The 131,256-nt window shown below is 39.9% G+C and overlaps 8 protein-coding genes across 10 annotated transcripts; 2 read left to right on the top strand and 6 right to left on the bottom strand.

The window, feature by feature from the left end:
• Nucleotides 1-18,245: 18,245 nt before the first annotated feature.
• inab (internexin neuronal intermediate filament protein, alpha b) lies at nucleotides 18,246-23,468 on the bottom strand. Its single transcript, XM_018664612.2, has 3 exons — nucleotides 21,873-23,468; nucleotides 21,293-21,417; nucleotides 18,246-21,068 (listed from the first exon to the last, which is right to left on the bottom strand). Exons 1-3 carry the CDS (start codon nucleotides 22,917-22,919, stop codon nucleotides 20,783-20,785), a joined length of 1,458 nt encoding a protein of 485 aa, XP_018520128.1. The 5' UTR covers nucleotides 22,920-23,468; the 3' UTR covers nucleotides 18,246-20,782.
• A 2,552-nt stretch (nucleotides 23,469-26,020) lies between these two features.
• On the top strand, nucleotides 26,021-47,706 carry nt5c2b (5'-nucleotidase, cytosolic IIb). Of its 2 annotated transcripts, none has more exons than XM_018664613.2 (18): nucleotides 26,021-26,236; nucleotides 27,827-27,946; nucleotides 32,384-32,457; nucleotides 38,379-38,496; nucleotides 38,813-38,908; nucleotides 39,005-39,096; nucleotides 39,227-39,284; nucleotides 39,909-40,002; nucleotides 40,739-40,792; nucleotides 40,947-41,030; nucleotides 41,148-41,189; nucleotides 41,321-41,428; nucleotides 42,168-42,234; nucleotides 42,314-42,484; nucleotides 42,713-42,764; nucleotides 43,091-43,151; nucleotides 43,447-43,623; nucleotides 44,331-47,706. In XM_018664613.2, the coding sequence occupies exons 2-18, from the start codon at nucleotides 27,846-27,848 to the stop codon at nucleotides 44,601-44,603; spliced, it is 1,722 nt and encodes a 573-aa protein (XP_018520129.1). In that variant the 5' UTR covers nucleotides 26,021-26,236; nucleotides 27,827-27,845; the 3' UTR covers nucleotides 44,604-47,706. The 2 variants fall into 2 exon arrangements, with proteins under 2 accessions (XP_018520129.1, XP_050926760.1); XM_051070803.1 differs by lacking the exon at nucleotides 26,021-26,236 and adding an exon at nucleotides 39,747-39,794 and having other exon boundaries at nucleotides 27,836-27,946.
• A 3,050-nt stretch (nucleotides 47,707-50,756) lies between these two features.
• Nucleotides 50,757-84,081, bottom strand: cnnm2b (cyclin and CBS domain divalent metal cation transport mediator 2b). Its single transcript, XM_018664615.2, is given in 9 exon segments — nucleotides 50,757-52,272; nucleotides 52,274-52,447; nucleotides 53,693-53,871; nucleotides 55,643-55,705; nucleotides 57,453-57,546; nucleotides 59,059-59,228; nucleotides 60,606-60,743; nucleotides 62,174-62,317; nucleotides 82,456-84,081. Coding segments are annotated over 9 exon segments (2,568 nt in total). The 5' UTR covers nucleotides 83,954-84,081; the 3' UTR covers nucleotides 50,757-52,164.
• Nucleotides 84,082-85,101: 1,020 nt separating this feature from the next.
• Nucleotides 85,102-89,811, bottom strand: as3mt (arsenite methyltransferase). The gene is made up of 11 exons (XM_018664616.2): nucleotides 89,704-89,811; nucleotides 89,378-89,426; nucleotides 89,081-89,208; nucleotides 88,841-88,991; nucleotides 88,624-88,760; nucleotides 88,460-88,529; nucleotides 88,250-88,331; nucleotides 88,039-88,170; nucleotides 86,814-86,953; nucleotides 86,587-86,709; nucleotides 85,102-85,680 (listed from the first exon to the last, which is right to left on the bottom strand). The coding sequence occupies exons 1-11, from the start codon at nucleotides 89,721-89,723 to the stop codon at nucleotides 85,573-85,575; spliced, it is 1,140 nt and encodes a 379-aa protein (XP_018520132.1). The 5' UTR covers nucleotides 89,724-89,811; the 3' UTR covers nucleotides 85,102-85,572.
• Nucleotides 89,812-89,978: 167 nt separating this feature from the next.
• Nucleotides 89,979-105,883, bottom strand: wbp1lb (WW domain binding protein 1-like b). 2 transcript variants are annotated; one of them, XM_018664619.2, is made up of 4 exons: nucleotides 105,421-105,883; nucleotides 97,997-98,099; nucleotides 95,286-95,447; nucleotides 89,979-93,537 (listed from the first exon to the last, which is right to left on the bottom strand). In XM_018664619.2, the coding sequence occupies exons 1-4, from the start codon at nucleotides 105,505-105,507 to the stop codon at nucleotides 92,717-92,719; spliced, it is 1,173 nt and encodes a 390-aa protein (XP_018520135.1). In that variant the 5' UTR covers nucleotides 105,508-105,883; the 3' UTR covers nucleotides 89,979-92,716. The 2 variants fall into 2 exon arrangements, with proteins under 2 accessions (XP_018520135.1, XP_018520136.1); XM_018664620.2 differs by lacking the exon at nucleotides 105,421-105,883 and adding an exon at nucleotides 100,155-100,305.
• Nucleotides 105,884-106,168: 285 nt separating this feature from the next.
• Nucleotides 106,169-111,680, bottom strand: poll (polymerase (DNA directed), lambda). The gene is made up of 9 exons (XM_018664617.2): nucleotides 111,592-111,680; nucleotides 110,529-110,672; nucleotides 110,099-110,396; nucleotides 109,801-109,918; nucleotides 109,317-109,655; nucleotides 108,951-109,124; nucleotides 107,729-107,857; nucleotides 106,903-107,071; nucleotides 106,169-106,802 (listed from the first exon to the last, which is right to left on the bottom strand). Exons 2-9 carry the CDS (start codon nucleotides 110,641-110,643, stop codon nucleotides 106,441-106,443), a joined length of 1,704 nt encoding a protein of 567 aa, XP_018520133.1. The 5' UTR covers nucleotides 110,644-110,672; nucleotides 111,592-111,680; the 3' UTR covers nucleotides 106,169-106,440.
• A 113-nt stretch (nucleotides 111,681-111,793) lies between these two features.
• Nucleotides 111,794-115,265, top strand: dpcd (deleted in primary ciliary dyskinesia homolog (mouse)). Its single transcript, XM_018664621.2, has 6 exons — nucleotides 111,794-111,945; nucleotides 112,458-112,538; nucleotides 112,651-112,775; nucleotides 112,930-113,063; nucleotides 113,208-113,310; nucleotides 113,804-115,265. Exons 1-6 carry the CDS (start codon nucleotides 111,837-111,839, stop codon nucleotides 113,906-113,908), a joined length of 657 nt encoding a protein of 218 aa, XP_018520137.1. The 5' UTR covers nucleotides 111,794-111,836; the 3' UTR covers nucleotides 113,909-115,265.
• A 790-nt stretch (nucleotides 115,266-116,055) lies between these two features.
• fgf8b (fibroblast growth factor 8b) lies at nucleotides 116,056-120,441 on the bottom strand. Its single transcript, XM_018664599.2, has 5 exons — nucleotides 119,775-120,441; nucleotides 119,638-119,674; nucleotides 118,831-119,011; nucleotides 117,206-117,312; nucleotides 116,056-116,924 (listed from the first exon to the last, which is right to left on the bottom strand). The coding sequence occupies exons 1-5, from the start codon at nucleotides 119,831-119,833 to the stop codon at nucleotides 116,628-116,630; spliced, it is 681 nt and encodes a 226-aa protein (XP_018520115.1). The 5' UTR covers nucleotides 119,834-120,441; the 3' UTR covers nucleotides 116,056-116,627.
• Between the last annotated feature and the right edge of the window lie 10,815 nt (nucleotides 120,442-131,256).

Genomic DNA, 131,256 nt, shown 5'->3' with positions numbered 1-131,256 from the left:
TTTGCATTTTTGCTTTAAAATTTTTTAACTACTAACCACTTTAACCACTATTTGATCATCATAAAAGTTTCATGTTGATCAACTTAATTGAATTATCTATGAACAGTATACTCCCAGACAGAGGTTTGTTCATGACACATCCCTCTCCACCTCCCTTATGTTAATGAGGTTCTTTGCATTTGTCACAATCCAACATCATTATGATTAATATATTAATATATGATAATTATATGAATACAATGCACTTCCTCTTTATTTGATACACAACTACTTTATATCAGACAGTGTGTGATGCAGCAAGGTGAGGAACAAATATGATTCAGTTAACATTTTGGTCTTAATAATTACATCATAGAGTGATTAAATGAAGCATATACAAAGTTTTTATGCAACTTGTAGCAGACCGGATGAACACAAAGGTGACAGAAACTACATGCAAGGATCAGCAGTATCTAATGTACATTCTGCTGAGATGGATTTCTGCCTCTACAGCTGAATGCACCACCTTTCCTCTATGAACACTGCCTGTCAGAGAGACATTCATATACCGCTGAGTGTGCATCTTTCAGGTCAGCATAGAATCTGTTTTCATTTATAGGAGACTGTCTCAAGGCAATCATATCTACACAGTATTTCATTTTATTTCATTAACCCCGCAGATGCCATGTTTACTACAGCAGTATTTCTCATAAATTTTGCAAGCTGTGTCTCACTTCACTGTTATACCTGATAGATTGTAATGCAAGTACAATAGTGTTAGAAAATGAGTTTAGATGTAATTACAGACTATTCATACCACCAAATTTTTATTTACCTACAAAACCTCTCTGAAAGAAGCTTGTATGCAATGAATTCATATATTTTCAACCTATTATTAACTTATTCTTCATCAGGTGCACACGCAGGTGTAGTAGCAGTTCATCCTCTCTCCTGATCTGATTCATCCACTCTGGACAGCTTGGGTGTGATAACTCAGCAGCAGGTTTAACATGCAGACTGAGGTCGACAGTAAGGGGTGGGACAAAAGAAAGGTTCACAGCAGAAGCAGCAGGGCGTTGTATAACATTGCGGCTGCGATGCCCCGTGTGGAGGAGAGATGGGGGTTGGGTCGGCTGGTGGGTGTAGGAGACGTTAACATCAGCAGCTCAGGGCGTGGTCATCTGTGTGGGGTCGTTGTCAAGCTGTTTATTAGGGAGTGGAGACACACGCCTTTCTTAGGTGATTTCTACTGAATGACAATGCCAGTGTACGTGGTATGCAGGATTCAAAGATCAATCAACATAGCTCTTGCTGTATTCACCCTCTCTCTGATGTGGTAAATATGCAGGCGATCAGGGCTGAAACACATGTGTCAGGCTAACGGTTATTGATGGAAGATCTATAAGTGTTCTCTTCATATAGCAGTTCAAAACCCCCTGTTGTGCAGAGCCGAATGACTGCAGTGTCCAGCACCTGCACCCCCATGACTGCATCTGCCTTTATAATTGTATATCTTCCTTTCATTTTATTATTGTGCTGAAGTGCTTTTATTTTGAAATGACAAAATTAATGACAGATTAAAGGAAATCTCCACTACAGCTGTTTTAATATCCCATGGTGGCAGTCAGCTGGTGCTGGAGGATTGATTTGTGTAAGTGAGAAGAGACTACAAGAATGAATCAAATGCTGTACTGGAGTAACACTCAGTAACATTACAGGCACTTTATACATGGACCATAGTTTATCTTCACTCATTTGATAGGGAAATATTGTACTTGTTAGTCCACTACATGGCTGTAGCTGCCAGTTGAATTGGCAGGTAAGCTCATAAAATATGATGCATTCAGTGCCACCTTAATCACACAGCAAAATAACACTGTTCACACAATAAAGCACTATAATTTTACACTCAGTACAGAAAAATATTTCACCTGCATTTATTCATATTTTGTAAGGCATTCCCCTCTTTCTGCCCCACCCTTATTGACACTGATACCTAAAAGTTCCCCTCTGCTGCAGCCACCTTGTGCTCCTCATTTCTCTTGTCAACTTTTGGGATTCAAACTGACCAGCTACAGCATGCGCCATCACAAAACCTAAGCTCTCTAACCTTTTGTCTTCCAGCACCCTCACATTCGTTGTTTGTGTGGTCTTCACAATAATAATAAAAAAAATGGGTGAGTGAGGTGGGGAGAGACGCATGTTCATTCGTATCCTCCTTTCACACCTCAGTGATGACTTTGCTCTGTCTCTCTCTCTCTCTCTCTCTTTCTCTCTCTTTCTTTCCTTCCGTGTCAGGAGGCAGCAGGGTGTGGCTTCACCCAACAGAGACAGCTTTGCAGGGAGCGCACACAGACACCTCAAAGAAAAAGAAACAGTTTTACACTTGAATGCCTAACATTCATGTTGCTGTGGAGCCGTAACACACTGTCTCAGAGCAGTAAAACTGTACATTATGCAATCTGAACAATGGAAAAGCATTGTTGGGCATTTTTTTGCGTTACACAATGGTCATGCTTATGTATTGTTGGATGCTGTTATCTGTTTGAGCTTACATTCATATGCCACTAACCAGCATAGCGCTGATGCCACTGACATGCATCAGTGGTTTAAATTAAAGGGCTATTGCAGTGTGTTTACATGGATAATGCATATCAGGAAAAGACGTGCTGTTAATGGATGTCCCCTCAAGCTGTTATGCTTATGTGCCAGTAAAAACGTACTTTGATGAGATTGCAGGGGAGGTTTATAGCATATGCTCTAATTGGCATTGGTGGCACCACCCCAAGTCTGTTCCTCTGCACTGTGAAGTGCTCGTTCAGATGAACATTTGGGTGGGATTGGTATTAGTTCTGTGTCACTTTTACCTTCAGCTGACAAAAAAATTTAAGGCGAAAGGCGAATGCTGCCATTAAAAGGAGGTTCACTTTGCATGAAAGTAGGGTGTGTGCATGTTTGCGTGTGAGGCAACAGAAAGTGGCGTAGTCCTGGGAGCGCAGGCTGGGGCGTGGCAGTTTTCCTAGTCTCTTTCAGTCTTTTTTTTATGTTTGCATGTGTGAGATTTCTTATTCCAAGCCTCCAAGAAATGTTACAGATGATGTCTTCCTTTGAGAGACCGCGAAGGACATTACTGTTCTGGCATATTTTCTTAAATTGTCCAAAAGATGATTTGTTCAGCCATACCTCAGAAGCCCTTATTTTCTTCATATTCTTTATATTTAACATTCAAATGATGCCTCCCTGACTGGCTGCGTTTGTCCTTCCTCAGTTTGTTATGATGGTGATTATTGTCTCCCATGCAGGAGGACTCTGCAGTCAGCCAGAGAGTGATTGTGTAGATGAGAGGACCTGTAATGCTTACCTGCACATTTAAAGGAGTAGATGAATTTTTGCCCCTCAGAAAACACTGCCTGTCTGTCTCATGAGCCATCAACAGTAAGGAAACGCAGCAAAATCCCCAACTGAGTTGCACAAGTAAATAATTCATGAGGTGTGACTCTCAGAAGAGGTAGAAAATGCCCTAAAAGGAGGAAAAAGAGAGAGGGATGGAGAGGGAGAGGGGGAGGGAAAGATGAAGGGAGAGGAAAAAAGAGGAGAGAAGGCAACGTGGGGGGTGGGATGGAGAGAATGTCGGGGAACAGGAAGGGTGGGGCAGCGCATGGGGAGCAATAACGAGACAAGAAAGAACAGTATCCCCAAACTCTGAGGATGTATGGATGGTAGAGAAGCAGAAGGAAAAGCTTAAATTAGATGGTGAATGTGAGAGGTAAAATATAACGGTGAGAGGCAGGTGTAAAGGAGGGCGTGAAACATGAAATGAAGAGAGCTAACAGGAGGGCTGACTTCTCGAGTGATGTATGAAGTGAGCCAGGAAGGAGGGATGAGGGTTTCTCTTCCAGTAGCCATTAGCAACAGAAAAAAAAATCACATCTTTGTTCCTATTTAATCACACAAAGGTGAAGCAATAAAAAAGAGATGCAGTGTTGTTAATGAAAGGCTTATAACTGCCTCCTGATTATAGCTCTTTCATGAATTTGACTCATAAATAAATACTCAAATACATAAAACCTCTTTTTGGGCCAATTGTATCATATAACCTGAGATAGAAATACATATACTAGGTTAAGTGACCACCAGTTCCCCCAAAATCCATCTTTATGTTACCATAGATCACCCAGTGCTTCAAAACCAAGTTATTCCTGTGTAGTCTCCTGCCAGTCCCAGTCTTGCAAAGGCTGCTCTTATTTTCTTTGGTCTATGTGAGGTAGTGCGAGAGTGTGTGCACTTGTGCGTGCGTGCGTGAATGCATCTTAGAGCCTTTTCGCCATCTAAGCGGAATAATGGGTGTGAAGGCAGAGCTGTGGTATTAGAGATCTCCATTTTGGGGGGAATGAAATGTGGGGAGCCTGCATTATTCAATACTGACCTCACTGGAGAGCTGGATCCTGCACGCAGTTGTCGGTTCCACTGTCCTTACAGAGGGCCGGTGGCAGCCACACAGAGGCAACCTTGTTCAAACCCTCAGAATGGATGGGTACAATCTGCGGTGGGCAAATGAAATACACTCTTTAGTTTATCATAGTACTTTTAAGTTTGTGGTGGTTTTGAGTATTAACACAGAAAAATAAATGAGATATAAAGGAATGTGTAATACCCTCAAAAAATTATTTTAATCTATTATATATGACATATATAATAGATAGATTATATATAGGTATGTTACAAAAATGAATAAGGTTATTGAAGGTTATTAATGAATTCAGTCCTACCTATAAGCTGTACTGACTCTGGTACAGTGTCCTCAGCAGCTGCAGTTAAGTTCTTCATGTCAAATGAAGAACTGACTTTTATAATGGAAAATGTAAAAGAAAGCAAATTTGTGTGTAATGACTGACTCCATGTGGCTAAATTGTCAATTCAGCTTAATATCTTAAGTTTGTTGAACTTGTTTCTCGAGCTATTTAAGGCAGCAGGGAACTTATGTTTGTACATTGAACAGACTTAAATGATGTACAGTGTATGTGCTGTAAATAACATAATAAAACACAATTATACTTGTAGCATGCACAGATGGAAACTTTGTGTTGTGTATTAGTGTGTGTGTGTGTGTGTGTGTGTGTGTGTGTGTGTTTGTGTGTGGAACCCCTGGAGAGTGTGTGATGCAATGGGTAAGCAGAGATTACATATCTATACTGTATAAAAAGATGGACGTGCAGTTTGTCACACTGTCACAGCTGGGAGATCTCCTCATTATCTGGAAAGTCTTCGCTCTGCATATGCACATCTATTACCAAACATGTGTGGAGCTGTCTATGTGATCTTAATGATCTTATTTTAAAAACTGTCATTTCATATTAAGAAGTTGTTTTCACTTTCAGCACTGCCTCTCCTCTCCCTCTCTCTCCCTCCTCCTCTCTCTGCTTGCTGTTTCTCTCTGTTCCCTCCCACGCGTTTTTTGTCAGTAGAGATCTAACCCGGCACTTAAGCAACCCTCCCCGCTGCAGGTCCTTCACAACACAACGCTGTGCACCACATTTTCTTTATCACAATAAATAATGCAGGCCCCATCTAAAACTAATAAGGCAGCATGGCACAGTGAGGCAACATAACAAACTCAAATCAAGAAACATGCAGTGTCTATTGAAGCATTTTGATTCATCTCATTGTTTCATAAATCCAAAACTGTGTCTTCATATCACTTACTACATCATTATTATTCCTGTTATTATAACTTGTTGTTGTTGAACGACATGGTGTTATCACAGAATGAAGCTTTATGTAAGAGACAATTCGCTGCATGATTGTCCTTTGTCCCACGCAACCCAAACCTCTTTAGATAGCTTCCTTACCAAATTAGCTCTGTCTGCGGTCCAGTGAGCATGGCTACAGATTATCATACACACACACACACACACACTGACTGACAGCTGCTGCGAGGGTAAGATAAAGAGGTGGCCTCCAATTTGCTAAAGGTCAGAGCCCCGGTAAACCCCGGAAAATCATTAATCATTAATTACAATTTGTAACTAGTGGCAACATAAACATTTTGGGAACAAATAATTTACTTAATTTTATGATTTATATGGCAATTACAGTTGTCAATATTGATAGGCTACCATTTTGATTACAGTATATGTCCATTGTGAATAATGGTTGTATCATTAGCTCTTTCCATCCCATTATCTTTCCAAGGGAGAAATGCAGCATTCCTTCATAAATTAGAATAATTTATCGAGGGATATCACACCTCTCCCACCTAGTGTGTGTCACATTGGCAGGAAATCTTCTCCTAGGACATTCAGGACAATAGACTGGCTGATAAAGATCCTTTTCTCCCACATGGCAAGCTCTGGTAAATACCTAACTCATCTGTCAGTGGGACCCAAACTAAATCCTAATCTGCTCTGTAATGCTCAGGAGCACCTGTTTATTTTAGGTTATCAATCTGTTTGTCAGAGAAGATGCACTGATTTTCATTCAGCTGCCTGTCATTGTGGGAGTGGTGGCCAAAATGTAACAATGCGCTGTCCACCATGAAAACATATAGATAGAGACTGAAACAACAAACAGGAAAATGCACAAACAAACCTTTTTCATGGTGAAGCAATGCCCTTTGTTCTCCTTGAGGTATGTGTGTATGTATGTGTGTCTGAGACCCCCGAAATAGAGGATGGGGGATGGACCAGGTTTTTCTTTGTTGCCACCCTTTGATGTCGCCAGGAGGGGGTGGGAGGGGAGGGGGCAGACAGGAGGATGGGAATGTCCTTGGGGATGACCGACCTGTGTGGAGAGAATGACAGACGGACATGGGGGGGTAGTACACATGCAGAAAGACAGAAATTCACAGATTTCACACACAAATATGCATATAAATTCATCTATGTCTATATATATATATATACTGACACTCTCGGGAATCAACACAGTTTTAAACAACACATGACATGACCCATGACACATTAAACCATAAAAACTTTAGATATAAAAGTAAAAAACATGGAAATTGGCCATTTGATTATTGCATTTTCAGATGATGTTAAATTCACTATAGGGAATTAAATGAAATATTAATACAGTAGAACCTTTTAGCAATATCTGATTTTGCCCTCAGAGCATAAAGCAGAGGAATTTATCTAATGGAATCTGAATCTACTGAGTCTAATGTCCATTTATATCGTACAGGGACAGTGCTCAGATTTAGCCAGCAAATTATTCAGTGTAATTAACTTGACATTTCCATCTCCCTGAGCAATAAAGCAGTGTCCTCACCCTCAGAGAGTCTGTAATTATGCTATTTGATGAAAAAAGACAAGCTCAGTGGACACCAGTTTGAGAGTCAATTAGATAATAGTCTCATCCATACATATATGGAGGTTCAGATCCTCACAGCGCAAATCGACATCTTAGGCTCTCTCTGAATGTGGCTGAAACAAGACTTGAAAAGTGCTTAAATCTTGAATTTCCTGATGAACATGTTGCCAGGAATCCAAAACACTAACAGACAGACTAACTCGTGGACAGGCCTAAAGGGACTCACATATATGGACAAGATATATGACCTCTCACTCTGCTCAAAGGCTGACAGTACAAGCCCCTAAACTGCTTTTTAATTAATAGCTGATTCTGCTCCATCGATCTTCTCTCTAATTATGGGGCGTGAGCTTGCTATAGATCAGCTGCCCCTGGGAAATACACACACACACACACACACACACACACACACACACACACACACACACACACAATCACATCTGCACTCATACGTGCAAGCACTTCTTGCATATCTCCATAGCACTCAGCTGGATGTTTCATCATATCCACTTCATTGTGGGAGGTAAATATTTAAACAGTTTATCATTCAGAGACATTGCCTGACTTGAGTCTTCGGTTCTCAGGTCCCACAGGCTGAGAATGAGTTAATATTTTTAATCACATCCTCGGCCGAGCTAATGGAATGCTTGTGGTGTTTTTTACCCGATCAATAGCTGTTTATGTGTGTACAGTGACACAGTATATCAGCCTCTGGGCAGACTGCCAGCTGGTGGGGAATGACTCCAGTCAGCACTCTGGGAGATGGTAGGGGCAGGAGAGGAGAGGAGGGAGGGAGGGGCGAACATTTCACATGTATACTGTAAGCCCGATGTGTCAGGGATTGTGTGCATGTGGTGTGTGATGATGTAGTGCAGCAAAAGAGAGTGGAGCCAGGGGCGCAGCGGGGTTGGCATTGGACATGTTGAGGATTTGAAAGCTGAGTCTGATGGGTCTGCAAACTGCAGCACCAACGTGAGACGGACAGGAGAAGAAGAACTCAGACAGAGACAGGCAGAAGGGGGTGGAGAAAAACTGATCAACATCGATGAATTCTGCATGATGATTAAAGAGTGTTTACATAAAATAAGTCTGTGCATAGGAGGTCTATAGCCATTGAGATTTATGTGCACAGCCCCTGACCACTGATGAAGACGCTCATGGTTCCTCAGTGATAGATGTTTAACGCCTCCAACACTCATAGTCTACTGTGTTGAGCTTGTGACACAGCACCTGAGATAAAAGCAACAAATGGAATGTGCTCACAATAAAACTACTTTGCTGCAGTTTGCTGGCATCCTGTCAAGTGCACATTTCTTCCCTTTATGACATCTGTAACACCACATCTGTGCAGCACCACCAAAAACAAAATGAATCAACGAGCTAACATCTGTCTGAAGGATGCTCTCACCCAGCTGCCACCACTAGGGCAATGTGTTTGATCCATGATGACATCTGATGAATGAAAGCAGGCATTAGTGTGATATGTTCCTACAACTGTCTCCACATTTATCTGGAGAACAATCGCTCTATTAGCTCCAGCCCGGCCATTTCTTCTCTATGGGACCACAGTCTTAGAAAATCATAACACCATTTAGTGATTCTTGGCCGCCTTAATCGTTTTGAAGGATGTATTGTAATTACCCTGCACTCACCCATGACTACCAGGTTAAATTGAACGACTCACAGCACTCACACTCACTAGCAGCCCATTGCTAATCTCAATGTCATTTCCTCAAGCTTCAGGGTTAAAATAGATATTGCTACTTAAATGGGCACAGGGGAGTAAGGTGATGATAGCACTGTTGGATACTTCAGTACCACCCACCTACCCACACGCCACACATCACGTATAGACATATATCACCTCCAGTTGGTGAAACGTGAAAGAGAATGTGCAGCAGTAAAGGGGCAATAAAACCTGTCTGGCCACTTAAAGGTGCTGGTAGGCAGATCCTGTTACCTTTGGACTGAGCCAGACTGTTTCCCCTTGTTTCTAGTCTTCATGCTAAGCTAAGTTAGCCTGCTACAGGTTTTAAGCTTCATATTTACAGTACAGTACAGTTTTAGCAAATCTCCTCCTCTCATCTAACTTTTCTAAATTCTCTCCAAGAAAGCAAATAAATGTATTTCCCAAAATCCTTTAATAAATGGACAACAATGCTGAAGTTGTTCTTTCTAATGTTTTGCACAGATCTATAAAGGATTAATAAATAATGTATTAATTATTAATTATTAAAAAGACATCAGTTTCAACCAAAAAAAAAAAAAATCTTTGGAATGCCTGAATTGGGGGTTGTTTGTTTTGTGTTATTTGCGTTTCTCATGAGGAAACCATATCCACAGTGATTCCCTCCTCTCACCAGGTCCTTTGTTTTCCTGAAACCTTACTCAGTATGGACAGCACTATGGGCACATATCATTTTCAACTTCTTTAACAGCTATTTTCTATTTGTCATTTTCTTTATGAAGAGGACATGCTCAAACATGAATGACCTTCATGCCTTTTACAGAGGTGAGTGTGCTTTGCATTTTGATGGACTGCACTGAGAGACGTTGAAATTCCGAACTGAGTCGGACCTGATACAGGGTTTATTAGTGGTCACTTCATCTCAGCAGATGTGGTGAGAATGGAAGAGGACTCGTGGGTATTGGGACAAATGAACAATGAACAAAAAAAGAATTGACAGAATTATGTGTACAGTGTGAAAAAAACACATCCTCTCCAGGTTATGCCTTAAATCTGTGTAGATCTACATGCTTTAATCAGTCACTGCCAGTGATTGATCAGTGCTGAGTGGTAATCAGTTGTAGTTTGGCTTATAGTATCAGAGAATACAACATCCCATCTTCATGTCTCATTAGGTGCATGTGTCACTATTGTTCCTGTGCCCCACAATGGGTGGGTTAAAGACAGAGGAGGCAGCACCTCCCCCCTTGAAGCAGCCCCCATATCTCAGCTGCCCCATGCATGTCTGGATGTTTGAAGACTATATACTGAGTGGAGGATGGGAGATATGTCAATAAGTCAGCCCCTGGAGGCAGGTAATCTTTATTCCTCCAGCCTGACAGCCTGCAGCGCTTTGTGTGGGGAAGGGAGGGTCCCCTTGTGTCCTTTTCCAGTTTTTACATCCTGCACAGTGGTAAGAAACGACTGAGGCAGTGGAAGGATTAATGTATATCTCACTCTCTGTGTGAAACCAGGCAAGAGGACGACATTAAAGGTGATATTGTTGTATCCATGTTCTATGATAAGGAAAGGAACATAAAATACCAGTTGACAGTTTTAGTGGAGCTAAAATATTCACAATATGATGATGAGAAGCCAAAACCTCATTAATCCAGTCAAGGCTACAGTAAATGTTTTAGTAGATGATAAATGCAGTATGTACAAGCCAACAGATCTGTGAGAAAATTGCACTGATATGCTGAAGATTAACATACTCCCAATAAACACAATATAATGAGGTTAGCCATAATCCTCTCAAAGACAAGGATAAAGAAGAAAACTTCAGGTAGAGCACTAAAACAAGCAAAACGAGAAGAGCTGAGGACAACCTGGAAGATTTTTTTGAAGATGCTGTAAGCAATATTTTTATATTAATGATGGGTCAGATGACTTTGTGTAATTTGGAAGGCATCACTCGTAGTGACAAACCCACAGAGAATTATCACCTGCCTCTGCCGTTCCTCTCAGCTCTACAGACCTCGATAGTGTCTTTCAGCTCAGTTGTTTCTGTTTTTCGAGCCCGCATCTTTAATGTTTTATTTCACACTGACCACTCTCATTAGCTGTAGTTACACGCACACATTTTATTCATTCCAACCAAAGATCTCAGGTCACCTGTTTACATGGAATGTGATCTGATATGATCTGGTGTTATGCATTTACATTCTTCAACAAAAATTTTATTTGTACAGCATCATCTGTTCAGTTCTTTAAGAGTTTGTATTAAAAACAAGAGTAAGGTCCATCTGGAGTGAGATTCAGTTAAATGACAGTATATCTTTCATACTTGCAGATTGAAAGATAATTCCTGCTGAGAGTGCGAGGTGACTTGCTGTATTTTGACTTTGTGCAGGATATCTCAGAGTGTGCTCCTGGGTTCATCTTTTAAGTGCTTCTGCCTTAACCAAAAGAAAGACCAAGGAGAACCTGACCATTTACCCACACAGACATACAATACTGGCAACTTTTTACTCAAAGATTGATGCCTATTTTGTTATTAATAACTGTGATAATATAGCCATTAGCACATTTTTTACAGGTGCATTATCTAGAACCATATCCTCAGGGCTTGAAGATTAATGAAAGGGGAAATCGTTCTGTTTGATCCTCTCCCAGCTTCACACCTGCTCAGCTGCAACGGAAATTAATGTTAACTGATGTGACCTAATTATGCTAAACAAAAGCTATTAATAAGAATACTAGATTTAATGAATGCATCATATGATAACATCTTAAGTGAATGCATTTCTTGGAACGAAATAGTAGATAACATGTCACAACTTTTCAGCAAATCTCTGCACCAACTCTCCAGCAGCAGGTATAATTTAACAGCAAGACAGCAAGAAATTAAATATTTTAATATTTTATCACAAGAACAAAAAAGAAGATGCCCTTAATAAATTTCTTATTAAGAAGATTGTCTTTCATGTAATCTTTCAGGCTATATCTGTCATCAGAGATCTAACATGAGCAAGAGAGGGAATTCTTAACACTGATCATTGAAACAGAATCATCTAAAAGTGAGGCATCGCCCTGACTCTAAGCTTTGAGCTCCTGATCATTAACTATTCCATTTGACATGCTCACTACTCACTGCTGCCCTTAACAACTGCTCAGATTTAGGGTTTTAATCCCCCATGACACCTTGAGAAAGGGTCTTTGCAACATTAGGCATCAGTTTCTTTTTGTTCTCTCTCTGAAAATGCTGTGTCATAGTGTGCAGGCTGAATGTTGAATAGAAAGCCCTGGATGGGCTCAGCTGTTCTATTATGGACTAGGCAGTGGCACACACCTCACACCCCCCCCCAAAGAGCTGAAGGAACATTTTAGAATGCAGTGGTACACTGTGATCTTTATGCAAGATATTGTCTAAAAAATGTTGTGTCAGATTGAATATGAACTTCTACATTATTCACTTCTGTATCAAGAATGCCTTTGACATGACAGGAGACTATAAATATTACTGATACAGTTTTTCTTTCACTCAGTTAGCACCCTTTTCTATTAATATTGATGTCAAAAAACCAGCCTTGACACTGACTCCACCAGTATAAAGGATATTTCTGAAATTGACTGGAGTTTTATGAGGGTGTTTCCATAATATAGACTTGTAAACCAGAATGTCATCATCCAAATGGATATTTTAATGTGAATTTGATTCCAAATTGCTTCCTTTAATATTGTCAGTGGTTGCACATGATTTCTTTAAGGACACATCCCAGTAGGTTGAACTTGTTTTGCTACACTACTGTTCCCTCCCTGGCCTCCTCCAAAATAATGAGTCCCAACTGAATAGGGCCCAAACAGTGCTGTCTTCAAGTCAGTGACTGTGCCTCAGCAAAGGTTTGGCAGAGATACAGTTAATGTGTGTCTGACAAGTGCCAGTAATATGAACTAATGCCAGTTAATAAGCATTTACTACCTCCTGAAGTTCCTCATGTAAAAATTAGAGCTGTAAACTGATTCCAGTTGTATCAACAGACTGAGTCCCTGAAGAAAAAAAGTCAACAAAATCTCAAGATTTTCTAAAATATTCTTGAGTGGTTTGAAATGTCCAAAGGGCATGTACTTTGTTTTTTTTTTTTTTTTTTTTTTTTTTTTTTTACCACATTTATCTCAACTGTGACATTTTGTGCCTCCAGTGCATGTAGTGCATCAACAGCAGTCTGCAGAGCTTCTGTTCTGCAGCTTACCATGCACACATCGATTTCTCAGTGTACCTTCTCCTTCTCCACCTTTTGTTACAGCCATCTGAAACCTAAAAATACTTTTTTCTTTTAATGTTTCATCAGACGTTTCTCTGTATAACAGTTGGTTTCATCACTGAAGGAAGTGATGATTCACACTTTTCCCACACCTGAGGAAGGAAAAAAGATTTCACTGCAGAATCAAAAAGAAGAGTGTCGTGGTGTGATGTGTTTTAAATATAGTATATATAACATCTGTGACAGTCTGCTAATTGTACTGTGAAACACTGTTGTAATTTAAACATATTCATGGTCTTGTTATAGGCATAAAATCCTCACACATGGAACACTGGGTATTTTTGTACCATGAAGTATAATTTTCCCACAATGCATGTATATGAATCTTTGTACCTACCTTTACTGTTTTCATTAATTTTTTGTTTTGTCCGTCTTGTGAAAGCAATAGCAAGTACTCCTTTCCTATTACTATATAGCACAGAAAGGTGCAAAAGCTTGGTTAGAGTTGTATTTATGAACAAACATCTACATGCACAGATACAGACATCAGCAACTGGTCTATAGAAATGGTGTCTGCAGACTCTGCCTTCATTCATTCAGCAAGTCTACTACAAATAAGGTATTTGTAGTAATCAGTTTACATTTACTTATTTACCCAACATTTCAGAAATCTGTCACAATGTAAGCATGAAATGTAAAACTGAATGTTGATCAAGTGTCACATCATATTTCAACTGATCCAGGAGGAATTCTAGATCCTAATGAGCAAAGAAAAAGAAAAACACGGAGCACATCTATACAAGATCAGGTCAGTTAACCTTCACTGTATAAATCAAATCTTCACAGCTAAATTAAATTCTCCAAAATATTTGAAATAATTGAAGGACAGCAATGATTATAGCCCACTCCATTTTCTGATTAGTGAGATGGACTTTCCAGCTAATGTAATTGTATTTCTCAGGTTGAATACCACTTCATCCATCCTCAAAGAAGCTTAGACTGAGGTCAAGAAGAAGGATGTGCCCTCCCTCTTTGTTCAAAGAATAACATCCTCCCTCAGTCTGTCTGCCTGTCTGCCTGTCTGGCTCTGCAGGCTATGTCTCTGCTATTAATAGCAGCAAAGAAAAAAACACAGAGATGGTTTGGTTAACGGAGAGAATGCCACGTCACATATGGGGCCTACCTCAAAATGAATCAGCACTTTGTGCCAGGCAAGGAAACAGCTTGAAGTGGTAATTTCATGGTAAATACTCCATTAAATGCAATTTTCTCGTCACAGAACTGTAAGCTGCTTGTCACCAAATTATTTTAGGTTGTTTCTGCAACAGGTTTTTGGCTCATCCAATTTACACTCACACATTTAAGTGCCTGTAACTGCTCTCTCTACTTTTCCTCTCTCTTCTCACCTCTGTATGTGTGTTTGCCCCTCTTCAGGCATCTTTGTCAGCCTGTCTGAACAAGAGCGAACTCTGCATCTCTGATTAGAGCGGTCATTCCCCAAGGCTGCTGCAGCACAGCAGGATGCTAGCAACGGATTCCAAGGCAACAGCAGCAGCACCTCACAAATTAACACTTTGTTCACTGGCACAAAAACTGAAATATGTATAACCATCTGTTATTGAATAATTCCTACCAAAACTGCATTTTAAAAATCTTTCCCTGTGTATTTGTGCATTTAAAGAAATACTCTGGCATTTTGGGAAATGTGCTTCAGTATCAATTTCATCTCTGCATTTAGCTTAGCCATATGTTTGGCCTAACTTAGCACAAAGACTGGAAACAGGGGAAACAGCTCTGCTTCCAAAACTCCAAAGCAAAAGGTTATATTTACAGTTTCTATTTTTTGATATGTGTAGAATAGAAAACAAGAGCAATTAGCTGACACACATAGAAAAGGGCTCCAAGACTTTGCATTGCATGCTGAAGTTGCTGGCTTTGCATATTTTCCTATATCTTTAAAGAATTATTAGATGCACTATTTACTAGCTAGAAATTTACAACACATAAAAAGCTAATTCTGGAGCTGTTAGAAGGCGAGGATAGCAGTCACCTCCTGATACCAATGTTTGTGCTAACCTAGGCTAAACATGTCCTGCACAGAGGGTTGTACTATCACAATAAATGGAGTTCCCAAATTGTCAAAGTATTCCTTTAAAGGTGTGAAAAGTGAATTTCCACTTCACACTATTTGTATGAAGTAAGTGTTCAGTCGCTCCAAATAGCCAATGTACAGATTGTAAAAAAATACGTTCTAAGCTAACAAACAATGAACCCAGTCTGAGTGTTGTTGTGCTCAGCTATCTATCAAATAGCACAAATATTTAGCTCAATTTGGAAGTATTTAAATGCCCACAAATGCTTCCCTTCAGTTCATGACCTGGTGAATTTGTGTGAATTCACATCTTCCTATTGACTTTACATGCAGTTGTGCTGTGTCTAGAATTCCCCTTGTGTTCTATCTGAACATATCTCAATAATACTCGAAGAAGCTTTGATGAAGATTAAAAACGAATGTGCCTATCCCCCTTGTTCAGGGAATGACATCTTCCTACTGTTTTTTGTATCTGGTAGTATAATAGGGGCCTCTGTGTGTACATAAGGTCACACACATCCACACTTTAATATGTCTGCAGAGCAGACAACACAGTCCAGTGAGGAGGAATGGCTTTGAACTGCAGTTGCTGACAAACAGGTGAAATTTATGGCCTCGACCTGCTCGCTCCACAGCCTGATTCTCATTTCCACCACCATCACAGCCCTACACAGACACTTATCACCAGACAGAACATAAAACATGCTTCACTCTCAACACAGTCTTCTTTATCCCTCAAGATAGCAAAGGGGAAGACATGAAAAGGAAAGATTGCCACATTCAGTGAGGAGTGTGCCTACAGACGATATGCATTAACCTCTCAAATGCACCAGGTTGTCATTACAAACTAAAGCTGTGCATCCAAACATTGTTGAAAGTTTATTTTACATTCCAGGGGAGATCCTAACATTGCAAAAATACAAAATATGTCAGGATACATTCTGGGAAAATGTGTGTAAAATGATGCATGAAACATCTAGAATAGCTTCCCTTGATGGAGTGGGGTAGCCATAAAAAGCACTGACTGAATATTGAATATTTCACCCAGTAAACATTCTAGACCTTCAGTGATGCGCTGAAACAAGTCTAAACATAATATATATCCAACGCTGTTAGTGAAATACTGACAGATGGCTCTTCCAACCTTAAAGCTACATGAGGAGCTGAATTTTAGGGCAGTTTATTCTTAGGTCTATTACTGTATAAACACTGCTTACACAACACTGTGAGTATGTTAAGACAAGAATGTGTCCAATAATTATAGAACGACACACTTGAGAAATCAGCCAACTGCAATGTATGCTGATTGCACTGGGAGTGAGGGCTAAGCATACTCTGATAGCTTTCAGTAGGCTATAAATTTCAAATTAATCCCAGATTGAACTGAGTTTCTTATAGGTAGGTGATATTTTATAGTCAGTGCATACGTTTTTACAGCCTCATAACATTCTCATGTGTTTTCTGATGGTTATGAACGAGGGGCAGGGTGGCTAAGGTGAGACTTAAAATAGAAAGTTGAAGCACTCTTCAACTTTGAAGCAATGGGAGGGAGGGTTGTTTCATAACAGGGCTTTTACAGTGTCATTTCACTGGACGGCTCCCACCACACCTTCAACTCAGCAGCATTGCAGGGGTATAAATCTTTGAAGAGCTGCAATCTGCGTCACACATGCACGCCCTGCACTGAGACTGTCCCACCCAGTTGGTGGGCAAGAGGAGAGATGGGCTAATCAGAGACAATCCACGAGACCCAAGGTCCCAAGGTGTGGGACTCCTGTGTGTGTTTAAGTGTGTGAAGCAGCAGCAGAGGTACAAAGGTCAATATACAGTACAGCAGCAGGTAATCCATCACATCTCTGTAATGCTCATCTGCACTGTGGCCCTGAGACTCAAGAGAAAAAAAAAACAAAAACCATATCTCCAAGAAAGAGGTCAAGGTGATATTGCCTTTAGGCCTGTGCTGGTCCAAAGCAATATGCACTTTTACAGATAAATCAAAGCAACAATTTTTTTTTTCCTGATCTCATGCTAGAAGAATATTTATATTGAGATATTGGTTCTCATCACTAAACCTCATAGGTCAACTGATAAATTGTTTTTTCTTTAGCAACAGACCACAGACTACATTTGCTGCATGATTTTAAGCATTAAAAGAGAAATAAAACTAAGTAACTTATAGAAATGTATATGGTTATCATAGTAGGTACTACAGGGTGATATCCCAGACATGCTACAGAAGAATAGCATGCTCATGTGCTACTGCAGAAATCTGTGAATATTGTCTTTCTCATCATTCATTACAAATCCTATAGACTGATCATCATTAATCAGTGGTGGAAGAAGGAAGGAAACAAAATACCAATATCACAGTGTACACATAGTCTATTCCAATTAAAATCATACATTCTAATATTTTTCTTACAAAAAATTACAAATATTGGCATCAAAATGTACGTAAAACACCACAATTAGAAAGCACTCAGTATTCAGAATGCCCATTTATTGAGAATAATGCATATCATTGGAGAATTATTTTTGATACATTCATGCTTTCACCATTAATGTTGCAGCTAATTTTGAATTTGTTACGTACTGCTGGGTAGCTTGTAATTTTACCCCCAGTGATCAATCATGTATATCTGCTCTAAACGTATAATAATGCATCAAAATGTTGCTGTTTTATGTTCAGTTTGTTGATTTAGTTTTTTGATCTGAATCTACAAAGTAACATTGAATAAATGTAGTAAAGTACAACATTATGTAGTCAGGAATAAGCATAAAGCAGCTAATAATGGAAATACTCAAGACAAGTAACTCAGTACAGAATTAGACTGTATGATGCAAAATATTATCTTTCAACGCTTTCCTGTTGTGCATCCTGTACTTAAGAAGTGTATGATGAATGTAAAAGAAACCACACAGTGAAATCATGTGCACCTCAGTAATGTCAAGTCTTTATTGATATGGTGTCATACAGCAATACATGAGTAGTAATAACAGTAAAGAGAATAGCATGTCATCTACATTCAATCCCTATGCTTTTGTAGTCATGGTAGCTCTAATAAACGCTAATAAAGAGATAATAATGATTAAACACCCCACTGAACAGAATCATACACATCACACACATGGCCAGAAAAAAAGCTGCTGGTGTTTTAAGGCATTTTACATCCTACAGTATTTGCTCTATGGCTAGATCTTTGCGTCTTGGTTTTGGAATGGTGACGTACTGTACCGTATATTCAGGAAATGCTTGCTTTTGCATGAAGTGGTGTTGCATGTGTGCTTAGAAAAGTTTGGCAGTGCTGTAGAAGTAGTAGTAGTGACATTTTTCTTCAGACACCCATGAAAACTTTTTTGGTTTACATAGGAACGACAAAGGCTTGACATTTGCAACCACGAATCATTCATCCCATTGCTATAGCTGTATACTATAAAATGCTGCTTTTGTTTACACGTTCTTGTACCTCTGAGATTTTCATTCTGCTTGACACTGGAATTCAGTATTCCGTAAAATAAAATGCCCAACTTTCAGATTTGCTGCCCTCTTCCCCCAAAAAAGAATTCCAGTTATAATAGGCCACTGTGTAGAGATACAAACACACTTACTACAGTACTAAGATACTTATCACAAGCCTCAGGTATAACAGTAAGAACCCAGTCCAGAACAGTCTGTCACACAATCAGTAATTAGTTTGTTTCCATTCTTAATGTGAGTGCAGTTTGTCAGGGCGTGACCAACACCATAGGATAAGATAGCTGTGTTAGAGCTGGCAGTGCACAAGCAGAAAAAACAAGCTACAAGTCTTTCATACTGACAGATTTCTACCGGTGAGGTCGTACTACAACAGACGTTTTTATCCAGTCATGGCCACAGTTAAAAAGAGAGAGATCAAGTTTATTTCAAACACATCGTGGTCTGGCAGGTTGTGATGTATTTTGAGTTTTGTTGGCATGTTTTTTTTCTTCAGGCTGAGTGACATGAGTCTGGGGCTTACATGTGCTTCAAGCGTCATCAATGGCACATGGGAAATTGTGTTAAATATGCATACAATTCATTGCACCCAGATGGATCGTACAGAATCTCATGCTTATGCGCTAAAGCATAATTTACAATTCAGTCTCTGACTCATGGGAAGAAAAAAAAATCTTCCTGTTCCTTAGAATTTCAGCTGTGCATTTTCCCCTGTATCCTTCATAGTGCATTTTGCAAATGCATTCTGTTTCCCATTCCTATATAAGTGCCTTAAAGAGGAGCTGTCTTTATTTTCACAGTAATGACAGCAGAGATCTGTAGCCCATCTCAGTCCTATCTGGCTTACAGGCTAACAAGCATGTGTGTTACAGTTATGAGTGTGCACAATGATACTCAGCATGGTCAATGGTGAAAAGGAAGGCGATTCGCTGACCTTTGAGCTTTGAAAGGCGGGTTGATGGACTCCATGCAAGCATGACATCTACATACACCATGCAAATTATGCTCAATTAATACATCTGTTTACTGTTTTGCTTCAAGTCTACAGTAATCCACTTTAGTTCATTTTGATTAATTGAAAAGGGTCAGTGCTCATCTGAGGATATTCATCCTCTTTTATACCATTGTCATGCAGAGCTGATTGAACCACAGTCAAACAACACGGTGCACTGACTGATTAAAAACATTGTGTAAGGAGATTTAAGCAGCACATTTTGTCAGAAACTCCCTTTTTACTGAGGAGACCAAGAATAATGGCTCAGCAAAACATGATCATATATTACTGTTTTATTTTTGGCTGGTTTCTAATAATCATGTGCTTCTCACTAAAATGCCAGGTGGGTGTTATTCATATCATATAAGTGGATGTAGAGAGAGTAACCAATACCAGCTGATGTGTTCTGAATCTTTTGTCCTTTAAGTGCACACAGTAACACTCGCACACACACATGCTTCCATTGGAATGTGTTGAGAGTATCTCACAGCTTGTGGTGGTAGTGCATGACCAACCAGAGTTATCTACTGTGTGTCGGTATTACACGTTGTCGTAACATTAGTGCAAAAGACCAGTTGAATATTGTACTCTGAGAGACTATACTTCTGTAAGAGACGTACCTCAGTGCTTGTTATTGTCGGATGTCGAGTTTGTGAAAGAGAAAGAGAGAGATCAGATGTACTGTGGTTTTGTATAGAGTGGTGGTTATAGTAGAGTTATAATGGATTTTCCTTGAGGGGAACACACGTGGGGGGACAGAAGGTACAAGGAGGAATGAACCAACATAAAACAAACCTAGAAACCCTGCATTCCATTTCAGATGTTAGCAACCTTCATGATTTTATTATGCTTCTAATAAGAGGGACTATCATCTTAGATCCCCACAAGTGCTTCACCTGTAAAGGTTCGAGGTTTGTTTTAGGATGGGAGATGAATAGAGGAGAGGAGTTGCAGGATAAAGGGAGGTTTTAAGGGTCAAGAACAGGCTTACAGTAGGCTCTTAGTTTTTCTGATTGGTGGGGATATCGTTGGAGTCTTGCTGCTTCTCCATCTTCTTAGTGGTGACCACTGTCTCCTCATAAACTTCACGCTGGGACACCTTGGCACCGGTCTTGCTCTGCTGCTGCTGCTGGTCCTCGTCCTTGCCCTCCTTCTTGGTGCTCTTACCAGAGCTGGTGTAAATGCGGGACTGGTAGTTGTAGCCTTGCCCGACACCGGCACTTATGGAGGGGCTGGGATAGGTGATGCCTGTCCCGATGCGGGTCTCCTCCCCTTCCAGGAGTTTCCTGCAGCGAGGGTGATATAGGGAAGGGTTTAAAACAAATGGAGAATGTGATATAAGGAGATAATGTAAAAAGAAAGGAAAGTGCCATTTAACAAGGGAGAGAGTGAATTTTCGCCCAGCAGAAATATGCATATTAGTATTTAAACCAGGATCTTTCACCTCCACGTTTTAGATGTTATTGTAATGTAACAATATGTGGGTTGTCTTTGAGAAGAAAGAACCTACCTGTAGGCTGCAATTTCAATATCCAGTGCCATCTTGACATTCAGCAGATCCTGATACTCCCTCAGGTGACGAGCCATCTCACTCTTAGTGGTCCTCAGCTCATTCTCCAGCTCTGCCATGCTCTCCTAAGAACAACAGGTCCAGAGGTCAACATTTCCTAACAAATATTTTGGCAGAGATGAAAAGCATAAAAAGGTCTGCTCTCAGTGGAATAATTGCTGCACCAAAACACCTCCTACTGTGCAGTGTGTGGCCTGGGATTATGAACAAAATAGGTTGAAATTTTTGCCTTACAAACATTTTTACTAGGGATGCTGAGTCACAAGCGGCACTTTATGTCCTAGGCATCCTCGTTGTCAGCTGCTGAGCTGTCCCAGGGGAATGAGTTTCAGCACCACGGACAGAGCTCGAACAGCTGCTGATTTTACTACTGCTCTGACATTTATACTTCTTCAGAGAAAACAAAAACACTGCACCGAGTTTTCATTTCAATGTAAATAAAATACTGAAAATATAAAGCTGGTTTTCCATAATGTGATACTTTTGATAAGCGGTTAACGGATGAATAAAATGTGATTACCTGGTAGTTTCCAATCTCCACATTGTGCCTGTCCTCCATCTCCCGGAGCTGCTTATCCAGAGACTCGTTGGTTCCCCTCAGACTCTCTATCTCGATGGTCTTGGACTGCAGCTGCCTCCTGAACTCGTTCACTTCCTCCCTGCTGGCGCGGATGGCTTCGTTACTCCGGCTGGCTTGCTCGGACAGGTCCGCAAACTTGGTCTTGTACCACTCCTCGGCGGACTGCAGGTTCTTGGACGCCATGGACTCATACTGGCCGCGAATCTCTTTGAGGGCGGAGGTGAGATCCGGCTTGGACACCTCCATCTCCACGGACACCTGGGCGGCCTGGATCATGTCCGTCAGCTCGGCCACCTCCTCTTCGTGCACCTTCCTGAGGAAGTTGATCTCGTCCAGGAGGGATTCCACCTTCTTCTCCAGGTCCAGGCGCACCATGGTAGCATCATCCACATCTTTCTTGAAAGCCTTGAGGGTGGCCTCCGCCTCCTCCCGGGCGCGGAACTCCTCTTCGTATTTTCCCCTGACTTTCTGCAGGTCGTCCTCAATATTATCCCTCTCGATCAGCAGCTGAGACTTCTCTCCGTTCAGTTCTTCGAGCTGGGAGCGCAGTTCGCGGATCTCCTGTTGGTAAAGCTCAGCCAGGCGGGACGGCTCGGTCTGTCTCTGGCGCAGAGCGATCAACTCCGTCTCCAGCACTTTGTTGTGCTGCTCCAAGTTGCGCACTTTCTCGATGAACATTGCAAAGCGGTCATTAAGACCCTGCATTTGTTCCTTTTCATTGGTGCGGATGATTTTGAACTCATTGTTGAGGACGGTGCTCTGTGTCAGGTCGAAGGTCTCCAGCGGCATAGGAGAGAAGGAGCGGCCGGACTTTCTGCTGTACGAGCCCAGGGATGAGATGTTGGTCCGGGATAGAGAGGAGGACCGGTAACCTCCCCGGGAGGACACATTGATCGCTGTCCGCGATGGAGAGGAGGCATAACGGGGAGAATCGCCGAAAATCCTCCGGTAGGAGGAGGAGGTGAAGATATCAGATCCGTAGCTCATCTTGGCTTGCAAGGAGACAGAGCAGAGCAGTGGGCGCGTCCCCCTTTTTATAGGGGGGCCAACCCAATCACTAATTAATGCCCGCTGGTAACATCCGGACCGATCCGTTCCAGATGGGTCAGGTAGTCCACTGTTTGTGCGAATATATGATTAATGTTGTGTTAGAGATGGATTTTCGTTTGGAACTATTCATCTACATTAATCCTGACATGAGTCCAGATGTGCGCAGTTTGCACTGGTCTTTGTGTGGAGCAGATGGAACTGTCCTTTTTGGCGCAGTGGTGATGCGTCAGTGTTTGGTCGCTTGTTGCACGTATACACTTAATACAAAAAGATAATACTGAAATGTCCCAACCGGATCAAATCTTTACGGTAACTCTGAGCATACTGGGCCTGAACCTGAGAAAACTCTAAAACCGAGAGGAAACCCCCTGCAATTTCAATATCCAGTGCCATCTTGACATTCAGCAGATCCTGATACTCCCTCAGGTGACGAGCCATCTCACTCTTAGTGGTCCTCAGCTCATTCTCCAGCTCTGCCATGCTCTCCTAAGAACAACAGGCCCAGAGGTCAACATTTCCTAACAAATATTTTGGCTTATTTACAGAGACGAAAAGCATAAAAAGGTCTGCTCTCAGTGGAATAATTGCTGCACCAAAACACCTCCTACTGTGCAGTGTGTGGCCTGGCATTATGAACAAAATAGGGAATAGAGGACACGCCAGGATTTCTAAATCTATCCTAAATCCAAATTCACACACAATTTAGAAAGAATGATGATGGTGTACTTCTCCTTTAAACCTTTCTATTATTCATATTTGCCAATGGTAGTAGGCAAATGATAATAATAGCTTTATCAGTGGCCTCTAAAACATCACAGTGACACTATCCACATAACTCCTTTTACAATAAGTGTCCAACAAAAGTTTGCACAAATTAATCAGGTTTTACAGGTAATCAGAGATTTTCATTTCATGATGTATTTAATCATGCCAGCAACAAACTGCATCTCTAGGGATTCAGAAGTAAATCTTTAAGAAAAGAAAGTGTAAGTTGTTAAGTTTGGATAAAGATCCCTTGGAACAACAGCATCCCGCTAACAGGCATTTGCTGCCCTCTGTTGTCAGATCACGACACACTGCAGGCACACATGGATATTTAAGATGCAGGTTGAGTGTGTATATATATATATATATATATATATATATATATATAGGGCTTCTGGACATTTGGATAAATGCATAGTGGAGCCTCTGCACATTTGCTGATTTACAGATGTAGGGGTCAGTTTCGCATAAAAGAAGCATTTATGAGGCATCATATAAAAATAATTATGTCATCCCTACCAGAACCTGCTGCAGTACATTCAGTGAAGCCTCAACAGCTCAGGTAAAGACAGATGCCAAAGCTCTCAGATTTTCTTTTTCATTATAATTTAGCTAAGGAGCCTTATAATTAGTCTAAGCACATTATAATTACACAGAATGTTCAGGATGAACCACTTGGATACAAAGTGCCTTTAAGATATTTTGCCTTCCTCTCAAAATCTTTGCTGATATGAAGAAATGTTGTATGTGTAACAAGCCAAAGTTGTGACAGAGGAGGCATGTAGTTGCATTAAGCCATTGTCAGTAGAAAGCACTATATGCTCAAACTTTTCAGGAGAAATACATTTTTGACTTTGAGCTGAGGAATCTGGAAGACATAAATTAAAATTGTTGCAGATAAGTATTATAAAGTGAGTGTTACTTTATATTTCTCTTGCACTGCAGTGATTCTGCTCAGATGTTCGTCTGGGTTTAACCCTGTCAAAGTGGGGTATGGAGTTTTTGGGTGTCCTTGAATTAAAATATTTGAGGATTCTTGTCCTAACCTAAAGTATGCAACGGATAGAAGTAAGTAAGTTTTTAGTATTTTAAAAAGTTTTTGAAGTATTTATTTTTAAATCCCAGCCTATTTGGTTTGCTCTTCTCCAACAGATTGTGTCTAAAATTAAACAATGACTGAGGTTAAAGTACTGACTTTTATCGCTGAGGACTGTTGAGGTTGTTTAAATCCATGGGGTAAACAGACTCATAACCTTTTTATGTACTGTAAGTAGTCCCCTTCATTTTCAAACAGAACAGTATGGAAGGACAATGACACTGTCCAACATCAGTATAGCATCAAATTAAAACTGAAAGTCACCACATTAAATTCAGTCATTGATTTATTCCAGACCTACGTGAAAGAATGTGTCATTGTCCAAAGACTCATGGGCTGCACTGTAAATATGCTCAAATAGCTTATTGTCACTGTATAATGTCAAATGTTTCTTTATACTTTTGCACTATAATTAAGTTTTACTTGATTAAATTTATTTGGCAGAATTACTAGTTACTCTTAAGGTCACAAATCACTGATTACTGATAATACCTCTGTATTTTTTTGTAAAGATATGATGAAATACTGTCACACAGTTGTATTGCTTATTTAACACAAGGATTGCCTCCATGTTTTAAGACCTACAAAAATACTCTGCTTGGAATGATAAAGTGTATACTCTGTTTTCTCTATTATTTATGTTATGAGATTTGAGGCGAGCACAGAAAAACTTTCTGCATACAAGGGTGAAAAAGTTTATCATTCTGCTCAGCCAGACATCCTAGTGTATTATACCTGTAACAGAATATGTTGTCAAATCTCTCTCTACCTAAACAGCTGTGAATAACTTTGTGCATTTGCAATTTTACATTTTCCCACATAATCTAGACCCTCTTGAAGGTCTCTTGAAGTTTTATTTTTAAAAAGGGATTTTTCTTTTTCTTGTTGTCTAATTTAAGAGTGAATGAATGCCAATAATGTAGCCTAACACCATTTCAATTTGAGTAGCTCACTGAGGCAGGCTACTCCCCCTAATGATCATTTGATCATTGATCACTATCCCACTTATGTACAATAGGTAGGTATTTCCTTGTAGTTGGGTGTAGTCAACTGATTACAGATCATAGACTGTATGCTACAGATGCTGGTCACGTGTCTGTGCCACGACGACAAATAGTCCCGCCTCTTCATGACGGACAGGAAAAAACACCGCCCCCCGAATGTCTCATAACAACAGCTGGTAGCACAGAGAGAGAGAGAGAGAGAGAGAGGCAGCAGAGAGCAGAGACACTCATCTTCTGCTTGCCTTTACAGTGTACACATCACCGCTCTGACTGCAGCTTTCTCTAAGAAAAACCCACATAAGAGGTTTTTTCTCTGACTTTTTCCACTGCTCAAGGCGCATGCTCAGACTAACAGACGGTGCAGTTGTTTTTTATTCAGGAACTCAGAGGTGAGTACAGTAATGCCAGTCACAGCTAAACGCAGTGAAATCTGCTCCGGCTGTTTGTGGCTTTTGTTTTTGCATCAAAGCCAGCTAACGCGCTAGCTTTCTTTACCCGGACCACTTTTAGCTGTCCTTCTCACCAATGTCAGACAAGAAAGAGCAGGGTAGAGGCTGTTCTAGCCGACCGTTAGCTAGCTTTTACAGTTTAGCAAACAACGGGACGTTGTTTGTTTGGTAAACCTGCTGCGAACAGGGGTTTTTCTTTGCTGTTAGCTTGTACAGATACTTTTACAGTAGCTTAAGATAAACTCTCAGCGTTCACCGTCGGAACAGCTCTTTATATTTACACAGCCAAATACAATACAAAACATAAACGAGTGACAGTGAACGCTACGTGTTGTTGCAACAAACGTCGACCCACTTTCTCCCTAGATTGACCCGAGGCTACAAAGCCTGTTATGAGTTATGTTTAACTTTCTGTTATAGTTGTTGTTTTCAGTGCAGTGGTGCAGATTTTCTGACTGTGTAGCTGTGAATCTTCCCAAGCCAGATCTCCCTTCAGACCCCACTGGACCCTATTCACACCAAGGCAAGATGTCATAAACGTTTAAGAAATAATTAATAGATAGTAAATAAATACACAAATAATTGGATAAGCAAGCAAGCAAGCAGTAGAGTGACATGCACTTGTGTTAGTTCTTCATAGAACAGGAGAGTTCAGAGGGTAAAAAAAAACATGTTGAAGCTTTTGTTCACTCTCTTGTAAAGCAGTAAAGTCAACATTGAAGACAGTGGCTTTGATACTCTGATGCTGTGTCTTGCCTCAACATGTGACTCTCGTTTGCATTTGTGCTGGCATTAAAAGAATAAGAAAGCTGACCTCTGTCTTTCCTTCCTGCAGCCAGCCTCTTCAGTGACAGTAGGAGAGTGTCAGCATGGAAGGGAAGGGAAAAAAACATACAACACAGGCCAATAAAAAAAGACAAGGCCGACACTAGGCTTACACTGGGGAGAAAATCACAGGACTTTCCACAGATTGTTGTTTGGTCTAAACTTGTTAGTGTGTGACTGGATGCATTAGCCAAACAAGGATTTCATCGTATGTTATTTCTGTAAATATAGCCTTCTAGTATTATGACCCCTTGTGGGCTTTTGATTTGAGTCTTGCTCATGGCTTTGTTCTTTGATTTTGCCTTGTGAGTGCGACAGGGTGTTTCTGTGCCAGGCTGTGTTGGCATAACATTGTTCATTAGGCAGACAGGGGTGGATCCTAATAATATGTATTAAACAAACCCACTGGTCTGACCTGTTATGTATGTTTCCCCTGCACCACCCTCCACTCCCTTACCACGTCAACAGCTTGAGGACACCACAGAAAAAACCTTAATTGATTGAGGATGATAGTACACATATCTTTACTGTCAGAATTGGGCACAGCAGAGACATGTTCAAATTTTCACAGTTTATACAGGTTGAAACGTGATTTGTCACCAGTTAATTTCCATCTCACTCTATATTAGATACAGTTTAACTGATGTGTATATTTTTGTTGCAAATTGAGCCCCTTCATATTGTGTGTTGCTTCCCTCTCCCCAGACATTGAAAGTTTTTAAAGATGACCACTTCATGGAGTGACAGACTGCAGAACTATGCAGACCTGCCTGCCAACATGGATGGCCTGACAATGAAAAAATACAGGAGAGAGCCCTACCACAGGTAAGAAACACATTAATTACTAAGGGGTTTTTGTTAAAGTGCAAGTTTGTGGTTATTCATGTAATTTTGACTGCTTTGTATTTCATATTCCCTCTCATAAAGTGTTACAAAACACTCAATAGGCCATTTCTCTTAAGTTCATGAAATGAGTAGGGATATAAAAGCAGGCTTTTCACATAAAACCAGTTGTATTTAGGGTGTGGTTTGCAAAACTCCTCTCAGTCTCATAGTAAAATATCACCAGAACGTTAAAGTCCAGGGTGTGAATGCATGAACTCCAAGCCTGTTCAAATTGATCCCATTAAGCTTTAGTATTTGCGTTAAAGACAAAATTGATGCAGATTACACTGTTTTGACACAAAGTTGGTTAATTAATTTGGCCTTACCACTGACACCCTTGTTTCTGTACCTGTGGACTGGAAATGCCCTGATGGGCGTACCAGCTGATGTAAGGAGGAATTTATTTCTTGTCAGAGTAATAACACGTGTGTTGTTGTTCAATGTTTAACTCACCCCAAGCCATGTGTGTCCACTGGATACTGCTGTTCCTCCACACCATTATATAACATGCTGTGCTCATAGGGTTTATGAAACTGTCACTCATCTGTTCGCTGTGTGTGTGCTGTGCTGACATGATCAGAAACACTCACAATCACACGTGAAGATAAAGATACAAAGATGTATGAGCTTGCTTATACAATGAATTGTGACAGCATACTGAGCTGCTTGATTTTTTTTTTTTTTTTGAACGTAAGAGAACATTAAAGTACTTGTCAATCTCACAGACAGACAAAGCAATTAGAAATGTGCTGATAGTAAGAGCTGTGTATCACATAGCAGAGGGTTGACGACTTTTCCCAGTACAGATAAACTGTCTATCACAGTGAGTCAAATCACTGTCTACATGAGATTAGAGCGCAGTGGAAAAAATCTGTCAGATTGTTGCACAGCTGTGCTCAGATAACTAGTAAAAGTCGTGAGGGATTCTCTCAAGTGTGGCATGGCCATTGTGGGCTATTTGAGGCAATACTGTTATCAGTGGGACCAAAGTTGAGGCTGACTACAAGTCACTCCCACCTACCCCCCACCCACTGTTCATATGGGTGATCTTAGGATAGGCACGATCTTATCATTTAAGGCTGTCCTTTACTATATCTCTTTCAGGCATCAAGCCTAAGGTCACATGTGAAATGAACACAGTCACAACAAAATAGAAAAGATTTAGATTTAAATCCCTCACTGGAAAAGGCTCATGCCTGCTCAGTGCTGACAAATGTTGATGGTAAAGAAGTACATTGTTTTGGTTGGATCAGAAGTTCCTCAGCTTCAGACACATTTTATATTTAAACCTGACTCATTCAATGGAACTGAAATAAGGTCAAAATAATTTGGATTTTTAAGCAGCTGATTTTAATTTAAATAATTTTTATATTTTAGTTTAGCAATTTCAAAAGCTAGACTTTTTTCATAACTCCCAAAAAGGCAATTAGAGTGTTTGGGGTTTAAAGGTGCACATCTGAACTTTCTTGAATCTGATTTTCATTTACTGATATGACTGATAAGTATTACATTCTTCAAGATTCAGGGTTGACTGGATATTTGAGTTTTCATCTTATATTTTGGTGTCTGAATTTGATTGATTTGAGTTACTTGACCCGAGAGACTTGACTTGAGTTGAATTTTCAGATTAGAATTTGAGCAATGTGGGTATGCTTTTTTGAATACTAGGCACTTGAATTTTCTTTTTTAATTTCTGCACATTAAAAAAGGAAAACATTTCAAATGCGTTAAGTTTTGTACTATTTATATTTCTTTATAAAGTGTTTCACAGTTATTACATTTCATAATCAGATATTAAATTGCCTGTTTTGCTTCCATAAAATACAGTCATGTAAAATAAAAGATAAAATGAGATTCATCATCCAAAAAAGTGAAAGTGAAGTAATCCTCTAATCGATCATGAAAATAATAATTGTGTTGAAATAGTTGCAGTTGTGTTTAGTGATGTGAGCAACTGTCGTTTGGGGCGCAGGGGCTTGCTTGATTCTACCTGACTTGTGATTGTTCTGGATGTCTTTGAGGGCCCACAAACATCATGCTGCACAACAACAACCCTAACTGACAGCACATAACAACAGAGAATGATGCGGAATGGCCACAATCATTTTTGCAACAAGTCAGAAAATTTCTGAATGGCAAGAAAGCAAAGAGAGAGAGGGAGGGGGCGCATTGTTTGTGGGCCAGAGCTGCCCTGTGTTGCTGGAGCAGGTCAGACCAACGGAGAGTCAAACTGAGGTTTAATTTCACACAGAATGCATCGTCAGTCGTCTGCTGGACAAAGATCTAAATGGGAACTTGTTCACTATGGATCTGCTGCCAGGTATTTCTCAACTGATTTAAAGATTGGTGAAGATGAGAGGGTCATTGTCACAGATTAATGTTAAATTGCCTTGCAGAGTCATCCAGGGTTGGACATTAGAGTTATTTGAGTGTACCAGAGTGAGAGATGTAGCCTTGTTTTGTGTGACATTTTTGATTTTCCTTTAGCTGATATACATCTTATTTCTAGAACGACTAAATATTGACTTGTGTGGAAATATTTAGGAACACAGCCACACATTTAGCTCAGTCACAGATGTTGAAGATAAGTTATGTAGGTCTGTGCCAGCAGTCAAAGTTAGGCTAGCAGTGTGTATTTGTCTTTTTCTGTGGAGGCTGTGTCAGCCAGGGTATGTAAACACTGTCTATCACTGCCACTGTAGACCCCGGTCTCCTGACTGATTTATGAGTGAGGACAGGAGAGCTGTTTCCTGGAAGATTGTCATGCTCAGGTTGAGTTTGTAGGGTTTTACCATCCCCAGATTTAGACTTTCTTCCTGTGGTGTTACCAAGCACCAGACTGAAGGCCTGTGGTTTTAAATTATTCAACGGTTTTAAGTTCTTGTTACCTAAGTTCATTGTAGTGCTGCACCATTGTGTTTAGTTATAGCTCTTACTTACTGATACATGATAAATTGAAACATTTTATTTAGAAGATTGCTAGTGCTGTATGTTGATGTAAAATGCTGTCTACCTCTTTCAAATGAAGACCATAAATTGTTAAGTACAGTTGCAATGGCCAGTGTTTCACTTTCACTTTATATTCCAGTATTTTCAGATATTGTCACGACTGATGGTCTTTGCCAAAGTATTGCTTTTCCCAGGCCAAGTTTGCTAGTCACTAAGAAGTACCACAGTGATTGTTACACATTGAAACAATTGTAACAATGTACTGTCTATTCCTCAGTCAGTAAGCAAGCTCTCTGCATCTTCCAGTAACTAATGAATGTGTGGAAAGTTGTGTAGAATATTTTTGTGTTTCTTTAAACTGGGCTGATAGTGTTCAGTAACAGAAAGTTTCAGAAATATGCGCTGGATATTATATTCTATATTCAGTTCTAATTTAGATTTCAACAAGCTAACCTTGTATTAGATATTGGTTATGTCAGTGTTCTTTGATGTAGGCATCATGTTTCCCTCTAGTTCTCCTTGTAGCCATCTCTTTATGCCTCATGGAGTTGCCTTTTACTTAGTAAGACTAAAGTCAACTGGCATTAAAGTGGTTGATGTTTTATTTTATTTTAGCTATTTATGCTTCAGCAACAACAAAATAGAGAATATTTTTGTCGTATGATGGCTTTCATTATGTAAAACCAAAATCTGGTATAGCAAAACATGGGTGAAAACCAAGCTATACTTATAATTAGATATAAATAATGCCAGATGATTTAAATCTGACATGAGTTATTGTTCAGTCATTGCTTTACATGACTTGTTGCATTCATATGGGTTCAACTTACATTTTCGTTAGCTTTCTGACACAGTGTGCAGTCAAACAAGGCATTTAATGCCACCGCTTTTGACTGAAGCAGAGAACTGACATGCTGATGTAGATGAGTGTTTGGTGAAAGCATACTAATATGACATAATCAGCTGTCATATCCAAAGTTATGAATGCAAGTGACACAGCTGAGGGCTACTTTATGTCATGATATCTTAATCCTTCATGTTAACTCACATGACAAAATTGTACGCAGTAACAATACAAGATCATTAAATTACTAGAAACGGCCTAAACTTTAACTGCACATCCCAAAGTCAAATTCAGCAAAATAACAGAAAAAGCAAAAAGTTGTGTTATTTGAAAGAACAAATCTGAACAAATCTTGCACATTTCATTGTGTGCTGCTGAACAGTAGCAGCATTTTGGTTCATTTTCACACAGTCTGTTTCTTGTGAATAGCTGAATAGCTATACACAGTACAGTATAGTAAGTCGACTCAGTATGTGGACCAGCTCAAGCAGAGAATAGTCCTTGATTCTGTGAAAATGAATGCTAATCCAGTTTTTGAAGGTTGTATTGCAACTAAAACATTTACCTCCTCTTGTTTTCTCTAGAGTGTTTGTCAACAGAAGCTTGGCAATGGAGAAGATTAAGTGCTTTGGCTTTGACATGGATTACACTTTGGCAGGTAAGTTAATACACATCATCGAACTTGTCACCACTAAATAAAAATAAAAACAAAACAATTTCTTCATCATTAAATGTCTTTAGGGTTTCTGACTTCTGATAGTAAGATATCACTTTGGGCTCTGCCAGCGTTTGACAGATACTTCTTGTTATTTTCAACCTTTGATGTGTCAGACAATACATTTCTAAATTGAAAAGACAATTGATACATTAATTGATAATTAAAATAATTGTTATTTCCAGCCATATGCACCTTCGCTATTAACGTTTTGGTATGCATGTTATTAGGGTTGCATAGCAGCTCCTCAGTTTACATGGATTGTCCTGCCTGTTGTTATATTAATAATGCAGACTGACTGAAATGAGCATGTGTCACTTGATAAATTCAGACTGACTTGGATTAGAGATAAATTATAAATGCAGCAACTGCGGTGCCTCAAAATGGAAAATAAGATATGTAGTAATTGGAAAGAGGAAAAAAGTTCTGTGAATATCAGGATAACTTTAAATATTGAGGGTGTTTATTTTCTGATTTGTCACTTTTGGAATCCGAGTTGAATTTACTTTGACCTTGTGAGTTTAATGTTGGTGTTAAAGTCTACCGTATCCTGTCTTTTCAGCTCTATATTTGGCTACCCCCCAGAACTACAGCTTGTTGTCCACAAAACGTTATTTAAGTCAATGTCGGTGACAAATTGAGTACACTATAACACTCACAAACAAAATGTAAGCTTAGCTCACTGCTACACACAGTCCATTGCACAGAGATCTTAGTTTTCCTACTGACCAGTAACCAGGCCAGAAATATCCTAATTTTTCATGCCAGTTTGTACTGTGACTCAGCTCCAGTTTTTGGTCTCTCTGTCTCTATAAATAAATCTCCCCTCACTTTGGAAAGCAGGTCACGTTTGTTTGTTGAGTTCACCAGTGATGGCTCCCTTGAGAACAGGGATCACTCTAGTCCCTCTCTGGCTCTTTACCTCTGCGTCCGTTCAGAGCGCAAGAGATTTTATGAACGCTCAGCTGTTGACATGGCTCTTTTTATGAGCGCCCATAACCAAGTGTTAATGTTTGCTAGAAGTGTGGCTATCATGTATCCTTGGATGGTGTTCAGCTTCTGACCACAGAAATGCTTCATCAACTCCAGGGAGCTGGAAGATTCACACAATGGCTGCTGCTTAACCACAGGACCCTGGCCGACAGCAGCATTTGTTTTTAGAGGGTGCTAAAGACAGTTCAGATGTGCAAAGTGCATAATGTCCATGCTTCATCAAAACATTTTTCTTTAGTCTTACTCTCTGGACAAATTTGGAAGATTTTGTATGTCTTCAAAGGTCTTGCAAGGTATGGGAAGAATATACCATGGTTTCTGATTGTGTGATACAGGAAGATATTTGATGTGTTAGCATATGTTTTATTTTTCTACAGTGTATCTGAACATAAGGTTCAGTAGGGTTTGGCAATATATTGATAAATAATATGAGACGCGATGTCAACCATCAGGGATTCTTCCATACCTTTCATACTACAATACTACTACAATAAATATCTTATTATTATGCCTTTACAGCCCCTGAAACCTGATGTTTTCTTCTATTATCCTAATATTTATGTCTAAATAATTACATGTAAAGTTGTGGAAAAAAATCAAGTTTACCACAAAAAACTCTTGAGGACTCTGTGGGTGCTGTTGGATCAGATTTGATTGACAGTGCTTGTAACATAAGCAAACATCCCCACAACTGTCATAACATTTTGATTCAAATGTTGCTAAGTCCTCATTGTTGCCCAGAAGTATGAGGCATCACATTTTTCTAACTGAGACACACCCACTCCAAACCAGCACAGACAAAATCACAGAAATCTCTCAGTTGAAATAATCACAGTTTTTGTAATTTTGCCTCTGTACACCACCACGATTTGAAATGATGCCATCACAATGTGATTGAAGTGTTGATGTCCAGCTTTAATTCAAGGGGTTTAATAAAGATATTGCATTAACCGTTTAGGAATTTCAGCCATTTTTATACGCTGTCCCTCCATTTTCAGAGGCTCAACAGTAATTGGACAAACTAATCTAATTATAATTATAAGAATTATTTTTAAGAAAATCCTTTGCAGTCAATGACTGCCTGAACCCATGGACATCATGCCTATGGACCTGACTGTGTCCTATAAAATAATTTATCTAAATTCATCGTACAAACATACTAATGTCCAAGGCTAGGCCTCTCAATTGTAAGTCCCTTGTGCCTAAACACTTTTACCTATTAAATTCACAAATGTCATACATTGGTAAGATTTTGTAAACTAAACCAACATTGTAGGTGACAACATTGCCTCATCTATTCTTTGTACTCCTACAGGGACACACACAATAGCCTGTAGAAGATGTTACTCAAACGCACACATAGGCCCAGATTGCACTGAGCGCTACACACAGTTTTGTCCTAGTTTTCCAACAGACTTTTGGCTGTAATGTAGGTCCCTGAGGCTGTGCTGAAATTTTCTCATTTTTCCACAATATGTTTGATAGAGTCATGAATCTATGGCCTACATTTGCATATTAGTGGCCACAGATTAATTAAGACAGTTATGGTGTTATCAGTTTTTAATATAGGTTGCTATGTGACATGGTTCAGATAAATGATTCTCTGTCGCTGACTGTTTATATGATTTAGATACAGTGGTCTATTAGTAGAGGGGTGGGGGTTGTTTACCTTCTGTGTGAGGGGTGTATGTTACATGTAGGCCTGAGGTGACCTGGCCTATAAACTCTGGAGAGACACCACACACCTCAGCAATTGGAGCAGTGGGAGTATAATTATCTGGCAACAATCTCATCAAGGATACAAGGTAACAGACCCCAGAAGCCAAGGCCGCTTCTCGCCTCTGCTCTAAGTAGACAGCCGCATGTGTGTGTGTGTCTACGTGTGTGTCTGCGTGTACACGGGTGTACTGACAGCGTGAGAAATATGAGAAAGGGCTTACAGCAAGGGACCAAGGACCTCTATAAAACAGATACGCAAGAGAGTCAAGGACACAGCAGGCAGCAATAACATAACTTCTGATGTGCACACAAATATTGTAAACACGAGTTTTCAATAACATCTGCTGATAATATTTGCTTTGATGTCTAATTTACTAAAACATGGGACTTTCCATGACTGCAGCCTGCAGTGTGGCCTTGGAAAAACAGATCTGCAGATCACCGCACAGACTACTGCTCAAGCAGTCCAACATCTGAAATAGTGAGGGACATCTAGAATTTCTTGTGAAAAAGATATACTGTGGGCCGTGGTGTCATGTGTCTGGAGTTTTTAAGAGGGGGCTTGAGTTTCAAGTTGCTCAAAAGTAATGTGGTTTTAGAGTAATTTAAATCTTGAACAAAGTAAATAAATAAGTGGAAATAAGTAATTTGCAGTTGTGGTCAAAGTTTGACTCCAGTGTTTTCAGTTTAAGTTATTTCACATTTTCAGATTTTCTGTATTTTCTATGTTTTGAAGAGAGGAGAGCTCAGTTACTAAAAAGTGATGTCACAATTTGTACAATGCTGTCAAATCTGATCAAACAACACCTACATAGTTTGATGAAGGATATTAACAATGTTTTTGAGTTTTAAACTCTCAATAGCCATCTTTCTTTTACAAATCCTTATCTTTAATTTTTACCTGTTTATTGTTGGGGTTATTTTATGTTAAATGAGCATTTAAGGTTATAGAAAAACATGTAAGGTTTGAAAGTTTTATGGGTCTTTAAGGACATGTTAGTAAGATCATCCTAGTTTAGTTTTGACCAGTAAACTTTTAGTAGACACTTCCTAACAATGTTTTTTTTCTTAAACTTAGCTTTGAAACCTACATTTAGAGTACTTCCATTCAGTTGAGTAGTTGTAGCATAGTAGTTACTGTCTGAACCGTGGCCAGTAAAGCTTTTTAATAGTCTTATCTAATTATAATGTAACAAACAACTTCCTGATTGTAAATGACCCGCCTGACTTACTTTTATATAACCTAATTGAGATGTGGTTGTACATATCTTAAGTTGTATGTGTGGGTAGGAGTACCACACCAGTGTCCGAAGGGCAGCAAGTGAAAAAAAGCCACCCAGTGAGCTAAAGAAAGAGAGAGTGATGGTAGCAAAGGTGACAGAGGGGAAGCGGCTCCCAAAATAGGTCTCTTTGTAGTGCTTCAGAGCTTCAAGAGGAATATGACAAGTGACTGAGGAGAGGGAGGAGGAGGAGGAAAGGGAATTTAGTTGGTGTATGCTACTGCTCTGGGCAGAGGGCCCAAACCCTCAGTTTGCTGGGAGACTACAGCAGGGGGTGGGAGGGCAGGGGTAGGAGGGTTAAACAGCAAGAGGTTACGTGATTATAATGCAGAAACAAGCTCGGGCTTACAGAGGAGGGGTGTCAACAAAAGGACAAAGCTTTACTGAACCCAAGATTTTCCTGTAATTCAGTACATACTCATTATGCTTCTGTGTAAAAACCCAGCATTCAACCAACCCAGCAAGTACTCACATTTTGCAGGCTAGGACACAGATGTTTTCCTGTTTGTCCTACAGTACTGTTCCCGCACTAACTGTCCTCTATCCAAGCATCATCAGCCAATTTTTCTTCCCCTCCAGGGGCCTCCCTCCACCCCACTGGGAGTGTAGAAAGCAGCCAACAACACAGGCACATTCTCTGTTTCGTATTTATAACATCTGACATATTCTTTTCCCAGTGTCAAATAGCATTGTAATCCTCTGCTAGCCTTTTCTTAGCCCAGCATCAATCTGTGTTTTTATTTTCGGAGCCCACCCTTGCCTCAGTTTTGGTTTAGCCCCTGGCACTGGTGACGACAGGATGGGGGGGGCCCATTGCTGTCAGCAGGGCTCATTAAAGCCACTGCTGAAAGTCGAGCGATTTTTCATTTTGACGCCTGATCTTATTTCTTTGTGGACTTGCATGCAGAACATCCAGGCCCTTGTTGATAGCGGGGGAAAGAAAAGGGCAATGAATGTGTATATGTGTGTGTGTGTTTGTGGTAGGGGTTTACATGACAGTGAGAACATGTTGTTATCAAAATACTGAGACAACACCACAGAGTCTGAAGTAGATGAGATAGTCTTAGAAAAAGTCACATGTACATGTTGTGTAACAGGAGTGAGGTTCACTGACACTGTGCATTAGCTGTAATTACCCACAGCTCACGTTCCTTCACTGTATATATACTACACTGTTTATTAACATGTATACACAAATCTGGACATAATATATGTAGTCTGGATGTAGTTTGTATGTTTCGTGTATTGATTTGTTTAGTTATATTTATACATAGCAAAACAACCAGAGCCCAAAGTCATATTTTAAAGCTGCTTATTATTTTTCTGACAAACATTAAATAATAATATTCAGCTTAAGGCTAACATTTAGTTATTTATAAATGAATGTATTTGTTAGATGTATCAGTTCATTGTTTTGTCCATCACAAGTTCCCAGAGCTGAAGGCGAGGTCTTCTAACTATTTTGTTTTGCTCTGACCAACTCCCAAAGATATTCAAATTACAATGCAAAAATGTGAAAAAAACATAGAAAAACTGAAATATTTTGGCATTTTGCTTGATGAATGACTATATAATTATTTGACTGTAAAAATTCCTGTAGATTAATTGTCTGGCGATTGGCTGATTGATTAATTACCTAATTGTTATTTTACAGTGACCAACAATGACTAATGATATAGCAGTTACCAGAATTGGCAGTTTCATTTTTTACAAACATTAACATAACAGGCTTATTAAGCCAGGACTAAAACAACTGCAAAATTGTTTTAAATGTCGACACCAAATTTCACTGTAGCACCATTTGTTTTGTGACTTTCTTATGATCTTATATTGGGGTGAAACTGAGAACTGTTATGTGTGTTTCATTTCTAGTGTACAAGTCACCAGAGTATGAGTCACTAGGCTTTGAGCTCACAGTGGAGCGGCTGGTTTCCATTGGTTACCCCCAGGAACTGCTCAGCTTCGTATACGACCCGTCCTTTCCCACCAGGTCAGACCAATCACACCCCAGCACACGAACATCATGATGGCCGTCAGGTTAATGCCAAACTGCTGCTTCTCTTGCCTCATCTATTATCATTTTAGTCCCCTGAACCTTCTAACCTCACTGTATATAGCAAGTATAATGGACTGGGTGAACCAAAACCATCACCTGTTCAAAGTTCAGTCCCACTGAATTTTAAAAAACTTCTAGTCTAATAATAACTAATTATATCACAAATGATGAGCAGTTAAAATGTCATATGATAAACAGATGAGTTCTGTTTTGTAGATTTAAACAATCATTTTTTCCCTCCTATATTTAGGGGCCTTGTGTTTGATACCATGTATGGAAACTTGTTGAAGGTTGATGCCTACGGTAATATCTTGGTCTGTGTCCATGGATTTAACTTCCTCCGGGGGTGAGTGAAAGTAAATAGTAAATGTGGTTTGTCAACTTTATTTCTTTCGGACATTGTCTACATTAAGATTTGGTCTCGTGTGTTATCTTTCCTCAGCCCTGAGATCCGTGAACGTTACCCAAATAAGTTCATCCAGAGGGATGATACAGAGCGCTTTTATATCCTCAACACACTCTTCAACCTACCAGGTAAGCTCTCTGAGCACTGAGGAAAATACCATGGGACTGTTGTACAGAAATTAGATAAGTAAGAAAGGTTTTTATAAGGTTGATCAAGTCACAACATTACTGACAACAGCTTTATTGTTTTGCTTCACAGAGACCTACCTCTTTGCCTGCCTAGTGGATTTCTTCTCCAACTGTGACAGATACACAAGGTAAAAAAAGTCTTGGTTACATTATTAGTCATGCAACAAGTTTCTGGGCACCGCATGGTGACACAAAGACAGTTGCAAGCCAAACTGGGTCAAGAGCAAGCCCTACAGCATGGGTGGGTGCAGGTGTCTCAGCTGCTAATCTCAGCTAATCGTTTTAAAATGGAAATTAAACGGCAGTTCAGTCAAAGAACCTGTCTACTTTTCATTTTTATAACAATGATTAATTAATCTCTGCCACTACTAATTGTAGAAACGCATGGATTCTTATCAGAATGAGATAGAAATTAAAAAAAGACATTTACACTAACTGTTTACAAAGAATGAAATCTTGATATAACTAAGAGATAATCTTTTAAATGTTACTGTAAGGAGGTATAATAATGGCCTGTAAATTTGTTGAGAATGTAATCTGGAATGGCTGCATGTCCTTTGTCCTCTGAAACCTGGTTGTTGGTCTTTTAGGGGGAGAATGCTTTCCTGTTTGGCTGGGGACCCCTCCAACAAGGGAAGGCTATCCCATTTAAAAGCAAACAAAAAACAAATGTCATGTTTTTGAAAACCTTCTGTAAAGATGTGGCCTATGCGACGGCTGTGTACGTGTGTGTCTCTGCTCCTCTCCCCCAGCTGTGAAACTGGCTTCAAAGACGGCGACCTCTTCATGTCCTATAAGAGCATGTTCCAGGACGTCCGCGACGCTGTCGACTGGGTCCACTTCAAGGTAAGACACCTTTGATGGTTGGGGTTTTAACCTCAGAGTGTCAGTTATGAAACTGACGTCACATGTGCTTCACCTTCATACCTGGGTGTTACTCAATTTAATCACTGTCTGAAATGTTCTGTCGATACATGAACACATTCAGCACTCAAGCAATTCTTTTTAGATATAGACTTCATATCATAATATGTTATAAATAGTGATGAAAATACTGCATGGGGATAGTTATTGCTACCTTTGACTCGTTCTTCACCCTTTTTTTTTTAGGGAAAATAAACGGAGTAGGACACAAGCTCAACACACCTCTAGTTTAACACCTTTTCACTCTGATACATCAGGGAAAGTCCCCGTACACGTTCTGACATGTGTTACTATGGTTACCAAAAGATCTTGTATCTATATAAGGTTGATACAGTACATTGCTTTAGCCTTCAGATCAGGAGATTGCTTTCTTGAGGGTTTGTGATCAGGAGATGAATTTAATAATAGTGTAGATTTTATACGCTTACTAAAATCACATAATCCTTTTTAGTCTGCTCCAGAGTTTGACTGAAAGCTTTCATAAACATAAAAAGCACACAAGAATTTATCAAATGGGACAGTGGATCACCACATTGTTGTTGTTACTGAATGGAGGAATTTGTTCTGTTGCTTCCAACTTAAGAATGTGACATTTTTATGTAAACATTTAAATGGAGTTTGTCAGTGTGTAGTCTGACTCCTCCGTCTCACATTGCAGGGCACTCTGAAGGAGAAGACGGTTGAGAACTTGGAGAAGTATGTAGTGAAAGATGTAAGTAGTTAGTATTCATCAAGGATGCCGCAAGTGTACTATGTTAAAGAACACACACACAAAGACTCACACATTCTTGTTGTACTGTGTGAAGAGGCTGGTTTTGTAAAGATGCCTTGAGCTTAAGTCTTTTCTTCTTCTCTGTTCCCACCAGGGGAAGCTGCCTCTCCTCCTCAGCCGAATGAATGAAGTAGCCAAGGTTTTCTTAGCTACCAACAGCGACTACAAATACACTGATGTGAGTATATGTGTGCAGTTGTGGTACAGGTTTCAATGTTTCGGGAAATACAGTAATTAGGTCACTCACAAATTGCAGTGGTAACTGACTTTGAATCTGTGTGTTGTGTTCTCACAGAAAATCATGACCTACCTGTTTGACTTCCCCCATGGCCCCAAGGTAAAAGATCACATTTTTCCCTCCTTTCCTTTGATCACACTTTGAAATGTGTTGAATGTGTAGGTGAAGGTGAAAGTTTTGTTGTTGTTTTTTGACTTTCTGCTTGTGTATGTGTTTGTAACCCACCACAGCCTGGTACCTCGCACCGGCCCTGGCAATCCTACTTTGATCTGATCCTTGTGGATGCCAGGAAGCCACTCTTCTTCGGGGAGGGTACTGTGCTCAGACAAGTCGACACGGTGAGCAGACACAGAGGAAATCTGTGCAGCTGTGTGTATGCTTTTAAACCCTACGAGACTCTCCTCATATAAGCACTTATATGTTGGTTGCGTCTGATCAGGATTGACCATCAGCTGTAAAATTACACTGTCCATACATTTTTATGTCATGTTCTTTTCATATTTTGAGACCTTTTGTGATAAAGTTTGTGATTTTGTGATCTTTTTTGCATCTGAGAAAACATCTTTTTCCCCATCACTGTGCGGGCGTTTGTCATGAGTCTGTTTATCCTGGATACACACCCCTGACACTACTTTTTGAAAAGCCTGGGCTCAAGAGTGCACACACTGTTAAACAGTACAATAACAGCATAGTCTGACATAAGTAGATGACATAGATTTTTGAGGACTTTTACTCTGATTCAGCTTTGATTCAGTTCAGAGCAGAAAAGGCTGAACTGATGTAAATTGGCAAAAAAAACCTACCCTCAGAAACATGCATTATGGATTGTGTTTAAGTTTGTTTGGTAGAACATTACCTGGTTGTGTTACTGTCCCTCCTCTGCAGCACAGCATGAAAGGACTGACCAGAGGAATACAAAAAGAGTTTATTTCTTAGTCTTTAAAAACACATTCTCTAGATTCTGGAGTAAAAATGTGTCCAAACGTATGGCTTCATTCGTGTGCATGAAGCTGACCCTGTCAGTGCTACTGCCACAGTTTCCCTCACTGATCAAAATATATGTTTTCTTCATTTCAGACAACAGGGCGTCTAAAGATAGGAACCTATACAGGACCACTGCAGCATGGGATAGTCTATTCTGGAGGTATGACTAGAATTTCTCTCAGTCATTCATTATTTAATGTAGTGATCATTTCCTTGAAGTTGTTGTGATTGTTGTTTAGGTTCGTCAGACATTGTGTGTGACCTGCTGGGGGCCAAGGGGAAGGACATAGTGTACATCGGGGACCATATCTTTGGAGACATCCTCAAGTCCAAGAAACGTCAAGGCTGGAGGACGTTCCTGGTCATACCTGAGCTGGCCCAGGAGCTGCACGTGTGGACCGACAAGAGCTGTGAGACTTCAAACAAACACATAAACGCAGACCTTACACACACAGTGACAGGAAATACCAGTTTGACTATATGTACATTTCTGTTCATGTGCGTATGTAGTGGCATTCAGACTTGTACCAGGTATTGCAGTGCCTTAGAAAACAGTCTCAGCAGGGACCATTCACAGAGTCATGATCATTTATAATGGAGCTGGAGAGAGAGACTCAACCTCTTCTCATGTTTTCCAGCGTTATTCGAAGAACTGCAGGGCCTGGACATTTTCTTGGCTGAGCTCTACAAGTAAGTAACTGTGGCCTTTAGCCTCTTTTACCTCCCTCCCCTCACCATATCCCTTACTCATCACAGTCTCTTGCACCAGTTCTGCTGCTCTTTGCTCTCTGCAACAGTAGTGTTTGCACTTTTTGCATGCATGTGAGCATGTGTCCGAGAAAGAACAACAGGGTCAATAGGGTAGGTGACCAGATTCGCTGACATTATTTATAGCCATGGCACGCCTCGCTGTTGCACCACCTCACATTACCTTTCAGCAGACTGATATCAATACCCCCCCTTAACCCCAACCTCTATCTCGTTCCTCATCATCTCTCTCCGCCGTCTCTCTTCAGACATCTGGACAGCAGCAGTAATGAGAGGCCAGACATCAGCACTATTCAGAGGAGAGTCAAGGTACGGCTTTAATCACCTCCGTTTCTATGACGACAGGAGGCCTGTCCACATGCTTTTAACACTGGCTGCCAGAGATGAGTTATCAGTGCCCATGTTTGCATTGTGTCTACTATTGTTTAATCATTAACAGGTCTTTCAGGACATACTGCATTTAGTGATTGTTCTCTTACCAATGACCCTAATAAAGATACTGCACTCTTCAGGGAAAAGCTCATAAATCACACGTGGTACCTTCTTTCTTTGGCGTGATGTTGCAGCCTCACTGGTGTCTTCCCTTCTCTATCTTGCCCTTTAGAAAGTGACACATGACATGGACATGTGCTACGGCATGATGGGAAGCCTTTTCCGCAGTGGCTCCAGACAGACCCTGTTTGCCTCCCAGGTGATGCGTTACGCCGACCTGTACGCGGCCTCCTTCATCAACCTGCTGTACTACCCCTTCAGCTACCTCTTCAGAGCTGCACACGTACTGGTGAGCATCTGACTGTAAAGAGAGGGACTTGAATGAAAGTGCACACACAATATACCAACACTTCTGCTTCACTGTACTCGTCTCTTACCAATGAACATTCAAAATCTTTACCAGATTTTCGGACCTATAATCATTGGTCGTAAAGGATTAAAAAAGATCTCTGCATCATCTCTGATCCTTTTTTCTTTTTTAAAACTGTAGTGTGTCTGACTGTTAGCAAGTGCAATGCTAAATCAATAGAGTAGCTACTGTGAAAACATAGTATTCAGATGTTTTTAGTCTGGGACTGAGGGGGAGTGATACTAACCTCCTTAGGAAACAGAGACAGGCTTTGTGGATTCCTAATCTTTGACACTTATACTTGTGATATATCTAAAAATGAATTGTTGGGGAGTTTTTATGGCATTTTTAAAATTGTAGTTTTTGTAATGGTATTTTGTGATTGTGATTAACATTTTGTTGCAGCACATATTTATATGTTGGATGTGCAGTTTTCATTAGAGGTTGGCCATCTATGTCTCTACTTCTCATTGGATAACTGACAGAGATGTTTATGTGCTTTGCTTTTGCCCACTCTCTAAAACATTCTGACAAAAGCCCTGTGTCAAAGTGTTTTGCTTAAATAAAAAGCAGATTCTTCCAGCAGGTCAGCTAGCATTGCCAAGTCATTGTTGTCTCACATTTTGTCTCTTTTGCCCCCTCTCCAGATGCCCCATGAGTCGACGGTTGAGCACACCCATGTGGACATCGACACAGAGTCACCGCTGGCCACCCGCAACCGCACCCACTGCAGCGACTGCAAGGACCATGAGTGCAAACGCAACCAGCTGACCCGCTCCTTCAGCGAGATCAAGCCTCCCAACCTGTTCCCCCAGACTCCCCAAGAGATTACTCACTGCCATGATGAGGATGATGACGAGGAGGAGGAAGAGGAGGAGGAGGAGGAAGAGGAGGAGGAGGAGGAGGAAGAGGAGGAGTAATAAGGTTGACATGGAGAGATGAGGGGCCACGCTCCTCCTCCTGCCTACTTATGTTTCCCAGTAGAGTTGGGTAGTGATCCCTCTCAAAGAGAGGCAGGGAGGAAAAAAACATCTCCAGTGTGTGTGTGCGCATATATCAATACTGTATGCACTCAAACACACACACACACACACACACACACACACACACACACATACTGGAGATTTCTGAGGAAAGTATAAAGGACCAGTAGCAAGACAGATCATACGACTGTCAGAAGACTGTATGCATTCTAGGTCCATTATAAAAAAGAAAAAGAAAAAAAAACTTAATAGATTTTAATTGATTTAATTTCTGTATTATTTTTTCCCATCAGACAGACAGAACACACACTCAAGCAAGCATCACACACTATGTTTCATTATGTTTTATAAGCTGACTTTTAAGACCCATTGGTGGAGATGCACTTCAAACCATCAGATATGGTCTGTAAACTGTAGTTTTAATCTGCCTTGCTGACACAGTATGCACATTAGAATCAAATCACTTTTCAAAAACAAACATTTTTTTAATGCAACGTGGGAACAACGTTCAGTTTGTCATTGTTTCATTTTGTCCGTTTACTCGTCGTTATAGAGGAGTCATTTGTTCTGACTTGTATGTAAGGGTGTGTGTGTCTGTGTGTGTGTATCTGCCAAAGTAGACTCACTTAGACTGTAGCATCCTGAGTGACTGTGAGCTAAGGATCTGTTGTAGTAAAGTGAAGCACAGGAGCACTGAAGCACAAGCTGCTTTTTAAACCGATCAATAACCAGATGCAGTTTTGTTTGAAGTTTGGTTGAGAGAACATGTGGTATACAAGTGGCTGTTGAACTGATGTTTTGTTACCAAGCAACAACGAGGACAGAGTACTGTAGCCGTGTTTTATGCCGATAGTCTCTATGACAACCCTGAACTACAGTAGCGTTTCTGTAAATAGCCATCAGGTGAATGTGCTTTTGCCATGTAGTGAGTTCATGGTTTACTGCCATGAACATCCAAAGTGCAGTATTTCTTCAGCTCAGTTATTTAGGGAGATGAAACCTCATAATTGTATTTGACTATTTCAGAGGGTTTTATTTTGATAGGGGAAATATAAAATACAAGACAGTTTTGAGCAGTTCAAGCAACTTAAAGATGTGTGAAGTGTGACAGTGGCCTCTGTATGCAGGGAGGTGAGGCTTTTTAGGATGTATAGTGTAAAGTTCAGTTCAGCAGGTGGACCTGGCTTCAGACTGTAATTAGCCTGCTTTGTTTATCTCCATGGCTTTGGAGCTTTGTTGGATGTTTTTTTTTAAATCCGCTGACTCAGAATTGTAAGTATCATGGGGAAACATGTTGATAGAGTGTGAGGATGAGTGTGTACATTATTCTTCTGTTAAACACTGTCAGGTGACATTTTGTGATTGTGTTGGTTCTAGCTGTGTTACTAGTTTAGAACTGGATGAAGATCTCCCCTAACCCTAACCCCAAATGCTCCCCACAGGAGAATTAGCACCACCAACTGTTCTTAATCTAAATGAGCCCACTCCTAATTTTTACAGTAATGAATTGAAATCTGCATGAATTCACTTTTTTTGTAACTTCGTTGAAATTTGTGCTAAATTTAGATGTAAACTTGGTATGTGACCAAGCAACCCACTGGCTGTCATAAGATTGGGATTCATTTGTTGCTAAATCCTAAGTGGTGCAAACAAGTATGCAACATAATCTTTGTCAGACTGAGCTCCACCCACTTCAATCTAGTGAGATAAGCACAGTGGAAAAAACAAGCTCAGATATCTCTCTTGTGAAATAACCAAGTGTTATCTGTGAGAAAATGGTGTGTTCATGTAGGATGCTGTTGCTCACAGTGAAAAGATGATAAGTTTCCAGGCACAGTATCACTGGCAATGTACGTGTGTTCGAATGCATCAGTGTTTGTAAGCAAAACACCAACTGAGCTACCTGAAATTCAAACACGGTGACTTGATCTTTTCTTTTTTAGCATCCAGTCTGTCCTGTACATTAACTTTCCTCACCTCTCATATCCTGACATGTCGCATCAGTCTTGTTAACTGTTGATTGAGGCCACAAAAGGGAAGGAACATGCCGTCTGCTTTTTGCATTGTTTTTGGTGTGGCTTGATGTGGAGTGCAGAGAGGTGAATGTGTTTAACTGCAACTTTACGTAACGAGTCAGTGGATAAAAACCTTGTAGGACATTAAGAGACACATTACAGTTTGTTCTCTTTTTCCCCTTTCTTTCTTTCTTTCTTTCTTTCTTTCTTTCTTTTGTTTTTTTTACAAATGAAATATTTGTATTATCAGTTTTGACATTTGTTTCTTGAACATAGAATAACTGGATATGCTATACAAGGCAGCTGCATCGCTAATGAGAAATAGTCAACTGTCTTTTCTTTGCAGAATTTGCATATGCATGTGAAAGTTAAGAAGCATATCCGCTCTGCCACGGTGGTTATGGTAGCATTGGTTTTACTTCTATGTGGACTGCATCATTTTTAGGAAACAGCTTTTCTGACATTTGTCACTGTAGTTTACACAGGGAGAAAAAAAGAACTCTAAACCTGTTAAAAAAAAAAAAGCTTAAGAAGGGAAATGTGAATAGCATGTCAAGTACCGCAACTAAAATGTTACTTGTAATCAACACCATGGGGTTATTTTTATTTTTCTAAACTAGTGTTTTTAAATGGTCTCGGTTTACAGAACTGTAAATAGACCTTTCCATTTCTTTTTCTTATCTTTTTTTCCAAATAACATTTTTTTTTTGTCGTTAATTTTTATACCGTACCACAGGAGTCTGCCGCTCAGACTTTGAACTAACTAAAGCCTTGTGAACAGTCACAGTGCTTTAGAAGATTTTTATCCATTGTTGTGATGCCTAGAATGCATCCACATTAACACCAGGTGCCAAAACAGTCACCTTTCATTTTCTAAACTATGGTAACCTTCTGTTTTTATGCATATCAATTCTAGTTATGTTCTCCTGGACAGTGTTTTGTTTGTTGGTTTCCAGAAATTATCCTACAGACTGTACATTATGGTAAAATACATAAAAATGTAGAATAAAGATAGTTTTTGATAATTGTCTTGGTGTTCTTTTATTCATATTTTGCTTAAAGGAATATTTGTGGGCAGTTCTGTTGACCAAACAGAAAAACAAAGGTGGAGAGGCTTTGTGTTTTCATTGTCCTAAAGTTAATGTCTGACAGCAGACATGCATCTCATGGTGGTTCACAAACATACATTGTTAAAGCACAGTGATGACAAATCATTCTTTCCCATATCTTACCCATCAGCAGGCAACTTCATTAGCAACTTTTTTAAAATTCTAGTAGAGCTAAAGTTTTCAAAGATATCAAATATGTACATTTTGTGAATTTGGGGAATTATGTATGAAATACTACACAAAAATCTAGAGTTTTTTTCATTTGATGGAGTGGTATGGCCATTAAAACAGTCTGGGGGTTGAATATTTAATTCACTGCAAATATAGTGTACTGGAGCCTCAAGGAAGTGCTGGGACAAGCTGACTTTACTAACAAATCCCTTGAGTATTGAATTGACTGAGGGTGTTTTCTGTTGCTTTTTATTGTTTGTAAAAGGAAGAATGTTATTTCATTTAGAGTGTAAGAGCTAAATCACTGTGGACTGGGTTGTTGAAAAGCTAAGTAAACAGCCTCCAGGGTTAATTATTCAGACCTGTAAACTTCTATTGGGTCTATTAATTTGCTGCCATTAGAGTTGATTGACATTATTATGTAATGGTTTCATAGTGAATAAAATACACAGTTTTATATTATTAAAATATGTGGTGGATTAAAGTAGAATTATTCTTAAATATCCACACAAACATATTTCATTTAAACATATATGTTGGACTGTCAGCAGCCTCTTTTTTTTTACTCACTTCACTGTATTGGGATGTTGCTTTTCTGTTTTAGGACAAGACTCTGAACATTTAGCTGAACAGCAACCAAAAGTTACTAATATGGGAAAACAACGTAACAGTTGCACAGGTAGTAATGTTAGCTAACATTAGCAACCATTAGCTACTGGTCATACCAGACCGAGTAAGGCTGTAGCAACAAAATCCCTGAGTGTATTGACTTGAGTAAGGCTGTTTTCTGTTCTGTTGAAGCTTAACTTTAAATCTGTAAGAGGACAGTTGTATTATTTCTTCATTAAATAGTTACACAGCATCACTTTAATCACTGTATTTAGTGAACGTATATATTGTTATTGCTAAACCACACCAAAAACCTCATAAGAAAGCATTAAGAAGCAGCAGAGCTTTAGACTGAGTACACTGAGCCACCACCTGTCTTATCTGTTAATCATTCACTTTTTTATTAAACCACCAGCTGGAGGAGGCAATGGGAACGTTGTCTTCAGGTTGAAGAAGCATTATGGACAGCACACAGGTACAGTAGCAGCATTAGGATGTGACAAAAGACCAGTTAAACACAGGCTTGCAAAGCATTCACATAGCTGAAGGCTGATCGTTCAGCAGATGATGAAATGTGTGTGAGAGAGAAAAAGACAGCATGTGTGTGCTCTGTATCACAGAATATTAAAATAAGTCAGTCACAGCTGATGCTACCCCCCCAGTGTTTTCTATTGTGCGTTTTGGACTTTTGAATTGTCACCATGCTTCTTGCTCTCCTGTCAGGCACTGAGATCCACTGGCTTGTGAAGCAGAGTATGAGTTTCATAAGCTCAGTATTACAATCTGATCATCATTCATTGCTTCGTCTCTGGAGTGATTGTCCCTGCAGAGCAGAGCGGGCCTGCTGCATAGGAGCACTTTCAAGTAAACAATAAACAACAGCAAACACACACAGCTGCAAACAGTGCAGACGCACTCTGCGTCTGGTGAAACAACAGGGACGCCCCTCATGGATGAACAGATGTAAGGGCTGTGCGTCAGTATGTGCTGTTTTCACACTCATATACAGACAGTGAGTTACATGAGGAAACAGCGACCACCAGTGGTTACAAACTGCAACTGCATGTTCAAAGAAGGATTCAGCTTCAGGACACTTTGATGTTGCCTGTAAAGTGGCAAAATGCCAGTGTACAGTACATAAAATGTTAATGAACAGGCCTGGAAGTGGAATTAAAATAATTATATAGTTAGAGAGTTAAAATCTATGAGGTGAACAGAAGTATTCTAAATTTCAAGCTCACAAACAGTTTTGTAAAACTCATTCCTGTCTTTATGAGGTAAAAAAGAAAATATTCAAAAACATTTTTTAAAATCAAGGAATAGTTGAACATTTTGGGAAATAAGCATATTAATTTTTTTTTTTTTTTTTTGCTGAGAGTTAGATGAGAAGGTCTGTCACGTCTGTACACAAAATATGAAACTGGAGACAGGAAATGTTAGCATAGCTTAGCATAAAGACTGGAAAAACAAGGAGACAGCTAGCCTGGCTCTGTCCAAAGTTAAAAAAAAAAAAAACTTACTGGTTACCTCAGAAATTCACCTTAATCAGCCAAGAAATAGTCCAGTATATAACCAACTGTAAAAATAACAACTTATACTTGTATGAATGAAGCAAACAACATGTGACATGCTAATTAACTTACATGCAAGAATTCCAAGTTGTAGTTTTGCAGGTGGTTATGTTGTGGACTAGTTCTTTCAGGAGAATAGATTTGAATCTGAATTAACTAAAGAATAATTAAACATAGGTTATAATCAACATTGTGTGGGAAACCAAAACAAGTCTAGTCTCTTTCATATTCACTGTCAGAAAATAGCTTTTATGAACTGAACGACCAGGCTATGTTGTGTAGAGACACACATGCAACTAACACACATGCAAAAAAAAAAAAAAAAGAGAGAGAGAGAGAGAAAAGAAAAAGAAGAAAGAAAGATGGAAAAAACACACAGTCACACACAGTGGAAAAGCATAGCTGTGTATCATTCATGGACACGTTTAATGTCGAGGTTGCTTTTTGTGACGTTAATGATGCTCAACGTGTTAGTTGAGGTCATTAATACTGTGCAATTATCAAGTTTGATTATGCGTAAAATTGGCAAAAAAAAAAAAAAAAAAAAAATATATATATATATATATATATATATATATATATATATATATATATATATATATACATTAACCTCCACATGCATAGGTGCTGTGTTGGCACTTTCACACACCCCATCCAGTAAACCAACCCCCCACCCTCCGAACTACTGTGGTGACAGGTCTAGGCATCGTAACTCCCATATGAACGTATACTAGACGTGTTTTGAGGTCAAAGGATGCAAAAACATGAAAGAGACAGAGACTGACTAAAGACAATTTTGCTTGTGGATGGCTGCAGTTTAGCATTTTTCAAAAACAAATATACATATACATACAGTACATACATACAAATATATCTGTCAATTTATAATACAGTGATTTTTTTAAAATTCATAATCATCTCTTAAATAAATTGCGGTTCATTGCACTTTGTTAAAATAATTAATTATATGATTTCTCTTAAAGGCAATAGTGTGATTTTTTTAAAGGTGAAAAAGATAGTGTACCATAAGCCTGATTTAGGATAATAGTAAAAATAACGAGATCTGTAATATACATACTGTATCTGTAAAAGACCCTCACCTCCTCATATACATGAATGGATGTTCATCTCCATATATGTAGCATGTCCTTTTTGATATGACACGTGTGCCCCATGCACACCCCCATGTACATACACGTGCATGCTCATATGCCAGTTTATGTCATATCATGTCTCCACGCATACATATATACATACAATATTATAAAATAAATAAATACAGGAAAACATTCTTGGTTCGTGGTTTAACGGTTTCTTTCAAAGCGGTTTTTGGTGCAGTCTTTGACTAACCGTTGCTCTCTGCGTGTTTGGGTTTGAGTCCTCGCTGATGGGATCAACAGTCGACTGAGCCTCCCTGAAAGATGCATGGATGGGGGAGTTGCATTTGCATGTGTGTGTGTGCATGAGTGTGTGTGTATGGGAATCTGAGCGTGTTTGAATGTGTGTACAAAAACAGTCTGTGTCCAGTGTAAGAAGGGGGGGACCAAAGTCTTTGGCCTGAGGAGAAAATACAGCAAATGTTGTGTTATGTTGCATGTGTTTACATGTATGTCTTTGTGTGTGTGTGTGTGTGTGTGTGTGTGGTGGGGGAGTTTAAGGGACGGGGTTTGCATGCACTCTGTCATCCTGTAGTCCAAGTCACCGCTATGAAAGTGTCAGATTGTCCCAAAAAAGAAGCTCAGTCACAGGTACTGTCCGAGTGCAGCCTCTGTAAGAGGGTGTGGTACAGCAGGGATTCTGACAGCGTTCAGGTGGGGGGCGTTCAGGGTGATGCGGCACCCGTCTTCCCCACTGCCCCTCCATGAAAGGCTCTCACTGACTGAGTGACTGACTGGGGGCTACTGGTTGGAGCAGAACCCTCACTCCACCCGCCTCCACCTCCCCACTTTCCCTCATCTCCATCTATGTGTGTGTCCATGAGACAGGGTGGAGGGTCTGGGTCTCCACCGGGGCTCGGTGGGAGCTAGATGGGTCCCTCGTTGTGGGCGCTGTGGTTGCTCCTGCTGAGACCCACACAGTTCTGCTGCTGGTTGAGCAGGTGGGACGTCTCGTTGGCCACAGCTATGGCCACAGGCAGGGGTGGTGCTGGTGGTGCTGGCTGTGGTGGTAACGACGGTCGGGGTCTCCACTCCATCGTGGAGCTCTGTCAGCGTGAGCTCGATCTTAGTGAATTCACTGTCTGTGGACTGGGGCGTCTTGTCCATCCGTGACGCCATCACGGCGTTCTGGTACTGTTGGCGTGTTACCTAAAACAGAGAAGATCATCTGACTGTGACTGATTGTGTTGTTGTGTACAGCACAGAGTGGGAGACAGAGCTGGTGGGTACACGTGAGTCTGTAAACAGCAGTTTCATGCACTTTGCCAATGAGCACTGGTGACACTGGTTTTCAGTTTTCATTAAATATTGGTCAACTACTCAGTTTCATTCAATGACCATCACAATGATGGTTTCTCTAAAACTGTAAAAGTATCTGCGTTTCAGAGGAGTTTTAGTGTCTAATGAAAAGGTTTCTAAACGTAAAGGTGCTGTTCACCTGGAGAACTTTTAAAAAGGTCATGATGCAATTACCTAACTGACATTTTATTGGACAGATATTGGGCACAAGGAATTAATAAAAGATCTTACTAATGACTAAAGTGAAAATGCAGAAATCAAAGCTATTCATTCTATAATAAAAAGAGGGGTTGGCTGACTCCAACATGATTCCTCCTTCCTGAAAGTGGCAGAGGTCCACCGATGGATACAAAGACATCGGGTTTTAGCCAATCAGAGTCTCTATGGTTAAAATAAGGCACTGACCGTTAAAACAGCATCATTTAAATGTCTCTTAACCTAAAAAGATCCTTAAAGCTGCATACATATTTTAGCCTTTTGGGTAACATGCACAATCTATTTACAAAGTTGTTACGGTGAAATTGTTAGCAAACAGTTACTTATTTACTATACACACTTGTTTGTGTCCATCAAATGAATGTAAGTCCAATATGTACTCTCTTTTATCTCAGTGTTTGGTCTCTACAACCCAAAATAACACTGATAATGATGTCAGTTGTCATATTTTTTAATCTTAATCTCTGTTTCCACTGATCAAATAATTTATTAATTGACAACCTAAAAAACACTTACAAGACTGATCAAGGCCTCAATAACATCTCTGTGTTGGTACTGAACATACATGTCGGTCAGACCTTTTGTGGTATGTACTGTAATTGCAGTTCCTTTCTTTATCTGTTACCATTTGTGACATCTAGACCACTTACTTATTTACATTCTCATCAAAATGTAAATTCTGTAGGATACCCACTTCTCTATGTTCAGGGTCTTTTGCCATTCTGACCACTCGGGCGGTGATTGACCTTTTCTTTGCAAGGAAAATAAAACTTTGTAGTCTCTATTTCATTCTTCACCAGCAGCTGAGAATTTCCACTACAATGCACACTCCTGAGCCACAGTGCGACTTATACTCTGCTCACCTGTGTGTGTTCTCACCTTTATATACTGCAGGTCTGAGCGCGCTCTGACTGAGTAGTCAGGTACGTAGATCTGCAGGAAGGAGTTGAGCTGGTTGTTGCTGCTGCCCAGAGTTGGGGTGATGGCGTCTATGCGATCACTCCTGTTTAGAGAGTCTGAGTGGTTGAGTCCAAATGGCCGCGGAGGAGATTTATTTTCTGGGGGCAAAAGAGCAGGACAAGATGTTTAAAGACACACATCTAATTTATCAAAGTCAAGTGTGGGCTGTGCTGTTGTTGCATGAGTGCTGTCATATGAACACAAAAAAACACTTGTACATGGCAAATTAGATAAATTAGTTAGTATCATATATTGTGTCGAGATGTGACTTGTCGGACTCCTCAATCTGTGAGAACAAAGAAAGAGGAGCCCAATAAGACGAGACTGTGTGATGATTATGTAAATACTGTTGTTTTGTCTGGTGAGATGCTAATCATAAGAGTATGTTATCTATGTTTTTCAGATTCTCTGTGAAACTCTGTGATGTACCTGCTGTAACCTTCTCAGTTTTGTCTGGCATGAGTTGAGTTGCACAACAGCTTTGGCAGCACTTCTGTGTGTTGGTGACATTTTCCCAGGTCAAATGTTAGATATTAGCACAAACGCTTGCTGTGATGCTGTATGGAAATCTCATTTCTAAAGAAGTCTTTAGGTAAGAGGGAGTTTCATACAGCAGGCAATGAGTCGGTGGTCTCCAGTGATGCGGCTTCTATGAGCCACCGCACAGAAGACTTGTTCTGTTTTTTGTTTTTTTTTTTCTTTTTGTGTTTTTGTGTGTGTGTGTGTGTGTGTGTTTTTTTTTTCTTTTTTTTGTAATTTTTTAATTAAACCCAGATTATGTTTTCCACTTCTTAAAGAAGCCTAGTGAAAATCACACACAACAAAGTGGAAACGGCTTGGCTGAGGCTAATGCTACTACACTGACTGGAATGTATGTAATCCCATGTCGGAATATGTGTGTGCGTGATAGGGAGTGAGACGCACAAACAGCGTGTGTGTGTGTGTGTGTGGACTGAACACAGTGGGCCAAAGACCTGGCATGTGAACTCTTGTGGATTAATACTCCACTTTCTAGGGGCCACAGGGGTCAGGTCAATACAAAAAAAAAGTCAGTGTGTGTCAAGAATACACGCATAATGCCTTTACGTACATGCAGATACACACTCAAAGGCGAGTGCAGCGCCACACTGGATGAAAGCACGTTAAGAGGTGCACTGTAGGTCACTGTTTAAGACAGAAAGAGAGAGCGTATTTGTTCAACTGCATTTCCGGATTCATGTGGGTGTGTTTGTGTTCGTGGCAGCACGTCTGTAGTTACGTGTGGAGTGTGTGCGCTCTGTGTACATGTGCCGTTGCGTGTGAACATATGCGTACATGTGAGTCTTTGTATGTGCGCTCAGCAGTGTCCGGCAGGGGGCTGTAGCTGTAGGTCTTGTTTATGTAGTCAGAGGGTTAAAGGTTAGGGGCGAGGGGGGTGGAGCCTGGGTCCGCTCTGGGGCCTCCAGTCTCTAACACCATTCAGCCACTTGACTAATGGCTCAGGGGATGAGGGTGTTAAGTCTCAATCTGAATCTGTTTTCCTCGGTCCCTGTTTCTCTTTCGCTTATACACACATGAATATACAGTGCGTGTCGCATTCAAGTACACACAGACTTTAAAACAGGCCCACATCAACACTGTCTTGGCCACAAAGTCACACAAAGGAAAAAAGAAAAAACCTACTTATGCAGGCTAAATCAAAATGAAAAAACACACTCATTTATGTTTATACAAAGCATGCAGGTTAAACTTTGCAGAAACTCTACTATGCAACATTTTGATTTCAACAAAACATTATTTTTCAAGCTCTCTAATGACTTGACAGGATGATATTAGTGTGGTATTAGATGTGAGGATGAATGTATGTGTAGACAGAAAAGGCCACTGTACCTGGAGATCCTGCCAATGATTCAGCCCTACTGACCACAAACGTACGAGACAGGGACAGAGGGACTTGGGGAAGAGAGGAGAGAAGGAGCAAAGAAGGGAAGAAAGAGAAGAGAAGAATGAGAAAAGTCTGTCAAAGGTGAAAAAAATCACTGCATGTAAACAAATTGTAAAACTTTGTGGGATCAAAACTGATAGAGAAGCATAAGCACAAAAGTGTACAGATTATATCCACCCATTCTTCTACCAATCTTAACTGCTATTAACTTGTATTGAAAGGTTAATATCAGAGAAAATGCATCATCTACTGCTCCATCATGTAGAATCATTAAGTATTTGATTTCTGATCTCAGACTGCTGAGCACCTGGACACACACAGAGGAGGGTTGATCTACTTTTTCACCAGTAGGTGTCTCTCAGATCCCACCACCCAGTGAATCAGAATAGTTGAGAAATGCTGAGAATAGTATTGTAGTTTATGAATGAACTGAGAGGACTGAGCGGATCACTAGGGTAACGCTTTCCTCATGATGTCACTGCAGGACAGCCTCATTGGTCTTACAATTGTTCCTGATAAACATTCACTACAGGAAATTTAGCCTTCCGATCACTAACGATCAGAGACTGATCTGTACTTTGCTGGTGTGGCGACACAATCTGGTTACTAGCGCAAATAAAGAGGTGGCAATGTGAAGGCAGATAGAGAGTAGGTTCATATCAACAGGATTTAGGAGAAAGTTAAAAATGATTACACACTGTATTTAGCTTTCACCACTTTACAGCAATAAAGTAAATGTGATGTACATTACTGCTAAAAGGTACACAAAGAAGTGTGTAATGACCCTGAGGTTGGACAAAAGAAATGAGTTAGACTGTAGGAATACTTAACTGTGAGTACAACAGGAATTTTTGTGATTAGAGCAGGAAAAATTTAAAAAATTATTAAAATTTTTGATATTTATGGTGATGTGATGTTTTAGTTCTACAGCTGATACAAATACTTTTTCAACACCTTACCTTTGAGAAATATTAGAAGTGTTTTCCTATTATACCCTTACTTTATTTCACAAAATAAGATGTTTTTTTAAAGGGGCTATATGTAAGTTTCCTGCTGCTGAATGTCTGCTGCTGGGAGCAGGTGGTGGTGATGGTTGCTTCCTAAGAAAGGAGGTTAGAACACCCTCTGAACAGTGCTACTTCTTCAGGCTAGTACGAGCCAGCCAGAACATGGCCGGCTAGTTAGCATGCTAATTTCAGCAGAAGAAAAGAAGTGACAGAGCTAGAAGCAAAACATTGGCATTGCTTTCCGCCACTGGAGACAGCTCTTGGTGAGTAAAGGACTGAAGTTTGATGCTGAACTTGCAAAGTTTCTTCCAGACTGGTAAGTAAACTGCCGCTAATGCTAATGTTGGCTATCTAGCAATAACAAAAATGTACATACTATATCGCTCCATTAAATGTTACAATTCCCAGTGCTACAGACACACTTTGATTGGTGCCAAAAAGTTGCATTTTAACAATTTACTCAAAAATGAAAACAATTTTGAATTTTCAACCAGCTTGGTATCATTGTTGGTAGTTTATATAAATGACCAGTGTTTACTCTCTACAAAAAATGCATAAGTACAATTTGTAGTTTAAACATCAGCTGACAAGACCTTTGCTGGCAAATGGGCAGGGAGCTCTTGGTGCAGGCAACATGTAAACATTGTTGATATACATTTACTACTGACACTGCAATAATACAAAGCTGGTTGAAAATAAGTAGTCTCCCTTTAAGACAAAGACAGGATGTATCAGTCAGGGGTCTTACCTGGTGAGGCTGTCAGAGCCATCATCCCATAGAAGGAGAAAGGTCCTGCTTCAAACTTCATCCCCTCTTTTCCTGCCTCCACCTCCACCTTCCCCTGTGACAGTAACAACTGAGTGTTATCCACAAAAATGTACAACTGCACACCACATTGTATTTCAAATACAGCTTTGTCCACATGTTAAAGTTCTAACAACAAAGTTCTAACTACTCATCTTATTTTTCAGACTGCATTGCATCAGACTGAGCAACTACAGTGCTACATGGACATTCTGTACGGAGCATTAGTGCATCATTGTGTCGGTTACAGTAAATTTCTTTCAGCTTGTCTACCCAGGATTTCCGCTGCAGTTTTGTGCTTTGCAATTCCACTTTCACCCCATTAAAAATCTTTTGTTTCTTTTCCTGCTCAAATATATTTATTCACCCTGCTCGTGAGTTTAGAGCAAATCCATCGCACCCACTCCCTCCCTCTTTCCTCCTCTCTTTACTACTTGTAGAAAATCCGTACTCTTGTTTAATAGCTCCCAATCTGCTCTTAAGCCTGGTCTCAAGGGCAGTGACCTTACACTTGTACAACCTGGACCTCATTTGATCTGGGGATACTACACATAACGACTTAGAGGACGGATAGGGCAAATATATGAAGTATGTGAACATCATTAATATGTGATAAAGTGGAAAAATGACAGAAACTTTCAGCTCCACTTTAGGGTCTGTGATTTGGGACTTCCCTTTATCTCAAGACTTATGAAAGACTTGATACTCTCCTTGACACCAAAAAGGTGACAACGCTCTGAGTTGTCAGCAGCAGTGTATTCAGAGACAGGGCAGACATTCAGGCTGATTTTCAAACTGTAAGGCTGCATGAAGGTCAGCAGCACTTGTTTTGATCTGCTTTTGAATAAATAATTGTAACTCTATAGCAGGTTTTCTTTTAGGTGTGATACAAGGACAAATAGAAAGGAGAGATGTGAGATGTGTGTACCACTACTATTATCCTGCTAGTGTTCACATTGTTACATTTACATTTAAGGAAAAAATCATTAGGATTTGTTAAGAAACCATGAAAAACACATTTCACATGCCATGTATATAATGCTTTTTAAGTTCAGTAACCACAATGTAAGAGTACTTTGAAGTGGTGTATCTCTTAGATCAGACATTTGTGTAACTAATGAGCTGTTTATCTATGGCATTGTTGCATGTTTTAATCCAAACTGCCCTGAAGTACAATCATACCATGCATACCTTTTTAGGATGTGTGGCCCCTGTGGGAACAAACCCCTGCAGTAAAGCTCTGTTAGATCAATGGCTTTACTGTGAAAAACAGCAGGACCCAAGAAAAACAATAGCTTGTAATAGCAACAGTAATGTGTTAGTAGACTAAAATGTGTTTAGTATAATATACATTGCAAGTGTAGTGTATGAGCTACAAAACATACTGTCCACCTATTTTAGGAGAAAAGGACACACATACGGTTATTATTTTCTTAATGAACACCGTTTTGCTGTAAAACATTTTAAATGCAGTCCGGTGGTTGGTCCAGTGCTTGGAACAAATCTGCTGACATATCCTTCACTTTGTAACCTCATTGTGTCCACATACCTGCAGAATGAGGATGAAATAATCCACAGGCTTGTTCCTGTGGAAGAGGTAGTGCTCTGCCGCCCGCTTGTTCTTCTCATCATACTTCAGCTCCTGGATGACGTTCGGGTGCTTCAACAAGCGCAGCAGAATCTTTTCTGACATTTGCACCGGCGCGAATGGCTCGACTTCTGAGGAGAGAGGAAGAAAGGAATGTCAAACATATAACAACATCAATAATCACAATTTTACTGCATCTATAGATTCACTCATTCACTTTCTTACTGTTACTGTTATTAATATATTCTGTTTCAAGTCTCCTAATACCACTACTGACACTGCTACATTTGTTCTGTTTTTGTTGGCTGATTTCTGAAAGCAGGAGCTGAAAGCTTTGTAGTGGCAAAATCTTCTTTTTACTCAGGTGTCATTCTCTTGAATGAAACTTGCTCACAAACAGCAGAACAAATAGCCTTATATGGTCATTTTAGAGGCCTTGATTATATGAATCATAAAATTTCACAAGCGTACACCTCTTCACAAACACGTGACATTCATCAGGTTGAGATGAAGGCAAAACAAGAGAAGTTCTTGCATTAAGCCCAATATGTTTCTCCACATTATAATTTCATTATTGTTATTTCTGTCTTCTCTCTGTACATATGAAAACCATCCTGAAGCATTTTTATTTGTGGAGTTTTATCTACCAAACGTCAGCTGTTACTGCATACAATTATCTCTCTATATATACACAAACTTAACCAAAACCTTATCTAAAACTTTTAAAAGAAAGTATCCTGATCATTACTGGTCTGCTTCAACCACCTAATGGGCCAATCAGCTCCTTCAACTCAGCTGTGATGATATGTGTCAGCTGGCTGCTGGCTCCACCACCAGGAACTAAACTTCCTAATAGTCTTTAGAGGAACTTAATCAACGCTTAGCTGCTAGGTCAAAGTTCTAAAGCAAATCCAACTGCAGTGAGGCGTAGTCAACTGCTGTTGCTGCTGTAGTAGTACTTGGATATTCTTCTGCCTGTTTAGAAGTCCATTTCCCAAGGGAAAGTGGGTGAAATATTTCACATTTTACACTAAGTATGTCGACTTGTGTGAGAACCCCGATCAGAGGCCAAAAATGCTGGACGTGATGTCACTGAGGAACGAGTGTAAGCAAACAGGGTGGTGTTTTTAAAGCTGTGAGCTAAGATCTCAACATGTAACCTTCAGTGCATGACATGCAAGCAAATAGACGCTTGCTTTTGCATAGACATCCCGTGCCGTGCTCCCGAAAGGCTCTTCCACCTCTTCACAAACACACACACACACACACACACACATGCATACCAACACGCTTGTTGTGAGTCCTCACACAACTCACTCCCTAACACACACACGCAACAGATACTCATTCTACACACATACTCACACTCCTCCCTACACCCACTTGCCCAAAAATTCAAAGCCCATACGGGCACATGCACACACAAACAGCTCACACACACACTTTCCCCACAGTGAGGGGCTGAGGGCACACTGGGGGAAGTCAAGCAGCAACTGCAGCCCACTTGCCTGTTGCTAGGAAACGCAGGGTAGCCAGCAGAAGCTGAGGTGATATTTTAACCTTCATTTCATTGTCGGTAGGCTTGAAGGCCGAGAAATCCTGCTTCCTTTCCCGATGGGTGATTTTCTTCTTCGTTTTGTTGTCAGCTGAGGAGGGAAAATTAAAAGTCGGGGGTAAGACACAGAATGAAACTTTTTCTGCAACAGAAAAAGGTCAATCCACACCAGTCCACAGATACTGAGCTAGTCGTCCCGGGTCATAGGGTGACTAAACTTGAGTTACCCAAAGCTTATTGCTTTTTCCAGAAACGTAGCTGTGGCGTCCTTCTCAGAACTAAAGGAGAGCTATAGGGGGCTACATTGTTAGCTTACCACATTCTTAGCATTACTTAAAGCCATATGTATTAGGGCAACAAATAGACTGGCACGTACTCCATGTTTATGGGCCTTTACTGATACCATTAGGGGTGTAACAGTTCAGTCGGTTCAAGGTTTGGAGTGAAATGATTGGAATGAAACCAAAGTTTGAAACTGAAAAAAAAAAGTTTGACCATAGATTTTTTTTTTTAACTGATTTCTGTTAACACAATAAAAATAGCTTTTTTCAGTTTACCTTTAATAGTTCATGTGTCCCATTGTTAACTGTTTTGTTTTCTCTTAGTTCATACGTCAAATAAATCACTTTTAAGTATTTATATATTAAAGTACCAACTCCAACTTCTCTCACATTTCAAATGACATCCTGCACCTGGGGGAGCATACATGAATATATCTGGTCAAATTTAATATGATGTAACTAGCTAACCCCATCCATCAAAGCTCATGAGTTGTAATGGCTAGCAGAACAATTTTATAGCAGGAAAATATCACAAATAGCTCCGCAGCTCCAATCTGATCTGAAGAATTTGATCAAATCAATTAATAATTACAACCCTGTTCCACTCAGAAACACGTCACACTATGAAAGATAAAGATGCTAAAATGGCCACTTTACTGGGCCTGTATGGCCTTAAAAATAATGTGGCAAATGGCTGTTTGCTAGCAAACTGTAGATGCAGAGTAATATTAATATCATTTGGAGATGTGTCTCTGATCACCTGATGAATAGAAGTCCATTCATCCTCTTTTTATTTTTGTTTTGTTCTCCACCAGCTGAGGGAAATATCTGGATCTTTAGCTACTTAATGTTCCACTACGTTCACCTGCTGTCTGCCAGTTTGTGCTGAACAGGCAGTGTACTGCTGAATGCTGCCGTTGGAAATGGGGTTGATGAGAGCAGTAAGAGTGAACCAAAACAATAAAGGTGCAGGCTGTAAAACCAAAACAATGAGGAAACTGCAGAGCTGTGTGATAATTATTCTATTGTGATATATTGTGGTCTGCTATGTTGTTATGTTGCATGAAATAGACTCACATTTAATTGCTGCAAACAGTCACTGTGGTGTAAGAGAGCTATTAAATTGAGCCCAACCACCGGGCTTGGATCTGTTTATAACAAGTCATGGATTTTAGAGTTCTTGGTGACGCCTTGAAGTCTTAAAGTCTAAGAAGTTATGAGCTTCAAGAGGGGAACCTACTGTACAAGTCAGTCTCGTCCAGGATCTCTGACTTGATGATTTCTTCAATAACATCCTCCAGGGTGACGATACCCAGAACCTCATAGAAAGGGTCTCCCTCACCCTCATTGTTCACCCTCTGAACTATGGCCAGGTGTGATTTTCCTAGCAAAACATACACACACAGATACACAAACACAGGTTATAAAGTCAGGGTCATAAAATGATAAAAAAGGGGTAAATACAGGTCAGGCAGTGATGGGGGTATTAGGGAACAAACAGGTGAGGACACACGTGGCTATTTCCACCTATGTATCACAGATAGATACTTGTCGTGGTGTTTTATACGATTAAAAAGGAAAAATAAATCATTCATTGTCAATCCAAATCACACACAGAGCAGGAGACACAAAGTAATCTGAAGGAGTAACTGTTCTCTGTATCGGTTAAATGAGCAGGGATGCAGAACATAGTAGCTGAAGTGTTCAAGTGTTAACAGTGCCAGCATAAACTCAGACAGCTAGAGAGACAGACAGGCTGACAGTCAAACAGTCCTAAATTTCATCATATGAGCCCCCTTAACCCTCCCTCCTTCCACATCTGTGTTCCCAGGACCCTCCTGTGTGCTGTACCAGCTGAAGAAAAAAAAAAAAAGGAAGAAAAGAAACAAACTGCCGTGTATGCAGAGAATACTGTCAGGCAAAACACTAAACAAATTCTTTGCCTTTTCTCAGCTTGTGATCATTTAAAAGGAATTTTCCAGAGGCCCAGGCTAATATTAGCCCCTGCAAAATGAAGTTTCCATTCCGCCCCGGCGATATTCTCACCGAGTGAAGGAACAGACCGGGCGAAGCCTCCGCTGTGTGATCAGATTGTCTCGGAATGGGCCGTTTGCATGCAGATACACCTGGGTGTAAATAATGGACGACATCAGTGTGCCTGTGTGTACGTGTGCATGTACATGTGTCAGAGTGCATGGGCGTATGGGTGCACGAGCGTGTGTGTGTGTGTGTGTGTGTGTGTATGTGTAGTTATTTTTGGAGAACACAGGTACATCACAGAGTCAGTGCTCAGATGCTGTTTCAGCTAATGTTGGCTGCTTTGGTGCAGGCAAGCACAGGCTGAAAGGACTTCTGGGCTGATCACCAAGAGTGTTTTATTGCACTGCAGCTCACTGTTTCCTCACAACACTATGACAGCACACTGATGTGCAGTGTGCCTGAGAGTCTGAATGTGAGAATGTTGCGGGCATTAGATGCAGAACTGATGCTTTCAACAAATATACTCAGGCTTACACCTCATAGGCTAGAAGGGTAAGATCCCCAAAGAGAGGTATTAATAATGTAAACATAGAAATCCACAAATACAAAGAGTCTGCAAATGGCAGGCAGTATTCAAATCTTATTTTTAAAGTGCCCAACAACAATAGAGTCTACCTATGAAGATGTCAATGACATCTCTGGCATATTGCTTTATCACTGAGGGATTGGGTTTAACTAGGACAAACACAAAAGGAGCCTTGGTGGGTTACAGCAATCAGGCCTCTGAAGTCCTTGAGCAAGCAATTACTCTAAACTGCCCAGGGAGAGAATGGCAAATGGAGTGGCCAGCACAGCACAGTGAAACAGATCAATGCTCACTTCCTTCTCTTTAATGGCATCCACTCCACTCACATCAGGTTTATAAATACAATTTCTGAATATAGGTTTCTAGGCAAAGAGTGTGAACATGTGAAGTGATTTCATTTCATTCAAAAGTATTTGTTTTCAGCAAAAATCCACTTGTTTTAAGATCTTTTTGTATTAAGCAACAAACAGTCTGTTGTATTTGTTCTTCATCATTTAAAGGAATAGTCTGACGTTTTCCGCAATCCACTTCTTCTCTTTCTTGCAGAGAATTAGATGAGCTCTGTTTAGAGATAACAGCACCTATAAAGCCCCCTAATTGATGTGTTGTTTGTTTATTTTATTTTGAAAAAACAACCAGGAGCTGGTTCTACCATTTTCAGTCTTCATGTTAAGCTAGGCCAACAGACTGCTGGCTGTACCTTCGTATTTACCATACAGACATGAAAGTGGTATCAAGAGAAGAAATCAGATGAATGTTATTTGCCAAGGCCAACTTACTAACTTATTATAATCAATATTCAAGAGACATTCCAAATAAATATTAAATTCTGTACTCTTTCAACCTTCTTCAGAATGGATAAAAACAGGAAACTGTACATGTGCATGTAATCCAGCAACACCACAGGCCACAACCTCAACACCTCTCTGACATAGCCTCAACAAAAAGTGAGCATTGCACTGATTTATTTGTAAAACTGTTCTTCTTATTGTCGACCCTACATATATGAGAATGAAAGAGGTTGGTTTCATCAGAGAAAGAGGAACAACCAATCACAGTGTGTGTCAACATAACCTTACCTATCTGACACAAAATGAAGCTTGACCTCTGACCTTTATGTAAGCCAGCTGATAAGAGGTGGAGGAGATCACACACAATCTGTTCTGCTCTTCAAACGGCTATGTGCACACACACATGCTGAACACACAAACATTACAGCACAAGTCACTTGTTTGACAAGTTAAACTAATCCCATCAGGATGTTTGTCCACGTCAAGAACACTTTCCATCACCTCCCTCTATGGAGGAGGTTACTTGGGGAATTATTAGAGGTGACCCAATGCAAGAGGCCACACAAGTCACTAGTTAAAACAAAATGACACACACAGGAAAAACTGAATGGGAAGCTACTGAAATGACAGAGAAGCATGTTTATGCAAAGTTTAATAGTGTTTATTCTAGAGTCTGTCCCATGGGCTACAATGTAAGGCGATAGAAATTTCCCAAATTCCATGGAACAGACGGCAAAAGGAAAATCATACACCCACCGTTCACCATACCACTGCATATTTTATATGGTAGTCACTTGGCCAGTTATTAGCCATATTTTGAGAAAATATTTTGGATGTTGGCCAGTTGGACTGCCATTACATTTTATACCCAGAGGAAAAATCCTAACAAAGATCCCCTCACTTTTCATCAAAGTGCCACCAGCAGGTCTTAACCTATCCTGTTAAATATATTCACAACTTCTGCCATGGACTGGCACAAAGTTTGGTACAGACATTGATGACTAACAGATGATTAATTGTAATTACTGCCAAGAGATTCATCATGTTCCATGTTGCTTGAACTGTAATAACTTTGGTGATTCCCTTACTTTTCCTGTAGGGACATCAAGAGGTCAAAGTTTTCACCTATTTTGTGAAATATCTCATTAACCTCCTGTTGGATTGGCACAAAATTCTGTACAGATGTTCATGGTTCCCAGACGATGAATCCAAATAACTTAGGTGAACCCCTGATTTTTCCTCTATCAAAACCATGAAATAAATTAAGTTTTTAGTTGAGAGTAAAATGTCTGAAAACTAATGACATTTCCCTCACAGTTCCACTCGTCTAATGTAAATTTGCAAATGTTACCATGTTAACATGCTAAACTAAGATAGTGTCTAGGTTATTACCTGCTAAACATGTTGACTTTAGCTCAAGGCACTGTGATGCTGAAGTACAGCCTCACACAGCTGCTAGCACTGCAGACGCATAGTCTTGTTCATGGTCGATCAGTATGATTCAGCCTCTGAATGTCTGTACAAAACTGAATGACAAACAATATAATATGTTGATATTTCAATTTGGACCAAACCAGTGGAACAAGCAACATTTCAATCCCTAAATACAGGCAGACAGAGGGACATGTTGGTCAATGTTATGTGTAGTGTAATATATGCAAGTGGTAGCTGAGCAATTTAACTTCCAGCTAAGGACTTGAGAATCTCAGACTATAGTATATATGGATATTAGTTTCATAGAGAGAAGTACAGACACCAGTTCAGAGTCATACAGTAAAATTGGACTTTATGTTCAATTCACAGATGTTTGGATATTTTGTTATTATCATTACATTTATTTATTTTTATCTGAGGTGTCTTTGTGCAATGAAACTCTAAAATTAAATCTCTGAAATGTCAGCTGACCTTTATGAACAGCGCAACTGTTAAGAAAACTCAAATTATGTTAGTTTCAGATGGGATGGATTTTATTTAAATGAAGATCTGACAGTTGACATTTACCCATGTAAACTCCTCTTTTGGTGTTGTTGTGTAAAATCTTCCAAAGTCTAGTTATATTTCTGACAGTGTTACACACACACACACACGCTCTCGCTCTCTCTCTCTCTCTCTCTCTCACACACACACACATACACACATACACACACACACACACACGCTTTCTCTCTGTCTCTCTCTCTCTCTCTCTCTCTCTCTCTCTCTCTCTCTCACACACACACACACACACACACACACACACACACTTGTGTTTCGCACAGTAGCGCCACTCCAAATCGTTTTATCTTGTTGTCCCACAAGATGAGTGCATACTTTCCAGTTTCCCACAAAGACAAAATACCACACAAGCGACAGAAAAAATGCTGTTTCTGTCTTCCATAAATATATTACGAGACAATGACAGCCTGTTTATTCATAGCTCTTTAGCTGCTGTTATGGCTGTGGATTTTGTGGGGGGGGGGAACTGGAGGTAGAGTGGGGAGGCTGACCCTCTGGACCCTCTGGAGCCTGGAACTTGGCAGCGGGCCTCAGGGAGAGTGTGTCCTTGTGAAGACCAGTCGTCTGGGGTCCTATAAGCCACCACTGCTGCCTGACATCTGGGGCTGTCTAGCTGGGCTGAGACTGAATGCATGCTGGGTAGTCCAGCACACAGGCACACTGCACACATTAGGGTCAGGGGTCAATTCACTTTCAATTTCACCCATTAAAGCAGCATATTTTTCTGGTCAAAAATGGGAATGCTTTAGTCATCAAAAGCTTGCATATGATTTCTAAAACACTTCTGAGAATAACGGTTGTGTCATTAGCCCTGCAAATGGCAGTTTCAGTTTACATTTGTAATGGAGAGAAGTCAAGACACACACGTACACAGAGGATTATTTTGTTTCTTTGTACAACAAAGCAGCAGATGACTAAGGAACCAAGAAACGCTTAATCTCATGGAGGAGACAGTCAGGGATCACAACACGCTTGTTTTGTTAATGTGTTTCAGTGTTTGATTAAAACACTGGCTGTGAAATGATGAAGAAGCATAGCAACAAATCCACTGTGTATGGCCATGGCCAAGATTTTGAACTTTTGCATTTATCCATTCATGTATTCTTATTTTTTCTTGGGATGAAAATATTCAAATTAAAAGTGCCAAGTTTAAAAAAAAATGACAGTCTACAGCAATGCTAGTAGCTCAGTGAGGCTGGACTTTGGCTGACTAACAACAACATGCTAGCATGGTCACAGTGACGATGCTAACATGCTGATGTTTCCACTCCAAAAGCTGTGGAATGACTAAGAACTAATCAGTCCTTGATAACCATTACAGATTCCACAAATAGAAACTACAGGTCAGGTTCCCAAATTTCTGCCTTAAAAACCTGAGTAGAAATGCCAAAAAAAGACACTACTGAAGAGACTAGAACTTGGTGACAAAAACATCTATATGGAGCAATGAGGAGATTGATATTCCTAATTAACATATGAAACAAACCTAAATGCCATTACTTCAATTTTAATTCATTATCAGTGTTGCACCCCCCTACTCTGCAATGCTTTAATAACCCTTAACTAGCAAATTGGTGCCACCAACAGTTATTGATGAACCAGCCCCTGATATTCACATAAAGGCCGGATCAAAACGCACATTCATTTAGCTTTTCTCCCGCCATGTTTCTGGATATTCAGTTCAAATTTTGCACCACATTTGGATGGAAATCTGGCTAATTGTAGCTACAGCCCTGCTACACTGGTGTGTGGAGGCTCCAAAGCCAAGCCTGAGAACCACCACTCAGGCCTTCAGAGACTAAGCCGTGTGCTCTTTTCCACCATTCCCAGCTTATTTATGGAATGCAGCTTTGTCATATTTTTCCATAGCGCAATTTTCCCCTATAAATAGGCACGTAAGGCTTGGAGAGTTGGGGTGGGAGTATGAGGGGTCAGTATCTGTTCTGGACACTCATCATTGTCCCCCTCCCCGTCTTGCTCTCCTCCTATTTTTCCAAATATTTGAGCACTGACAAATATAGTGCAACGTTAGGGTGATGGGAACCCATTGGATGGTCTTTCTTCTAAATCTACCTCCAGTGAAAAAAAGGAGCAGAGTTTCCAGGCATTCTGACCCATTTTTCCACTGACATGGACAAAAACTTTACCCTGGTAACATGTTGACTATTTACAGCTTCTTAATTTACATAAACATTTAATCTGAATACACATGCAATAAAATAACACAATTTTGTGTCTTGGCCTGTATTATCTGGAGACATAAGTGGAATGTGTGTCTGTCTGTATGTTTGTGTGTGTAAGTGTTTGTATTTCCTCCACAACTATTATAGATGGAACAGATAAATGAATTCCTGGTGAGACATTCATAACGGTAATATAAATACAGGAACAAAATTACCTTGATCTGTCACTTTCAGGGGAAGTTCTAGCAAGACTCAATATATTTCATACACTCCTGTCAACAAGAAGGGATGATGTTCAAGAATTTTGCTGAAACAGTTTACTGACTTCATTTGAAAAGAGCAGCATTTAGGAGGTGCTGGTGTTTACCTGACCAACTGCTCTGAGTACTTGTTAAGACACAGGTATCTAATATTCGACCATGTTAATGCTAATATTAGATAACACCGGTTTAATCATTGTGACCTGATTGTGACTCAGCCTTACCTGGAATTTTTACAAAGCATTTTCAAACACATCTTTGTGCGCTTCTACAGCTACTATCTGTTTAAATAACATTACATTATATTTTTTTCTTTCTTTCTCTCCCGTCTCCTGCTAGAAAGCTAAATCAACCATTCAGCTCAGGCAGGGCAGACATATTGTGGAGATTTATGAGGTGTGCGGGACGATTACTCTTGTCTCTTGTGGTTAGCTGATATCCTTAAAGACTACTGTGAAGAACAAGAACACTTTGGAAGTAGCTACACGGTGGAAACCTGGTGGTCATTAAAAGCAGCAAGCTTCATTATTCTGACAGCACTGCAAAGAAGACTAAATACAAATACAGTAAGCCTTTCTTTCCAGTTGGATTAGAAAGAATACACAGACATAAATCATGTCTGTGACAAAAAATCCAAGATAACCACATGTTTATGGTCAGGAGAAAATACAGGTGAGCTGCGTGTCTTCCTGCATTTGGAAAGTTAAACCGCCACATCCATATCTCCTACGACTGCTGTTACATTTCTAATTTTACTACAATAAAACAGAGCAACACTAACAAAAAAGGTGCACTCCTTTACTGCTAACACCAAACACTATAAATATGCCTGTGTGGATACAGCATGGAGATACAGTAACATGGAAATTACCTGAAAAGCTGTAATACTCCACAATGTCTCTACAAGCTTCTGCGCTGATATTACACTGTCCATTTTCTCAGAAAACTGTGATTTACAGCACAAAAGGAGACTTAGGGGGGCTTATGGGAAATGTAGTGAGATAGGCTGGTCCTGTGGTTACAGACACAGTCCTTTGCCTACAGAGTTATGAGCTTTATACACCAAAAATTCACAAAGTTCATTGTGCCTGAATAGGAGACAGCAGATGTCTACCTGCTCACTTAGTTTAAACTTTTTTTAAGCAGCAGAAAAGCACAGTAATGCAGACTTATATCTGTGTGATATCAGCAGCTCTGGTGTTTGTGTTCAGTCACAGATGCTTTGATCTCATTGCCTTGAATGGCCTCTGGGTCAAACAATATAGTTAGCATGATATGGACTAGTCAGGATAATGCAGAGACGTTAAGTCTGCTCACAGCTCCTAACCATCATTAAGAGGCCTTGGTCACAAGATCACTCTACTGCTACTAGCCAGTGGTGTTTCACTACACACACACATACAGTACAGCCACACACAAACACACACACACACTGCTGGAATGACATTGTTGTTCATTCAGAGAAGCAGCTTGCTGTCGTAGCTGGCTGCGTTTGTTGTTGAAAGGTCCCCTGGGTGGAGATTCCTTTGGGCCTCAGTCATAAGGAGAGGCATCAATGGGAAACCAGTGGGGATAAATGAATGGGCCTGTGGTCAGGTGCTGCTCTGTTATGTGAGTGTTGCAACTGCTGAATGGTGAGCACATCATACAACGATGACAAGAACTGGGGGCGTTGTAGAGAGGTAAAAACACTTAAAAGCAGAACTACATTAGTTAAGTTTGAACTTTTAAATGAGAGAAAATTTGTCTCCACATGGCAACTCCTTTGGCACAGTTGATACCAAGGACCTGATGAAATTACTTGTGTATTAGAGAGCTAAATAATTATCTAATGCTGGCAATAAATGTGATGGTTAAGTTTCATCACTAGTGTCATTCTGCTATCTTTATTTTGTCCAGTTTGGCGGTACTTCAGGTTTGTATCAATAAAAAGAACTGTGCATGCCAACAGAAAACAACTTGGTCATCAGTGACAAACACATGTAATACTCCTTTAAATTCTATGTGAGAACTTAATGCAATAGCAACACCCTGCACAGAAGGTCAGATGCAGAAACTGCAGTTTGTTGCATAAAGTGTGCCATCTACTGATTGCAGATCACATCATATCATTAATAACTTCTTAACCCAATGAGATACATCATCATAAAAAGGTGATGACGGGCATATATCCTGTTACTTCGGATTCTGTTTCTACTCGTTATGCTAAGCTAAGTCAAACATCTTGACAACAGCTCTGTGCTTTAAGTATGTAACATTTGAAAGAAGAAATAACGCAATATTCTTATTAAAAGCTAACTCATAAGCGATAAAACACAACCTTACTCAATTCAATACACGCAGGGGTTCTACTGCTACAGCCTTATTTGGTCTGGTATGACCAGTGGCTAATGTTAGATAACTTTAGATATTGTTGTGTAATTGATGTTACTAAGTCAGAAAACAAGTGATTTCATAACTCTCCTCTACTTGAACTACTGTTAAACTGTGTTTTCATATGTTCATATTATTATCACAAAAGTGACCTGTCTTTTCCTGTAAAATGTTAAATATTTTTGATGACTCATGCTGAATGTGGGGTTATATTTATAACAGTATCCAGTGTCCATTTAGTGATATTTTAGTTTGAAAATGACACAACAGTGAAAAGAAACATTCTTGGTGTTTTTGCTTTTACAACTGTCACATTTACATTTAAATGAAAGACAGTAAGCATTTTATCATTTGAGATGCAAAGATAAGTAACTAGTTTAATTCACTTCTCTCTGTTTTTAATCCTTTACAAGTCTAGTCAAGTGTCAAGTGTCATACTGTCTAAAATGGATACACACACTAAGCATGTTTTATATATATATATATATATATATATATATATATAACTCAAATTACCTGCTTGTAACAACAAACTTTAGGAGGGTCTATGATATGTCACAAAGCACAAATCATTTGACACACTCTTCACGTGTGACACAGAGTGAGGAAGCTAATTTAACACCTGAAAACACACGTTTTTGGCACAGAGTCCTTAGAGCTTTAAAACTCATAATTAATACCTCAATAAAAACAATTAGCCAGGGCGAAATCCTTAAAGCTAGAATGAGCTAAGTACTCAATAAAAAGGCTCCCGTGCTTTGTGCAATAAGCTTTGAGAATGTGGGCTGTTGAAGAAAACATGAAATCTGCAAGAAACTCCTGCATCCTTGTGTTATTTTAATTTCATTACTTGTCCACACAGAATCATCAATTTGCTACAGACTGTGATAAGGCTTTTTATGTATTTATTCTTAAACATGGATACATAAATCCTCACGATAAGCATATTATGCTTTTAATATAAATATGCACTCCAGTCAAACACTTCATGTCATCCAGCTCAACAGATTGATTGCTTAAACTAACTTTAACTGATGAAGTAGTTATGGTACTTGTACGATGCTTGTGGACTTACTGATGTGAGACTGATTTTAGTTTTCACCTTTACTAACTGTAGCTTAAAGGCATGTTCATATATTAACATTATCATTTCAAATATCAAAAATAATGTAGTGGTCAAATCGCAGCCTAAAATACAAAAGATCAGAAATTACAGAGTGATTATTAATCATGATTATCACAAATCACTCCATTTGTCCATCTAAGTATGTGTTAATTAAAATACTGCAACCCTGCCACAGTGGAAGGATGTGAACAGCCAACGAGCAAAGAGTGTCAATCAACACCACATGGTGTTAATGCATTTCCTGGAAATGATCTGAAGTAATTTTCTCCACACAATCGAGGTCTTGACCCTGTAAAGCTCAAATGGCCATAAACACTGTTTCTCTCCACAATTAATCCCCTCTGATTACTAATTAATACAAATTTCTCATAACATCACACCTTACTTCAAACTTTTTACAGTTCTTTCCCCAAAGGGAAAGGGAAAATCTATGCAAAGTAGAATGATTTTAAAGGCTAATACTGACAGCAACTGACAGCTGTCTCCTGAAGCACAAGAGAAGGACATCAAGACTTGAACTGAGTCACAAAAAACAACTAAAATACTATGTAAGCACAGCAAAATCACCATCTGCAATGGCAGCAAACAGGACAGGAATAATAATTCAAGCTGGTGGGTCAGCTGCAGATGGGGTTAAGACTTGGAGGCTGGATCTGGGTCTGGAGGGTCAGCTGGAGCAGTGGCAGGGGCCTGCAGCCCATAGTGGGGCTCTACTAGCAGTTTCCCCCCTTGCTGTTATTCGGGAGACACCGGAGAGGGAAAAAGGGCAGGCATACCAAGGGAAGTGAATGACCTAAAAATGCATCTGTGCATATAGAGTAGAACTACATAAACAGGTATCTGGTTTCTGCACATGGATATAGCGCAAACACACATCTCATCTGTGTTACATGTGAGAAAAGAATCCAAATTGGGTCATTTTTCTTACCAAGAGAAGCTATTAAAAGAGATATATATGTAACTAAGTGATGATTTAAGATATTGATATATGCTTTGTTTACTCTATCATTTTGTAAAAAGTGAAAACAATTAAGTAAAAGCTGTGATGAAGAGTATTTATCCTTTATTAATTCAAATCTTTTTCTAGCTGTTAATTGGGGTTTATTTTTGGTGGATTTTCCTTTTAATATCACTTTGGCAGTGTGAGGAAATGGTCACATGCACTTCTGATAATGACACTTCATGGCCCATTGGCTTTTGCTAATAAATGCTTTCGGGTGGCTGGTGCCAATTTCTCACAATACCAAAACAGTGGTGTGAGAATTTTCCAAATGTTCCCAAAAATGACTTTGAGTAGTTTCTCACAGACTTCTAAAATCCATAAACCTTCATCAATAATTGAATCATAAGGTATCCTTAAAGAGTAGGTATAAAGTCTTGATGCTCAAGGCCTTTCTGTTCTTGTATTCATTATTAATGTGTTTTACATGGCCAACTATCACTGCTGAAGTCTCGGAAAAGTAGGCTCCATCAGCTGATTGTTAAAAACGGCTGGTGTCTTTCGGGCCTGTGAAGGGCCCGTCTTGGGCTTTTCCTCCTGCCAGTAAATGGAGAGACGGACAGTGTGCCCGGTGTTATCAATGAAGCCAGCCTCTTGGCTCTCCAAAAAGTGCAGCTTGGAAGGCGTCCATGGCAGGGCATTAGGCCTGGAGGTTTGTGTCGTTTGTAATTTATAACACTGAGGGAAATGGGCAAGAGGACAATATGGAGAGAAGAGGGAGAGAGGGAATGTGGGAGGAGGGGGATGGGACTTGCTGCACAAGCAAGTGGCTCTGCTTCCCTGAGTGTGCTGCACAGAGCCTGGTTACCAGGCTGACCAAGCTGGAGGGCTTTCTGTCCCTCTGTGAGGCACAGCCTGAATGGGCCTTATTTTTCTTTTGCTCAAGTCAGAGTCAGACATAAACTAGATAAAGATATAGTCGTGTATACATACAGGTGCAAATACAGCGTAAACTAAATGAAAGACGAGAAAAGTGCTTGATTGATTTTTTCTTCTTGAAACGACCGTACACACTGTACATGTGTAGTAGCAGCTAGTAGCAGCTTTACTGTACATCAGAGACTCAAAAGACATCAAAGAGATGTCAGTTAATCAATGTTTATGACTTTCATAAAGAAAAGTATCACCACTTTCTTGTTTCATTGTGGTACTCTACCTCTAGAGCTCAATAACTTAACCAGTGTGACTGATTTTTACTGTGTTTTTTGTTTTTTTTCACAGCAAACTTTGTACCTTTGCACATTTCAGCCTCTGCTAACAGCACATAATGATCACTCCATCACAGTGATCATCATCAGTATTATTCTTCTCCTCCTCATCTTAATCATCATACAGGGACACTAATGGGTGCAATTTCCCTTCATTTCATAAGAATGACATAATGCACAACTCCCAAATTGCCATGATAATATCTTAAAGACATAACTACAGTAAAAACAAACATGTCTATGACATTTTCCTCTTACCAAAGACTTGAAGAATATGGCTTTGTACTAAAGACTATATTACAGATAGAGAGACCTGCCATAAAACACAAAATTAGCATCTTAAAGTTGTCTTGACTTGATGGCAGTACAGATATGGTTCTTGGTTTTGTGGCTTTTAGCTGTGGGAGAGATGCTCTGAACTTCAAAATGTTGATTAAATGGTCTTGAATTATTAATCCTCACTGTATTTTTAATTGTATTTCCCCTTAGAATAATGAGATTTGCCATTAAATTCATGATGACTTGGACATTCAATCAACTCTGTGAAAATCAACGGATCTTCCACAAAGCCTGAGACCACAAAACTGACAGTAAGTAATCTGAAACGCCATCACAAATATGATCATTTGGTGTTTATGCGATTTTTAAAAACATGATTTCAAATTTAAAAACTCATAAAGTTTCTGATGGCTAAGGTAATCAAAATCCAGGCCTTTCTGTAACTGAGCTAGTGATGTTACACACATCAGTCCTCAGCTGTTACGGTAACAGTGCTTCTATCATGTTAATTATAAAGCCTAAATACCCTGTTAACGCCTTGGTCCTTCATAAACAGGTCCAGTGTGATCTCTGTTTTGGGAAACAGCTTATTAAAAGGAACGTGGGGGTGGCTGCATTCTGGATTGCGTAATAACAAATTTTGCTCAGTAGTGCATGGCTACAGATCCTAGGCAACATGTGCTGGAAGCAGACTCAGCTCCTTAACTACATCCACAACATAAAACTAGAAAAGGTTTTCTGCAGGAACAGCCATCATCGGCAGCTACCAGAAATGAAATGACTCACTAATGAGTCTAAGGTCAAGTTATTAAGAAGAAAAGATGTGATCTGACATGTACAGCTGTGCCGAAGAAAAAAGTAGCCCTTTGAAATATGTGCAATATAGATATGTTAATCTCTTGACACAATAGATTACACTGTTAGGATTTCAGTGGAAAAAATCCTGACCAAAAGAGACCTGAGTAATACAGTAATATCACTATATGTGTTAAAATAAGTGCCTCAGATTTATGCTGCTTTTATCTTAGCAGGCATTCATAAGAGCCCAGTCTTACTCTGGTATAAGCAGCCTTCAGATATATCACTGTTTCACACAAATCAATCTGTCATGAAGAGGCAAGAGAGTAGGATCATAGAGGTTTAGATGAAAAGACAGCCACACAATTTGCTCTTCAAAGTGATGTTTCATGACATGCCATCTTAAAGGCAGAAGGGACCTTTTTGTGATGTGTGATTTTTTTTGTCTGTAGCATGTTCTATTTTCTATAGCACCTTTGTTGGTTGCACATAGGTTTGCCAAGTGGGGCAAATTTGGAGGCTAAAGCATTTTCCACCAAGTGCCAAATATAGCAAGCAGACACTGACACAGTTGTTTGTGTGGTGAACAACTACAACAGGAGTTGTAGGGCGGCACTGCACAATGGCATAGCCTACGTGAATATAGACTGTGCTACACACACAACAAAACATTTTACCTTTTCACCGAAGGACCCACAACGCTGGATGGCAAATCAAGCCCACTGCAGACAGACCGCTCCGGTGTTTTTGAGTTAAATTTGTAGCACAGGGTGCCAGGAAGAAAATAAATGTAAAGAAAAGTCATAATGCCAGATCAGACAGGCTTTGGGAATGCACTGCGCCTAGATTCACACTCCTCAACTGTTGTACTAATCGGGTCTTAAAAGCCTACTCCATGTTGTACCAGAATCTGAAGAATGTAGGCCAATTCAAAAGCCAGTCTTGTAACACAACAAACACAAGAGTTCAATCCAGACAATATCTAAATCACCAAAAGTCAATCGTGTGTTCATTCATTTATATTTTACGTTGCAATTAACTAATACTGTTGACCAGGGTACTGTTAAATGTGATTTATTACACATTACATTTCATGTGGAATTTCCAAAAATACATATTCTATAACTTTGCTATGCTCAACACAAGCAGCCTGTATTCCCACTATATTAATGTATATAATTGCTTTACACCATTAAATACAAATAGCAAATACTTTACATTCCTGCTATTTGTATTTCCTAAAGCATACTAAAATGTTTTTGATTGATTTTCTACTTACAAGTCCACCACTTGTCATCAATCTGTTGAGACTTTGAACCCGTGACAAAATCCATCACAGTAAAGATTTCATCAACCTCATTTCTTTGTCAGTGTTATAATTATTGTGGTACTGAGAGTCGCTAGAAGGGAACATTTGAAAACTTTCCTTGGCTATGATTGCAAGGACACTCTGAGGTAGGTTTTCAAACCCAGAAGCCAAACAATGAACAAACTCAAGTGTTGTGAGTAGAAAACGTCAATTTAGTTGGTTGTATTTCCATTCAAGTTTCACAAAAGAAGTAATTCTGTAAATGTTAAGTGTTAAAATATTTAAAGCTGCACTAATATGTATTATTTCAACAATCAATCCAATAACTACATTTTATGTTCAAAGAATCACCTGTAATGATGAAACCTCAAAGACCCAACTCTGAAGCCCTATAGAGTGTTTTAGCATCTTTTAGCTTGTTTTGGTTTGACCTATGAACTCCACTTTGATTGACCTCATTCACATCAGGCACCTGTTTTCTATGTCAGGTGAATGTGTAAATAGGAAATGATTTGCAGATACATTCAACAAAACAACACTGAAGGCTGATAATGCGCCCATGTTGTTCTCAGCTGGTTCCACTGCTCCTAAGTGGCAAATAAAATAAAACAAAAAAGAATTTAAAAACTGAACCTTTTGCAAACACGTTACCATATAGTGTTAGCCATGACAAAAGGCAGACACAATTAAATAATTAAATTTTCACTGTGTTGGATCACCTATAGAGAGAGAGTTTCAACAAGTCTCTGCAAAACCATGCTTTGGAAAAACTGCTGGCAGTGATGTAAATTATTCATGACTTTTAGTCAACGGGCTAAAACATGCAAAACATCTTCTGTGGTTCTTTAAATTCAGAGTCAAGGATACAATAGAGAAAGAGTTACCGTACAACAGGTTGCTACAACAGCAGTTTTTGGTTTCTTTCTGCCAAAGGGGTCGCATTCAGTGCATATGAAAACTCAAAGGAAAAACTTTTGATTTGATAATTATCAAGAGAAAAGTAAATATTTCTAACTGTGTGGTGAGACTTTAGTGCCAAAAGACAGGACAGATGCCTTGATAAATGAGTATGAAAGACAGCTGATGTAATTTTTTAAAAGTAGTCTTTAAATAAAAAGATATCATCCTTTTTAAATAAATGATGTTAATGCATTAACACAATAAGCTACGCTATTCGTAACATGCACTTGCACAAGAGGAAATCCACTACTAATGCCGTCTCCTGTAACAGAGTATAGTGAAAAGCAGACAACCTTTGCTTCAAGGTAATTAGTTCTGATAAAGTGAGCGGCTGGCAGGAGAAGTCTTGCTGAGTTCAAAGGGGTGTCCCTCATCAGGAAACATTAAGTGTTCTTACCAACATGATGCCATTTAATCCCAACACTTGTTGCAGCGTTAGCACCAAGGGTTACCAGGCAAACACTCCAACACGCTTTCTAGACATTTGCTATGATACGCTCCACACAAACACCCAGAGAGAATAAAACCATTTGAAGCAAAACACAAAACTGCTGTAAGAATTTCAATAAGGCCAACAGAGAAAAAATGAGTTTCACTTTAAGACAAAGCACTGAGGAAAGAGACTGTGAAGGCTGCTGAATCTGAATTAAGCATAGATTGGCCTATATTGCAGCAATCGGGGAACTAGTTCAAGACGTGCCAGGCCTCATGTAGGTTTACACTGGGGACCTTACTCTCTAACAGTGAAGCATATATACCCTAGGCTGTTGAACACTAGCTGAACATAATTTTGGTCATTTTCCATTAGGATATTCTACAGATTTTCAGATGAGTGAGGAGTACTGTTAACATGAATGAAAACATCAGAAAATTGGTACCTTTGCTGTGGGTAATATGTCATATTTCTACAATGGCTCATAGACCTGTGATAAGAGTTCACATATCAAATGCTATGTTTGTCACTGACAAGCAGTGGACTGACTAAATCAATGCACACACACAGATATAGATAAATAGAACTGAGTGTATGTGTCTGTCTGTTTTAAGCAAGGCAGGAAGACAACTGGGGGAAAAAAGTTTTCCTTGCTTCTGCTGGGTTAAGTCCCAGTTTCCCTCTGGACTCCCATTTACAAGTTAGGCAAGTGGCCTGCCTTCCCTGGGGGCAAAGAAAGCACAGTGTGGTGGAGAAGAATACCTGTGCATAACCTGATTTGAGCTCTCCAAACATCCATGTATGCAGCTGATCCCTTCCTCCTCTCACAAGGCTGGCTCCACACTGCATGTGAGCTGAGTGACTAACTTTCACTTTCAGGAATATCACACATAACGTGAAGTCAGGAGGGTGGCTAAATTCCTGTTTCTGACTCAACCGCTTGGTTTGGTCCCAAATGGCACACACTGACCCACTCATTAACGGGTAAACCTGCAGCTTGACAAGCAGCCCCTGGATGACAGTAATTGTTGCAATCGCAGACAGAGAGCAATTAATGAGGGGTCAGAAGTTTCCAGAAGTGTGTCTGCCTGAATTAAAAAGCTCCGGCATGAATCGGACTGTAACCCCTGACCTAGGGCCTGGGTCGAGCCATGTAAAATATAAGCATGGGGAAACAGTAGGGATCAAGATCTGACTTTTGAATTGGCTTCTTTTGTATTTCTGCTTTCTTTTAGGGCAACATTAAATTAGTGTCTGACTTGGTTAGACGCCTATTACAGTTAGTTATGTAATGTTGTAAGGTTGGGAATATGAGCATAAAAGAATCTCCTAAAAAATCTTGACTGTTCAGAAAAAACACTTTGTTAGAAAGTTCAAATCCAGTGCAAAGCAATGCCAGCTGCTCCGACACAGTCTATGATATGAGCAACACGTTTTTTTAACAGTCTTCAGATGGCTGTGCAGCTCTGCAAGCGGCATCAAATTAATTAACAATGACTTACAATACAAAGCACTTTGAACTGAGTGTGCGCTGCAAACAGAGCCAGAGTGACGAGAAACTTTGACCCTGCAGGCCTCCCTACAACAGTTGCTTATGACTTCCATGAGAAGCTAAAAGGCGAATTCCCTCTGGCACAAGGCCAGCTGCAACACTACACACCAGCTCGAGACCTTTAGGATGAAGGACGTTTGAAACATAAAATGAACCTGTCACATGTTTGTCCTTTAGTCACAGGAAACAGAATTCACAAGAGGCCAGAAACTTGCAGATGGGACTTGTTGAGTCTGCTTTATTTATGATTCAGGCTGGTATTCAAGAGCTAAGAGCTAATGCTACATAATTTGGAGAGATTCATATTACTTTTGGTATATGTCATAGAACCGTATCTCCTCGCATGCCGGACAATGATAAAGACACACTGCTTTGTGTGTTGTAAAAAACTCACATTTCCTCTCAAAGGTGGATGACAGCTTGTACCAGGTCAGGTACGCAGCTAACAAGTGTCTCTTTCATTTTGTGAGTGAACCTAATTACATAGGTGTGTGGTGGTACTATAAGTCTACCATACAGTCTGTAAGGCTATTTTCAAATATTTCTCCATACTACATAACTTGCTATACTTTTTTAAATAGCTAATTTAGTTCATGTATAGAATTAATTATTTAGACAACAAAACCATGTGGCATGACAGCTCCTTTAAGGACAGTAGTTTAATTACAGTATTGTTCTTTCAGTGTTTTCTTCAAAACAAATGTACAGTAACAGACTGTGATTGGTCACCGATCCTGTACCAGCACAGCAGACTTTTCTTTTACACTCAGAGACCTCATTGGCTTCAATAACAAACATAGTCCATCTCTCTTCCGCCTCTCTTTGTGACTGAATAAGGGCTGCAGCTAATGATGATCAGTTAACCTGCTAATTACTTTAATTTGCTGATTGTTTTGTCTAAATATGTCAGAAAGAAGTGAAATATGCGCTGTATAATTTCCCAGTGTCTCAGGTGTCATCTTCACATTCCTTGTTTTGCAGGTAAAAACCCAAAGATATTAAGTTTGTGCACACATAAACGCAAAGGTACACACAAATAAGTTCAACAAGTCCTAACACTTAGAGAGCAGCCTGTCTGTCACATGTTTGAAATCAACTTAAACATACATAAAATGTAACAGAAATGAGGTAAGACAAATGACAGGAGTCACATTCTGCAATATTATTACTGCAGTAGTATGACATGGGACAATGCTGCACAGTAACTCTTCCTTCATACTGGTGTGGCTCAGAAAACTAGTGCATGTCTGTAAATAGTCAGCTGTGATGAAAACAAACAAACAAACCTCCCCCCCAACTAGTATATTATGTAATGCTAATTTGGCATGGAGAACTACACCTAATTTCTGGTAATGGAGCTCAATGATTTGTTCTGCCTCCCCCCTCCTCCCAGCCCCAATTAATCCTCTTAAAGTAAAGTGAATATTTAATGAGCACGCAATGCATCAATCGTGCTTTTTTTTTTTTTTTTTTTAACATTTTAAGTATTAGTAAATCAGCTGCTGAACAGGGGTGCCTGTGTATCAGGCCCATAGCTGCATATCTGGCCATAAAGAAAGACCTGTACCAAATCTACAAACACTACCAGGAATAACTTAGTCAGAGGCAACAACAGAGAGGGGGTGGCTATGCAAAACATCAGGTAAACCATGGGTGAGGTAAACATCTTTCTCAAACACCATGCGCATACACACACACAACACACGGGGGGCTCGAGGGTGTTAGAGGCTGTTATTCATTATCCACACGACTGCATTCCAGGGCTGGGCAAAAAGGAGTTATCACCACCATCACTCAGAGGCAAGCACAAGAGAGGTAGAGAGGGATTTAAGCAGGTTCTCAAACAAGATGCCCCCACCTGATAACCTTAGCACTGCCGTTGCACCATTCCCACATGTCCTAATGCATTCACAAATCAGAGAGAGAGAGATGGAGGGAGGGAGGGGGGAAAGAGTAAAAAAGGTGAATGAATGAGAGGAGGACAAGGTAAGAGGAGGAAAGCAAGACAGAGAGCAGGAGGAGAGAGAGAGAAAGAGACTGTGTGAACATTAACACTGAATGGAAGCGATGGAGAAAGATAAGGACACCTCCTCCCTCTCCTTCACAGGAAGTGACTGGTGAGACTGTGTGGCAAGTGCACCTCACTACCAATGTGGCTGCTTCAGTGCTTTGTAAGGCAGGCCTGATAAGAAGTGCCAAAACAACCACATCCTCCTCCTCCTCCTCTTTTTCCTTTACTACTTGGAATTTCTTGTGAAATCCCAAAGGGGACAAAAATTCCTCCTCCTCCTCCTTTTCTTTTATTCCTGAAAATCAGGTTTTAGACATTTTGGATTCACTCACACAACTTGACCTATAGATGGACAGAGCAGTAAAGGCATTCAGTGCAGACTAAGGCGTAGAGTTGTGGCTAATAGTATTATAATACCTGGGAATACTATTACATAACTCACCTGTCTACCATTCCTCCTCCACGGGGGAGGGTGGACAGGTGAAAGGCCAACCTGCTTGTGCAATTAACTTTATCATTTGAGGGTCAAGAGAGCTCTCTGACACCTATAAATAGTGAGCTTTTCAACTGGCATTAAAATAATAGACATAATGTCATGTTTAGGTGTCAAATGCTGATAACTTTTCACACTAACAGTTAAAAATGATAAGATATGGGTGGTGTAACCAGCTGTCTCACCTTTTTTAAACTCCTCCAGCATTGCATCCAGCTTGGTGTCATTGAACACAAAATGCAACGGGTGGCTGTAAAACTTAGTGATGGTTTTGAGCGGTGTGCAGTCATCCGGGTCCACGAAGGCCAGGTCCTTGACGAAGAGCAGATCCACTATGTTGGACCTCTCGCCCTCGAAGACCGGGATGCGCGTGTAACCGCTCTTCATGATCTCGGACATGGTGTTGAAGTCGAGGGTTGCATCCCCGGGGATCATGAAGCAATCTCTAAGCGGCGTCATCACGTCCTCCACGGTCTTAGTCCTGAGCTCCAACGCGCCCTGGATGATGTTCAGCTCCTCCTTCACCAGGTCGTTGTAAGGGTCCGTGACGCGCAGCATCTCCAGAAGCTTCTCCCGGTTGTACACGGTTCCTATCTCCTGTCCGAGCAGGTAGTCCAGGAGCTTGCTCACCGGGTAGGAAGCGGGGAAAGTGAGCAGCATGAAGAACTTGGTGAGGAATATGGTGTTGGCGCCGACCGCGAGGCCGTGTCTGGAGCAGATGGCCTGTGGCACGATTTCTCCAAAAATGACTATTCCAATGGTGGACATGACCACCGCTATCAACCCCGAACCGGCGATATCATCCAGCAGGATAGTCAGCGTGGTGTTCACCAACACGTTACCGAGCAGAAGCGAGCAAAGTAAATAATTCCCTTGGCTCCTGACCGGCTCTATTTTTTTGGCGTAATTCTTCTCCCTTTCCGTGCCGCAGTTCTGAACTATCTGGAGCTCCATGGGGTCCAGAGCCATGAGCCCCAGGTTCAACCCGCTGAACATACCCGACAGGCAAAGCAACATGGAGATGAAGATGACCTGGAGCCAGAAAGGCAGCAGAAACTTTTTCTCCTCCACCACTATCACTTTGGTGTCATCCCCGTCGTGGTAGATCCAAGTGTTCTCCGTCCACGGGTCGTGCATCCCAGCCACGGCCGGTGTGGAGGTGGCGATGCAAAGGTAATACTCTTTACTCCTCTCCGTCTTTCGCAGAGGTTTGACCTCAATTTCAACTATTCCGGACGTCTTTCGATTCAGGATGATGTTGGGCAATATAATTATATCCGAAGTCCTAATGCCGCAGGGATGCAAGCCGGACGGGTCCTCTTGGCTCTGGTTATCCCCCGAGGAGCTGTCAACGCTCCCTACCGCCCGGCTCCGCTCATGTTCCGTGAAAGCAATTTTGGACCAGGTCTCGTTGTTGATGTTCTGCCCGTACACCCTCAATTTCACCCGAGACCGCTCACTCACCCGCAGGTAACCCTTATCCATGAAGGAAATGTCGTCCGTGTCCTCCAGTCGGAGCCCTATGATGACGGTCTCCTCGGACCCTTCCTTGCCACTTGTCGGGGTGACACAACAACCAGTGACAGTTAAGAAAATCATCGCCAAAGCTCGGACCCGGTTAAGTGACGCCATTTTTGTAGCAGTGGGTGCATGGGATAACGGCTCTGCCATATTGATAACCATTGGCAACCAACCTCCTGAATGAAAAGGGCTGTTAAAAATCAGAGCCAGTCGGAGTCCGCCTTCATCTCCGCCGAGGGTTGCCGTGACTTGTGCATCGGGACCTGCTCGTTCCCACTACGTGTCCGACACTGATGACTCGCGAGCGCAGGCTTATGGGCCAACTCGTGCCTCCCCTGATGTCCCCGAGACAGGCGACGGCGGTGGCCAATCAGGAGGGACCGCTGGCCAGGGGGCGGGGCGTACACAGCCTCCTTGGCGAATCAAATTCCAAAACAAGTGCACCTCATGTTAGGAGACAGGGAGGACTCTACTCGTGACTTTTTTAAAAAACATATATCATACCACAGGAGATAACCACTGCACATGATTACAATATATTTGTCAGAATTTTACATATCACTTAGGATGGACACACTAAAGCGACCACTTTTACAATATAATGCAATACATTTTAACTGTGATAAATACAATCACATAATGTAACATTTATCGTGAGACTAACAGATGATCATTTTTATATTTCGTTTATTTATTTGTATCTCATTACACAGTTTATATAAGGGCATACTAGTGTACCTATATCCCACTACAGTGACTCAAAACTATGTCCCTTTTCAGCCATGGTTCCCAAACTTTTAAACTTGTGACCTCTTAAAATGAAGCATTAGTTACTGTGATCCCTCCTCACAGGTAAATTAAGGATGTGGATAAATTCTGCATAGTTCAACCAAAGAATCATTTTGCATTCTCTGATTGCTTAATTTGAAAGATTTTAAGAGGCGCTCAGATGTGACAGTATACAATATTTCCAAATACAAAATTAGAGAATAGTTGTTTTTAAAAACAGTATTATGTAACAATCAATCATGCAATCTTATATATTGATTTCTTATCATCTTAATCTTTAATCCCTCAGATTTATCTTGGGACCCCATAGAGAGTCCCCACACCAAGGATGGGGAATCATTGCCATCACAGTATATAGTTATAAAGTGTCTGTATTCATTAGTGACCAATGCTGAAGGCCTACTGGAAATAAAATATGCATTTTCCATTTATTTGTTTAACTGTTCCTGGCTCAAAAGCACTATATTCAGTACTGGTGTAAAAACCCACAATGTGAAATGTGCAAAAATCCAAATAAGATGTTCAATTGATTGAAAATATTTATTGTCTCTTAATAAATCAAACACACAATGATTAAAATAATAGTACTAACAGTAATAAAAACACTGTTACAGAGGTCACAATAATGGAAATTTGTCTAAATAGCAATTAGAGGTATTGTGAGTGAAATAGTGTCATTTGTTTGTGTAATGATGAAGGTGTGAATGACATAACTTCAGATTAATTTATTTATGCAGCACCATTATTTGAATAAACTAAATTCATTGTCCTTTCTGTTTTTCCACTGGAGTTAATTGAGAGGGAACTGTGCACAGACCATCAACAGCACACATTTATGTGTAAACAGCAATTGAAATGTTAATAAGACTCAAAATATTGACACCTAATGAGGCATAATTAATTTAGTGCATTTGAGCTATTGTCATAATGTGCACTATGCAGCACTGGTGTAAATGATGCAGGGCCTGTATTTCTCTGTGCTCTTCCCACCATCACTTGCAGCAGGCAGCAGACTGAGTGCTGCAGCACCCCCCTGTGGCTGAACCTGGACTTTGTTTCTCCAGATGAAGGACCAGCTCGAAAGGATCCACAATGCCCGCCTGTATGAATAGTTGAACGAGGTAGAAATCATTAGGAGTTTACAACCTGTGTCCAGTTTCCTTTTAATTATTACGTAATAGTTGCATTTCATCCAAGACAATTATGAGCAATGTGGAAAATGCTCTTATTTTCCAGCATTAAACACCAATTAATATGATGAATGTTCTGTATAAAAGCAGAATAAAAAGCTGTTGTACATTGAGCTTTTAAATTTTGGTTTACTCCTGGTGACAAAGTCTCTGTCTTTATCAGACACCAGTTGATCATTAGTTCACAGTAGCCATGCTTTCAAGAACAAGACCAAAGGCTTTTTATTGCTATTATCATCAACTAGCTGCGTTGATTGGAATAAAGTATCTCAGGCCTGATTTCTCTTCAGAGGAGGCAGTCCAAAGGTTTAACCAAGAGACAGATCTTGATAAATCTTCTTTGCTCCATGAAAACAAAATGAAAATCCCTCAATAGCAGAATGTAAGTGTCATGAGTGATAAAAGGATTAGGGTAGTAACTGAAAAATGTTTGTGTTTGTTTGTAGATATGTGTGTGTGTGCACAGGACAACCATGAGAGCTGATAAGATGCCATTCCATTAGCAGAGAAGAGAACATTCCTTCCTGTTCAAGGTTCCCCAGCATGACTCCACAGTCTGGTTATGACTCCAAGACAGCTGCTCGACCTTGTGTGTGTGGATGTGTGCGTATGCATGTTTAAGTGGGTATGTGAGTGTGTGTGTAAGAAATTGCAGCATGCATCCTGGTGCACACATGCGTGTGACTACACGCACTGTGGGCTCTCTGGGTGTGTCACAATCTGCAAACTGATACTACAAACACACTGACCTCTAGTGCTCAAAGACAAATCAGTCAAACACATTTTCACATTAAAGAATTCATTTGTGACACTGACTTTATGTCTGACTCCACAGGGCCCATGGGGGCCTCCGGGTGGCTGGAAAGTGAAGTCCTCCGCAAATCTGGAATGGGTCAGGATGCTGGCCACCTCCTCATCCACCCCCACCACTTCACCGGCCTGTGAAATATGCCCACATTTGACACCATTTAACACACAGTGTATGTGCAGAAGACATTTAACAGCTTGAGCTGTGCTGCAGGTACACTGCAAGATCAACAGACCTTGAATGTGTATTGACAGTCAAACTGGAAGCTGTCCTCTACTCCAGTAATGTCCCCATTATAGATGACCTGACAGGACTTGGTGTTGCCTTTAGGGACCTTAAAAAGGCGGTACGTGGCAGAGACAAACTTGAAGTCACCTGTATTGCCAGAACAGGTAAGCGAGAATTAAATGAAATACAACAATCTATAATGTTTTATGTACTACAATTACAATGACCAATTAATCTTTATGCTGAATTGCACAAATATAGTTAGCATTAAGTGATAACCACGGTTAAGTAGAAACTGCCTTTAACATACATAAAGCTGAATTAAACATTAAACAAAGCTGTGCTGTGGAAATCTAACCCTAGCTTTGTAAGGCTGAACGTGTAATTATGAAATTATATAAATCATGTGAACATGAATCTTTCTAAAACAAAGTTACAGTCAATAATGCATATGTACCATTCACAGTCACAAAGATCACACAATGAAGACTACATAAAAATAACAGCATCTATATTCATTTCATTTCATTTTCATTCATATATTTCATTTTCAGTCCTGAAAATGAAAATGTGAATGTAGACTCCAGGTAAATCTCATAAAAATAAAGAAATAAAGTAGTAGTATTTATTAAGTTTAAGTATTTCAAACTCAGTTTCATTGATGTTCACAGACAAACATCTTTCCTTGTATACTATCTGCCGGAGTAGTCAAGTGTTTATTTTTTACAATAAGCATGAGGCTCCTCTGAGAAAAAACTCATTAGCCTGTATATATTTAGTGGCCAGAAAGAAAAATATAATGCATGGTTTTATTCATCCTTTGAGGAAACCATAGGAGTGAAGGAAACTCCACACTTCTGGTCCACTCACACAGACATTTCTACTTATTATGTATAATTAGACCTCTTGTGTTTGCAAACTGTGCTTTATTAAATTCTCTGTCACACTCCTGTTAGCTTTGTTGCATCTATTATGGTGGGACAATATTGGTTCATGAAGTTTTGTGACCTCACATAATTTAGCACCCCAGAATTAGCAAGAATAAAAAGGAAACAATTGTGTAGGGGAGCAAAAAAATTAAAATTTGTTGTAATATTGTTACAACAAAATCAGTTTGATCTAGTTTGAAAATTGTTGCTCATTACCACAACCCTGAATTGTGGTTCAGAAACAAACAAAGCCATATACAAAAAGAAATAACTAAGTCACAGAGAAAGGAAATATCATCAAACCCAGAACATCCTGCAGTTCTTTGTTGTCGACAGTGATAACATTGGCTGTAACCAGCCGTGGGGGGCTGAAGCCGACTTCTTCGGCCAGTTGCAGAAGATCCTTCCACCAGAGCGCTCCGCCAAGACACTCGCCTGCCAAAACAAACCACACTGTGATAATCTGGCAGGTGACTGTGATCTTTTATGGCAGTAGGATATTACTGTGACACACCCCATAGCACTTTGTGAGTTTTAATTTCCTCTGTCAGCCTTCCACTGCAGTAGACGTCACTGAAGTACAGCTCACCACCGTCCTAATGATCAACAGAGGATGCAAACAGATTTTATGGCTTGTAATTAAAAAATATTTTGGGGCACTATTATCATATTTTGTGAGGTTTAATTAAAAAGTGAAGCTAAAGCTTAATCTAAAGCAGCATACCTTGAGTACACTGTAGGCCTCAGCCAGGACTCGCCTCTTGTCTGGAGAGAGATTCACCACACAGTTTGAACTAAGTAAAGGCAGAAAATCAACATTTAAATACAATTTCCAGAGAATTACACAGCATTAAAATATGAATCAGAGAGACAAGAAAGACATCTTACATAATGATATCAAATGAGCTCTTTTCCAGACCCGCCTGTGTTAGGGCCTCAATGTAGCCCTGGACAAAACTGACATTGGGCTTCTTGTAGCCAAACTCTTGCATATGGTAGTCCACATATGTCCTGGCCACTTTGAGCTAGAGGAGAACACAGACTAATAAGTCTCTCTGCAGCCAGTGAGTCAGTCAGTCAGTGCTGTGATGCTGACGTTCAGTACCTGGTCCTCAGTCATGTCGATGCCAGTGACATGACCCTTCTCACCCACCAGCTGACTCAGCATGTAGCAGTCCCTCCCACTTCCACTGCCCAGGTCCAGTATCCTGCAGCCCTCCAAACACTCTGGCACCACCAGACCACAGCCATAGTACCTACAGTAGAAGGAAATACAGTAAGTAAGTTACCAGTGTTTCTGTTTGTTGCAGTGTGAACACAAAAGCAGAGCGTGGAGATGACAAACCTGGCAGTGACTTCAGGGTGCACTCTCTTCAGAGCCTGGCGGATGAAGGCAGGGATGGGCTGGGCTGGAGCCACACAAGCGTTGCTCTGCAGGTCTGAGGTGTTCGTCAGCCTCTTGCCATAATAATCCTGCGTGAGCAGAGACAACTTGAAAACAGTTTCTGCTCCGGCTTGACATCAGTTAGCTCACAGAAGATAGGCAGGCGATGTAAACAGTAATAATAATAAAATAAAACCTCTAACGGTTACAGCAACTGCTCTGACATGTATCATAATCAAGTGATGCGTGTTATATTACCTTGACGTCCACGTGAACAGTGCCCTCAACGAAACCCTTTGGGCTCGCTCTTAAAAAGAAGTTACTTGTTAGCTACACGTTAGCCTCCAATTGTACGATACACTGCTTCGCTTAGTTAGCTATCTGCTAACCTAGCTGTATTTCACACGGTTAAAGTTATAATACTGTGTATAATACTAAGTAAATTAACTGACTTTGATATAAAACAACCGTAAAGCTCACGGTAATGTTGTGGGTGAGGGCTGAAACCTGACACACGCCACTCGTTCAAATCAATAAGACTCAATGGGACGATACTCAAATTCAGATTTTCAGTCTGTCCTTACCTGTTTCCTTCAGCCATCATCTCGGATGTTGACCACAGTCTGTATAATAACAAAGTCCACAGTTTCAAGAGGAAGTGCTCGACATAGTAGTCTGCTCATCTTCCTGCTCAACAGCACACCCTGCCGCTCACTGCCTGAAATCACAGCTGATACATTCAAGTTCTGTTCTATTTTTTCTTATTGAGAAATGCAAATATGGCTCTCCACAAAAAAGGAACTTCACTCAGTTATTATAACCAAACAAATAAAAAAGTCACAAGGACACAACAGTGAACTTGAATTTAAAAGAGTATGTTTATTGAACATACATCCATCTTGGTAGTTGTAATAAATGGCTTATGATCAGAACATTCAAAGAATATGTGCAAAACCACCTTACACCCACTGGTGAAGAAAGAAAAAATGTCTTTGGCAAGATGCCCCTGATCTTGTTAACAAATTAACTACTTTTATTGTTAGTCAAATGTACCCTTCACACATCTTCAGGATAAGAAGTTAAACCTTTTCTCAACAGAGGAAAATAATAATACCCATAATGACAAAAAAATAATAATAATCTGTCCATAACAATAAAGCTAATGATTTCATAAAAATGATGAAAGCAACTATTTGGTTCACAAACATGTTACAGAATATTGTACTCAATTAGCAAATATAAAGTGGTTTTGAAATTTTATACAGTTCAGATAATTTTTAAAGGATTCAGCTGATATGAAAAATAGCTCATCTTTGTATTACATGTACCACAATTACATTTTCTAGTTCACAAAAAGCATTAACATATAAAGCACTTTTAGAGTGTGTTCAGGCTTCAATGAGTACAATTCAATCATCTTACTGTTAATACATAAAGTTCACATGTTACAGTTTAACTTGTGCTAGAAATTTTGGGAGACACCTTCTGTTAGATTAAGTATAGGCCGATGGCTAAAACATTTGTGCTTCGCAGACATTGCAATGTGTGCATTTCTGAGGGTACTCTGAGGAAAAGGCTGAAAAAATGCATTCTGTAGAATCACCAGTTCCAGTTCATTTCAGAGAGTGGGCAAACAAAACTTTTACTTAACTCAATTTGTGTTCACAAGTTTCACACATCGCGTTCATTATAGAATCAGACATTTTTCATGGCACAGTCACCATTAAACAACATCTACTGTATTACAGCTCCTGTAAGGCTTGGATAAGGAAGTTTCATTTACAACATTCAAACTATTAAAGATAACCTGATGAGCCTTTCAGAGAAGATACATTAATGGAATATTGATTACCTTAATGCTTTTTCTAAGTGGTCTTTGTTTTGTATCTGTGATGCAGAATTGTACATATTGCTTGCTAATTTGTATTGTTGACCATATCCTGTGCCAACATTTTTTTGTTAATCATAAAAAAACATGCTTCTCAGAAATATCCTGTTGTACAAACTTTTGTTTATGATAGATATTGAGATATGAAGACTTAACTAAAGACAGCTATCAGACTGTTTTTATTTATCTTATCTGATTCTTTGTTTCCTCGTAATTTTTTAAAACTGCTTTAATTTCTGTCTCTATCTGTTCTCATGCCTCACTCCCCAGCTCTTAATGACATTTTGTTCTAAAACTGCCCTGTTGGGGTTAAATGCTTAATATTACAAGTATTGTGTGCACAAACTCAAAGGAGCATTTCACCTCTCAGATTGAAATAGCACAAATGCAGAGGACTGGCAAGATCACAAATTAATGAAAATCAGTTAATTTCTTCTTTAATGGACCATACAGGAAGCCGTTATAAATGTTAAGTTCATGAATACCAAAGCCGAAGAATGGTAAAAAATTGTGCTACAATGAAAATCCAACATAAAGATTGTATACTGTAGAGCTGGTGAAGGTGGAAATCTATTGAAGTGACTGACACAAAAGTTTGAGGTCTGATGTTGCCCATCTCAGCTGTAATCTCTAAGAAGCTTCATATTCAATTTTTTGGGTTTCGTACCTGCTTTCTCATCAACATTATGCATTTTTTTGGGTAGGCACATACTACAAACATTCATTAATTTAATTTTTAAAAATTACTGTATACAAAGTGAATCTGTTGCATTCCATACTAACATTTCACAGAGGTCCATGTCTTACAGATGTTGCAACAAAACCCTAAAAACTAATCATGTACTGCAATTTAAGACTGAATTTGTGGGGGGAAAGCATTTGGTTTTGATTTTTAGCTAAAAGCTTCATTTATAAAGATAAATACATTTTGTGCAAAATAGGAACTGCTCACGTGAAGATCTGTTAATGCACTTCTACACCTCTATCACTAGTGGGGCAGATAGAGAGCAACAAAAACAGACACAAGGCAGAGCGGTTTTTAATCGCTGAAAAAGCACTTGAGAAGCATGAGTCTAACAGGACGTCCTACACAATCTTGTTCTGGTGTCCCTGTACAGAATCAGCTTGCATAAACACACACTGCGATAATTCCACATTGCACTCATTCAAAATGTTCCTGCTGTGTGTTTTTTTTAAATTTTTTACTACGTAAAGAACGGCTTTGCACAACTGTTGCGAGCACCCAGTGAGGAGAGCTGCATTCATCCTAGGCAGTGAACGTCCTGTTCTGACATCACAGCTTCAGCTATCAAGTCTTTGACTATGTCAGTAGCTTCCATTGTATGAGAAGGACATCTGACAGACTGTGTGTGTTTGTGTGTGTGTGTGTGCAGTGTGAGAAGTCTCAATTGCCACAGGCTGTTAAAGGGCTTGTACTGCCCACATATAACCCAAAATACACAGGTTAAGGCCACTGTTCCAGTGTGGGGAGACGCAGGCTTTCGCAACCTTTGGATCTCACTTATTTTTAGTTGAGATTCCACTTCCTGCTCCCACACCTGTTTTATCTAAGATGCACACATTCATAAAAATACTCACTTAGAAAGCATTTAGACATAAGTCACTTGCTCAAATACAAAAGCATACGCCTCCATGTCCTGTCCTAAGTGCTCTCCTTCCGTCTGTGACAAAGATGTGTCGACTGTGTTTCAGCCCTGCGGCTCAGTGCTGGTGCTGTGGTGCGGCCCCTCCTGCTCGTTGATGGTGTGGAGGAGGAGGCACACAGGAGGGTGGAGGGAGCCGCTGCCTATCTGGTGAGCCGGCTGAGGAGGTCCTGAAGGCCCACGTGCAGCCCGCCTCTCCAGCCCGCCCTGCGCCTGCTCCTCTTCCACGCTGAAGGAGGCCTGATGACCACAGCTGTCGCAGAAATCACCCGCCTCCTCCCCCTCGTCTCCCTCGCGCCCCAGCAGGCTCTCTAGCTCCCTCAACTCCTTGCCTTCCTGGCCTGTCCCTCCTGCTCCACTACAGCTGCTGCTCCCACGTGTGCCACAGACACACACCTCAATCCCAGAGTCCCCTGTGAATCGCCTCCTCCTTCCATTGGGGAGTCGATCTTTGTCTTCGGCGCAACCCTCTGACAGGTCCTTCAGCAGGGGATCCTTGCAGGACTCTTCCCCAGTTCCACTTCTTTTCTCCTGGCTGGTGAGTCCCTCCATATTGAGCCCATCTGACAGCAGTATCATGCTTGACTCTTGTGCTGTCTGCATGGGCTTGTTGTCAGGCTTTGGCCTAAAGTCTGAAGTGGGAGGTTGTGGCTCCTCTATGCTGGGTCTGCAGCACAGACTGTCAGAGACTTGGGGAACTGGAGTGGGCTGGATGGTTGGACAGTGTCCCTCCTGCTGCTCAGAGGCCAGTGGACTAGAAGCCACTGAGGATGAGCCTGTGTGTAAGGCACTGTAGGGAGGGGGAGGGGTCGGTGGCCGGTTGACCACCTCTTCATAGTCAGGCAGGAGGTAGTTTGGCAGAAACCCTGAAGTGAGGAAGATGGAGAAAAAACAGCTTTGAGTAGGAAAAGCTAAATATGGATATGCACTAATAAAAATATACATGACTAAATACATTTTGCAAGCCAAGCAACAATTATAATGGTTAGTTCTTCTTAAATAAACAACACTGTCTGACACCTACAAATTTCAGTGTGACCTCACTGAACTTCCTCGACCACTATTCAAGCATTCCCAAAGCAATGGGGGAAAAAATGTGACAAAACAAACTAATTTCTGGGTCAATTCTGTGCTGAAGGCTGTTGCAGCACATAGCAAGATGGTGTTGCAACACTGGCAAGGTACCAAGAGAGCAATTCTGGCTGTTTCCTGAAAACTGGGGCATGCAAACAGGGAAGGTTCTGACGCTGTGTGAAACCAGGGATGGATCTCAGTGCAAACATTGCATTTGAGCCAGGCACCGGCACTTTAGAGTCAGGAGCCACTGCTTTGCCCGTCACAAGTGTTATATTCCTCAGTTCAGTGTAACTGAAAAAATATCAGTCCAATCCAATGTCCAATCGATTTATATACACATCATCGGCAGACACAGTTTGAAATTAAGCGAGAAATTAAGAGTATCAATATAGGCATATTTGCATACATTATTATCAGGGTAAAAACTGTGTGTTCAATGTGGCCAGTCCTTGTTTTCAGTTGAGCAATCAGCCAGCTCTGCCAAGCTAGTGGTAGTCGGAGAGATGTGGTACGACCTCCCTCAAACAAATCCCAGAAATTTAGAACTTATAAAATTTAAAAAGTATTATATTCACCAATTAACTGGGCAGCTTTATTGTTTCACTCTATTTACTTATACAAGATACTTAATGTACACTTGATCAGTTGATAAATATTGTATTAATTGTACTGTATACATCAGTATATATTCAAATGTAATATTCTGATTAAAGAGAATTTATAATTAGACCCAAATAACTTGAGTAAGAAGAATATTCTTAAATAAGAAAAAAAAGATCTCCTTTTGATGATTATTAAACACTTCTTCAGTTTCTCTAATGATAAAGCCAACCCTAGTTGTCTTGACTGGCTGTACACTGATTAGAACTTGGATTTTTACTGGCAGATTTAATTAAAGCAGCATTTGCCAAAACATGCTGTAAAAACAACACTGACCTATTATTACATCATAAAGTTTCCTGAAGCCAACAAGGAGCTGCCTATTTACACAACCAGCGGGAATGCACTAACATTAGCATTCATTTGGAGTTGGTTTCTGGCCACCTGGTAAAAGTCAAATATTCACTCTGCTTAATGTTTTGTTCTCCACCAAACTCCTGAGGGAGATATTTGGCTCTTTAGCAACTACATACTGCAAAATGTTCACCCCCAGTTGCTAACTTTTTCTATCAGTCATTGATGCTGGGCAGGACGCATGCAGTGGGATTTAACAGAACTTTTTGCTTAACCAAGGTGGAAACAAAGCAGACAAGAACAGTGAGACTGAACCAGAACATTAAAGTTGCAGGCTGTAAAAAGAAAACAAAGCTGAGACAAACTTCAATAATTCTCTGTGGAGTTGTTACTATGAACAATCCCTTTCACATTACACAGTCACTTTATCCATCAACAATATGAAATTGTTTACTTCAGCTTTAAATACTCAGATCTGAATAACTGCCATCAGACACCACAGAGTTCATATAGATGTATAAGTTGCGTACAAAACAAAACTAATCAACATCAACTTTTATCATGTGCCACTTTTGGCTCTTACTGAAGTAGAAGGGCACAGAGGGGTAGTTGTGTGCTTCGCGGTATGCTATGAGGTTGATCTCGTGCTGCCGTTGTTGCTGCTGTAGCCGGTGTTTGGTGCGTCGATGGTGGCACACACAGCAGCAGCTCAAAATGAAGATGATGGCCCACACCAACCAAAACCCTAGAGTAGGAAGAACCAACACAGACATGCTCTGTTTACAGTGGAAACACAGTGTGTTGCCTGATATTTTCAGAATAAACTCGAATTGTAATGAACACATTTACACAGGAAAAATGGTGCAAAACAATATCCATAATGTACTAGCTTGTGGTGATGTAACATTAAGTCCCTGCAGCTAATGCAAACATAACACTGCAGATCAAATACTGCCAACATCTGGTTCTAACATAGTGAAATGTTCACATACTTGTATACTGTATGCATTACATTGAGCAATTTATGACAGATTTTAAATCTATGCACTTTTTTAAATTCACCCATCACTGAAAGGCCTAGTCCATTCTTATCTCTGCACTGACGGTCTTTCCAAATTCTTCCTTAATGCAGCAACCCCATATTTGACACCACAGCTGTATCACATGCTGAACTTCTCTATTTTCTCGCTTTGGCAGATATTTTCCTTTAACTGTACATGTTGACTGGATAGTTTTAGTTCCACCTAGCAGGAAAATAAATGTGAAAAAATATTGGAAGTTATTACTTTTAAAATGTTGAAATCTTGGAGTATAAAAGTGATAAAATTCATTTAGAGAAAATAATTTGTTTTTCACTGACATACTGTAAACACTCTGCTGAGAACATTCCCAGAACAATGTGATTGTTTAAGAACATTTTGTGCTTTTTCAATATGGCATCAAGTCCTAATTTTATTCAAGGGTATTATTTGTTAAAGTGTACTATCTACAGTCCAGTCTAAACAGCAGCAGGGAACCAAAACTGAGAGAGGCTTCAATATCGACCCAGTTTGTGTTTACTGTGTGTCTAAAATACACATGCCACTACGTTGACACACAAAAATGTGGGGAACCTCACTTCAAGGACTACAGGGCAAGGCAGCCCGTGTGTCAGAGAAATAAGAATGTAAACTACACAATATGGCACCTTGTACAATGTATGTTTGCTAGTGATGCACAAGCATCAAGGAGTATATACCAACTCCACGAGTGTCAACAAATGTTAGTTAAGTCTATTGTATCTCATTACCAACTGCTGGAATTCTGGAAAAGCAGGGTTATAGTTAATCCAGAAGTGAAAGAAACAGTGCTGTGTTTGAGATCAGGTCATCACTAAGTAATTAATGTTATAATATTAATTCTTCTGAAGTCAGTTTGAAAAAACCCACACTGACTGCCAGAATCAGTCTTTGTCTTTGGTCCGACCCTTTCAAGCATGTAGGACAAGAGCTGAATTACAGATATTATGAATCTCTTACCGACCCAAATGTACTGGTGTGTGTGACAATTGTGACAATTTATTATAATACAGATTTTACATCTGATTTCCACTAGATGTACTGGATCAGCTCTAGCACTTACTAACAGTGTTAACTCTAACCTACCTAGTTGAACTGGTGGGACTGTTTGTCACTGCTGTCTGTTTATTGTTTGTCTGGTCAGATATCTCAATATATTGGGTGATTTGCAGGAGAGCTTGTGGTAGGGCTGGACAGTATGATGTAAAATCTTTATTATAATTAATCATCACAATACCAGTACATTTGGCTTGGTAAGAGAGTTCTTGTCCAGTCCTACATGAAAGGTCAGTCCAAGGACAAAGACTGGGCCTGGCAGTCAGTGTGGGTTCTTAGAAAAACGTTCAAGCTAACTTCAGAGGAATATTATATGGTATGACAGAGTCACCCCCTGAACTACATTGTATTTATGACTATATCTTCACAAATACAACTATATCAATAGGATTAAATTGTGACATAAGATGATGTTGGAACTGAATGTTGGAAAGCCCCTAGGAATATGTCTGGACAAATGCAGAATGGTTTGGTTTTTAGATATTTTAATAGTTAATATTTATCAATTCAGTAACGTAACCTCAAAGTGCACATAATGACATAAAACAAAGCTACAGGACAGTGTGTTGTATACGTTTTATGGCTAAATGAACCTTTCTTAACATTTCAATTGCACCTATCATCTTGCAGTTTTTACCAGTGCTTTCAGCAGGTCATTTGTGCATGTTACAATGTCACCAAATGTTGCCCTTTTAAAATATTCTAATCTCTTAATGACCATTTATCTCTCTCAAACCATGAAAGTAGCCCTGTTGCTAGTTCTTGCTAGCTGTTGCATCATTTCTGACAGTTTGTCCTCACCAAAAGAACAACACAAAAGAGACAACTTAGAGGATGACAAAATATTTCAGGACATAAAACATTTTCTCTTGTTTTCAAGGACAAAGATTGTAGTCTACAAATTTCTGAAAATATGTGTCACATTCTCTGGACTCAGGTCTTAGTAAAGTAATTCAGAAAGATGTAGATGCATTCTGTAGTTCAACCTTTATGATCTATCCTATTACACTCTGCGTTCCTCCAAGATCTAAGGTGAATTACTAAGTAGATGATCCCTGTAGTTTAACATCACAAAGGCTAATTCTGTCAAATCCTGTATATGTATATAAGTACTGATACAGAGAGGGAGGACCAGAGGGGGTAAAGAAAAAGACTAGTGAATGAAAAACAGGATACTTACACCAGAGTTCATAGTAGTAGCTGCAGCACTGAGACTCTCCGCAGCAGTGTCCAGACTCACAGACGTAGCTCTGGTTGTTAACACCTTCACAGTGCAGCAGGCTCTACAAGACAAGAAGAGGAAACACTGCCACTTTAAAAGGACTGTATTATCAACATCTCAACTTAAAAAAATAAAACATATTGAGGCATCTGGTTACAATGTGCAGTGTCAATGGAAGGGCAAAAAAACAGCAGAACACCCCCCCAGTGTTTCAGGTTTTACTTTTTTTTTTTTTTTTTTTAACAAAAATGTCTCGGACAGGATGAATTTACATTTGTTCAGTGTGGTACAATGATCAATAGAAATACTGTTTACTGCCAAAGCAACCTAATCCATCTACATAGTAAAATGGTAAACAGTTGCATTTCTATAACCCTTTAATCCAAAGAACTTTACAGTTTGCCTCATTCACTTATTCCAACTCATAGTGATGGTAGTGAGCTACCATGCACTACACTCAGACATGCGGGCAGGAGGAGCTGGAGATTGAACCACAAACCCTGGATGTGGATTAGTGGATGACCGATTCTACTTCCTCAGCCACGGCCGCCAAAACATATTTGAGATATACTGCTCCCATTATGATGACAAACCCTGAATCATCACTGGTTCGGCCAACTGTTTTTAGAAGCTACATGACAAGATGAGATCATATGTGTAATAAAGGAGCAAAACATTACAAATACTGTGTCAGGTTTAGCCACTAATAACACACATGTTCACCGAGCTGGGGAAAGATAAAAAATAAAATGGTAAACTAAGGCCATAATAATGACATATCTGTACGTGCTTTGGGTGCTGCTATCAGCATTTCTGTGTTTAAGTAACTTTAGCAGAGGAGCCACTTCACTAAGAGAAAGTGCACATGTAGTGTATTTGATGTAATGTTAAAAGCCCATCAGAATTATAATTACAGTGTTATTTTTACACTGTTCAGTTGTCACATTTCACTCACTACAAAGTGGCTTGTACTTGGTCATTTTTAGAGTACTCACTCTTTTGTTGATATTTTGAATCAGCTGTAAAATAAAAATAAAATATAAAAACATTATACATAATTAACTGTATAGAAATAACACAATTCTGACAGCATTAGCAACGGTGCTGTTCTATTTCATTGTCCAAGTACCTAAATAGAATTCAGCCATTCATCATTTACTTTTTTCTTTAGACTACTGAAACATTCACTGTGTCTCAGTTCCATGTGTAACATTTCTTAACAGGTTTAAGTGGTACAGTATGTTCCAAGTACACACTGGAGAAATGAAAATATACTATACTCAAAGAAATTATGCATACTTAAATTTTTGTTTGTTTTTTGCAGTGTGCTGCTGATGCACACTATTGTCCCACAATGCAATGCACATAGGAAATGGAGGTGCTACTCCAAGCTGAAAATAAATTTGGGAAAGATGGCGAAAAAGGAGTAGACCTTTAGAAGGTCTGTTTGCTTGGGTAATGTATGCTGATTTCCTATTTATGAACTACAAAAACAGTTTACTACAGAGACAAGCATATAGTACATCTTGTGTACAGTTAGCATATAATCTGGAATTAGGACGCTGCAGTTTACTTATATGCTGAGCCTCTGGAGTAAACAAGTCCTAACCACTTGTGCTGGTAAGCTGCTAGAATTTCACCAGTGTTTCAAGGCCCATATCAAGTGCAATTTTTTGACTCCCAGCCAGCACAAAACAACTCAGAATGTTGCTTAAGATCTAATGTACGATTTCAACTTAAAAGTTAAGATGAGAACTAATCGGAACTGTCATCGGGCATCTGGTACAACAGTCCACTTCATCCAAAATCAATAAGGCATTTGACTCCACTCTGGCATTCTGTTACATATTTTAACTATCAAAAGGCCACTAGCCACCAACTAGCAGCTCTGCCTGCTCAAAAGTCCTAAGCACATTACTAATATCATACCCTTGAAAAGTGAAGATGTGAAAGGACACAGGCTAGAGCCCAGAAAAAGGGAGCATTGTAATCAAAATCCTCTCATGAGAAAGGTCTGTGGATTTTTCCAAGAAGATCCCACAGATGTTTTCTTCTAGATTAGCTTAATGATTAGCTAGCCATAGTTCTATGTATTTTTGTTCTCTCTATAGATTACCAGTACAGGTCCCAGATTGAGAGGCATGGTGATCCAGGGTCCAAAAATCCCAGACAAGTCCCCTCCACCTCTTGGGTCATTATCCCATAGAAGAGAAAAGTCAAAGAGCTTTCAAACATACTCTCACTCTCTCTCCCTCCCTCCCTCCCTCCCTCTCTCTCTATCCACTCTTCCCACCCACACCCACACACAAACACACTCCCTCACCCCACTCTGATCCAGGCCCAAACAGTGGACAAGGATTGCTCTACGGAAATTTCCAAGCAGCAGCAGAGAGCAAGCTCCTCGGCGGGGCCCTAGCTGCATGATAATAAGGCGTACGCAGTGGTAAGAAGTGTGTGCAGGCAAGGGGAGAGAACGGCAAGAAAAGCACTGAGAAAGCCAGACACAGAGCAGTAACACAGGAATGATTAGTCACACGCAACACACTACATCAGCACAAACCAAACTGCTGACATTATATGTGGCTGCAACCTAAAATCTGATAGATTAATCATTTCTTCATCAGCTGTTTCATCTTAATTAACATTTTTTTAAAACCCAGCCTGACACAGAAGGAGTCAATTCTCTGTAATAAACATGATGTTCTGTTCCTCCACTTTGTCTCCGATAACTTCAGCTGTTTTCACTGGCTCACTAACTACTCTGCACCATATGCTCTGCACTTGGCAGGCTGGGCCTTTTTGCAATTCGATACAGATTACCATCTAGTTTGTTTGGGTCTTCAGTCTGTCCTGTATAAAGATAACCCAAGTAGTGAAGGGGAGATTTCACAAACAGGTCCTCATGCAGAAAACACTGCTCCATCTAATCTTCAATATGCATGAGACCCCACAAAATAAAAATAACTTGTATTGCTGGGAAAGTGTCTGTCAATCAATCAAACAGCTGAAAAAAATCTAGGTGACCGGGTAAAGAATCTGGACAAACTAGATTCCTCTGTCTCCCACCCGAGCCGGCAACAATGAAACAATCCACCTCTCTCATGCTGTACTACCAGATTAAAGGCGGGTTTGGTTACCGTCCCAGAAACGATTGCTGCATTAGAAAATAATCAGCCTTAATAATGAGAAGCTGTTGAAATGAGCAGACAATGAGAACAGTTCAATAATCCCCTAGTGACTATCGAATACTGCTCCTGGAGATAAGTGGCTACAGTTCTTAGTTAATTCTTGACTGCACAGTCAGAGTTGATCCACTTATAACGGGCCCGTAGGACTTGGCAAGTTAGCTGATGCATGCAATGACCTTGTTGACCCCGTCTTTATTATCCTGTCCTGCAACAAAGAAAGGTGCTCTTTCATAGTCGTCAAGGTTATGCGGTACAAAACACTGCTGACGTATCTGTAGCAACCCTTAATACTATACACTCCCACAAAGACTATCCTCTGAATTTCAACAATTGAGGACAGTTTAACAGACATTAGTCAAATTTTATCTCAAAGTTAGGAAATACAGTGTGTTTGCCAGCAGCTAAAGCTTCACTTAAAGACACAAGACTTAGACAAACTCCAGCTGTAACTATTAAATAACTACAATCTAGCTTTGATGCAGAACTGTTGTTGCTGAGTAAGAGTTAACACATCCTAAACCAGACGCTTCAGGCAGGGTCAAGCAGAACATTGGATGGATGGACTTCCCATCTACAACCTACCAGGACAAGTTGAGCTATAATCAGCAGCTAAAAATCAACTTCTGCAATTGTCATCACTGACAATCAATCTTCAGATTATTCTCTGAATTAAACGGTTAATTATTTAGTCTATTAAACAGCCAAAAACAGTGACAGAGGGTGATGTCATTAAGCTCAGAAATATTCAATTTACGATTAGAAAGGCACCAAATTATCTTATTTGAGAAGCTTGAACCAGACAATGTTTGGCATTTCTGCTTAAAAAATGAATTGATGAATCAATTATCAAAACAGATGCAAATTACTTCTCTTTTTTATTGACTAATAAACTAATAGTTGAAGCTCTAATGGCATTTGTGATGATTGCGTGGATCCATGCTGCGTTCACAAACCAACAGAATGACTGCCTACTAGATGGCTGTGCTGTTTGGCCAAATGATACCACACGCCTCTATTGTAGGGTCTCTTTCATGTGTAACATATATGAAAAACAACATTGACTAGCAGCAAGGCAGATGAGGAGCTGGTGCCAAAAAAAGTCTTATTTGTTGGGCGATGGTTGGCACTTCTGAAGGTAATACGACAAATCTATACAACCACCTTTAAAGGAAGCACCTAAAGGAACATGCCAAAAGTTTCGTTCAGATCGGTAGTTCTGATCTGATTGGACAGTTATAATTGACTGATGCTGTTGTGCACACAGTCGAAAAAATCTGATAAAAGTAGAAACTAGTGCTACTATAATTTTTTCTTCTTGAGTTCTGAGGACTTGAAAAATCTATTATTTAATGGCTATATTATTTACTGACTGCAGATTACAACTCTGTTTAATATTTAAAACAAAGTTTAACTCACGTTTTCATACATATTTTGAAAACAGTGTCTTTGATGCAATATAGTGTTATAAATGGTGCAAATAGTTCAAGTCCATTGGCTGGTTCAAGTCTGGATATTCTCAACAGTGGAGCTGGACTTAAATGTTTGTCTACTCAGAAATTTGTTCATTGGGTAGGAATTTGGTTTTCAATTTTCACAACAAGTATGAAAACTCACCTGAATGATTCCTGTAATAGGCCACTGTTTGACCATAAATTAAACCATACTAGCTAGCAAACATAACTTTGTTAATGTCTGTTATCCAGTTGCCATGATGAAGCAACTTTTATCTGACATTTAACCAGTAATGTTGCACATGGCAAAAACGTGCACTTACTTTGTTTGGAAAATAGTTGCAACTGACTTGAACAGTTTAGGTAAAACATCAGGAGTAATGTGGAAATATCTGGGGCAGAGAAATTTAACCTAGTCATCCCAAATTAATAGAGTATCCCAGCCTAATGTATGTATCTATGCTGTCCATCTCTGCTGAGAACAGAGAAATGTCTGTCTAGGTTATGTTAGCTGGAAAGTGCAAAATGGACAAGATTTTTTAAAAGTGAGACAGCAGTTATCCTTATTATCAGCATCAATATAACCATACATCCTGGCCTTCATTGTCACTACAGGGCACATTATTTAGTTTTGGAAAATGAATGTGACTTTTCTCAAATATTAGTCTGGGACATGGGACGAAGGTCGTAGAGTTCATACTGTGAACTGCTGATGAGAACACAGATAATGACAAATATTAACCATTATGTCTAACAGTAAACAAGTGATCACTGGTTACCTTAATGCTGTGACACATTATAGCCAACTCTGTGCTGTATGGAGTTTTGGAGGGATGAATGCAAATACCAGATATTAATCAGGGCTTCACATGCACCACTGAATGACATACTTCTATTCCCAGGCATAATCTTACTACTTGAGTTCTTCTTAAAATAATGATAACTGCCTGCAATAAAGCCTTGTTTCATAACTCCATGGTTGATGCACACATGCGTGCCCTGATAACAGACAGGTACACAATGTGATACTGCACGTGTCTTAGCAGGGTTCTTTGAGAGCTGAGGAACTAAACTTAAGCACTTTTGTGACGCTTATGAGATATTTCAACACATTAGCTACTGATAAAACAAAGAGAGTGCTATCTTTTATGAAAGGACTGGTCAGGTTCTGATATGGGCAATAGTTGATACATTTTCTCAGGACAAACAGATTGGCAAATAGCTAATATGTACAGTAATGACAGCACAGCACCCTGCAAGGCAATAATTGGTATGCTTTGGATCTAGAAATTTGCATGTGTACATTGTTGTGGTCAAAAGGAAAACAGAGGATTTTGATGATGATGGCTTAAATCTAGATTAAGTAAATAAATAAATCTTTTGGACTTTGTATTAAATGATAATTTCTGATTAGTAAAGCTTGTGGAGTTGTTATGCTGCATCCCTGAGTCTGAAAACAGCAAGAATGCAGTGTGTTCTTACTGTATCTCTCTACTCCACTGCAAATCAAAAATGCTTGATACAACATAAATCTAAATCTGCACTCAGTTATGAATTTGCCTTACTTGGAGTTTTGTAGGTTTGTGGTTTCACACTCATCATTTCCTCATCATACTGGTGAAGCCACTCGACTTATGCTTTGTGTGCTATTATATGGCTAGTGCATCAAAAGTACATTAAATGCCTATATTCAAATTATGTGAATTCAACTACTGATAAGAAACAGTACCAGATGCTGAGTAATAATGCTAACCCACCCACTCAAATTATACATGAGTATGTGTAGTCCTAAGAAACAAAACAATATGTAATATTATAACTATGGTATGTCTCCAAAACACATAGCATCAGTTTGAAAATTCTGAATTGCAATCAGTTTTGAGAATGGAAAATTAGCATTGTTATTATTACTTAAAGATGATTTCTCATTTCTAAGACTCAGACTCAGAATGTTAATTTAGAAAAGAAAAGTTGTATTGTGACCATACCTCATAATACACGCTATTACAGTTTCATCATTCCATCACTATCTGTGAAGCTGGACAGCAGTGTGTCTTGTTGTTACAAAGATTAGCATTTGGAGACTGTAATTCATTTTCTGTTCTACATGAGATGATACCCCAACACATGGTAATACAGCAATAACTCACTTTGAAACACATTCATTTCTATTAAGGATGAAACAGCCATATGACAGGATCTATTGCTGGGAGGAGAACGATATCACTGCTCACCAACAAAAACATCTAATACATTGACAAAGATTAGCTATTAGATTAATTCAACTACGCTATTTTCTGTTTTGCTGGTGGGGATAATTACAGGAATTCTGTACCATTAAATGCTAATTACAGTGTCTCAGTGTCTGTGGTTGCATTCATACCTGAAGAACTGCTTTTGTTTATGCAACTCTCCAGTGGCTAAAATGTCAACCTTCTACTATAAACACAACAGAGCAAGGCCCTGACTCTGACTGCCCCTGTACTTCAGCTGCGCTAAGTGCATTAGCTATCGCAGCTAACAGCCGAACTTAGCAAACGTGCTAACATCTTTCTTGACAGCACAGTACGAGCTTAAGCTAGCCAATATCTAACGACAGTAGATACAACACGTTGCAACAGTGACCGAACTTGCTGCTTAGTAAGCTAATAAGTTTCTAGTTGGGCAGTTTGCTAACTTGGTCGAGTAACTAGCTAGCTAACAGCCCTGTGAGGGAGCCTTGTTTTTGACTGCTCAGCCTTACCCTGTCCACTGCGGACTCGGTTGGGGTGACAGAGCCAACAGCGTGCAAAAACAATCCCATTTTCAGAGCCGAACATACGCCTCTCATTCCTCCGAGAAGTGGCTACAGCTACGGTAAAAACACACGCATGTAAACACTGTTGTTCACAAACTGTGTCCGAAGATCCTCAACTAGTTCTCGGCCCCTGACGCGCTGAGAGGCCGCTGCATGCGCCGCCTCCTCTGCGTACTGGACATTTCAACAAGGCACGGTGCTGGCGCAACTGGTTGCCGTTGGTGCCACTGGCTGATACAGCTGTTACACAAGCCGTTCCTCCAGAACAAGCACTCCGCCTCGGTCTGCTGGGTGTGGTGTGGTCACCTCGACCCGATCCATGTGCGCAACGTGATGGGCGTACAGTTGCGTGGATCGCCACTGGTTTTGCGGACTGACCCGCGATTGGACAGTCAGGGCCCACTGGGAAGAGGCTAACCAATCACTGATCGATGCGTCTTTAGTGCATGTTCATGTTATCTTCCTGACTTCCTCTGCTTTCTTTCATGGGAACACATGTTCCCTTAAAATTGTCAGCCATGTCCTTCCTCATGATCCGGTTTCAAAACCTTTTAATTTTATGCACCGTCATTAAGACCACCAAACTGCCCTCTCAATTCAGGCTGAAGCTGATGAGGATAACACACATAACAGTCATACCTAAACTGAAGTCCAATCCTGAAAAATTTAGGAAGACACAGGAGGAGATCTGCTATTACCCTTTAGTGTGTTTTATTATTTTTACTCCATCATAAAACATACAACATGGTGCACTTCCCATATTACAACGCGGCCCAGCTCATTTCCCACTTTTCTCTGGTAGTATCTAGCCCTCCTGCTGAGGTCCATTCAAGTCAAACAGGGCTGTGATAAAACAATAAAACATGCTTACGCATAATTGAGGTTTCTCATTGTCATCATTCATCATCATCATCATCATGATTATTTTTCTATAAAACCAGACATGGTATTGTGATTGGGAAATCATCACCAGTCCCTCTCATGAGGCTCCCTGTATGGTATGCCTAAAAGACTAAAAACGTCCTTCTCAGTTAGTGTAGAAAGTGGAGTGCCACCATACACCTTCAAGCTTCCCTGACGCACTACGTCTTTGTTCAGTGAGTGCTCTGATAAACTCATCTTTTTTGTCTTTGCCAGGGCTCTCATTGAGCGGTTAAAGTGTGCTGACCCGGTGAAATACATGAGAGCACAGGCAAACTCATTGTAGGGCACTACGATGATGTCCAGTCTGCGATGGCGGTGGCCGGGTCCTGGCAGGCGGCACACACCCAAGTATTTCTTCTGCTCTCCATTCTCCTCGTGGCTCACCAAGTCGTCTGTCAAAAACCCTTAAGAAAAAAAAAGCTTGTTTTTTTCAGTTTCTCTGAGGGAAAGCACCCCTACAAATAATACATGGGAAAATCCCTTCCACCAAAAAAGGTTGCTTACCACTTTCATGGAGGGTCTGTAATACTTTGCTGAAAATGCCCTTGTGAGACTTGCCATCAGGGTGAGATATAAGTACGTCGACATCTCCACATGTGGCCTTTCCCCGACGGTAGGAGCCACATGCCATTGCCATCAGGCCTGGGTCTATAGTCTGGGCAGCATCCTTCACCTGCACATAACCCGGACAAAAAGACTCAAAATAGAGGCGGTCATCTATCCCAGAGTGATGGAGCTTTATTTAAATCTTTGGATTTTCAATAACAGAAAAGCACAGTGTTTAATTTGTATGTTTTTTGCCTTTTACCTGTTCCCAGCCAAATACTGGGAGGTAGGCTCACTAAAGCATCACATATTATCTTGACAAGCCTGAGGGAGTACACATGCTTTAGTCATCTGTCTCGTGTGCGCTTTCTATCTGGCAGCTTTGAAGGAAAAAGAAAATCCAAGTAATACTATCTGAAAACAACTAACGGTGTACTCAACACTCTGGAGCAAACAGGTATCTGGCTAACTTAAGATGCAGCAAGTTTCAAGAGTTGGTTTTCCCCTTTGGGATGCTCCACTTTGTGAAAATATGGTCTGCTTTTCCCATTATCAAGCAGTCAAGGAAAGCTGACACAAACTTTTTCCTACTTTAAGTTTTTTGCTTCCAAATTTCTGAGGGTTAGAGTGAGAATCTGTTTCAGAGATATCTCACCTTATGCACATGACTACACATATGGAAGTGGTGAAAGACGCAAACATGTTTCAGTCATCATCACAAAATGTTACATGTTAAAATGTTACAAAATGTACACAGGTATTTAAACAAATGAAGATGCATTACCACTTTCTCTATGGCTGCTGCTTCTTCTCTGGGCATACGGTCTAGAAAGTCATCGTAGTGCTTGAGTCCTATTTTCTGAATGTTGTTCAGGTGGGCTTTTGTGCGGATGTCCTCCAAGGTGCGAAATCCCTGATATACAAACAAAAAAATACACATGTTATGTTTTTTTCCTGTCTGGTTTTTGTTTTAGTTATTAATTTAATTACAATATAATTGTAATGTAGCCTAGTTTAACTATTCATCTTCTAGACTTAAAGGTTTATTTAACAAACCACAACATAACATATCTGGTGAAAAATTACATTTTCTAACTTTTTTTACTGTAATCTTTTTCATAAGGAATTGTTTTACAGAACAATAAAAGCCTGACTGACACTGGCTTTTTGAGGCTGATGTTTATATCAATATCTGAGAGTTCAAAACATCCGAAAACAAACAATTTTGTTAATGATTTCTTAAATTCCATTCAATTGCGCACTGTCTGGTGTAGTTTTCAATGGCATTAAAGACGTTTTGGGTTTTTTGAGTATTAAATTGGTATTTTAAAGAGCACATTTGACAGAAAGATAAAAACAAACTTGTCAGTGCCTTCTGGTGTGCAAATTATGTCATGGAGACATTGTTTCTTCAAGACTTCTTTGGCATTTCCACATGGCTGTTACCTAATTGGACAACATACACTGATCAGCCACAACACTGAAACAACTGATAGGTAAACTGGTCATCTCATTGCTATGCAATGTTCTGCTGGGAAACCTTGGATCCTGGCATTCATTTGGATGTTACTTTGACATGTACCACCCACTTGAACATTGTTGCCGGCCAAGCGCACACCCCCATGGCAATGGCACTGGCCGATGGCAGGACAATCTGCCCCACCCATCACAAAACTGCTAAGAAATGGCTCAAGGAACATGACAAAAAGCCCAAGGTGTTGACCTAGCCTCCAAACTTCCCAGATCCCAAACCAGAATGCACTGGAACAAGCCAGATCCATGAATGCCCCGCCCTGCAACCCATAGGACCCAAAGGACCTGCTGCCAATGCCCTGGTGCCAGACACCACAGAATACTCCTAGAGGTCCTGTGTCCATGTCCATGCCCCTATTAGGCAGCTGGTTTTAATGCTGTGGCTGATCACTGTATACACAAATAGCAGTTTATAGACAATAAGCTAATATTGGCACAATGTCTGTGTGTGTGTGTGTGTGTGTGTGCCTTACCTGTTGGTACCACAGTTGTGCAGTTTTAGCTCCTGCACCCCAAATGTTAGTGAAAAGCTCCAGCACTGGCACAGCCTCCCCAATGTAATCTAGCTTTCGGAGATGACCACTCTCCATAATCTCATCAATTTTGTCAGCCATTTTTTTTCCAATTCCTGGAATCTGACAAGCCTCCTGTGACAAATGGAAAACACAAGGTTTCATTGACCATGGAATATAAACAAGATAATTCCAACACTGTGCACTAAAAATAATCTGTGTACTTCACTGTCATCCAACAAAAAGCACTTGCTACAGTACAGTCTAAAAAGTATACAAATTGACACAACCAACAACGTGATATTAAAAGCATCTGCACTACATTACCTGATATGATGTAATGGGCTTGTGGTAACTCTTCAGTGCGTTGACAGCCTTGGAGTAGCCCAGCGCCCTCCACTTGTCCCCCTGGTGTGTGTAGGCCTTGGCCAGCACCTCCAGCTTGTCTGTGATGTGCTTGTTGAAGTTATTACTTTTGGACTGAGAGGAATAGGCACAGACCCACTTCCCTGAGACCGCATTCTGAGCAGCAGAGTCTGGACCGGGGTTGAAGCTGGGGCTAGTAGTCTCCTCTTTAGGGTGCTGGCCAGTGAGGAGTGCTTCCAGGTCACCCTGAGAGACGGCATCTTCTTCTCCTCGTGGTTCCTCTTTGCTATCTGGAACTGTCTAGGATAACAATCCAACCCACACAGTCTTGTTTTTGATATGGTTGTGTCCCCAGTAGCACAAAATGATTACTGGCTAAAAAACTGGCAAACTCAATAAAGGACATGGGAAATTTGTGTTTTCTTCATGTGACCTGGCAACCTACCATATCTGTGGTCTCCTCTTGAATGGCTTGATGAGGCACTGGCTCTACGATAGTTTCTGCAGCAGGCTTGACATTTGGCAGATCTTCTTTAGTATTTCCAGGTTGTGTTTCAGATTCCCTAAGTGAACAGAAAATGAAAAGAGGCATAAAGATTGACAACTCAATTTTCTAATCTATGTGCAGTGCATTGACAAGTACAAGACTATGTCAAACTGGAAACATCATGAAATACAGATATAATTAAGAAAAGCTTTAAGATATAAGCATTCTTGTACAAAAGAAAAAGTAGCTCATTAACCTCTTGGGTAAAAGAAGGCTGTAGCTGGATACATCCAGCAACTGTTTCTCGCTGATACACAGGCTCAACCAAGTGCATTTCACCAGTTGGACTCCAGAGGGCATACAATCCACTTTCAGAAGGCGCAGAGCCCTGTCACTGTCCATGTTGTCATCTACAACAACATGAGTGACACCAGGACACAGCAAACTCTCGGTCTGTCCTCCATTCTGCAGAATTTGTCTTTGAAAGATCTGGCATCTGGCATTTCCTATTCCAGCAGGTACGATGTAAACTGTGACACCATTAAAAGTGTTTCCTGGGGCAGAGGAGAGGGAACAGATTAAAATGAGCCAATGTGCTTTTGGTTGTTTGGCCTCTACTCTGGTGTTATCTAACTCCATCTTCCATTTTTTCCAATCATTCTCAAATGCACACACACAATAATAACCTGTGACATCACATTCATCTGGTTTCTTCTTTAGTGGAGGTGCATCCTTTCCCTGTAGTACTTTGGCCCTTTTAACTTTGGGGAAAGCTTTCATAATTCCGTGACGAGGCTCCATCTTGTCTGTTAAAGGAGGGCACCAGCGGCCTGTGGCACAAAGCAGAATTATAAAGCTGTTTATAAGTTTGAAGAATAAAACCCATCCACAAATCTGGATCATTAACTATGTAGTGTCAAATGTACAATACATACTAATATATAGAATAGTTCTATTTTTATATTATGAATTCTGCAAAAGTTACAGTTTGAAAGAAGCAATACTGTACTGTAAAATACTCCCCTTAAAATGTGCATTCAAACAAAGTATGGAAGTATTATCATTAAAATATTCCTAAATAGCAAAAGTAAAGTACACATCATGCAGACAGAGTGCTCAATTTGAGTGTTGTATAATCACATACTAAAATACTGGATTATTATCATTACTACTAGTCGTTTATAACACATCATAATTGATAACAACATCTTTTAATTAGACAGTAATCTGCATAGCAACTAGTGACTGTAGCAGTCACATTAATGTAGTACAGTAAAAAGTACAATATTCCTATGAGATTAAAGGGAGTGGGAGTAACGAATCATAAATAGGAACACTCAAGTAAAGTACAAGGACCTCAAAAATGTCATGCAGTACTTGAGGTAACGTACTATGGACATACCACCACTGCAAACTTATTGAATCTTTAGAATTGATTTAGTAAGAACAGAACAGGAGTCGTGCAGTTTCACGCCCCTTTTTTCCAGCAATATGAATACGGTTAAGCAAAAACAATTAACCTTGCCTCGTAAACAGATTAAAAAATCAATCTGTTATTACAATCTAATCTTAGCTAGCTACATTTAGCTCATGCTGACGTTAGAAACAGTTATCAGTCGGGGTTTAGACCGTTTCAATAATCCTTTTCACCAACAATATACACTAAGCTTTAATTCATTCCAACATATTCGAATACAATTACGCATTTGAAGGATAAAACTCATTAAACTCTAACATTTTGGTTCTTACCCCTGCTCAGATGGAACCATACATAAAAAATCCACGACAGACGGACTACATTCAAATGTTTCACTTCCGGGTCATTTGTGCGTTTAGTTTTGCTTAAAAATGTAGCTAACTCATACACTTATAATTGGAGAGTCTATATATGACATTATGTATGTGTAAAGTTTTAGAAACATTCAGGGTAGTTAATTTAATATATTTATGTATAAATATCCTCTTACTTGCGTTGCGTATTAACTCGGGTTGCTATGGTTACGGAAGTGGTCCTATGCAACACAAGCGTCTGGAGAGACATGGCTGTTCAGAGTTGGATTGATATCTTAAAATCATCAAAGAAAACAGCTTTGATACACGACGGTGAGTACAACGAAGAGAAGACAGGTTTACTGATTGAAAAAACTACCTGCTAGAAGTCAGTATCATTTTGCCTAACTTTAACAGTTAGTTATTATTTTCAGACTGTTAGCTAATGTTAGCTAATATTAATGTGATTAGACAACGGGCAGGTGGCGATTTTTCATCTACAGCACAATGTATGAAAAGTTGTGCATTAAAAAGGTACATACTACTAATAAGAATAAGAATTCTGAGAGTCTGGTTCCTGCTAGCATCTCTGCTCACTTGATGCTAATGCTTGAAACACTATCCTTTATCCATTCATACTCGTTTCTGTTTACAGCAATTACAGGTGCTTTGATTTGACCAATGTTTCGTTAAATATTGCACATAGCAGAATGACAGAAATACTTAATATATTACTTGGCATAAGGCGTAAGGCTCGGTTGGTACTGAAACTACTTGGCTTGTTTGTGCTTAACTAGACTTTTTCCGTATGTGTGTGCTAATATATTTCTGTATTCCACCTCCAGGAAAAAGGAAGATTCACTACCTCTTCACAGATGGAAAAGAAATGGCAGAAGAGTATGACTTGAAAACAGATGAACTCATCAGTAAGCAACAAGTGTTGAGTGTCACAAAGCTGCATGCGGCTACTAATTTATAAATATCATTCAATACACGGAATAAGCTCTTATGTCTTATGAAACATTTGGTATATTTCAGTACGAAAGTGGCGTCATAAAAGCACACTTGGAGCTCAGGGCCAGTGGCAGGTGGAGGTTGGGGAGCCGCTCGCAAACCCTGTCACATCTTTGGACTCTGATGTGATTAAGGAGAACTGCTCCAATGTGGGTTTTTTTTCTGTCTGTCTTTCCCTCTGATTTTGGCTCTAATTACAGTTGAACCATCACATAATCTCATGTGAACTTTTGTTTGTTTGAGATGAACAGTTATAATTGTGTCATTCCTTTAAAATTGATTATTATATTACCGTTTCCACAGCCTGTGTTCATGCGTAAGGACACAAAGAGCAGCTTTCAGTGGAGAATCCGCAACCTTCCCTATCCCAAAGATGTCTTCGTTGTTTTTGTGGAGCCATCTGAGAGATGCATCATCATAAAAACTTCAAACAAAAAGTAAACGTGCATGAGAGAACTGGTTTTCCCTATGTACTTGTTGCATGTAATCCTTATGTTCTCCCTATAGATGGCACTGTGCACAATACTTTTGTCTACACAGTGGTGTGATAAACCTATGACATCCTCTCCATGTCTTGCCAGGTATTATAAGAAGTTCAGTATTCCTGATCTAGATCGCAGTCAGCTGCCATTTGACTGCTCTGCCCTCAGTTTCACTCATGCCAACAACACTTTGATTGTCAGTGTAAGTCCCACACTACAGTGAGAAAAAAATCAAAATCTGTGTTATGAAACTGTGTTTTAGATGTAAAGGTACAAGTTTTAAAGACTGATTCTTAGATAAATGTTCTAACCTTAAATGCTGAAAGCAGGGTCCTGTATAATCTGCGCAATATAAAGAATTGCAAATTTTTCTGAAAAAAAAAACACATTTTTTTTAAATTGACAAATCCAAAGAGTCTCCTAGAAACTATTACGCTCACTGAGATATATTACATATGAGATATATTTTAAACTATGCTCATGTCCATAAAGTAACTAAGTGTTTTTTATACTCCAGTTTCTCCTATGTGCACCTGTCACTACACATAATATTTTTTTATACCCACAATAATTCCTCTTTTTGTTTCATCTGCTTTGTTTTTTGTATGTTCTTTCAATATGACTACAGTGACAGATCTGCAGGAGGGAAGACTTGGAGAATGTTGAAGTAATTATTTTTCTTCTCTCTTGTCCAGTACAAGAAACCCAAAGAGATCTTAACCCTTGAGCAGGAGCTGCTGAAGGAGCTGAAGAAACTGAAGGGGACTGGAGAAGGGGATGTCGACTGCAAAACTCAGTGAATTGTGACTGTGGGAGCGAGAGAATAATTCGGCGTTGCATTTAAAGCAGAACCTCACGGCGCCGTTTTCCAGTCACATGTGAGCTCTAGTTTATTTTACTGTGGTGAATCCCTTCATTAAGAAGACCTTTTTTCAGTGCCTTGTCCATGGCTTAATGCTTCTCATTATGTTTACTGACTGGGGTCCATTTCTTAGAATTGTTAGTATTGAAATTTGTCCTGCTATTTATATTTGATACAAAGAAATTCAGTAAAAAATAATACGTAAAATAATAAAGTGTTTGTGTGTGTACAGTCTCACAGCCAGATTTATTAACTTTGCCGTTGGACAATTAGGGTGATATTTCACAGAAAACTGAAATTATTAGTATGGAAATTAAAATTATATCACGGGATCTCTTTTTTGCCTCTTGTTACCAAACCTGCTCCAGAGCCATTGTGATGGGGGTCACATAACCTACCATCCTCCTTTCATTGATGTCCTTGTAAAACACTCAAAACACACAATGCCTCATCCCTGTGCGTTCCGGGGTCACTGTTACGAGCACATCCCATTTGTGTTAACTGAATACCCTTATGTTCCTTGCATGTAGTGGGCCACCCTGAAAGCCATTACTGGGCCTGGAAACTACTGTTACCGTTTCCCATTACAAGAGGGGGTCACTCTGACTTAGTGGTCTTCAGCTAAAACTATATAGACAAAAGTTAGAAATAGGTCCAACTGTTCCAGGGTTTCTCTCCAAATTTATTTGATGTTGTTGTCTATGAGGAACAAATATAAAGTCGGCACTTCACATCTTTGGCATGTGGAGTTCTATGTGTATATATGACATGTACAGAAAAAAATAATTCCATAGATCCATGCTTCAAAATGTGATATATGTCTACATTTTCACAAAGTTCAATTTAAAGGGGAAAAAAAGTCTCGTCAGAAATACTTAGACAGTGGATAAAAAAAGAACGGTGCTGTTTAAAAGAGACAATGGCATTTAAATATAGATTGTTTCAACCTTGTGATTCCTTGCATTTTTTACCACTTGTCCAAACCCAGAGAGCAAGTGCAAAAAGCAGAGACAAAACCACAGTTCTCTCTTACTATTGTGCTTTGTCTTCTTCCAGATGGAAAGAACAGGAATACAAGAAAACATTTTAAAAGCAGTCTGTCCTGTTGTTTTGCAAATTCTTGAGAGGAACTTGATGGAACTTAGACATGACAAAAATACATTCATACATATCTGATTAGGTAGTGTTTGACTGTTTGGTTTGTTGAGATGTTCTTTATCGATTCTAAATGGATATAATGTGTAAAAAGTATCTGCTGTTTAGCAGATGAATTAAATACCAAGTGTTTACTCTGATGTCTCAATTTTGCTAGTTTTCTTTAATGCTGTACAGTCTTTGGAGCATGAGCTGCTGTCAAAACAAATTCCTGTGGCAACAAACACCAACTAACAAATTGGACATCCAGCTCAAGCATTGTGAGAGCAGCTGAGTTCCTCTGTTCAGGGTCTTCTTCCTCCCCTGTCGTTTGGCCTCTGATGGTCATGCTCAACTGCTTCTGGGAAGAGGGTTTCTTTTCTGCCTCCCTTTCACTCCCGAATGCCTCTTCCCAGCCATTCCCCCTCTTTCAGCCGATGCCACATTTTGCCACACAGGCCCTGATGCTTTTTCTCCAACCCCTCAACTCCCTCTTCGGCCCTCCATCCCCCATCCTACCCCTCCCTGTGTGACTGGCTTCTTTTTGATAACTGACCCCTCCTCGTGTTATTATTCGAACCCACTATTGTATAACATGCCCTTTTATATGAGGTTTCACAAAGGGCCCATTTGATCAGAGGGTTACGGTGTGCGATCGTGAGAAATGCAACTACATGGTGGTAACCTTTGTTTGGGCCAAAATGGTGGGCTGACCTCATCGCTTTTAATGCATAGCTCGGGCCATTCAGGCCCAAGTCTCACTTGCTGAGCACATTGAATTCAGTAGCCTGTCACAGATATTGCCCCTCAGTTATCTGGGTCAGGCTTGAGGAAGAAGAAGGGAAAAAAACAACTGTTTTTTTTTTTTTTTTTTTTTTTTAAGGGTAACCAACATTATATGCTAGCTTTCCGTCCCAAAACAACCACACAAGAGAAAAGCCAAGCAGCATGTGAACTGATTCTTTAGTGGTTTTAATATACACTCTACAATAAATATTTCCATCATTTGACGTAATTTACATTTTTACAGTAAAAATATATTCATATATGTAGAAAAAACAGGTTAAAATTCTCCAAAATTGCCTCCTAAAGGCAAGATAGCATGTCAACTGAGACTCAGATGCTGTAACCACAAGAAAATCCACAGATAGCTGCCGTGTCTAGCTTCATTGTACTCATTCCTCTTATAAACATTCTTTGTTGCTGAGCTGGCTAACCAAAGGTTTTCATTCATGTCAATGTAGCTGAGCTCTTCAGTCCTTCAACTGCCCCCTGATTTAATAAGAGAAAAAAAATCTTTCCTAATTGAAAATCTTTCTGAATTGGAAATAACTAGCAGATTAGATAGTCAATGTTTACATAAAATCCAGTACAATGAATTATATGATAAGTCCACAAAATGAGGCAAAAAGTGTATGGGCACTTGACTGTAAAAGTTGATTTTGCCGGGAGCACTTGCTTTCTCTTGTAGTGGTTCTTCTGGTGCTGGTTCATCCACAGTTCTCCCTCAGTGGTTTCAGTCCTCAGCGGCCCCCTGAGCGCTGGTGATGGGAATGTTTAGTCCGCCTGCTGAAAGGCTGCACGGGGACAGGGAGAGGAAGAACATCAAACGGTCTCCTCTCACTCAGCAAGTGCCCCCTGGGTAGACGCTTCATGAAGTGGGCCTCCCTCTGATGCTGCTTGGTCTTGGAGGCCTTCCTCGGACGGCCCTTGCGTGTGAAAGCCATATACCAGCCCTCATACTTGGCGTTCTGGAGAGCTGTGTAGTTGTTTTCCAGAACAATCTCAGTGAAGATGCAGTCTTTGCCCCGTCCTTTCCGCTGCGAAGGAAAAAAAAAAAAGAAATGGGGGAATTGAGATACTTTGGACAATTTCCAGGAAGCGGAAACATTGTCCTTATTTCCAGACAATCAAATACCCCTTGAAACCTTAAGAGGGCCGCTCAGACAAATATCAAAATCTAATTTGTTCTGGCTTCGAATGCGTCTCAACAATGTGTTGCCATAAGCTGCAAATCTGGAATAATATTTCCGAGAAACAGACATACTTCAAGATGTCGCTGTAGTCTTATGCGGCCACAAAACTATGAATTCCAGATTACCTTGCCGATCAACTTCCCCCTCTTGTTCATGCATATGTAGTATCCTGTCTTCACCCCTTTTATACGGACTCGACTTCCAAAAGAGTCCGTCTCCACCTCCAGTTTAGCTGCGCAGACAAAACAAATCACAAATAATGAGATGACACAGTTCTGACATGGTGCAGGCATCCAGATTATGATGTTACAGTGTGTGAGACAAATGAGCTTCTTTCCTCTGAATGTATTCTTTATGTGCAGTCAGACTGTAATAAACTGGAATTACATCATGTCATCATTAAATGCCATTCAATTTTGAGAAGATCATGACCAAGGAACCAAAATCCTGAAGATAACATTTAAATTTTATAATCCTGCAGACACCTTTACCAAAGCACGCAAGCCGTCCAAAATAGCATCAAATGATAGTGATTTCGCACGGTGTGATTGTTGTTGAATGTCTGTAAATGCTGTGCTGTGATGCAGTTCAGACTGGGGATAAAGGAGAGTGAGAATACTGCGGTCAGGGACACAGCCACAAGCACAGAGCAGCGGTCAGATTTGGGCCGGTTACAAGAGTGACACCCACTTAGGATATGCAGCCAGTGTGTGCATGACTGACTCTGAGTGTGTGTGTGTATATATGTGTAGGCAGAGAAATTTAAAAGACAAAAGAGCACATAGGAGAGGCAAGGAGAGGAAAAGGTATAAAGTGAAGATGCTGACTTCACCGCTCCTTATAAATTGAGTCATACATTGAGTTGTAAAGCAATGAAAATTCCTCATAAAATCAGCCTCCAAAAAGCGGGTAGCAGGCTCTATGCCTGAGTGGATGGATGGTGGTGGCTGTGGTGGAAAGATGGCTAGACACACCAAAAATCCTTTGGTGACAGGAATCCTGCTCCCTTTAAGTTTAAGACAGTTTTTCCCTACTAGGAGTAAAGAAAAAAGTCCCTGCTGAAGTCCATCATAACAGGTGTCAAGGACTTTCTAGACCACCAACACAGTGAAGAAATAAATAACCGCCATATGGCCATAAAAGATGGCAACACTGATGCCACTAACTTTGTTTACAATTGCTATAACTGTTTCTCCTGGCTCAAACATTTTCCTACAGGCTGCCAAAAGCGACATAATTTATACTGCTTTTCAACACCGCACCGCGCACCATTGAATTTAAACTATTCCCGTGTTTGTAAGGTGAACACGTTTCGTATTTTACTGTTTTCCTGAGGTTTAAAACCATTGAAATGTAAGAAACGATGGCCTTTAGCTGTCATCGCTTTTTGATGGATCTGGCTATAACACACGGGCTTTAAGGAGTAAAGTTGCTTCATCGTTTCAGAGACAATAAAAACTGATTTCCCTGAACGATTTCACATATGTGGACCTCCCTATTTATTAAATTTGAAACTATATTTAAATATGTAAATATATACGCCACCACAGGGAAGGTTAAGCTAGGCTATTTAAAATGTTCAAAAGTTAATAACATGACGTTTTCTCGCGATATTTAGCATATTCCATTGCACACGTCCTGCCGTTTACTAAGACGTACGGTGACTTAATCGACACTTCATTATGGTTTTCGTAATTATAACACACATTCATCTCCGCTGGCCTTATTCCTCAGCCATTTTTCACCGTACCGTGCACCGCTCCGTCGTCTCCGTTGGCGTTGACCCTCTTGTTGGCCAGAACCTGGACGTGTTTCCCGCTGGTGCGGCTGTACAACTGGTAAGTGCGGGTCAACCGGCGGCTCATCCGGTCCGACAGTCGGCTCTGCTCGGTGACATGGTGCTTGAAATTAGGAGAAGACTGCACAGAGTTCTGTCGGAGAACATAAGAAACACGTGTCAATAAATAGGCAGTGAAATCACTTTTTAATGTCGCAGAATTTTTCTTTGCAACTCAGGAAAGCCTGAAAATATTACTGTCAACTGTGAGTGAGGAGACTAAAGCTTGTTAGTCAAACAGCCAAGGCCCTGCTAGCCCACTGGTCATTATGTTATTTATTATCATGTTTAAATCATTCTTTCCGCTTTTCCTCTTGTTTCTTTTCTTTATAGGTGTATCTCTTTGGAGATGCTTTCATGGACCCTCGGGATTGGCATTTCCCTTTGATAGTTTTTTCCCCCCTTTTACCATCGATGATCTTTCGCCCCTTCTTGACTTCCTTTTTTCCTCATCTCAGCCTTTCTCCATCCACATGTGTTTTAACAATTACTTTCTAGGCTGGAACTTACCTCTTTTCAAGATGTTTGAATTGTTGCCAATTGCCATAGCACTCATAATAAAAATGTTTTCATTGTTATTGCAGCCCATTGCAGATGTAGAGACGGTGGACTGTGAGCTGCTAAGGACGGCGCCGGAATACCTGTTAAGTTTTACTTAGTTAATTATAGAACTTTACGCAACGGTTAGTGCTTTTTTATTGAAGTGAAAATGCGGGTTACCTGTGCATAAAAGCAAAGCGCCGTGAACTGAAGTAACCTGGGGAGAAAAAGGGGGAAAATAAATAGCTCTGTAACCTGTTGCACGAATTCAGACTGTTACATAAGCAGCTATATTACCTTGACACCTCTTTACTTACAGATAACCTAACCTCGATGTTCTCAGCCTCATCTTGTAATAGTTCAAATATTGCTTCATGAATACTCCACTGATTCGATGCTGGAAGCCCTCGGAAATAAAGTTACTCCTGATGGGGATTTCAGTCCGGTTTTTATGCCCCTCTTGTTACACATAGAAGGTGATAGCCGTGACAATTAAGAGATCCAAAAACTGTCAGGGTCCCATGTGGGTAAAAGGATTCCACTCTCCACTCTACTGATACATGAAAAAGTCCACAGAGGATTTAAGGACGCTGCGGTGCCAATCCAAACTGAAAGTCCAGAGAAAGTGTCGCTGTCACCAAACCACCTCCACTAAATCCTCTTCGTGTCAATCACTCACTCAGCAACAGAGCTCTTGATTAAGTTGAAATAAATCCTCTTTGTCTCTCTGTGACACAGCAGTGGCGGTGATTTTGATTTTACGCACGGATCTTTACGCATCAGCGGTGCGATGCGCACTGGGGATTCCCCTAAAAGTTAGTGATTCATTAAAAAAAATGAATGAATTCCACGAGTGACAGCACTGATTTGTCTGTTTTCTGTGCAGTAAAAGCAACGATGCTACAGTCGTCTCTCTATAAGATGCGCAGAGAGTGAAACTCCCAACATCAACCTTCCTCCCACACGTGTGTTTCTTGTGGTTGCCTCCAGTCCGCATACAGCATCTGTCTCCCTCTACATTTAAATACTTTAACTTGCGGGAAAGTCAATATCCTCGGCGAGAGCAGGCGGAGCGTTCAGGCAGGAGCCAATTTGAAACTGAATACTTGTTAAAACACTTTGCCTGCAACGATTTGCTCGCAAATCCGTAAACACAGCATTCTTCATTTAAATGTATAGAATGAAACAACCTATAGGATGAAAGATGAAAATGGTCTCATAAATTAAGAGAGGAGTTTATTTGTGGGTTAAACCACATAACAAATTTAATATCAGCATGTCTTACAAAATGTTTTTACTTAGCACAGTCATGTGCATTAATCTCATGCAGCGCATGTCATTATTTTACAGTATCTTCATCCATGTAGAGTCACAGCGCGCTTGGTTCTCTATAAGCACAGACATCCACATGGAAAAATTCCCTGGCATGTACTTAAGAAAATCTACAGTTACATTAACGTATTCCCTGACTGCAGGTTAGGGGTTGTTTGGTGGTCCCGGGGGACAGACCTTGATGTACTTTTTCATCCTACATATGTAAGTCATATGTATTCCATGTGAACACATGACACAAAATGGTTTTTACATAACATCTAAAGCCGTTTGCCTTGGATACAAATGCTCTCTCGCTCACAATCACTCTTCTATAGCTTTTCACAATCCTGGTTTGATTTTTTCTTTCTTTTTTTTTTTTAAAGTGGATCCTGGGCCTGGTGTGCTACCCTCATAGTGTAGTTTCATACACTACATCATGCAATTATACTGTAATTATTCTTTGTGACAACAAAGCAGCAGGGTTTCCTTCAAGGGAGCATGACTGTTACACGTTCATGTGATAGGATAGAAAGAGGATGGTTGTAACACTGGATACTTTGTACATTTACCAGGAACAAACTTGATGCTGCTTTCAATCCAACATATGAAAAGTGAAAAGTAGCTTTTTTTTTTCATAAATTGAATACATTTTTGTAACTCTAATCCTACCACCTATATTTACACACCGACACAGCCATAAAAGTTTGTGAAATAATAGTTTAATAACTTTAATCTAGGTTATGTGTAGCTCATTGCACCAGGTTAAGTTAAATTTAACTGAAGTATCTTAAATGAGATAGGAGATATGGATGGAAACGTGAACCAAATGTTACATTTAACCCCACTCTCCCCTGCTTTCACTGTTGCGTGTACAGATGAAATAAACATTAAGAGTGTCAGTCACAAATTGAGGAACGCCTGTGACTGTAATGGGCCAAACCTGAACACACAAAATGGTGTAAAAATGTCAGGCCCTGCCTACTAAATCTCCTCTGTATATCTGAGTCCTCTTGACACCTCGAGTGAAACTAATTTTAGGCGACATCAGTGCATTGATACCCACGCTTTAAATCAGAGCAGAAGTGCTAATCTGCAGTATAGGTTTACTGACTCCAAACCTCAAATCTGATTACCATCCTGACGAGCCAAAACCGATTTTCTGGACTTCGACTCTTAATCTGTGAGGCTTCATAAACGCAGGCCCATGTTCTCTGTGAGAACAGTATGGGAAACTTTTGCACCCTTTACACAGAGCAGCTGTACAAGAGTAAAATATAATATATATATAATTATGTGAGTTTGGTCAATGTCTTAGCTGTAAATCAGTCATTTTAGCCAATGCAGGGGATTTAGGGGGTGAAAATGGACCTGCCTTATTAGTTCCAGTGGGACACAGCAACAAGTGATTTTGCCACCTGGAACAATTCAGCACTTTGTTCTTTCATATTTTGACCCCTATGAAGCAATGATCGCACATCCTGATATGAAATCCACATGCATGATAATTAAATCTGTTGAGTGTTTTTTAGAAAGACCACACAATGACTCATCAAAAGTGCCTGTTTGACTGTCTGAACCCACAGATTAGTTCACTCACGAGTCATTTAAAGAAAATTTGATTACGAGGCAGAGGAAACCTGGAGTCCTCTAGATGGTCTCTGTATATTTGAAACCCGCTGTAACAGTCTGCTATACATAACTCAAACTTAAATTTCTCTTTTAGGTTTGGGAATTAAGCAAACATATTATTATAGAGCAGAAACTCAGTACAGGGATTTGGTGGAAATCATCAGTATTTATTTTTGTTGTCTACCCTTTAGAGACCATAAATGTATAAGTTGGTACTGATCTTCTTTCTATTTCTGTTTGATTTAAAGCACAAGTATAAATGAACTACTAAAATCAACTAAACTCATCTGTTGAAGTTTCCTCTGCAAACACTCAGATGAGTCTCTTATTTTGGTAAGCACAACACTGTTTCATTGCAAGGTGGCTTTTTTTCAATCTCCCTAACATACTTGCCAGCTTGTGTCCCTGTCTACTCTTGTCATGGCCTTGGGTCAGGTCAGCCAAGACCAGACAATGACAGAGGTCATGTGTCTTTATTGCTGGGAGAGCTGTCTACAGTATTTCCCACATTTTCAGTGACAGCTGACAATAGCCACTGGATGAATTTGAGGAGAATTCAGACAACTTGGCGGAAAAAAAAGTTGGCGTCATTGCAATGACTTGTAAATGATGTTGACAAATGCCTACAGTATATTAGGCTTTTTGGAGCCTGTTTGTTGGCTTGGCTTTGTGAAGATCAGTGTTTGTTTTTCTCTTATTTAATCATATATTATTTATGTGTAATCATATATCAGTCAGGTGAAAAGCAAGAATAGCTTTGATAAAAGTTCTCTAGCAAAAAGAGCTGTTTCTGATGAAAGAATAAAATTGATTTTATTGCCACTTGTGCAGATACAGAAAAACTACCAGTACCTTTCCTGAGTAAGATAAGATAAGAAATTTATATGTTATAGCAGCAAGAGACAAGAGTGACAAAAATAGAAAAAGAAAAGATAAAAATATAATATTAAAAAAAGGCACAGAAGGGTAAAAAAATTAAAGTGCAGCAATCAGCATTAAAAGTCTCTGTAATAAACAAATGTGAATCTTACCTGATTTATGTTCTAAAGGAGCTATATGTAAGTTTTTGCTATTGCTACATAACCAACATTAGCATTAACAGCTGTTTACTTATCAGTCTGGAAGAAACATTGCAAGTTCAACATTAAACTTTATTCCTTTACTCGCCAAGAGCTGTCTCCAGCAGTTGAAAACAACGGCAGCGTTAAGTCTTGTTTTGCTACTGCTTTTACCACTTCTTTTTCTCTGCTGAAGTTAGCGCAGAGGATATATCACAACCTCTTGTATTGTAAACACAATTATGGCTAAAGCTAATGGCAAGCAACCATCACCACCACCCACTCCCAACAAGAAAACATGCATGGAAGCAAAGAAAACTTACATATAGCCCCTTTAAAGAAATAGTTTAACATTTTTGGAAAAAGTTATATTTGCTTTCTTGCTGAGAACTAGATGTGAAGACTGATACCACTTCTGTATCTGTCCACTCATTATAAGTCGATGCTGGTTGCCAGGGGGACAAATGACATCAGGAACTGGACCCAGTCAAGAAATAGTTCCATGTATAACCGTGAGTTAAACTACAACATGTCATTTTTAAGTCTTGGTTTTAGCTAGAATTAAACAAACAAGATATTAGAGATGGTAGTAGACATATTTTACACTGTGGGACAGAACCAGGCTAGCTGATTCTCCTTGTTTCCAGTCTTTATGCTAAGCTAAATTAACTGGCTGCTGAATGTAGCTTTGTACTGAACGAACTGAAGAATTGAAGAGTGCAAGTGGTATCAGTCTTCTCACCTGACTCTCAGCGAAAAAGCAAAAAAGTGACTTTCACAAAATGTTGAACTATTCTTTTCCACACAACATATTAGTATTAGCTATGTCCTCTCATACACAGTGTCTGCCCTAAAGTCTTAACTGCTTTACAAAACTTGACAGAGAACATTTGGTTCAGTGCTATAGAGTCAATACATCTCTTTGACTTCACTGCAGTCTACAACAGCCACTTACTATTTAAAAATGATTCCATCTCTGCAAACCTAAATGACATTTGGTTAAAGTGACCTGTCAGACAGGTTTTGCTAAAATTCTCCAGACTATACATGAAAGGTCCTTTATGAAACATGATCAAAAGCTATCATTTTTTATTCTAGTCTTTTACATACCAAACTGTCTGCTGCCTCACTCCTGAGATTCTCTAGTGACCAGCTTTTTCTGGCCTTCTAATGAGTTTGAGAAGAGTTGACACAGATCCAAGTTTTGCCCCAGATCCCCTCTCTTTTGCCTTTTCTCTTAGTCTCCCAATGCTGCTTTTCTCATTTGGATCAATGCTAATACAAAGCCTTGGTATCAGAGAGCAAGGTACGAAAACAGCAATCACAGGGACGCCGTGAAAAAAAAATCTGAGAGAGGAACTTTTTGGCAACGATGCGCATTGGTTATTCTTAGAAGAGAAGTGACTGAATGTCTGAAAAGGCCTCAGAGCAGACTACCATTCAGTGAGAGGTATTATTCCCCCTAGCTAATGCGAGACATAAAAATACACACTCTTGCATAAGGCAGAGCCAATGGAAAGGTAGACACCATAGAGGAAGAGAAAAAACAGAGCCAGAGAGGAAGACGGACAGAATATGAGACTGTGTGTGTGTGTGTGTGTGTGTGTGTGTGTGTGTGTGCGCGTATGAGTGTGTGTTTGGGTAGAAAGAAAATGTGGGATGTTGTGATTTTCGGTGTCATCTGGTTGCAGTGTCATTCACCGCCCCAAACCTCAGTGGTTTTTTAGAAGAAAAACTCTTCAACCACCTGTTGTAATTATGCACTGCTGCTTTGTTGCAACAACGTCAACCACATAATGTGCCTGTAACCACATCACCACACCAGTAACTTACCTTGAGCTGGCTCGAGAGTGTGCTGGCTCACAGCTAACATCACTGGAAGTTACAATTTGTTCCTGGTGCATTTGCAGGATGACATGGGAGGATTAATGGCTTACATTGTATTAATGGAATTAAATCATTTAAATTCTCATCAACGATGTCAGTAAAGAATTTAAATGACAATGACAATTGATAGGAAAATGGACACCACCCTTAATAAATCACCCTTTTTATGGAATCATTTTACCCCTGATCTTATGGAAAATGGCTGTGTGTGATCTACACCAAAATCCACTTGTTAACAACTAATTAAAATTTACAGTTAAAGACTTGGCTTTTTGTAGAAAGCCCCTCATTGAAGACATAATACCATTGGAAACCTGTAGATGATCTACTTGTGTTTGCTGTGGGCTTATTAGATAATTGGAAACTCTTGACCAATAACTTGTATAAAATGTATAAGTGCACAATTATTACAAGTCGTTAACAAATTACTAACATGGCTGGGGTATCCTGTTAGGGGGTCACAGGGGCAAAAATTTGCTGTTGGGCTCCCATTGAACCATCACCCTCTGTGCAACATGTACAGTATGTACCTTGCTACTTCTAGATTCAGCAATCCAATGCTGGAATAATAGTTAAAGGGGCTATAGCTAAGTTTTCTCTGCTGCCAAATGTGGTCTCTTGCCTGGAGCAGGGGGTGGTGATGGCCGCTTGCCAATAGTGTCATTTAAAAACAAGAGGTTAGAGTGCACCCTCTTAGTAGCGCTCAATTTTGTTGCAACAAATCAGTTTGTTTGCATTATCGCGTGGCTTTCAGTGGTGGAGGAAGTATTCAGATCCTTTACATAAGTAAAAGTACCACACAATAATACAAACTAACTAACTGATTTAGGCAGTGGGATTCCAGCAACTTGCAATTACTGTTTTTGTCAGTCTGGTAGGAATATGTCATGATGTGTCTGGCTAAAAGGCAAGGTGGCACATCACATTGATTACCTGTGAGTGATTGTACTGCTGTTACAGATACTTGCCAGCACACCACTACACAATCTTTTTTTTCCTGCAGTTCTGCCTTCTCCATCCTGATGTTGTCACAGTTCACACTTGAAAACCTGCTATTCCAAACCAATTTATTTTTGGTCGAAATTTTTTCAAAATAGGTGTGCAAAACAGAATGGAACCCATTCTGTGTTGGTGGAAAAGGAGTATCAGAAGCAAAAACAAGCACTATAATAGATGTATCTGGAACTGCCTATTGGTTTACATTGCATCAGCTGTTCACAGTGGCCATGTACATCGTTTTCACTCAGTACTTCACCGATTCCAAAGATTTTTTTTTCTTCATCAGTCATTTACACCCAAAAACATGAGAAAAGTGATGCCCAGCTTCAAAAATACTGGAGTTATCCTTTGATGGATTATAATTGATCTATAAAACAATAATTTATAAAGCCATCAGTTACGACATTTCTACGTTGTATAGTTTTTTTCTCTGAATGTGGAGACATTTTTTCGAATCATAAGAGTTATGTAGACATGTTCTTGACTCAGTGAATTTTAATATTTTGTGTATCTTGCACAATTAACTTCAATATTTTATATTTTACATTTTTTATTTTTTTTTTTTTTTTTCAGTGACTGACAGATACTGTTTCTCACTTAGAGTACTATTTTCTTGATTCTTTCTGACTGAATTTTCTATTTTGTTTATTTTTTGTTCATCTTAGACAATTAGACTGATGACTTGACATATTTCTATGCTGTCATTAATATATCATTTTTGTCTATCTACCTTTCTCTCACTGAGCAGCTCAGTCACAGGGTGATGATTTGGTGAGTGTATGTGTAAGTGTATATGCAGTGGTGTCACAGCGCCAGCGCCTGAGAAAATTGTTACAGTGAGAAAATTTGGAAAATCAAGTCAAGGTTCTCGCCACCGAATGACGTTTGAAGTACTTACTCGTGTTTGAGCAGAGCGGAGAGCTTGAATTACTTTTTAACTGGATGAAACGACTGTCTGGGAATGACCCCGGTGTGTAGAAGTGATTAAGGGGACCCAATTTTGCCATAACCCAAATGTGTTTGCATAACGACTTTGAGTGGTGTTCCGAGTGATATTAAATAAAGCTTTCTGCTGAAGCTTTTAACAACTGTTAAAGTTGAGTATAGCAGTTCTGCTTTGCTATTTCTTTTGGTCGACTTGTTTTTTAAGTATCTGAACAACAATTTTTACATACAGCAAGTCTTAAACTACTCATTTGCCCATGTCAGTACAGATGAAAATGAAAGCAATAAAGACAAAGGGCCCCACAGTGGCATCCCCATCAATTCCCTGTGAGGAAAGGTGCGTGTGTGTGGCGTGAAGTGCTGGCAGTGAGGTAGAAAGCTGCAAAGTTGTCGTTGGCTCAGTGGAAGCGGTCTTCATTCCCAGTGACTTGGATGTTTCCCCCGTATTTCACCCCATAACCCCCCACCCCGAATGGAGCGTGATTTACTGTCTTGTAAACACATAGGAAGTAGCATTGAAAACGGTTTAACAAAGTCAATAAAAGCAGACATCATTCCTGGTATCAGGGGGTGGTAAGGGGGAGGTCTGGGGTGGCTGAGGGCAGGTATCCTCCCTTCCTTCTCTGGTTTCCCCCCCTTGCTTATCCATCTCTCCATCTCCATCTTTTCTTCTCTGTCTGTCATCTGTGTCCTCTGTTCCCTCTCTCCCTCTTCTATATGTTTCTCTTTACCCCTGTTTTCATATCATCCTCTTTTCCCTCCTCACCCTCCTCCAGACTCCCTCCTCTTGCTCTCCCTCTCTCTTTCTCTTTCTGCCTTTTTTATTTCATGCGCTGGGCAGCGGACAGCCAGAGCAATGGCTTTAACAGACCTACCTGCAGGGCTGCTTAGGGCGGCTCTTTCATCTGGGCTCTGGAGAAAGAAGCCCCCGGCCCTGAAACAGCTGTGTGGACCTGGGAGTGAGAGGACCATGAAAAACACAGAGAAGAAAGAAAGGAAATTCAATGGTCCCCTGGGAATCGTACCTCCCCGTGCCTCTCTCTTGCTCTTTCTCTCCTTCCCTCTTTCTCTCTAACTTTATCCTCCTCTCTTTTTCTTTATCCCTTTGCTACTTGCTCACTATTTAAGAGAGTTTTCCCATTTTTAAATGATACCATTTTGATATTCCTCACTGCTCTATGTTTGGTCTTCTTATTCCCTTAAAGTTTTCTCACAGTTACTTATTTCTCTCAAACCTGAAACAACCAAGGTTTAGATTCTCATCTCCTTTTGTCACAGGTGCTCTCTTTCACCACTAAGTCGTCAAATTTCCTGAAAACGAACTGAGATGCAGGAAGAAATCCTGGGCGTCAGTGAAGGTCAGCGATGAACTGAAAGAGGGCCAGGAGCAGAGCCAAGCCCTGCTGTAAGAAATTTAATTCAGGAAATTAAACCTTCATAGTCTCATAATAACATGACAAAAAAGAGAAAGAGCATAGGTGTGTTTTTTGCATATTCTATTCTATTTTTTTTATATTATTTTTGTTTTGGGTTTTTTGTTTCTGTAATCATAAAAGGTTCAGATTGACAGTGACAGAGTTCAAAATATCAATCAACACCATTCTCCATCAGTTCTGTGTATTAACATCTAGAATCTATAAAGTTTAACCTCTGAGCTTAACTGTTATCACAAAATTTCACCTGATTTTTGCAAGTTGTTTGCCCTCAAATATAACCATAACATCTACCATTTTAAAAACACAAAATTCTGCCAAATTTGCTGTCATTGGAGCTTATTTCAAAGTTTTATGTTCTTGGTTTGCTGGAATTGCAAATATAAATAAACAGGATTCATAGCTTGAAAAATATGACAGACTCCAAAAACAACACCACAAAAAGCCAGAGAAATAAATATCTCAATGAAGTATTACCAAGTTTCACTTTTTAAGCTAGGTGGATGATTAGTTTAATGTCATGCTATAGTTTTACATCCTAAATATTGACCACATAAAGCCATTTTAGTTTTCTGGATTATATTATTAAAATTCATGTCACTAATTGGTTTAAACAAACATTTATTTTTTCATTAATTTGTAACCGCTAGGAGCCAAAATGCTCCAAGTAAAATCTTTAGCTAATCGAGTTGTTTTTTTGAGTTTCATGTCAGCAAGCAACTGGCTATCCAGCAGACGCAGAACATCCTTACCATCCTATTGGGTGATCTGGCTCATTCTCCTTTTAACTCTGCTTTGGTCTCCCAAAGGAAATGAGGGAAATATCTGACTCTTTATCTTCTTAGTCAACAGCTAGGGACTTGACTTTCTCCAGGGTGCACCCTGGACACCCTGTTATGTAAATCGCAAACAATCATGTTGGTGTGGCAACAATGACACAATACTAGCCCTGGTTTTGGGCTCCATCATGCACATTAAAGGCAACATGAATCAAAGACAAATGGACAATTTTCTAGCATTTATGTATTTCAGCCTCAGCTTCTGAAAAATACGAAAGAAGAGCTGGAGTTTTGGAGCTGAACGTAATGTCCCTCATGCATCATCAGCATCAGTCCACTCTGTGGTGAGATCACCGCCCTGGTTTTAAAATTCCTCACACTCCTCCAAGAGGTGGGATATAATAAAAAAATGAGCAATTGTTGAGAATCCGTACCATCCCCATGGGTGCTGCTCAAATTCTTCTCTGGTTTATAACTGCTCAGTTTTAGGCTTTTTAATCCTATTGTTGCCCCTCTACCTGCCATACTGTGCACTGCCTGTATTATTTGATTTGTTTGTGTTGGACAGCGTTATGCTTGCTGGGATGTATCAGTGTGGTGACTTTGGATTCATGATTGCTTTAGATTGCCATAAGTGTGCAGTTATGACAATCTAAAGTTGTAGGATGTGTATTTTTAACTGGTGTGTATGTGTGTGTGGTGGGGATATGAGTGATCAAGTTCACAGATTGAATTTAGTGTAATTGACTTTCCTGGGTGTGCTGAACCTCCCAGCTAACAAGTGCCATGTGTGGTTTTTGCAGTTGCATCACTGATGGACATTTATCCCAGTTAATATTGTGTGAGCCATGTGTATTTTCTCTACATGCACAATATGTTGTTCTGTTAACAGTAACGTGTTGAATGCCTAACTTAGGTTAGCAGAAACACTGGAAATGGGGAAATGGCTAGTTAGCATGTCAAGTCAATTTAAAGTGCTCCTTTTTGTTTAGTTTTTACAAAATCCAACCAGTGGACACTTTTTAAGTGTTTCAGTTTTTATAGAGATTAAATGAGCAAGATATAATGTAGTAATTAATTTAGCTTTAGAGATGCTGATGGGCAAATTTCTTTTTAACTTTTGGACAGAGCCGGGCTAGTTTTTTTTTTTCTAGTCTTATGCTAAGCTACAAGCTGCTGGTGGGAGCTTCATTTTTTCCGTACAAACATGAAATTTTAAAGGAATAACTCAGTAAGAGAGTAGTAGTTAACTGTTAAAAACCAAAATATTCTTTTAAATTAATTTCTGTTAGCTTGTATATCCCATGTGAGGTACACATTTATTAAACTGTGTACTATTTAGAAGGCATATTGCTACTGTTAACAGCTCTGTTTTATTCATAGTATCCTAAATGAGACAGCACACCATATCTTCAATGTATTTTCATCATCATTCTTCTTCTCCTTAAATACATGACAGAATTATATATAATAGACATGAAAATTCAGCTTTTTCATGTCATTCATATAAAAAATATAAAGTAAAAAAAAAAAACGCTCTGTGACGACAGATAATTTCTCGTTCTGTCATATTAAAACAACATCAACATAACTTAAAATACCATGAAGAATCAAATCACACATTTTCCATTCCTTTACTGTCAAGTGTTTTAAAGGCCACTTAACAGAGGGGACTTTAATAGTATCATAACACTTATGGATTAGCAGTTAAGTATTCCAGCAGCACAGTTTCCCCCCTCAGTTTAAAGCCAACTA

Source organism: Lates calcarifer, linkage group LG5 (assembly GCF_001640805.2).
Source record: "Lates calcarifer isolate ASB-BC8 linkage group LG5, TLL_Latcal_v3, whole genome shotgun sequence".
Taxonomy (NCBI): domain Eukaryota; kingdom Metazoa; phylum Chordata; class Actinopteri; family Centropomidae; genus Lates; species Lates calcarifer.
Note: the sequence above shows the minus strand (reverse complement) of the source record. Positions and strands in the feature narration are given on the sequence as shown.

Coding starts and splice junctions, on each gene's coding strand:
- poll (XM_018664617.2), bottom strand. CDS start 110,643: ATGGAGCCTCGTCACGGAATTATGAAAGCTTTCCCCAAAGTTAAAAGG. Junction 107,858..108,950: donor CACAACTGTGGTACCAACAG/GTAAGGCACACA, acceptor TTTGTATATCAG/GGATTTCGCACCTTGGAGGA. Junction 107,072..107,728: donor CAGCAGCCATAGAGAAAGTG/GTAATGCATCTT, acceptor GGTTATGTGCAG/GTGAAGGATGCTGCCCAGAC.
- nt5c2b (XM_051070803.1), top strand. CDS start 27,846: ATGACCACTTCATGGAGTGACAGACTGCAGAACTATGCAGACCTGCCT. Junction 40,793..40,946: donor AGAAGTATGTAGTGAAAGAT/GTAAGTAGTTAG, acceptor TGTTCCCACCAG/GGGAAGCTGCCTCTCCTCCT. Junction 42,765..43,090: donor TTCTTGGCTGAGCTCTACAA/GTAAGTAACTGT, acceptor GTCTCTCTTCAG/ACATCTGGACAGCAGCAGTA.
- wbp1lb (XM_018664619.2), bottom strand. CDS start 105,507: ATGAGAGGCGTATGTTCGGCTCTGAAAATGGGATTGTTTTTGCACGCT. Junction 95,448..97,996: donor CTACTACTATGAACTCTGGT/GTAAGTATCCTG, acceptor TTCCTACTCTAG/GGTTTTGGTTGGTGTGGGCC. Junction 93,538..95,285: donor CTCTGTGCCCTTCTACTTCA/GTAAGAGCCAAA, acceptor TCCTCACTTCAG/GGTTTCTGCCAAACTACCTC.
- dpcd (XM_018664621.2), top strand. CDS start 111,837: ATGGTTACGGAAGTGGTCCTATGCAACACAAGCGTCTGGAGAGACATG. Junction 111,946..112,457: donor AACAGCTTTGATACACGACG/GTGAGTACAACG, acceptor TTCCACCTCCAG/GAAAAAGGAAGATTCACTAC. Junction 113,064..113,207: donor ATAAAAACTTCAAACAAAAA/GTAAACGTGCAT, acceptor ATGTCTTGCCAG/GTATTATAAGAAGTTCAGTA.
- inab (XM_018664612.2), bottom strand. CDS start 22,919: ATGAGCTACGGATCTGATATCTTCACCTCCTCCTCCTACCGGAGGATT. Junction 21,418..21,872: donor TGGAGATTGGAAACTACCAG/GTAATCACATTT, acceptor TGTTGTTCTTAG/GAGAGCATGGCAGAGCTGGA. Junction 21,069..21,292: donor ATTGAAATTGCAGCCTACAG/GTAGGTTCTTTC, acceptor CCCTCGCTGCAG/GAAACTCCTGGAAGGGGAGG.
- fgf8b (XM_018664599.2), bottom strand. CDS start 119,833: ATGAAGCAATATTTGAACTATTACAAGATGAGGCTGAGAACATCGAGG. Junction 119,012..119,637: donor CGCTTTGCTTTTATGCACAG/GTAACCCGCATT, acceptor GTTCTCCGACAG/AACTCTGTGCAGTCTTCTCC. Junction 116,925..117,205: donor GGGGGAAGTTGATCGGCAAG/GTAATCTGGAAT, acceptor TTTCCTTCGCAG/CGGAAAGGACGGGGCAAAGA.
- as3mt (XM_018664616.2), bottom strand. CDS start 89,723: ATGATGGCTGAAGGAAACAG. Junction 88,530..88,623: donor AGCTCATTTGATATCATTAT/GTAAGATGTCTT, acceptor GCCTTTACTTAG/TTCAAACTGTGTGGTGAATC. Junction 88,332..88,459: donor AGGCCTACAGTGTACTCAAG/GTATGCTGCTTT, acceptor GTTGATCATTAG/GACGGTGGTGAGCTGTACTT.